Below are 127,067 nucleotides of genomic sequence, written 5' to 3' on the forward strand. Positions count from 1 at the left end.
CAACCAAGTAAACACAGAGACTTATATTGCTTACAAACTGTATGGCCGTGGCAGGCTTCTTGTCAACTGTTCTTATATCTCAAAATAACGCATTTCTACAAATCTATACCTTGCCACTTGGCTCGTGGCTTACCAGCATCTTCACATGCTGCTTGTCCTGGCAGTGGCTGGCAGCGTGTCCTTCTGCCTTCCTGTTCTTTTATTTCTCCTCTGTTAGTCCCGCCTATACTTCCTGCCTAGCCACGACCAATCAGGTTTTATTTATTGACCAATCAGAGCAACTTGACATACAGACCATCCCCCAGTACAGCCAAGTGCAGACCATCTCAGACACCTGCACTCAGGCCCATGGTCCTAATCATCCTCTATGCAAACCTGCTGGGTAACGCCACAAGGAACCCAAGAAGGGCTCCCACAGGACATACATTAACATCCCACAGCACACTGTAGTCTGTTGGGATGTAAGGAGCTATTTCAGGGTTTGTTATGTCTGTTGAGATTTGCTATGTGTCTGAGCAGAGGAGAAGGTGTATTCCTTTGTGTTTAAATTAAATGTTCTTAGGTATATGTCATATCCATTTGGTGTATAATTCTCTTAGCTCTAGAATTTGTTTAGTTTTTGTCTGGACGACCTGTCTGTTGGTGAGAGTTGGTATTGAAGTCACCCACCATCAATGTGTTAGGTTCAATGGTGATTTAAGCTATTGTAGTGTTTCCTTTTACAGAGGAGGTATCATTGTGTTTGGGGGCTTAGATGCTAACAATTGAGAAATCATTTTCAAGGATTCTTCCTCTGAGGAGTAGGAAGTATCATTCCCTACTTCTTTTGATTAGTTTTAAGTTGAACTCTATTTTGAGAGATATTACAATGATTATACCATCTTGCATCTTAGGTCCATTTGCTTGGAATATCTTTTTCAACCTTTTGCTCTGAGGTAATATCTATCCTTAATGTTGAGTTGTATTTCTTGGAGGCAGGAGAAGGATGGATTGTGTTTTCTCATCCATTCAGTTAGTATGTGTCATTTTATTGGGAACTGAGACCATTGATACTGAGAGATATCAAGGACCAATGATTGTTGATTCCTGTTATTTTGATGTTCATGGCTGGGGTCTTAGTGGTAGTGTGTGTGTAATTATTTGTTTGTGTGTGTGTGTGTGTGTGTGTGTGTGTGTGTGTGTGTGAGAGAGAGAGAGAGAGAGAGAGAGAGAGAGAGAGAGGAGATTCTGTTCTTTTAATTTTACTGATTTGAGCTTATTTATTTCCTGTGGTTTCATGAGTGTATTTAACCTTTTGGGTGGGGATTTTCATACTCTCACCTTTTATGAGGTTTGATTTGTACATAGATACTATATAAATTTAACTTTATCCTAGAATATCATCTCCACCTAGGGTGACTGAAAATTCTGTTGAAGACAGTATTCTGAGCTAGCATCTATGGATCTATGGTCTCTTAATGTATGTAGTAAATCTTTCCAGAACCTTCTGGATTTAAGTATCTCCATTACAAATTTAGATTTAATTCTACTATGTCTATCTTTATATGTTATTGGTATTTTTCCCTTGCAGCTTTTAATATTTATTTTTTGTATTTTATGTTTAAAGTTTTGAGTATTATGTGGCAAAGTAACTTCATTTTCAGGTCCAGTCTTTTTTGTGTTCTATATACTTCTTCCACCTACATAGGCATCACATTCTTTTGGTTAGTAACATTTTTTTCTTAAAAATATTTTGGAGCCGGGCTCCAACCCGGACCCCATCCCTGGGCACCAGGCACTCTGAGAAGACCTGCCCAACTTGGCCACAGGCTCTGGCCACCGGGCGGGTCCCCTTCTTGCCCCACTGGGAGGGATCCCCTTTTCCAAGCCCGCTGGCAGCCCCTGCAATCTCCGCGCCCTGCCCCCACGCCCATCTGCCCGAGACCCCAGCCACTTCCTGAGACTTAGAAACCGACCCCCAGCTCTCATCCTGCCCCCGACTTCCCTTCTGGACCAGAGCTCCCATCCTGCCCCCGACTTCCCTTCTGGACCAGAGAGTTGGACAAGAGAACTCCCTTTTGGACAAGAGAGAGAGACTTACTGAATCTGTCAGCTCTTTCTGAAACAAGTACACTGATAAGAGCAAGAAGGAACCACGAGGAGATGGGCAAACGTCAAGGCAGAAACAACAAAATGAAGAGCAATACAGCATCACCAGAACCTAGGCCCCCTCCAACATCTAGACCTGAACACCAAAAATTGGAAGAAGCAGAAGAAAGTAGTCTTATGAGTAACTTCATGAAGAAGGTAGAGGATTGTGTAGAGGAAAAGACAAGAAAATTGGAAGAACGCTATAAACAACTAGAGGAAAGGGCAAACAAATTAGAAGAAAACAATAAAGCCCTCCAAAAAAACAATAAACTCCTGGAAGAAAACAATAAAGTCCTGCAAGAAAACAATAAAGCACTGAAAGAAAATCATGAAAAAGTAATGAAACAAACAAAGGAAACAGTCCAAGAACTGAAAAGGGAAATTGAAAAAATAAAGAAGACACAAACAGAGGGAATGCTGGAAATAGAAAACCTGAGTAAAAGATCGGGAAATTCAGATGCAAGTATAACCAACAGAATGCAAGAGATGGAAGAGAGGATTTCTGGCATTGAAGACACAGTAGAAGAAATAGTTTCATCAGTCGAAGGAAACACTAAAGCCAACAAAGTCATGAACCAAAATGTCCAAGAAATTTGGGACACCATGAAAAGACCAAACCTACGAATTATAGGGATAGAAGAAGGTGAAGAATACCAACTCAAAGGCACAGAAAATATATTCAACAAAATTATAGAAGAAAACTTTCCCAACTTAAAGAAGGAAATGCCTATGAAGATACAAGAAGCCTATAGAACACCAAACAGAATAGACCCCCCAAAAAAGTCCCCTGGACACATAATAATTAAACAACTAAATGTACAGAATAAAGAAAGAATATTAAGAGCAGCCAAGGAAAAAGACCAAGTGACCTATAAAGGTAAACCCATCAGAATAACACCCGACTTCTCAATGGAGACTTTGAAAGCCAGAAGGACCTGGACAGATGTAATGCAGACACTAAGAGACCATGGATGTCAGCCCAGACTAATATACAAAGCAAAACTTTCAATCTTCATAGACGGAAGGAACAAGACATTCGAAGACAAAGCCAGATTTAAACAACACCTTTCCAAAACCCCAGCCCTACAGAAAGCACTAGAAGGAAAATTCCAACCTAAGGAAGTCAGATACACCCTCGAAAACACAGGCAATAGATAAAGCCACAACAGTAAACCCCAAAGAAGAGAAGTACACACACACTACCACCAAAAATAACAGGGATGAACAATCACTGGTCATTAATATCCCTTAATATCAACAGACTTAATTCACCTATAAAAAGACATAGACTTACAGAATGGATACGAAAGCAGGACCCATTTTTCTGCTGCATACAAGAAACACATCTCAAATTCAAAGACAGACACTACCTAAGAATAAAAGGCTGGGAAGAGACTTTTCAATCAAATGGTCTTAAGAAACAAGCAGGGGTAAACATCCTGATATCCAACAAAATAGACTTCAAACTAAAATCAATCAGAAGAGATCAAGAAGGACATTACATACTCATCACAGGAAAGATCGACCAAGATGAAGTTTCAATTCTGAACATATATGCCCCAAACACAAGGGCACCCACATATGTAAAAGAAACATTACTAAAGCTTAAACCATATATAAAACCCCACACATTAATAGTGGGAGATCTCAATACCCCACTTTCACCACTAGACAGATCCCCCAAATCGAAACTTAATGGAGAAATAAAGGACTTAACTGATGTCATGACCCAATTGGACCTAATAGATATCTACAGAACATTCCATCCTAACAAGAAAGAATATACCTTCTTCTCAACACCCCATGGAACTTTCTCTAAAATCGACCACATACTTGGCCACAAAGCAAATCTCAACAGATACAAAACAATCAGAAAAACCTCCTATGTTCTATCAGACCACCATGGTTTAAAGCTAGATTTCAACAACAACAAAAACTACAAAAACCTACAATCTCATGGAAACTGAATAATGCTCAACTGAATCACCAATGGGTTAGGGAAGAAATAAAGAAAGAAATTAAAGACTTCCTAAAGATCAATGAAAATGGAGACACCACATACCCAAACTTATGGGACACTATGAAAGCAGTGTTAAGAGGGAAATTCATAGCACTAAATGCCCACATAAAGAAGTTGGAGAAATCGCACACTAGTGAATTAACAGCACATCTGAAAGCTCTAGAACAAGAAGAAGCAAAGTCTCCCAGGAAGAACAGACGCCAGGAAATTATCAAAGTGAGAGGTGAAATTAATAAATGAGAAACTAAGAGAATAATACAAAAAATTAATGAAACAAAGAGTTGGTTCTTTGAGAAAATCAACAAGATAGACAAGCCCTTATCCAAACTAACCAAAAGACAGAGAGAGAGAATCCAAATCAACATAATCAGAAATGAAAAGGGGGGCATAACAACAGACATTGAGGAAATCCAGAGAATTATAAGGTCATATTTCAAAAACCTCTACTCCACAAAACTGGAAAACCTAAAAGAAATGGAAAAATTTCTGGATAAGTACCACATACCTAAGTTAAATCAAGACCAGATAAACTATTTAAACAGTCCAATAACCCCTAAGGAAATAGAAACAGTCATTAAAGGTCTCCCAACCAAAAAAAGCCCAGGACCAGATGGTTTCAGCACAGATTTTTACCAGATCTTCAAAGAAGAGTTAATACCAATACTCTCTAAATTGTTCCACATAACAGAAACAGAAGGAACATTACCAAACTCCTTCTATGAGGCTACAACTACCCTGACTCCTAAACCAAACAAGGATGCAACAAAGAAAGAGAACTACAGACCGATCTCCCTCATTAATATTGATGCAAAAATACTCAATAAAATACTGGCAAACAGACTCCAAGAACACATCAGAACAATTATCCACCATGATCAAGTAGGCTTCATCCCAGGGATGCAAGTGTGGTTCAACATATGAAAGTCCATCAATGTAATACACCATATAAACAAACTCAAAGAAAAAAAAACACATGATCATCTCACTAGATGCAGAAAAGTCATTTGACAAAATCCAACACCCCTTCATGATAAAAGTCTTGGAGTGATCAGGAATACAGGGAACATACCTAAACATAATAAAGGCAATTTACAGCAAGCCAACAGCCAACATCAAATTAAATGGAGAGAAACTCAAAGCAATTCCACTAAAATCACTCTCCCCATTCTTATTCAATATAGTACTTGAAGTTCTAGCCAGAGCAATAAGACAACATAAGGAGATTAAGGGGATTCAAATTGGAAAGGAAGAAGTCAAGCTTTCCCTATTTGCAGATGGCATGATAGTAAACTTGAGTGACCCCAAAGATTCCACCCAGGAATTGATAAAGCTTATAAACACCTTCAGCAACATAGCAGGATACAAGATCATCTCAAAAAAATCAGTAGCCCTCTATATACAATGGACAAAGAAGCTGAGAAGGCAATTAGAGATACATCACCCTTTACAATAGCCAAAAATGACATAAAATACCTTGAGGTAACACTAACCAAGCAAGTGAAGGACCTATATGACAAGAACTTTAAGTCCCTGAAAAAAAGAAATTGAAGATGTCAGAAAATGGAAAGATCTCCCACGCTCATGGATAGGCAGGGTTAACATAGTAAAAATGGCAATCTTACCAAAAGCAATTTGCAGATTCAATGCAATCCCCATCAAAATACCAACACAATTCTTCACAGAACTGGAAAGAATAATACTCAACTTCATATGGAAAAACAAAAAACCCAGGATAGCTAAAAGAAACCTCTACGATAAAACAACTTCTGGAGGCATCACAATCCCTGACTTCAAGCTCTACTATAGAGCTACAGTAATAAAAACAGCTTGGTATTGGCATAAAACCGACACGTGGACCAATGGAATCGAATTGAAGACCCTGACATTAACCCACACACCTATGGACATATAATTTTTGACAAAGAAGCCAAAAGTGTACAATGGAAAAAAGAAAGCATCTTCAACAAATGGTGCTGGCATAACTGGATATCAACGTGTAGAAGGCTGCAAATAGATCCATATCTGTCACCGTGCACAAAACTTAAGTCCAAGTGGATCAAGGACCTCAACATAAATCCAGCTACTCTGAATCTGCTAGAAGAAGTAGGAAGTAGTCTTGAACGTATTGGCATAGGAGATCACTTCCTAAATATAACACCAGTAGCACAGACACTGAGACAAACAATCAATCAATGGGACCTCTTGAAATGAGAAGCTTTTGTAGAGCAAAGGATACAGTCAACAAGGCAAAGCGACAGCCTACAGAATGGGAAAAGATCTTCACCAACCCCACATGTGACCGAGGACTGATATCCAGAATATATAAGGAACTCAAGAAATTAGACATCAAAACGACCAACAGTCCAATTGAGAAATGGGCTTTATAATTAAACAGAGAATTCTCAACAGAGGAAACCCAAATGGCTGAAAGACATTTAAGGAATTGCTCAACATCCCTAATCATCAGGGAAATGCAAATCAAAACAACTCTGAGATACCACCTTACGCCTGTCAGAGTGGCTAAGATCAAAAACACTGAAGACACTTTATGCTGGAGAGGATGTAGAACTAGGGGAACTCTCCTCCACTGCTGGTGGGAATGCAAGCTTGTACAACCACTTTGGAAATCAATATGGCGCTTTTTTAGAAAATTGGGAATCAATCTCCCCCAAGATCCAGCTATACCACTCCTGGGCATATACCCAAGAAATGCTCAATTATACCACAAGAGCACTTGCTCAGCTATGTTCATATCAGCATTGTTTGTAATAGCCAAAACCTGGAGACAACCTAGATGCCCTTCAACTGAAGAATGGATAAATAAATTGTGGCACATATACACAATGGAATACTACTCAGCAGAGAAAAACAACGTCATCATACGGTTTGCAGGCAAATGGATGGATCTAGAAAAAATCATCCGGAGTGAGGTAACCCAGACTCAGAAAGACAAATATGGTATGTACTCACTCATAGGAAGATGCTAGATGTGGAACAAGGATGACTGGACTGCTACTCACATCACCAGTGAGGCTACCTGGAAAACGGGACCCCAAAAAAGACACGGAGAAATGGATGAGATCTACATGAACAGCCTGGTCATGAGTGGGAGCAATGAAGGGCAACAGTCGAGGGAAAGAGAGTGGGAGATCCTAGCTGGATCAAGAAAAGAGAGGGAGAACAAGGAATAGGAGACCATGGTAAATGAAGACCACATGAGAAGGTGAGAAGGGGAGGAAGCAGAGAGCTAGGGAGGCCCACGGAGATCCACAAAGATACCCCCGCAAAAGACTGCTGGCAATGGTCGTTAGACGGCAGGAACTGACCTACTCTGGTGATGGGATGGACAAACACCCTGATAGTTGTGCCATAAACCCCATCAAAGAACTGAGGAATCTGAAGGCAGACATCCACGGCTGGGCCCCTGGTGGAGCACTGGGAGTCTAATTAGTGAGAAAGAGGAGAGTTTATATGAGCGAGAATTGTTGAAGCCAAGGTTGGATAAAGCACAGGGACAAATAACCAAATGAATGGAAGCACAGGATCTATGACCCAAAGGCTGAGGGGCCCCCAACTGGATCAGGCTCCCTGAATGCGTGAGACAGTCATTTGGCTTGATCTGTTTGGGAGGCACCTGTGCATTGGTGCCGGGTCCTGGGCTCCTTGCATGAGTTGGCTGTTTGAATCCTGGACTTATGCAGGGACACTTGGCTCGGTCTGGGAGGGAGGGAATGGACCTGCCTGAACTGAGTCTACCAGGTCGACCCTGGTCCTCGGGGGAGACCTTGATCTGGAGGAGGTGGGAATGGGGGGTGGGCTGGGGGGAGGGGGGGCGAGAGGGGGAGAACAGTGTAATCTGTGGCTATTATGTTGATCTGAATGGTGTTGTAAAATAATAATAAAAAAAATATTTTGGAGCCTTCAAGCTGGTATTCTCCTTCCTCTCTTCCTATTATTCTTAGGTTTGGTCTCTTCATGGTATCGCAGATATCCTAGACATTTTATGTCAGGAATTTTTCAGATTTAACGTTTTCCTTGGCTAATGTATCCAATTCATCTACTGGTACCTTTAAGTCCTTAAATTTTGTCTTCTATCTGTTCTGCTAGTGAAGCTTGCGTCTGTGGTTCTTGTTCAATTTTGTACCTAATTTTCATTTCCGAAATTCCTTCAGTTTGTGGGATTTTTTGTGTTTGTTTCTTTTCATTTATTGTATTTTTTGCTGTCACTTAACCCATTTTCTGAATACATTTTATGCTCTTGATAAAATCTTCTGTATAACTGTAGATAATTCTGAATGATATTATAAACTTTTCACTACTCATCTTTTAATTATAGATGAAATATACAAGAACAATTTATGTTTTTGAGTTTTGTTATAGTTTTTGAAATTATCTTTCTTTATACAAAGTCTAGAACATATCAGTATGTTTTCATTCTCTTAATTTATGCTTATCAGTATTGGCTCTCACATTTCATTGCTTCTCACAGACCAAATGTCCTTGCCTATAGTGCTGCCTATTCCATGATTATGAAGGCATATCCCCCACCTACATATTGTGCTGAGGACTATTGTGGAAAATTATAAAGGCCACTCCACGTAGTTAAAAGGAAGATTTATTTAGTGGATGACTTACAAATGAAGGAATATATAGGTTGCGGGGATCTGGGGAAGGTGTATCGCAATCCAGCAGTGTTCTCTGGAGCTCTCTCTGCACAGTCAACCTCCACCGTCCAGGGTCCAGGCACAGAGAGCACGCACAGAGAGAGTGCTGGCCCATCCAGCTCTCGGGTTTCCAGCGCCTCCCCTCACCCCGCCTCGTAGGCATGACAGTTGCCAGAGTCTCAATGGGGGTTGGAACTTCCAGATCCAAGCTGGAATGGCTACCCACTACAGAGGACTTTAGATATCTTACATTAGTATGCATGGTAAGAAATAATTGCTCCTGTCTTTAACCTTGAGAAATTTTTGTTATGTAGTCCAGGATATGATGGTACTCCTGAGCTCTGAGGAACATTTTGATTTAGCCATTTCTGTAATTCTTTAGATTACTAATACTTTTCATTCATTTTGTCCAGAGAAATGGCTTTGGCCATTATCTAAAGAAAATCATGCCCAGTTACAAAATGGAATTCTGGAAAATGACCATCAAAATCATTTTCTTGTCACAAACTACACCTGGAATCCTAGGAAATTTCTCTCTTCTTTACTATTATCTAGTTCACTATGGAGAGAGGAAATTAAAGCCCACAGATTTGTTTCACATGCACCTAATGTCAGTCAACACCTTCATAAATTCCCCCTTTACGAGTGCCACACACAATGGCAGCCTTTGAGTTGAAGCAGTTTTTAAATGATTTTGGGTGTCTCTTGTGTATCATCCAGGCTATTATTATCAGTCACACTGAATCCTCTTTTAAGGATCATAAAGTCAAGACTGAAAAGTAATTGGCTGATGCCCTCCTCTGGGTCTGTTACATGCTAATAACTTTCCTTTCCTCTGTGTAACTATTTATCAAAAGGAATAGTAAGAATGTGACAAGAAAACAAGATTTTGGATCCTGCTCAACCATCAGGCGGTATGAAATCAAGGACTCACTCTCTTCAGCATTGGTGGTATGCCCTGAAATCTTGACTTTGCTTATGGTCTGTTCCACTGGCTCTATAATTTCTATTTTATACAGACACAAGAAGGTTCAACAAATCCATCGCACTTGTGCTTTCAGCAGAGCCTCCCCTGACTCCAGAGCCACCCAGAACATCCTGGTCCTGGTGTCTACCTTTCTGGCTTTTTATAATCTTTCCTCCATCTTACAAGCTGCATTGCTGTTTTGTATAATCACAATTGGTGGCTGGTGAATATCACTTTCCTAACATCTTGGTGTTTTCCCTGATTTGGACCCTTTGTTCTAATTAATCATTACTCTGTGGTACATAGACTCAGTTTGTTCTAGATAAGGAATAAAAACTGCTTATTCTTATTTTAAGTATGTAAATGATATGCTTTGTGGGTTTCTGGTTGTTTACTCATCAATCATGCTCACAAAGTGAGTACAGAAAGTTAAGGAGGTAGTACCTCGTCTTTTAACTATTAACCAAAATGATGAATCTGGGAGTTTTGTCAACTGTTTTTATTAGCTGTCTAAATAAACTTATCCCATTGTTTGAAGTCGATTTCACTCTTTAACTTACACCAGCTAGGCATATCTTTGTGCAGCTAATGTACAAAGGAGCCAGCAAAAATGCTCTCAATTAAGCTGACCGTCTTCTGGCTCTCATCCTGCCAGGCCATCTTGGCTGCTTTGTTATTTAACAGCTTTGGGGTCCTATGGTCTAACTACAAGGAAAACTGAAACCATGGCTAGCCATAAACTTGTGCTTCAAGGGGCTCTGCTCCATTCAAGACAGTACTCAAGACAGTACCAGTACCAGAAAACATTTTCAAACATAATTTTGCAAATGACCTTTTGCAATTGTACTAGTGATAATCTGGTTGCTTTTCTCTGTAACTTGTAGCAAAAGTGATCAACAAATTATCAGAAAAATGCTTCTTCACTTGCCACTTAGTGAAAAAATGTAATCAATATTTTCCACCTCAGAAATCAATTAAAAAAGAATGATTGCTTTGATGTTATTTTGAATTTTGTTTGCTAGGCTTTTAGTGAAAGGTTTTGTATCTATGTTTACCAGGGAGATTGAACTGTAATTTTCCTTTGTTATTTTGTGGCTGTATCTAGTGTAAAATCAGTGCCTTGATCAAAAGAATTGGGAAACAATTAATATAGTCATTATGGACATGAATTTTGAGGTTTCTCAAAAAGTTAAAAATAGAATTATTACATGACCTAGTTATTCTACTCCTAGGCATATACCCAAAGAACCCTATATCTTAAAAAGAGATATATGGATGTCCATGTTCATTCCTGATCTCATTACTACAGCAAAAATAGAGCCTTCCTATATATTCATAAACAGATAAACCCATAATCAAATTAGTGTTCATATATAAAGTTGAACATTACTAAACTACAATGAAATATGAAATCAAAATAGTGTAGGAAAAAATGATAGACTTATAATGGATACTATTTAGCCAGTTCACATAAACTTGGAAAGAAAAAAAACCATAAACTCATTCTAATGTAGTTCCTATCCTATAATGTACACATGTGTGTATGTAAATGGATCAGTATTACTTGAGTATAACATTTAAAGGTGATCAATAAGGATAATATTAGGCACAGGCCATGCAAAAACATCCTTGAGTTATGAAAACGGATTAAAAGTTTCTATTTCAACTTTCTGTTTTCATTCTTTATTTTTGACACTCCAAGATTTTCCTTTCTTTGGTGGATAAAGGAATAAAAATTAAATTGTTAGTAACAGTGTAAAATGCTAAGCAAAGCTCTATTGTTTATATATATATATATATATATATATATATATATATATATATGTAGAAATTCAATGAAATTAACAGATTTTTGGCCCTGAGCAAGTTTCTTTAGAGCAGTTATTCCATTGTAGCTTATTAATGCTTTCATTTGTGAGTTCTTTTCAATAAAGTGATTTTAGTTTAAAAGAAAAATGTATCACAATTTATGCAAAGATGCAGGGATGTCTAACATATAGTCATCAGTAGATACAGTACATCACACAGATGGGCTGAAAGACAGACACCTCTTGGTTATCTTATTAGATGCCAGTAAATATTTTTCTTTTTTACCTTTTGTTGAAAATAGGTTCTTTTCTTATACAGTATATTCTGATTATAGCTTCTCCTCCCCTTCTCCTCCAATGTCCTCCTACCCCCCTCTCCCATGCAGATCTACTTCCTTTCTGTCATTAAGAAAGAATGGACTTTTAAGACATAAGACATAAGAAACATAACAGAGTAATGTATAATGAGATAAAAATCACATTGAAGTTGGACAAGCAAACCAAGATAGGAAATATCCAAAAAGAAGACACAAGAATCAGAGACCCACTCATTCATATACTCAGGACCCTACTGAAACACTAAACTAGATGTTATAATATGTATGGAGAGGACCTGGTGCAGATCTGTGTAGGGCCTGTGCTTGTGGCTTCAGTCTCTCTGAGTTCATATGAGCTTTGCTCACTTGAGCCAGAAGGATCTTTTCTCCTTGTGTCCACCATACCCTCTGGCTCATACACTCTTTCTAGCTCTTCTTCCATGGGATTCCTTGAGCTCTGAGGAGAGGGATTTGATGGAAATAATCCATTTGCCAGTACTGATGTCATAAATACCTTTAACAAACTCCAACATTTCTTTATCAAATAAGTCTTGGATTATCAAGGGATAGAAGGATCATACCTCAGCATAATAAAGGGGACATAGTACAGTTCCACAGCTAAGCTTTTGGACCCCAAAATCTTATATTCAAGAGTCACACACTCACTAACCATCTCTGGTCATTTTTAACCTTCAGAAGAATTCACTATTTTTCTAAACAGTAGAGTAATAAGAGTATAATGTGTAAAACACAAGTCTTTTGAGGCATTTTCCATTTGAGACATAAAAATTTAAGAAACAAGTAGGGAGAAAGATAAAGACATGGGAGGGAAGTAAAATTAGCACAAAATGGAAGAAAACTGGAAAAGGTAGGACAATGGTGTATATGAGTTGGATAAAAGAGCTTCCCCAACATGCTGCCTTGGGGTCCTTATTGCAGAGATTATAGGCAAGTACCATGATCTTTGGCTCAAAAATTAATCGCATCTGTAAAACAAGTAGTCAAGAGTTTAGAGAGCAAGTCTTTAGCTTCATTTGCACATTGAAACTTGCTTCTCTTGCTCAGCCATCCATGCTCCTTGCTCAGTAAATGTGTTTGTTTGTGCACATGTGCATGCATACTTTTGTAGATGCCAGAAATTCTCCAGTACATTTACTAAATCACTCTGTCCCTTATGTTCGTGACATCTTCTTTCACTGAATCCAGACCTCTCTTTTTAAAATAGACAGGCTGCCCATTGAGCACCAGGATCCTCTTCTCTGGGACCACACAGCATGGGGTAACAGATCTCCACTGTGTGCAAACATTTTGATGGGTGCTGGGGATCCCAACTCAAGACCTTCAGATTACACTACAATTCCATTATGACCTGATACTATTGTCCACCTTACAAGTGCATTTTTGAAGGCATCTATGGAACAATTGTCAGTTAACTTTTGGGGAAAGAGACTCTGCAGAAGATATAGAACATGTGAAACTTCATCCTTGACCTGTAGTACCTCTGCCCTAGAAAAAAAGTATGTCCATTCCCTTCCCAGCTTCTGAAACCACAGGAGCTAAGAATCACTTCTGCACTTCCATTCTTCCTCTTTGTGATGCTTCCTACCCACTTAATGTTCGTTTTTCTTTTTATTTGCTCATTTATGGAAGCAAATATTTTTCAAGGGGTGATGTTAACAGCAGACACTTTTGTCATTCCCTGACCATGTGTCATGATCCTGTCATCTTCTATTTGGATAAACTCTGAGAATATTCAACATTTATCCTAGGGGTTACTGTCAACTTCCTATTATATGAGGGTTCTAGGTTCCATTGGCCAAAGCATTCCCATCCTGCAGCCAGCATCACAGATGAATCCTACTTGCACAGGTGAGTTGCTTTCTTTCAGACATCCAGTTTGTAGAGGAGAGAACAATATCCAGGAATCTGAATGAGTGCATACTGCTGAACTAGTCTCTAACTCTCAGCATGTACCAATTTTCCATAGCATTTTACTTAGAGGTTACTAATTTCTTTGTATCCAGATAGTCTCATTACTGTTCAGTTTCTGTCTTTTACTGGTGATCAGATGTGGAGAATCTGTCATATGTCTGTACAGAGGATATTCATTTGAAAGTAGATGATCAAATCCACTCCACATGGCAGCTGTCGATTTTAAAATTAGCTATTAATTGTGAAAAATGCTGACAACTGTTAATGTCAACAGAAAGTTTTGGTTTTATTACAATATTATGAATTACTAATTGTCTCAATTCATATAATAGGAAATTCATTAAGACTTAGGAAACACCTCATTGAAAGGACAGATTTTATCATTATGTACATATAGAAACTAGTGACCACTGCAGGACAATAGTTGACATGCTATGAAGATAGTAGGCCTGCATATCTACCAAGAGTGCTCTGAATATTATTTGGAATGGCCAAGGACTAGGACAGAATGACATGTGGAGTGATGAAGGACCATAATGGCAATAACAGAATGGTGTCCAGAGACTTGGCCATTAAAATCCTTTTCCTAGACTGATCTTGTAGAACCATAGCTGCAGGATCTCCATGACTTGGGGCAACAGCATGATATCTGAGAGGAGTTTTAGTGATGGCCCAGTATGGATGGTGTAGCAGAGGCCAGAGTCCTTTAATGAATACTAACAACTCATTGCAATGAACATTTACAAGTAAAGCTGAGTGGACAAAAGCTATACTGTGTGACACCCCACAGCTTCTAATGCAAGTAAGACAAATGAATTTGTGTTGGCAAAGAGGGAAAGTTGGAGATGCAAATTGTTTTGTTTGTTTGTTTGGTTTTTTTTTGCTTGTTTGCTTGCTTTGTTTTTAAATGAATATTTTTTTCTTTTGGGGAGATACTATGAGGATGAGGGACACATATGGAGGGACTGGGCAAAGAACGTGATTGGGAGCATGATGTGAAATTCTCAAAGAATCAATAAAAGCATATCAAAAAATTTTAAATGTAAATTAAGGGGTGATGTCTGTCAATACAGTTTTACACCATCATTTTTCATGAATACATAATATTTTTCTTTTGGATACACTGCTTGAATCATTCTGGGCTGAGAGACATTTAGTGTTTAGGTTATTCCTAATGTTTTTACTGTTATTTTTGACACACTGATAAAAGCATATTACAATGATATGTGTACACAGAGGATTTCCCACTTATGTTAATATTTAGAAGTATGTTACTGAATCTAACAAAATCCACATTTGATATTCAACTTAAAAAAGAATCCTTTTTATCTTCCATATTGTACTAGGAATGCTGGGGAATCAAGCCTTTCTTTCTTTCTTTATTCTTGTTTAATACATCAAGATTAGATTGACATCTATAGATATCAGCATCAAACAAACAAACTGGCCTTACCTCATGGTTCTTCTTTGCAAAGGAATTTCATAGAAATGGCTGCTATGTAGCCCACTACATTCAAAGTTTTCTCTGGTCTTCACCTCTCATCCTGCCAATGGGGTACTGGTGTTCTACCCATGAGCTACCACATCTTGTTTTTCATGGGTCCTGCCAATTTGCATACATATCCCCTTGTTTGTTTCAGCAAGCAAGTGTACACTGGACAGTCTCTCCAGCCCCAGACTAGGATTAAATGTGGAAACAAATCTTTAATTTCAGTCTTAGGACCAGGAACTCATATCTATTTCATCTTTCATTTGCCAAGCTAGACAAACTCAGTATTCTCCTAAATTTCCAGAAATATCACTATAGGCACACACAAATAATCATGAGTGTATCCCTTAGGACATCACTGATTTGTGAGAGATCACAGATCTGTTTCACTGAACTTCACCAAAAAAAATCATTAAAAATGTTAGTTGTTTAACATTCATTGATGTTTTATTGACACTTTCCTTGGGAAGATGAATTCATCTGAATACCATTCCTGGGTTAGCCTCACCTTTAAGAGATTTTAGCCTCTGGTAGACAATCCTCTCATGGATTGGTCATCAAGTTAGATCAGTCACTGGTTGGCCACTTCCATAAGTTCTCAGCCACCACTGATTCAGTGTATCTGTAGGCAGGACATGGAATAGGTTTTGTGGCTAGGTTAGTGTCCCAGTTCCAGTACTGTGAACCCAGCTTGGTTACAGAAGATTGGTGGTTCAGGGTCCACATCCTCCACTACTAGAAATCATTGCTAGGTACACTCTCATTGGTCTCAGGAAATTTCCACTGCCTTGGGTTTCCACATCGCCCCCTAAATGCCCACCTATTTTAGTCTCTCCTAAATCTCTCTCCCTCTATCTTTCCCTCTCCAATTTGATCTCTCCTGGTCCCATCCCCTAACTGCCCACAGTCCACCAACAAAATCTATTCTACTTACCTTCCCATGAAGATCCATGCAACCCCCTTTCATTCTCCCCTCCTTTTCTAAATTCTCTGTCAATTGTCTTATTATTATTCATTACTTAATAACTAATATCTACTTATAAGTGAGTATATATCTTCATATCTTGTTTGTCCTTCTACATCTAGTTCACCTAACCAGGAGATTTTTTTCCTAGTTCCTTCCATCTGTCTACATATTTCATGATGTTGTTTTGTCTACCAAGAGTAATAGCCCAATGTGCAAATATATGACATTTTCTTTTCCCATTTGTCTGTTGAGGGATATCTAGGTTGTTTCCAGTTTCTGGATATTATGAATAATCTGAACATAGTAGAGCACATGAATCTGTGTTAAGATGGGGCATCTTTTGAATATATATACAAAAGTGGAATAGCTGGATTTTGAGGTGAACTGATTCCCAATATTCTGAGGAACTGCTGTATTTCCATAGTGGCTGTACAAACTTGCACTGTTACAAGCTATAGAGGAGTGTTTCCCTTGATCCACATGTGGCCAGCATAAGCTGTGACATTCATTATTGATCTTAGTCATTCTGACAGATGTAAGATTAAATCTCAAATCAGTTTTGATTTGCATTTACCTTATGGGTAAAGATGTTGAATATTTCTTTCATTGATTTTCAGTCTGTGAGATTCCTTTATTGTGAATTCTCTGTCTATATGGGTACTTTATTTTTTAACTGTGTTATTTGGTTTGTTGATATCTAGTTTTTTTTTGCATTCTTTATATATTTTGGATATTAAGCCTTTTATTGGAAAGAAAGTTGATGAAAATTGTTTTCCATTCTGTAGGCTGCACTGCAGTTTTGTCCTGCTGAAAGTGTTATTAGCTTACAGATACTTTTCAAATTCATGAGGTTCCATTTGTTATTTGTTGATCTTAGTATTTGTGGTATCAGTATTCTCTTTAGGAAATTGTCTCCTATGCTAATTCATTTAAACTATTCCCTACTTTCTCTTCTATTACATTCAGTTTTGGGATTTTTAACCCACTTGGGCTTGAGTTTTAATGCAGGTTGACGAATAGAGCTCTTTTTTACATTCCTTTAATGCAGGCATCCAGTTAGACCAGCACCATTCATTGAAGATGTGTTTCCCCACTGTGGTGGTATTATATTCCCCAGAATATTGTGCACCCTAATAAACTTATCTGGGGTCAGAGACAGAACAGCCACTAGATACAAAGTCTAGAAAATGGTGGCACTTGCACCTTTAATCCTAGCATTCCAGAGACAGAAATCCCTCTGGATCTCTGTGAGTTCAAGGCCACATTGGAAACAGCCAGGCATGGTGACTCACACCTTTAATCCCAGAAAGCGAGCCTTTAGTCCCAGGGAGTGGTGGTAGAAAGCAGAAAGGTTTATAAGGTATGAGGACCAGAAACTAGAAGCATTTGGCTGGTTAAGCTTTTAGGTTTTGAGCAGCACAGTTCAGCTGAAAACCATTTGGATATGAGGACACAGAGGCTTCCAGTCTGAGGAAACAAGATCAGCTGAGAAGTTGGCCAGGTGAGGTTAGCTGTGGCTTGTTCTATCTCTCTGATCTTCCAGTTCACCCCAATACCTGGCTCTGGGTTTGATTTTATTAATAAAAACTTTTTAAGATTCATGCTACACCCCCTATTATGTACTTTTGGTTCATTTATAAAAAATAATTTTAAGTTTTTCCTATGAGTGGCCTTTAGAAAGACCACACATTCTCTTTTTTAATTTATTTTTTATTTTATAATTTAATTTAATTTTACATATGAGCCACAGATCCCTTGTCCTCCCTGCCCCAGCACACCCCCCATTCCCATCTACTCTAGGGCAAGGACTCCTCCGGGGATTCAGCTCAGCCTGATAGATTCAGCTGAGGCAGGTCCAGTCCCCTACTCCCTTCACCCAGGCTGAGCAAAGTGTCCCTGCATAGGCCCCAGGCTCCAAATAGCCAGTTCATGCACTAAGGACAGGTCCCAGTCCCACTTCCTGGGGGCCTCCCAAACAGTTCAATCTAATCAACTGTCTCACTTATCCAGAGGGCCTGTCCAGTTGGGGGCTCCTCAGCTATTGGTTCATAGTTCATGTGTTTCTACTAGTTTGGCTATAAACTACTGGCAATGGTCAGGAGAAAGCCTGAACTGACCTACTCTGGTGATTGGATGGCCAAATACCCTAACTGTTGTGGTAGAACTCTCATCCAATGACTGATAGAAGTAGATGCAGAGATCCATGGCCAGGCCCCAGATGGAGCATGGGAGTCCAATAGGCAAGAAAGAGGAGGGATTGTATGAGAGAGAATTGTTGAACCATGATTGGAAAAAGCACATTCTCTTATATTTCCTCTCATGCTCAAGATATGGCTCACAGCACACAAAGTATCTAAATTTAAAAATAAAATAGAAAGAAAAGAGAAAGAAAATCCTTACAGCTGAAAATATAGAGTGTTATTTAGAAACTTCCAGATGGTTGATGAAACTTTACATTAAAAAAATGTGTCATTCAGCCGGGTGGTGATGGCACATGCCTTTAATCCTAGCACTCAGGAGGCAGAGCCAGGCAGATCTCTGTTAGTTTGAGGCCAACCTGGGTTATCAAGTGAGTTCCAGGAAAGGTGCAAAGCTACACAGAGAAACCCTGTCTCAAAGAACCAAAAAAATGTGTCATTCAGTTTTGTAGGTTGGTCTGTTTGAGGGGCCCCCGACAGTAGGATCAAGATCTATCCCTGGTTCATGAACTGGCCTTCTGGAGCCCATTACCTATGGTAGGACATTTTGATCAGCCTTGATGCAGGGAGAAGTGGGCTTGGTCCTGCTGATGTACCAGGCTTTGATGACTCCCCATTGGAGGTCTTACTCTTTTGAAGGAGAGGATGGAGGTGTGTCGGGGGAGGGGGACTGGGCAGGAGAGGGAGGAGAGATAAGTGGGGTTCTGTGGTTGATATGTAAAATGAAAAATAATTCTTAAAAAAAGAAAAAAATATTCTGTCATATATTACATCACAAGGGCAGTTTCAGTTCCCTCCCCTTCTTCATGGGCTACTCTCCAAGAAGCACTCTTCTCCTACTGAGTCTTACATTTCATGGTTTGGGTATGTAGGTCAGTGTATGCTGGATGCTGTGAGCATCTGTCTGGTCTGGAATTTTATTAGCTTCCAGCTTTTTGCTGTTTCGTTCTTTTAGTGCTGCTGATTGTGTACTTAAAAAACTCACGTTTCAAAACTGAAATCATGATTTTAGATCATTCCCCATAAAAAACTCAGACATACATGAAAGGAAATATTAATTTAAAAAGGGATTGTGGTTTGATGAGTTAAACCCTTATAGTGACAATTATTTACTACCTTAAAACAATGTGGGTGGGAGGAGAGGATGATAAAGAAACAGGACATTTTGACTGTGGGTGGAAGCACAATTTCTGTGGAATGCAATGATAGCCAAGAGACCCTTGAAACACCAATGCTACATTCTGCAACCTGATGCTATGTGCTCGCAGAATTCCCTTCTTTTCAGAGCATGTCAGTGCTTCAGTTCAGGCAGCTTTGGAAGTTAAGGGGCAATACTAAAATTTTTAAATAAAAAAAGTGAAGCTTCTCCCCCACCGAGACTTTGTAGCACTATAGTTGGCTTAAAAGTTCTCTTTTAATTATGAATCCTAATTTTCTGCATATCAGCCTCTAAAACATTCCAGCTTTCTTTTTTGGTGACAGAGTTTTACTCCATCACATAGATGAGACTCAAATACACAATCATCCCAATTCTTCCCCCCAAGAACAGGGACAACAAAGTCTCTGCTACCCACTTGTATTCTCCCATCTGTCATTCATCTTAATTTAAACTACAAATCTGACATTTACCTATGTAAATGTCTCCAATGTTCATTATTTTTAATGCAGTTTCTAAAGTTAAATTCTGAATATTTTTATTTAAATTTTATGTAAAGCTGATTATTAACAAGGTATTTCTACCCCACGTGTAATCTTTAAACGGGTGTGAATATACTTTACATTTAAGAATGAGTCTACATTCCCTTCACTGCCTATGACTTGCATGTCTTCATTACTACCCTAATGCTAATTGACCTTTTTTATCCTTTTAAATTTGTTCTCTTTTGATGACACCCACTACCTCTGTCTTTCTAATTTAGGATGCAGGTAGGTACAGTCCTGCAGTGGTTAATATTTGGGTGGAATCTGAGAATGGTTATTGACATCCAGTCCCCATAGAGGCTCACCTAAATCACGGAACCCCCATAGGCCCACGGCTTAATTATCTTTGCTACTGTGATATTCTCCATGGAAACAACAAGTGGTGATTTTTCCACCAATCACAAAATACAGGATGGATTGCCTATGTCCTAGGCTAAAGTACAAGCAATTTTTGGAAGAAAATTTGTAGATATTCTGGAGCTACTTTGAAAGTTCATAGTGTCAGTGTATACACAGAACAGAACTTAGTTAAAGAAATGTAAAGAGGGATATGGACAGGACTGCTTTTAGAGCTCTCTAACTACACAAGCGCAGTGACTTGTCTGATGAGAACAGGAACAGCAGACCCTGAAAACAGAGGTGTGCTGTCTGATGAGCAGAAAAGGGCACACAGTTGGGAAGCATGCAGTCATGGCTACACTGGTGTGGAACAGCCACCTACTGGTTCCTTCAAAAACAGACAGGTAAGATGTAAAGACAATAGAGGTTACATGGAAGAACACAAAGCTGCTCACTAGTGTGAGGATACTTTGGGTGGCTCTTGTCTCAGGAGATGCCCTTGGAGACAGGGATCTGTGGATGTGTTGGACTCTCTGCTTGTGTTTGAGCAGGATGAACACCATGTAGCCACTTGCCAAAATCATAAGTCCCAAAAAGATTACATCATAGAATGAAAATAAGATTACAAATATTGTATCTATTAGTCTCCCAGGATTCATAACTGCACAGTATCCATAATCTTTTATCCCACTAACATTTCTTGCACCCCATATGTCAATTGTGTACACAGGAATGGAACCATATCTCAAAAGTTGGGGGGCCCAACACAGGGCCATTGAAGGGCCAATGGTCCTGGGGGCTCTGACCTTGAGCTGTCCTCACTTGGAATTATTAGGGCTGATGGTGATGGCCTGAAAGACACTCAGCAGGGATGTGGTGGCTATGGACATCCCTCTGGCAACTCTATGAAAATATATAGCAAGTTTACATGAAACATTATCTAGTTAATAAGTTTGACTAAGAGTAGCAATGGTCTGGGGAATCCCTCTGCAGAGAACTATGAAGTTGGCCCAGGTCAGGTGTTGGATAATCACGTCTTTTGGCTTTGCCCTGATTCCAGAGATGTCAGCAATGACAAAACCACAAAGCAAGGCTGAGTTTCCCAGCATTCCCAGTGCAGTCTGAGACACAAAGGAGATCCCCACAGCCGTATCTCTGGAAATCATTTTGTCATGGTCATGTGTCACTGCAAAATGCTCCAGAGGAAACTCGTTAAACACATTGGACTATCTTCTTCATAGCATATCAAAAATATATAGACACTATCATCTTATATTTATAAGTAATGTTAAATTATGTCTTTCTACTATGAAGTTTCCTGGCCACCAATGAATTCCTGTTGTTTGAATTGTTGACAATTAACTGGAACAATGAGGAAAAATTCAACTTTATATTGCTATTAATAGGTATTAGCATTTTAAAATGCTTTACAATTAATAGTTGGCTTAAAATCCACAATGCACTGGTGAGAGGGTCCAATGATCAAACTGCGTTCTGATAAGAGTCCTGGATGCAGACAGACTACAGGTTTCTAACATGCCAGCAACTACTAACCAGTAGATACTTACCAGAAAGGAAACAGTCTTGCTTCAGAGAAAATTGTAATCCCTAACTAAGATGCTCTTGACAACTGATAGCTACCAGGGAAGGTGTAGTCAGCTTCCTTTGAAATGTAGCCCATAATAGGCTGACCATGAACCAGTGGATGGTTACACACCCAAGAGCATATGGGCATCCCAATCTGTAAATCAAAATGTAGAACTCTTAGATCCTTTTCCAGCAAGATGTCTACCTGCATGCCAGAATTCTTCATGCTATGAAAATAAGGAATAAAATTCTCTGCAATTATAGGCCAGTTCCAATTAAATTGTGACTCTTCACAGCAATAAAACCCCAACTAAGACAATGACTATCAGATACGAGGAAAGAAAACATTTGAATTCTCCTTTGTCAGCACATTCACATATAATTGCAATTGTATATGTCTGCGTGTACATATATGTGCTATGTTTACTTTCAAGTGTTTCCAAAATTACATTCTAAACTGGAAATTGGTAAATGTTACTTAAAATATCAGCCAATCATATATAATCATATTACAAAAATGTAAATAACAATTACTTGTGAATGTGCCTAAAATAGAGTTATACAAATACATTTATTCCATAAGAGGATCCCTGCTGAGATTTTTGACCTTTCTGTAATGAATCTAAAGCACAATAGATACTATATGAAAATAATGAACAACCTTGGCATCCATTTTGAACTGTGAGACATAAAACTTAACTAATAAAAATATAATTGTAATATAAATAGACAAGCATTTGAATAGTGTCAGAGATGCATGGATACCCAATACAAAGCCTAATAATAACTGACATACCTCTTTGATTCAAAAGCAATATCTGGGTTGGGAAGGGTTATACAAGGCTTTCATGCCACCACATTTTAGGCAGAGGCAGCAGGATACCCATGAGTTTGAGGCTAGCCTGGTCTACATAACAAGCTGCAGAAGAGCCAGGATTATGTAGGGACCCTGTCTCAAACACCAAATGAGCAAAAAGTAAACTCTGGGGGACAATGGATATGTATTTGGGGGAAGTTGATGTAGCAGAAATCTCATACCTGCGTGACATAAGGTTGCACTCCTTCAGTTACTAAAATGACCATGGACTTGAAATTTGGATATTGAAATGTAAGTTTAACACATGCTCCTTTTTCACAGCCAAAAAATTGGGGCCCTCTAAGAAGGATATTAATTTCTCATTATAGCATGCCACCCAGTCATTTCCAATAAAAAAAAATCTGAATCCACATTGAGCCCCATTGGAAAGCAGAATTTAGGTAAAAACATGCATAGGCCATCAAACACATCTCAAATTGCTCTTGTAACTAACTAAATTCTAGGAGATATTTTATCAGCCTAGTGAACAGTGCAGTGTTTTCAAAAATAAAAACAAGTGCAGGTGAATTCTGAGAAACATTCACAAACACTTTTAGTCACCAGGATCCCACCTTACTGGGAACAGACACATTGTCACTGTCTTTAAAAAGAATACCACATAGGAATATTCCATGATAGCATCTCTCATCTGTAGCCTCCTTGAAAACATGTTAGGTTTAGTTCTTGGACTGATCCTTTCCACTATGAGCATTCAACTTATGCAGCTGATCTTCCCTGAAAGAGAAGTACCAATTCAGACATCTGCATTCACCCAACTTCCAGAGACTGCCCTGTCCTTTTCAGACTGGGTGCCTAAAAGAAAGCACCTCACCTGTGCAGGTAGGGTGCACCTGTGGTGCTGGGTTCTTGATGGGAACTCACTGGCTAATTGGGCCTACAAGCCTACTATGGCTACACATTGAAGGCAACTCCCAAGATGGATGCTGAATGTTCTTCAAGCTCATCCCCAAGAGGTTGACAGGATCATGTCACAAGAAATAACAATGATAGTTAGGGTGAAGGAGTTGGCATCACCTCCTAAAAAACACTTGTTCCATCAATAAGCAAGAAAAACTTTTAACTGAGTAGTGAGCATCAGAGGGGCAGGCTAGAAGTGTAAAGTGATTCTTCTCTCCTGTGGTGGCAGAAGATGAAAGTGTGGTTAGGAGCACCAAAATGGCAATGCATTGTAGGGAGCATGTACTGATGGCAAAGGGTGAACTTGCATGTACACTCTACTGTGTGGATACATCATTATGAAAATATCCCTTACATTCTAAGAACACTGAAGTTTCCCTGGACCACACAGCCACAGCTACCACACCTTGAAGCCATTTAAAATTTAAAATTGCTATCCAACTGTGCTCTCGCTCTGTTTATTTAAGCTACTTTTAGAGAATAGTGCAACAATCAATCTTACCTTTTAAATCTAAGCTAATGCATAGCTTTAAACCTAAAATATGTAGTGTTCCCTGCCCCTGACTCAAGTAAGATGTAGGGGTGAATGTATGATATAGTATTAAATACTGAAAACAGCAAGTATTTTACAACATTATGTACAAATATTTACTATAAATGATGGAAATGAAATGGATATATGTTGATATCTGAGTGCATTGGAATTTGTTATCTGAGTAAGTTGAGTGCAGTTGGAGTCAGTGATTTACTCTCTTATAAAACTTATTTAATGATTTCTGTAAAGTATCCCTCATTACTTCTGGTGGGTGAGACTCCCAGACCATTCAGTAAATACAAAGCATAGTCTTTTGTGAAGCATACAGAGAGACAGAAAGAGCAGGGATGGAAAGACCCATTAGTCATCACTTAGCTAGATACAGATTCAGACTCAAAGAATAGATATACAGAGAAGGACAGAAGGTTTGGAAGAGAGAATTAGAGAATTCACGTCTAGGCTGTCTCTTTTTTTATTATCCAGGGGACATGCTTCTTATTTTATTTCCTTTAATGTGACCCTGACAAATTTTGGGTACTTTGGAAGTTATGATTAGGGCATTTACATTAATTAACTCTGTTTCAGTATAGTCTGTCTTTCCAAAATTTAACTTTCTCCTCTAGCCCCCATCTCAAGTGGACCACACAGTTCTTCCCCTTCCAGCTTTCCTCCCTCCTCTCAGTGTTTTTATCCAACTTCAGGACTAGATTGTTTTAGCACAGAATTATACCAGAGTTTCAAAGAATAGTTAATCCCAGTTGTCCTCAAATTATCCCACAAAATAGAAACAGAAGAGCATTGCAAAATTAGTTTTATAAAGCCATAGATACTGTGATACCAAATGCACACACACACACACACAAATACACACACACACACACACACACACAAACACACACAAGACGCAACAAAGGAAAAAGAATTATAAAGCAATTTCACTTGTGAGTATAGGTGCAAAAATTCTCAATGCATGCTTGCCAACAGAATCCAAGAATACATCAAAGTCTTTGGCTCAATCTGGGAGGAGGGGACTGGACCTGCCTGGACTGAGTCTATCAGGTCGATCTCAGTCCTCAGGGGAGACCTTGATCTGGAGGAGGTGGGAATTGGGGGTGGACTGGGGAGAAGGAGAGGGGCCAGGGAGGGAGAGAACAAGGGAACCTGAGGCTGTTATGTAGAACTGAATAGTATTGTAAAATAAAAAAAGGAAAAAAAAGACTTCATCCACCATTTTCAAGCATGCTTCACCAAAGAGGTGCAGGAATCACAACCAACCAAGATGCCTGACATGACAAAAGCCACAAGAAAAGCAGTTTTATTGGCAGCTGTTTTGCTAGGTCATTTATGCAATAGCTGGGGAAAAGGAGGACTCTAGTAGCTGTAAGTGGGGGGTGAAATGAGTCACATGTAGTATGATCAGCTCATGAAAGTGGCTAGTTCACCAGCTGACAAATCCTTCATACTAATATGGTTACTCTCTGAAAGAGAAGGTGGTACTCCCTTAACTTTCTGTATTAATGATCCAAGGGTGATGGGTTAGTACCCTACCAGATACAGTGTAAAAAACATGATTTACATACTAAATATGCACACATTTTTGTTCCTTGTCCAGACTAAACAATATCTGGACACAATGGAGTAATGATATATAAGAATAATGGGTAGCAATGAGGGGGAAAAAAAGAAGTGAAGTGATTGGTGTTCACCAGCCCAAAATGTTTATTATATGAAGAGCTATGCAGCCCTGTAAGACAGAGGAGAGCATATAAAAAGCCAGTGAGTGCTGTGGATGTGTTGAAACCTCTGCTTGTTCTATATAAAATGACAACCATTGCTTGACCAGGCAATCAGTGCAGAAAATTAAACTTCAGGACAAACCTTCAATGCTGCATGAAGTTACTCCCTGATTACATCACTCCCTGCATTGCTACAATATCCCAAATCTCATTTTCTTGTCTTGTATTTTGTATGCATAGAATAAAAAATGGATAAACAAAGAAAATGATTTTTTTTTCAAAATGTAAAGGACCCAGAGGGAGTAAATGGAACAGCCAGCATATATTGCAGGGTTGACTTTATGATTCCTTCAACAGGATTTCCTGGGACTGTTAATCATGGACTGAAAGATATTCAAGAGGAAGATGATACTAATGAACACACTCCTGCCAAACCTTTGAATGTACAAAAGGCAACTGCATACAAAATAATTCAAAAGTGCATCAACTCCAAAGATACCATTTATGGGACACTCCTGAAGAGAGAATAATCAAAAGGTTGACATTCATTAGGCACATGAGAATCAAAGCTGTGGACTTTAATGTGCATTCTCTATAGCAAAGTACTAGATAGTAGAAAATAGGGAAGAAATTCCCAAGTATTCGTGATATAGTTTGTGAAAAGAAAATTATTCTTATTGCCAGACTCTAGAAGACCATTCTTGATTTGGCACAACTTGCTTTAGATTATGGCCATGTTATTGTCTGATCATAATGAAGGATGACAAATGACAGTATCCTGAGCACAAGGAGTACACCTTTACTTTCCAAAGGTACTGAGAGATTGGAAGAGAGAGCTCTTCAAGTCTGGGAGTTCAAGGCTATCCTAGACCATATAAAAAGCCTCATCCCAAAAATTTAGGATTATGTGCTTTCCATTTGTGCTAATGTGAGTTTTCTCAATACGTCAAAATGCACATATTGTTGAAAGGAGATCCACCAACTTTCATAGAAAATGCAGCATTAAGTATGATGTAGGCCGGGCGGTGGTGGCGCACGCCTTTAACCCCAGCACTCGGGAGGCAGAGCCAGGTGGATCTCTGTGAGTTTGAGGTCAGCCTGGTCTACAGAGCGAGATCCAGGAAAGACACAAAGCTACACAGAGAAACCCTGTCTCGAAAAACAACAAAAAAGCATGATGTAATGATGGTATCTAAGAAGCAATGAAAAGTGACAAAGTGTGCAAACAAACATAACTCCAGTATATACTGATATTTGATAGTCCTGGTGTGTAAATAAGACAATTACCTTAAATATGTCAACTCTTAATGTACAACACATCTAAAATTAAAACAAAAATAGTAGGTTATTTATAATTCCAATCAGAATATGCCTATGATGTTATGGCAGAGCAAAGGTTCCTCCACCTAATCTTAGCAGGACACCTCTTTAGTTTATTCTGAAAATTATCTGTCCCATTTTCTAAACCTTTCATCCAAACTCCTTTGGAAGATTAGCCAACCTTGTTCTAGAAACTTAGGGATGCCCCCAGCTAACTGCACATTTTTTTGCTTCTATTTTTTTGCTTCTATTACAATGCTTACTTGCTTTACTTTAATCTACCAATTGCCACACAGGAGGTAGTTTTTCTGGGTTCTTTGCCATTAAAAACTCAATGCAAGATGCATTCAATGATGCTCCGTTAGAAGATTTTCTCTTTAGGTAGTCATCAAGCCTGGTAAATGCAGACTCTGAATTTAGACTTTGATCATGCTAAATTGTCTTTGGTTCACTACCCCACAATTTTCTTACATATGAAAAATTTATTAAGAACAAAAATTCATCTGAAAGATGGTTCAAATGACAGCTTACATCAAATTAAGAGCAAGCTCTTATGAAATCACACCACATTGACACACATGCATGCATGCAAACTCAGGTCAAGGATGTTAGAGGGGTGGGAACATTCAATGTGATGAAATCTGACAGAATGCACAACATCATAAAAAGACAAAATATGCCAGGATAGGTGTCCAGGATAAGGGTTCATCATCTGATAAAATATATCTACTGGGAAAATGTTCAATGTCTCTACTGATACAGTGTCTGGGATAATCATACACCATTAATATGTTGTTCCATCGCTTTATTTTTTAGAAATTAAAAATATAATGACACCATTGTCCCTTTTTTCCTTCAAATCATTTCCAAGTGTCTCCCCATACACTTCCTCTCAATGAATAGAGATTGGCCCATTTTCTTTAGTTATTGTTACATATATATATATGTGTATACATATATGTGTGTGAGTGTTTATATATTAGTATATATACATAATTATGCATATACATGTATATCCAGATATACAAACACACAATATGTATACTATATATATATATATATATATATATATATATATATATATATATATGCACATACTCAAGCTGCATGATGTTACTTGCATGTACATGATTTCAGTGTATGCAATTTTGTATTGGATTTGGGGCTCTTCCCTGGGGAGGACTTTTTTCTCCCATTTTTAGCAATCATTCATTACTTGTGGTTCTTATCCTTCACAAGAAGTCTCTTTTTACAAAAAGGCCAGACCATTACAAAAGACCACAAATGATCAATATCCAAAACCAATTGGCTGTGTGGTGCCAAGCCCCAGTTCATCCATGTAGAATACATGTCCTGAACTGAAAGACCCTAACCCTTCAGGCTTACAACCCCCAAACCCCAGGAGAATGAGGAACTAAAAAACTAGTTCCAAGGGCAAACTGACTCAGCCATTACTCAACCACCCCTGCCACAATGTAACAATGTAAAGAGATTTCTGTTAAGAGATGTGCTCAACTGTGACTGGGATAACTGCAAGTGTTCCAGGAAAGACCACTGTAACCTATGTGTAAACTTCACTCCTGCCCTGATACCCCCCTTGAGGTTTCAGAAAGAATGTACATGCAGACATGATTGTACCCACGCTGTGATCAGGTCATGATCTTGTGAAATTAGCCTCTAGACATAAATCAATCAGAACGAAATTGTATGGGAATTGTAATCTTATGGCTTTTGTGGGTTTTTTTTTTTCTTTTAAAAGTACCCATGTGGCTGCAGTAGGCGCGATGCTTGCTCCCAGGACAAGAGGAGCTCGACTGGACAGCTGCATTAATAAACCTCTTGCTGTTTGCATCAACTGGACTGAGTTCTTGGGGCACCCACCCAAGAAGATATTACCCTCGGTCTGGGGTCTATCAGAACTAATGGTGCAGGAAACATTGGAGTAGAAGAAGCAAGAAGATCATAAGAGACAGGGGATCAGATATCAGTTCTGAGATTCCATCTCTTATAAATGTCAGAGAAGCTACACCCTTTAATTCTCAACATAGCTGCCTAAACAAAACCTAAAATATGACACAAACAAAATGCTAACATGGATGGAGAACATCTCACTGGACCACATTAATCTCACTTCTAATAATAAATTAACTAATAAGTACACTTTTATATCACCCAATAAAAACCATGGCAGCTTTGAACCGCAAACCTGCAACACCTGACCTGTGACAGGCCATGATTTTTTAATTGATATGAGCAAAATAAAATTCTGCATTCCAATTCCAGGCTCAGCAGATTCCCTGTCATCACTACCTGGGGAACATGGATGGCTGTTGTTTTTTTTCCAGCAATATAGGTATGTAAATCGGTCACCATGCACCAGAGATGAAGCAGTCATCATAACCAAACTTTGTCCTGGTGAGTTCACAACGTGAGCCAAATGTCTTTGCTGTGCTGGAGGATCACACCATAGCTCACAGCTTACAAGAATAAGAGGTTGTACAGTATATAGCATCAACCATTCAGTAGCTTGTATTGGAAGGCTCTGTTGGCTTGTCAAGGCCGCTGCTTTTCTCAAAAGCTAGTCAACATGGGAACTCCCTCACGCCCCAGCAGAACATTTGGCCTTTACTTGCCCTTATCTAGAAAAGGTCCCTGGGCCTGGAGGACTGACCTTATTTGGAAGCACTCTTTAAATAAGAAAACTGACTTATATTTGTCTTGAACCTTGGCACAGATTCCTACCAGAATCCTTCTTGCTACACATAATAGCAGCTTGCCTCTCAATGCAAATTAGGTGATGCTCCAGCGACTGTCCCCAGACTTTATATTCTATTTTCTTCCTGGAATAAAGTGGAGATGTAATGCTTAACCATCTCCCCAGAGAGCTGTATCACAAGCTGCCAGACCCTGCTCACTCATTCTGTCTCCCTCCCCACTGGGGAAAAGGCCAGTGATCAAAAGGAAAAAAAAAACAGGGAGCCACAGGACTATTTAGATCAGCATCATCTGCAAGTGGTTCAGCAACTCCAAAAGGAAAATATAAAATCCCAGACTTTGTGAGAGAAGTTCTACAAAGACCTTAAATTAAAATATGGAGAGACATCCCAGGAAATCATAAAAAGCTGGCAATTGAGGTGGGGTGTGAGGCATTCAAGAGAAGACCAAGAAGGTCATAGTGCATCTTTTTCAAAAATGAGGGTTAAAAGAAGAGGAAAATGAAGAAACACATTCCAAAGTCCTCCCGAGGCAGCAGTTACTAGGAAGAGGATGGATGAGTTTAACCAAGAGTGATGAAGAAGCTGTCTCTGCTTCAGCATAAGTGACCCACAGTAATCATGAATGTGATATTGCTGAAACTGACTAGAAATTGCAAGAAAAAATTTGTGAAAATTGCTTTATTTCTGATGACTGAATAAAAGAATGCTTACAAGAAAACAACAGTGGGAAACCCTTGTACAAAGGAAAACTTGTCTCTGAGTGCAAGGAAAAGTAGCTAAATCAAAACAAACTCAAAAGACAGTCATTAACACAATATTCTATGATTGACAGGTGATCCCAAACACCACCACCTACAATGATGGACTCTGGGGATCTGGTTGACTGATATTTTGCCAATCAGCATAATGTCATTCCTCATTTCTTAAACTCAGAGTTCTCCTAAAGGAAGCCATAATAAATAATGATAAAAATGTAGCCCTATAAATTGTCTTGCTGAAGCAAATATTACTGAAAGATAGAAAATGCATTCCACATTGGTGAATTGTTTTCTATCAGGCATTCTGCAGGCTCACTCTCACTTATTTTCTTAACTGTAAACATTTTAGATCATTTTTGAAAAGAGAATTCCACATAATACTCCTAAGGAAGACAATAATCTATGTACAAATCATATGGACTAATAAAAAACATCAAAATGTGCAGTAGTTACTGATGTAGGACTCCACTTATAAAAGCTCCATGCAAATAAAAGGTGCTCTAATCTCTCAGATGTTTACCAAGAGGTCTAATCCCTTCAACAGTGCAGCAGAGCTCTGGTTTTGGTTAGTTAGTTAAAGGGAACTTTTGAGAGTCTTACAATGTTGTGTCTCCTCTATCTACTGTGTTGCGAGAAGTTCTTCACTTGTGAAATCCCCTTGAAATGCACAGTTAAGATTTCTTTCTCTAATTTAAAAACTACATCACAAAAAAAGAATGAAATAATGGTAGAGAGTGAGGGAAGGACAGAGAGGGAGGGAAGAAAGGAGGAAGGAAACAAGGAGGGAAAGAAGGAAAGGAAGAATGAGGGAAACAGAAAAAGAAAGAGAGGAAGGAAGGAGAGAAGAAAGAAAGGAAGGAAAGAAAGAAGTAAATTGAGTTTGGTGCTATGTCATCTAGTTTATATATATAAAACATTTATGAAGTCACAATTTGAGACCATGTACCCAACAGACAACATCCTATATTTGTGAACTGTGATGCTGACTCAGATATGAGTTCAATGAAATGTTGTCAGAACCATATCACAAATATGTTCACTATATATTATTTCAATGGTCCAGCTTAAAAAATATGATTTCATTTAAGATAATCACTGTCCAATGTGGGTCAAGTGAAAATTTAACATCCCTGGAAGCTCTATAAACTCTACCTACCTAGGATTGTACTTCTTGAGAGACTATTTTCTTTCCCGGGAGTATAATGGCAGTGGAACTAGCCCACCACCTCTGTGAGGATGGAAAAATTGCAATTATTGACCAGATGCTCCAACCTAAGTTATGCTGTGACCTCTGAGACTCCTTGAATAACAATGACTAAATAGTATCTGTACCATGTGCTTGAGATTTAAGTATTTAGGATTCCAGCTGCACTCAGTGTAGTGTGGTAAAAATCAATGTTAAGGAAAAGAAACTTTACATTTACCACAGTGCAAAATCACTCCTGCACCCAGATGTGTGAGGCCACAGTTAAATTTAGAGAATGGCTACTTGTCTTCACAGGCAAAGAGTTTTGCAAACCAAGGTTCCATACGTTCATAATGGTCATATCCACTGAAATACCATTATCAGTGTTAAATATCCATTGTTTTATTTTGTTCAGAGTTAAATGTATGCTTGAAAATGTAATTTTTAAAAATATTAATTTATTTTTATTGTGTGTATTCCAATCTGTACCATTCCAGACTTGCAGGCATTCTACTTGATCAAGTCTCATGGTGTGGACCAACACAGACCAAACATGAATACCAATGATGAGGCCATAATATTTATTCCTTTACTAACTCAACAGTGAACACAACCTTATTCTGTTCAGTAAACTGGACAGCAGAAGCTGGTTCTCATGTGTCCAGCTCCCTCAATCATACCTGACCATCTTCTATGATATCTCAGTCCCTTATATTCACTGAAATAACAGCCCATCTCTAATAACGTGTATGATCTAGTCAATCAGGGCTTTATTCATCTTATATTGACTCAAGTGGACCTTTTGCTAAAGTAGAGTTGGTAACATGTATTCCTCAATTTCTCTGCACCCAAAACTCTCACTGACCACTTAATACCAGTTTTCAGTGAATTTATATGCCAGTTTATCAAAGACACCTTCTTTATTGTTCATAAGACTCCCATATATAGGCAGTTCAGATACAGAGTATACCCTAATTTTACTATTCTCCTGTACTGGGCCATAATAGAGATGGTACCTCCATGTTCAAACTTAGATCTTTTGATTTTTATGCATTACAGATTAGACTTCATGGCTGTTTTCTACTGTTTTTTTCTCTGTTCACTCCTCTTGCATCCTTAAAGTTTTAAGAAATCTTAAATGTAACTTTGTATTAGTTAAGTATGGAAAAGTCCAGTGGCAGTAACAATTTAAGAGTCACTGCTCAGCTGTCAGTTTGACACCTTTTCTCTTTTTACTTTTGTAACTGTCTGATGTGAATGGTAGCATTGTTTTCACTGTCTACACCAGATCTTAGAAAGACAAAGGTTAATTGGTTCTTTAAATCTAAAAGCTGTTTGTGTCAGGGAGGATACTGGAATGGTCTAGAACATGGGTAGTGTGGTGAAACCACAATCATCTCAATCTTTGCTCACAAAGCCATGATAGATGTTCTAAAACATTGACCAGTCTTATATGCGGTTTTATTTCCCACTTTGACACTCCGTACCTATTGGTGATATTTATTGTATACTTTTGGTTGTAAAAAAGTTTTCATTTTGCAGGACCTAGAGGGAAGGCTCAATGGTAAGAAACACTTGCTGCTGGTGGAGAGGAGCTGAGTTGGTTCATGGTGATTGCCTATAACTCTAGTTCCAGGAGGTTCTGACAACACCCAGTTCTGTCCTCTGCACAAAAAGCATTATCATATTACACATTTACACATACAGACAAAACATTCAGGCCCACAAAACAAAGATAGCTATTATCTGTCTAAAACAAAGAAATATTTTTAAAGAAGTTTTTATTTTTTACAACTTAAAATAATGTAATTAACTATATTGACAAAACATCACAACATCTGCTTTTGCACATTATAGAGATAAATTATGTAATGCTTGAGGGAATGATCACAAACATGTTATAAAATCATCATCCATAACTTTGTAATATCTCTAAGGCAAAAAAATTTCTTTCTTCTTTTAAGTTAAATTACCACCAAACTCAGAAAAATAAAAACAAATCCTTTGTCAATGCTAAGTCAGAATACACATGCCTGCCAGCCTTTGACAAGATAAAAAAGAACAAAGTGCACATATCTTCACCTCACAGAATCGTGTCATTGCAGAACTTCACTTTTGTGAAGCAGCACTTGCTACTGTGGCTGATCAAGGTTAGACTCATTAGGAACTCTATTATGTCACAACACACATTATCATTTAACAAAAAGACTACCAAAATTCTCCCACTAACAGCTACTTCCTAACCAAAATCACCCCAACAGACTAGCAATGATAAAAGCCTCCAAAAAAATTTTAAAAGGAAAATTTGTAAAATGATGTCTTTCCAGGTTTTACATTTAATTAAGAACCGTCAGACAAAACATTATGTCAGTCTTATATACATTATGATCCAGGTCTCAGAAAAAAATATACTCCAATTGTAAATGCTACATTATGCAAAAATAAATTTATCATTTTTGTTTAACTTTAATCACTCTTACCAATTCCAATATAAAAAAAACTGAAAGAACTTAAAATTTAATATGAACAAGGCACTTTCCCAACTTATTAAAACATTTTGTTTAGTTTTAGTAACCTACAATATCCTGTTTAAGGCACAACATGTTTTGGTTAGGAAAAACCCGACCAATTATTAGTTTTTCCTACCTAACACAGTTATAGGACAAAGACATTTTGCAGGTATATCATTAAAAACATCTGCATCCATAATTAAACTAAAAACCAACCATTTCTAGGTAATAATAATCTATAGATCCAAGATAGGTAGTTGTACTTTGAATAATAATATCAACAATTCTTGCTTAAACCTCTCAGGTTGTCCCAGGAAAGCCACCATCAACTGTCACCAAAAAAATAAAAGTGGGTACCTCCTGCTTTGCATTAGACTTCTACTATGCTTCTGCCTGGGTGACTGGTTTGGGTGAAGTTATCATTTTTAATTAAAGTTATTTTTGATAGGCAAATACCAAATGCAAATAAAGCTTGTGAGAATTTACTAAAGTGTAGTGTTCTTTCAGCATGGTTTGTCACAACAGAAAACTCTCCCATCTCCTAGTTTCATTTTACAAACAGAAGATGGACCCGATATTTATGATGCCATCAGAAATATGCTTTGTTTTCACCACATCAGTAAAGGCTTATAGTGGTAGCTATATGTATGCTGAAATATTATAAGAAGAAAATTATGTTAGTAAAATATTCCATTTAAAATTCTGTATATATTTGCTAATTTTTATATTGGTGTATCTATATATTACAATTTATAATACACTCAAATAGAAGAGATATATTTGAGATATGTAAAAAGGAAATTTGAAGAATATGAAAACCTTAACATTGATCAAACTAAAATAAAGAACTTGGGTGGATAAAAATGTAGCTGAAGAATAGAGCCCTGCTATGACATACATAAAGCCCTGTGTTCCCTTAGCAACAATGATATACAGTAAGGAAAGACATGACATTTGTTTGTGTTTATCATGATATGATTGAAATGGGAGATACCTCAATCCCAAGTACAAGAGGGCGGCTTCAAGCCCCTCATTTTAACACTGGTCATTCAAGACAGACTCAGTTACTAACTCATAAATGTTTCTAACTCATAAATATAACATATATAAGAATACCTTTTACTCCAGGTAAAGATTTACATCTGTATCTTCCAGAGTTGTATGCTTCTTATGTTTCCATTCAGATGCTTACTGGGGGTGTGAAACTCTGGTAAGTTCACCTGTAATAATTATACTTTAAAATAGTCTGCACATTTTGTAAGGTAAAGTGAATTATCACTGCATTACTCTGGTTTAACCCACACTCACCCTCTCCCAGGGACCTATGATCAGTACCAACAGGGACTGACTGGAGGTTGTGAGCACTGCTTTCTTTCTCACTCAATCATAGCTGTGGAATTATTCTTGTGACTTCTCTGTCTGTTCTGTAGATCTGTTTCTAATCAAGATTCCTGTTACTAAACATGAGCAATTACTCAGGCCTCTGTTCTTTCCTGGCTCTACCACACAAACTGAAATACAAAGTACACACCTGACTTCTTGCTCTTCAGGATGGTGGATTCATTGGGCAGATCCTGACTCATTAATAACCAGTGCAGCAGGAGAGTCAGTTCATACCTGAGGTAGAGGTCTACATGACCTCACCTCCCTCCAGAACTGCAATTTTCATTTCACTTTCAGTGGCAAAGACATTGCCGGCTTTGGGAAACAAATAATTCATGAACCTTCTCCTCATTACAAATTAACCAAGACACTTAAGGGTTTTTGTGAATGTCTCCAAAGATATGTGATGTTTTAAAGAGTCATTAAGTTTTCACGATCTCTGAAGGCTAAACTGGGTCCTGTGGATGGGGTTAGAGATTTATGAAAAAGATAGAGATGTTTATATTTCCCATTGGTTCCAGGCTTCTCTAACTTCTCCCAACACAAAACAGCCTATTTTTTCTTTTTTTTTTCTTTAACAGTTATTATATTTACTACTTAAGTGATTCTTGGAGCATTTTATTCATGCATATGTGTTTAGGCCAGTTCTACCCTACAGTAAGTTCTTTCCATTTTCTTTCTTATCCCATGTTACTATTCCCTCCAAATTCCATGTGCTTCTCTAAGAACAAACAGAAGGAACAAAGGAAGAAAGGGAGGGAGGGAGGGAAGGCAGGACAGAGGGAAGGAAGGACAGAAGAAGAAAGGGAGGGAGGAAGGGAGGGAGGGGAGGAGGGAGGGAAGAACGGAAAGGGTGTCCACTTAATGATGTTCATATGTCACTAGTTTGGGGGCATCTATGAAAGCAAGTGTAGCCTCACTTTCTCTCTCAAAGATTGAATCCTTAAAGATATTTGACACATTCTCTCCCTGAAGCCAGAAATGCCCATCAGTCCTTGAGCTGGGAACTTAACCTACTGCCACATATAATTTGCTTGGAATTTGTCTAGCTTGATATTGTGAAAACTGTACTAACATTTGAATTCATTCATACATTCAGTGCCCTATTCTGTCTGGATAAAACCTGTTTCCTTGGAATCATCTATCACTTCTGCTTCTTATACACTTTTGGCCTCTTTTTTTTCCTGATGATCCCTGGGTCTTGGGAAGAAGAGGTGTGATATATATGTCTCATTTTAAGCTGGGGTCTTCAGAGTCTCCTATTCCCAGCAACTTTAATGATTATGGGATTCTGTGTTAATCACCATAAACTTCCAAAAGAAGCTTATCTGATTAGTGTTGATGGACAGACTAACCCCCCAGAATAAAATAAGAGCTTAGGGAGCCTTTTATTGCTCTGTTAACATAGCTGAATATTAGTATTATGTTCTTCCCCAGAATCTCTATACTCTCTAGACTCACATTGTGCATAATGATGGGTCCATGTAAGGGTACCCTCTTGTGAACTGGGCCTTCAACTCAGTCATGAATAAGTTTATTATACCCATGTTGTTAATGACACTACTCCACCAGACTTGTTGTGGATCTCAGGGGTTATATCTTTGTATTATAACTATGTCAAGCACCCCTTCCACATTAGCATATCCACCAATATTCTTGTTCAGGTTCTGTTTAGGAAGCCACATTGATGAGATTTCATGGGTATACCCTTATGATATTTGAAGAAGATGCAGTCTCACAGGAAACCTCTTGTTCCTTTTGCTTTTGTAATCTTTACAGTCTCTCTTACACTATGTTTCCTGAGCCATTTATGCAGTTCTATTTAGATGAATCAGATGAAAGAAAGTGAGGCGACCCTTGCTTTCATAGATGCCCCCGAACTAGTGACATGAACATTATTAAGTGGACACCCTTTCTGTCCCCTCCCTCCCTCCCTCCCTCCCTCCCTCCCTCCCTCCCTCCCTCCCTCCCTCCCTTTCTCAGTGAAGTTGTTGCATCTCTTCTCTGCTCTGGAGAAGGGTTACAGCTCTGCCCAGGTCCTGAGAAGTATTATATCTCTATTCTTCTAGGACACAGGTTCCCAAGAGAAAGTGTTACAGTTCTGCTCCACTTGACTCAAACTCTGCTCTAAGTTGTTAAACCTGGGCTTCACTCTGCCTAAAATGTCACACTGCAGAACAAACCTCATTCAAGAGATTTATTGGAAAGGAAAAATCCAGGAGGGGTGCTGTCTCTAGTGGGAGAAATAGCAGCAAATTAAACAGGGTACAGAGGTTATATAGAGTTTCATGGGGCGAGATGTGAGCAGATCACTCCAGAGTGGCTTGTGATTTTGGGTTTTTGAACCTGGTTCTTGGGCAAGCTTAGGTATTGATGGGATTTTATGTTCAGGGACTGGTGGGATACTGCAGCCTGACTCTGGGGCAAGCCCAGGTATTGGTGGAACTTCAAGCCCTGGTCCTGGGAATTAGTCAGGAACACAATCATTTTTTCTCCTTTTTTCCTTGGCCCTTTTCACCCTACATTAACAATCTTGTGAGGCATGAAGCACCAACTCAAGTGAAACTGGTGGAGGAGAAATGTTTCCCTTCCTCTTCCTACAACCCACAGCTTCAAAGCCTTCCATATTTAATTCAAAATTTTCCCTTTGCCTAGTAGGGGATCCAATGATATCATAATGGCTTTATTGTGAAACCATAACCTACCATCTCCATGGCACACAGATACCTTGGAAGATTCTATGACTATAAAAGGCTTTATTAGCCACTAAAACCCAGGAGGAATCTCAGATACAGTGTAACACTAGGAAGCAGAAAGAGGCAGAATGTTCTTGGAACACTCAAAATTAGCTGGAAGCTCAAATACCAAGGTAATTAAATCTCAACCCTGTAGTCCATGAGACACTCTCTGACTTCTTCACTAATTCTGTGAGATTATTTAAGATTTTATCCTAGAAAACCAGTTCAGCATCTCCTGACTGACATCATTGTTGACCATTTCTAGTAACACTTTGGGGCTTGTACAGTGCACAGACATCTCAACAGATAATCTTCAGTCCCATATAGATGCTTTGAGTGAAATGTTTAGGGGAGATCATGATCACTTCACTATAAAAAGTGGAGATCATTCAATCTCAAACCTATATGACAGTATCTATTTTGTAGCTGTAAGTTTTCCTGTGTCCTGCCTGGTACTGCAGCTGCTCAGAACCAAGTAAACACATAGAGGCTTATATTATTTACAAACTGTATAGTCTATGGCAGGCCTCTTGCTTGCTAGCTCTTACATCTTAAATTAACGCATAACTATTAATCTATGTTTTGCCACACGTTCTATGGCTTTACCTGCTTCCATTACATGCTGTTCCTTGGGATGCTGGTTGGCATCTCTCTGTCTTTCCTTTCTCTTCTTCCTGTCTCTCCTGGGTTTTCCCACCTGGCTCCATCCTTCCCTGCCATAGGCCAATGCAGTTTTATTTATCAACCAATCAAAGCAGCACATATTCAAAGCATACAGAAAGATAACCCATAGCACCATACCACATATGCATACAGCAATCCAGAATATATTGCTTGAATAGCAAAATCTCAAAGGTAGGTATTAGGTGGAAGTGGCAGGGTGATACAAATTCACTGTACTTCAAATATCTTAAATAACTTGTTCATGAAAATTAAAACTTACTTGCATTATACATTCAGATTTAGATAGTTCTGTAATTGCAAATTTGGAATCTTCAGAGTTCAAATGAGTGAGTGTGATCAAGCATCTCTCTCATTCCGTGTGTGTGTGTGTGTGTGTGTGTGTGTGTGTGTGTGTGTGTATGAAGTGTGCTTTACACACATCTGCTTAAGCTTTAAATCTCTTTCATCAGCTCCCACTGATGCTGTGCATCACTTTCTGCAGGTCCTCCATGGATTTTGTACATATTTGTGAAATCTGATATCATGCCATCTAACTGTGAACAGAACTACATCCCTGATTGCAAAAAAAATAAAATAAAATAAATAAAAATTACAGTCTGTGCATGTCACTAACAGCTTTTCAAATTGACTTATAAAGATATCCATAAGGACAGGCAGAAATAAATGCATGACACTAATATCAAAATTATGGAATAACCATGTATGAATATGACATAGATTCTTTGAATAATCCTGGCTACAGAAAATTACTTGCATTGAGCACTTAGTTTCCATGGCCTTCCTGTGTGCACCATTTAGTTGAAGAGAAGGATTAATTTGGTTCAAATGAGTACAAGAAACTCTAATGACAAAGAAAACCAAAAGTCTGCATCTTAGAATATACTAATATAAATGTTTGTTTGTGACTTAGAATCTAGTACTGTTTGAAAGGACACATGCACACAATGAGCAGGATGGGAGGCATGGACAGATGGACAGACAGGAGTGGGGAAAGAGACAGATGCATTATAGACATCGTTTAGAAATTCCCTGTCATATTTTCAGCTCACTCCCTGCACAGCATGAGAACACTATCTCTCATCTTCCTTGTTACAACCCTGCCTGAAATTGTCCTCATTAATCAACAATAAAGATTTCATCATCACTGCATTCTGACTAGTATAGCTAAGACTTTGCTGGAACCATGAGACTGAAGACAAGCTCTTACAAGCTACACCATCATCTGTGCCTGAAAGTGAATGTTTAGGATTTTTTCCCACCTTAAGTATTAGAGAGAGTATATCAGTCCAAGGGAGTCTGCAACTTTATTTCTAAAATGCATATTGCTTAACAAGAAAGGTAACATTTATCTATAGAGCAAGAAAGTCCATTCAGTTCTCCATGTTAAAGAAAAAAAAGGCTTGCCTAAAAACACAAGTGATGAATTGTTATTCATTGGGTGTGGAGACATGGGGGGAAAACAGAATCCAAGACATGTCAGTGCTAGAGCTAACCATTATATTGTCTTGTAGCCAGGTTTAGTCATTGAAGTCTTTCTACTATCATTGTCACTCTTAGCTCTTCTGTAAAATTTTCATGAAGTAAAAAGCATTATTTAAACCCAAAATCCCACTGGGTTAGTATGTTATGTTCCTTGTGTGAGGCCCATGACACTGATGTCAGCCATCTCTTCTGCTCTCCATACTTCTGTGAACTGCAGAAATACTGTATCTTCTACACTGTGAATTTCTGCACCCAATTAGGAGAAGAATGAGGCAAGTGTACAATTTAAGGACTCCCAGGTTTATATTCTGGAATAGGTTTTACAACAAACCTTACAATTCAAAATTCCTCTCCTCTGCCAGCTGTCCCCATCTTCATTTCAGCATTTGCCTCGCACCTCTCCCCCAGTCTTTCCCTTCCACTCAGTTTGTTTCTCTGGTTTATTTCTGTCACATGACTTCATTTCCTCTGTGATCCTTAATTTACCTTTCAATGCTGTATCACTCTTCTGATTGACAAAGGGCATAATGCACACCATGAACATTCCTGGTGATAATGGAGGAACATGACTCTATCTGAGAATTCTGAACTGCTATACCAGATCTTATGGGAGCACCCAACATCTCATGATTGCATGCTGCATTATCTAAAAACTGGAGATTCCCTAATATCTTAATTGAGGAAAAGATAACAGCACTTTGAACAAGTTTCACAATCTTTCATCTTCCTGGTCCGTACAATTTTAGTAAGAAATGATATTTTGATGTTATTCTTTCTGCATTTGACATAAACTATGAGAAATTCCTATTTCTACTCTGCTTCAGTGAATATAAATAGAAATAGAGAATTCTTTAAAAATTATAAGGAGCACATATGAATTAATCTTTGAGTTATTTAGGGTCATATTGTTACATACTACTTTGAATTATTCTCAGAAGTTTTGTTCACCAAATTTATAAATAGTATATTACAAATTATTAACTATTGTAATCTGAAAGTATAGCTGTGAGGAACAGTTTATTATTTCTTGTTAGTAATCATTGCTTTTACATATACATGTGTGTTTTAAAGTTATTTAAATTATTTTTGGTAAGTTCATGTACTTTAACATTGTAACAGTTGATTCATTTTTTTCAGTTACATTTTAATAGTGTTCATTAATTATCTCATTGGATCAATGATTCTAGAAGATTGTATGAATATTTTATGAAATCAAATCATACGTCAAAATCACCAGGTGAAGTGCTTATTTATGTGTATACTCTCATATCTCTACCCCTCCATCCAGGATGATCCTTGTCCCTATAGTTACACATTCAAATTTAGCACAAGAGTAAAATGTTTGTTATACAGTTTCTGCATTATTTCCTTGCCATGTACCTTATTTAGTAAGAGCAATCCATGTCAGTGGAAAGTATTCCCTATTCTCTGAAGTTTTTCCTTCACCCGTGCACTACCATGTTCTGCACTAATCAGCATTATCAGAAGATATTTGATGGATCCTAAAATAGCTGTCTTCACTGAGTTGAGTCTGTACATACAAAATACATGCTGTGACTATTTAAAATGAGAATACATAGAATAGACGGAATACTAAGACACTTATGAGGGTCATACAGCTAGTGTCATTTATTTATCTCCCAGTTCTTCTGACTCTAATGAAATCAGCATTAAATAGATGCATTCAGCCAACTAGACTACGGGGATTATTTTCCTCATACAGACTGTCATTGAAATCATAGGTAATTCCTCCCTCCTTTGTCTACATCTTCCTTCTACTCACTGGGTATCACTTGAGACCCTTAGATTTGATTCTAAGTCAAGCGGTTCTGCCCAACTTCACTGTTTTATGTATTCATACTGTATTTCTACACATTATATATTGCTACACTTCAACCTAGTATAACATTCTCAGTATATTTACAAATTAAAACTTAACACAAGAAGAAAAAGTTTGTTTTCAGTTCCTGGGTCTTGTTCTCTTCATGTAACATATCTGCGAATTAGGAACCCATGTTAATGCAAGAAGCTTCCCTCTCCCTTGAAGGCATTCCTTCAACAGTGGACCACAGTAATTTGTACTAATTTACCCTAACTATAGATACTAACGGATCCTAAAATACCAGTCTTCATTGAGTTGAGTCTGTATACAAAAAATTTTTTCCATGAGTATTAAAAGTGAGAACATAGGGAATAGATTAGATACTGAGAGAAATAGGATGATCATACAGTTACTGCAATTTTGATTTCTTCATTCTTTTGGCTCTATTAAAATGAGTATCCTCTTGATGATGATAAAATGTATTCTGTGAGTTTCAATATGGAGATTATTTGACTCATACAGACAGTCATCAGCATTATGGGAAATTCTTCCCTCCTCTTTCTGTACATCTTACCTTTGTTCACTGGACATTGCTGGAGACCTATAGATTTGGTTCTTGGTCAACAGTTTTTGCCAACTTAATAGTTTTCTTTTTGGCCAACGTAATGGTTTTATTTTCTAAAAGTATACCACAGACATTGATAACATTAGGATGGACATGTTTCATGAAGGTCCATGAAATGAATGTTTCTATTTGTGGTCCACAGCTGAAGGAATGCCTTCAAGGGAGAATGAAGCTTTTTGTACTGACATGGGTTCCTACTTAGCAGATATGCTACATGTAAAGGGCAAGATGCAGAACCTGTGCAACAAACATTTTCTTCTTGCATTAAAGTTTGCACCTATAAATATAAGGACAAGGTTATCCTTGGGGGAAGGGAAAATATAAGTTTCACAATGTGGTATTATGTATGATTCAATTTCATGAAATATTCACACGTTTCCATAGAATTTTCATCCCATCATATAAAATTGAACAATTTTAAAATGTAAAAGAAAAATTATTCAAATAAACTCTTTCATTATTAATGTATATGAACTCACCAGAAAAATTCAAATAACTTAAGACACTCAGTATACATAAGAGCAACAATTTGTAATGAGAACTAGTAAACCATTGCCCACGATCATATATGCAAATTATGGTTGTTAATAATTTGTAATATACTGTTCATGAATGTTGTTAACAAAACGTTTGTAAATAATCTAAAGTAAAATAAAAGAATATGAGCCTAAATAACTCAAAAATAATAAATGCATGTGAATTATAATTTAAAAGATATGTCTACTTCTATTTATCTTCAGAGAAAGAGAATAGAAATGAAAGCATTGACAGCCCTTTGTCACACACCAAGAAAACAACATCAAAACATCATCCCTTCCGAAAATGGTGTTGAATGTAAAGTTAAAAAAGAGGAAACTTGTTCAAGATCATGTTAAAACTGTTTTTCATAATTAAGAAACTTAAAAAGCTCCAGATCATGTAACAGAGAGATGAAGTCACCCCAGAAGTATTGTTTTATCATGTCAAAGCATTCATATGCATAATCACCTTCCTCTCTTGTCATCAGGACATTTCAGCCTGTGAGATGTGCCTTTTTTCACTCTGAAGAATGACTTGGTATTGAAAAGATAATTGAAGATGCAGAGAAAAATAAAGTCAAATGACATAAACAAAGCTGAAACGAAAACTGAGAGGAAGGAAAAGAGTGGGGGGAGGCATACTCTGAAATGATGAATAAAGACAGATGGCTCAAGAGAGGGATTTTATGTTTGTTCTAAAACCTGTTCGGAGAGTAACCTGGACTCATAAAATTGTGAACTGGACTTACTCTGCTGAGAATTCAGGACACAAATTCACAATGTGTAAGACTTGGGATTTCTACTGATCACAGTTATTTGTGGAGAACCAGAGGGATGAGCAACATCAATGTCATGGCCTCATACAGGATGGGAACCTGCTCACCCAGTGAGGTCCTGGGTTAAAATAATGGTTTTATTTTTATGAAAAATTCCAAGGAGAGCAAAGTGTAACATTGCTAGTAGAAAGAAAATAGAACCACATTGCCCAAATCGGGTTGCAAACCAACATAATGTTTAATTCTAACATTGACATGTTAAAATTCCTCCTTAGATTCTTTATTTCCATACCCCCACTTCCACCAAATAACCATTAACAACCTGTGTCTTTATGTAATCCTTTTTCTTCTTTCACATGGAAAATTGAATGAGCTTTCTTGACCTATGCATGAATGCTATTTTTACTTTAAAGAAAGATAAATTTTAGAAATAAAATTTTAGAATCCCTTGAGCTCACATATTCTCCTTAAAACTTAATATGAAGGAAAGGAAAATCAAAAGCAGGAATACATACCAGCAACCCCTGTTCAGACACAGGTGACTTCTGAGCAAATAAGAGCTTATCTTCTCTCTCATAGCTCCATCCAGGTCCTAGCTATGAAACCTTACTGTGGATGGAGTGATGGTGCCATAATTAATCTTAGATAAATAAGAACAATTTTAGCAGTATTCTAACAAGGAAGATAAGAAAAATGCTGTTTGACACTGTGCAGGGACAAAGATGGTAATATGACAGGAATTTTCTAAAAGATACCCATCAAGCAACACATCTCTATTCCCAAAACCATCTGTCCATCTATCTGTGCTTCCTCTCCCTCTATCTGTGTGTGTGTCCCTGTTCACACTACTATATGCTAAGTCACAGGCTATTATTATATTCTAAGGCACAAAGACTTGCAGTTTTGTTTATGCGATTGGAGTTTCTTGCACACACTTGAACCAAATCAAACCTTTTCTGCAAATGAAATGTGTGCCCTAAGTATCCATGGAGGCTGAGTACTCAGGGCAATATCATATTTCATACACAGGTATTCTATATTTTTTGGAATTGGTATCTTGCCTGTGATTTAGACTGTTATGATGGATGTCTTTATCAATCAGTTTAAACAACTGTGAGAAATAGTCAAAATCTATAAATTTTTTTGCCAATGGGGATATGTTTTGTTCACAGTCATCAGACAGATAATATCAGATTTCACGAATCTACACAAAGGATATGAAGGACCTGCAGATGATGGTTCAGACCATTGGTAGAAACTGATAAGGAAGATCTATAAAGCTTAAGCACAAGTGGCAATAGCACACTTCACACACACACACACACACACACACACACACACACACACACACACACACAAGACTTGAACATACTCACTAACTTCATGTCTGAAGATTACTGTTTAGTAGCAATAAAAACACTGAGACCAGAATGAATAATAAGACACAAAATTTGTAATTCCCATGAACCAGTTATATAAGATAATAGATTAAAATTTATCACATTCCACCAAATAACTACCTTTGAGTGCATGATATACAGGCAGTGCTTGCTGGGTTGCTGTATCCAGATATGGAATTGAGCCTCTGATAGAGGACTGGGATTGACTGATCTCACCTTCTCAGTGGAAAATGATCATCATTTCCCCTACAAGCTCATGGACAGCATCTGCATAGGGATGGGAGATGAGATTGTCTACAGTCAATGTTCTTTACAAGTCCCCAACTGCTACTTAAAATGATCAATCATGATGCCAGTCAGGAGACTAAAAAGACACAATAATCACACAGAGTTGAAAAAGAGCTCAGCAAGAATCTCATGATTGCTACACAAAGTTGATCATAGGAATCTGCCCGAGTTTTAATAATATTAATATTTGAGGCTTTAAGATAATGCTGATAATGCCATAAACATGCCATTTCTCTTCATTTTATTGGAGTCACAGGATCAATGATTCTTCCTGGCTAGTGAAGACTTGTGTAATCAAAGAGACTCCAAAGCTATTTGTTTGCAATGGACATAGTTGAATATGGTTTAAGAATGATGCCTTTATGACATGGGATTCATCACCGGGAGAAGGGAACATTGTTAAATGAATTATGGAAACCTTGCAACTGTGGATTTTAGACATACCTTGTGGGAAACAGAAACAATAAAACTCTTGTGGACATGAAATGTTAGTGTTGAAATGCATCTTGGCTAGAATCATGCTTGAAGAAGGATAAAAAGTTAAATGGAGCAGTTTAGAACTCAGTTTGATAATAGAAGGAAGAATCTGAGGAACATGATAGAAGGGAAAAAGGAGAAGTAGTAGTAGTAGAAGAAGAAAGAGGAGGGGAAGAAGGAGGAGGAGGAGGAAAAGAAGAAGAACAACAACAACAAAACAACAAAAAAAACAGCAACAAGAACAAGAAAAACGTGGGGGGGTTGTGGGGGTTGGGAGGGAGGAAGGAGAAGGAGCAACAGAGCTCTACTGGGAAGCCCCCTTAAGGGGGACAGAGTAAAGCTCAGCTCTATCAACTCTCTCTAGCATTTCCCACCTCAACCCAGCTTCAGGTATAGCCTGTTTTCCCAAAAAGTCATGATACCTTTCCCTTCAGAGCTGCCCTATTGCATCTCGGGTACAACCTGACTTCTGACAAGTCAGGATACCTTTCTCTCCAGAGATGCTATGTTGCAGCTACAGCCTCCAGAGCTGTCCTATTGCAGCTTTGAGGTATAGCCTGGCTTCCTGATGAGTCATGGTACCTTTCTCTCCAATGCCAGAGCACTCACACCAGAGAAAAGTCCCTTGATTGTCTAGTAGAAACTGGTCAACCATGGAGTCATATACACAGAAAAAACAAAAATAGTCTTAGGAATATAGAGTATTATATATACATGCATATATAATAATAATTTAGGAAGAAGAAACTATTAATATTTGAATGATAGGGAATACAAGGAGTTTGAGAAAGGAAACTTGAAAGAGTCTGGAGTAGGGAAGGGAAAAGAGGAAGTGACAAAATTATCTTGAAGTTCAAATGTATGAAAAAATTTTAAGACCAAAAGATGTTGATATATTTATCTATGATGAATGCACATTTGATCCACATCATCTTTATCTTCAGTTTGGTTCTATTGTTCAGAAATAAATGATAACTATAACTAATACAGATAGAGAGTAATTAAAGTAGATAAAGGAAATGATACCATTGACCTATTTGAAATATTTTAAAATAAGTGACATTTTTCAAAATTAAATATTGAGATGCAATTCTATCTATTAGTGTTGAAATCACATGTGATTTAGGAGAATCAGATGTTCACTACTGTATCTATAAGATCTTTCTTGCATAAGCCATGCTCTTGATACTCTTTAGGAACTCAATATATAGAGAAGGTTGTTCTGTAAATTAGTATATAAAAATTGCACATAATAGAGATTGTACCATAATTACTATATTTTGATCTGCTTTATATAAATATTTTATGTGCTTGGGGAGAAAATCATAGTGTGTGTGTGTGTGTGTGTGTGTGTGTGTGTGTGCCTGTTTGCTTGTGTGTATATGTGTGTTGTAACAACAATTAAGGAGAGATTGGTAATTTGAGGAAGATTGAGGCATGTCCATGGAAAGGAGTAGGGGGAGGAAACTGAAAATGGAAATAATACAATTATATTTATATTTCAAACATAAAAAGAAATTTTAAAACGTTTGTTTTCCAACTTGGTCATTTTTTTTACTTTCCCCATTATATTTTCATACCATCTTTATACAGTCCATTTGTATCACATTGTACTAAGTGTTCTAATGATCTGCACTGCTCCCTGTGCTATTTCATGCTTTTCCCTTTGTTCCTACTTCATTGGGTAGTCTCCCTAGAACTGACTATTTCCTCTGCTGAGTACTCTTAAGTGGATCAGGTTAGGGCTTGAAAGTTAAGAAATAAAGTGAGGATAACCAAGAACAATATAAATAGCCTGTAATGTTTAGGGGTATATGGTCCTTAGGTGGTAAAACCCTATTGTAGACCATACCATATACTTGAGTCCTTGAAAATGGAGAAATCAAGATGGAACCTTTAAGCCTATTTGATAGTTTTCACAAAGCTAGAGGTAATCAAAAATAGTACCCATATGTGAGCCCTGAGAGGTATAACAACAAGAAGCATGGTACAATTGTGTCATGAACATCAAGGCAGTAACCAACCACTTTGTGACTGAATTGAAGGCCCACATCACAACATGTAACCCATGCCAATCAATATTATCTTGAACAAGAATTTTTGATTAGATAGATTCTGGGGAATAATATAATATTATTCTACTAAATGAATATAGTAATAATTGCCCAATAAGCTCTTATTTTTTACTGACAGATTACTCTATCCCCTAATCCTCATTAGAAAGTTTATTTCTTGCAGTGTATTGTATTTAACACAATCATTTCAGGTACTGAGAATAAGAAATTATGGAGGACCCAGCTAAATTTGTCACATCCATATCACACCATTTCACCTCAATATTCAGGGATCATCATGGATGAAAAAGCTGAAAGATTGTAAGAATCCAAAGTTACTATGATTCCAAGTAAAAAGGTTTTGTCTAGAAAAAAAGAGCACTTGCACATGTGAATTCATGTTAGGGTCGTATGCACAAAAACTGCACAAGATCAAGCTAGAGAAGATCCCAGCAACAGCTGATGTGGTTAGCTAATCCCATTTCTAGCTGAAGAACTGTTGGCCAAAGAAGGCTTCTGGGAAACAAATTGTCACATTTTATTAAGGATTCAACCTTTGAAAGTCTACTCATAATTTCACAGATGCCGCTACAGTAGACACGTACTAGCATCATTATGTATACACAGTGTTCTTTTTTTCTTTTGTTGTTTTTTTTAAAGAACATGTGACACTTAGAGGGAATAGTGGTTAGGGACATGATTTTGAAAGGAGATAATGTGGGGTGGGCTTGACTAAAACACACACACACACACACGTATGTGTGTGTGTGTGTGTGTGTGTGTAATGCTCAAAGAAACATTTAAGTAGTAAATATTCTAAATTAAAAAAAGTTGATTTGTGTTGCAAAAGTCAGAGGATCCTGAATTCAATGGGACACAGAAACTTTTCTAATTTTCTCATGAATCTGACCTCAAAGTCTCCAGCACTTTCCACAGGATCCCAGTCAACCTTCATGGATGATGAAAAGTCAGTGCTTCTACAAAATACCTCTTTGGAGATGTTCACATAAAACCTAATTGTCTTTGTTAATTAACAACTGGAAAATTTTTGTCTCCCAAAATGATTTTGTCTCCCAAAGCCAACGCTGTCATTCCTTCTGGAAGTAAAATGTTAATTGCTGTTCTGAAGGGAGGTGAGGTCACAGAGTCAATGACTTCTACCTCAGACTTGAACTGACTCTCACATAGCCCTGATTATTAAGAGTCAGGATCTGCCCAAAGGACCAACCATCCTGTAGAGACAAGAAGCCAGGTGAGTACTTTGTATTTCAGTCTGAGCAGCAGATTTAGCTAAAACTAAGTATGCATGTCTGACAATGAGAATCTGGGAGATAAACAAATGTATGGAACAGACAGATAATGCACAAGAATAATTTCATATAGAAGAGGTTAGCCAAAATATAGGCATGCCTAGCCTTGAGCTAGTTCCCATTGGTTCTTACTGTAATACAATTCTCTGACTGAGAGTGACTGTAGGTGACACCATGGTATTGCATTACATCTGTGAGTGTGCTAAAAGATTATAGTAGGATGTCAACATGATAATTTATCTTCCTCTACATGATGTGTAGACTCTTTGAAGTAGGATTATTATAATTGAACTTAGGAAAGTTCTATGCCTATAGTAATCATTTAAATGGAAATGTAAAAAGCACACAACCCTGGAAGATATAGCATAGGAATCTGTTTCTGGTATAGAGTATTCTTATGTTACACTACATTTAGAGGTTAGAGATTCAGTGAGTCTGTATAGAATGACCAGTGGTATACTAACATGTTTGAAACATCCCTCATGAACTTGGGAAGGTAACACTGAAGGGAACTTAGGAGATATATGCTGATAGTCTGAGTATCAGCAATGACAACCAGGAATAAAATGTGTCTTAGTTAATATCCCCTGGTTGATTCAAACTGTAATGTTAATCACAAAGCACTAACATACCTTTCTTCAATGTTTTTTCCTTGTTGATAATGGAATATATAAAGGTCATGTCCCATGGCAGACTAGAACTCTGCCCATCAGCTGTGTTTGTGTTCACACTTAATTTTTTTTTATTTGAGATTGAAAATTGTTCAATGTCTCACATTATTCAGAATGCTTGTAATACATCTCACATGTATCTTCTCTATTTGAGTGTATTACCAATTTTATTATAATAGATTTATCAATATAAGCAGCAGTAAATATATACAGAATTTTAAAGGCAACATTTCAGTGATTTAATTTTCTTCTCGTGCTACTTCAGCGTACGTTAGTATCTCAAGTTGCATTTTACACAGAGTAATGTTGTTAGCAATTCATTTTAGTTACCACTATAGCATTTGCTTCTTATTGAAAACAATGCATATTTTCAGTAGCATCTTAGATATCAGGTATATCTTCTGTTTGTGAAATCAAATTGCAAGACAGAACATCTGTCACCACAGACCATGGTTAGAACACTGCATTTTATTGAAACACCCAAAGCCTTAGTTGCAGCTGGCATTTGCCTATGAAATAAATATATGTTTCAAAATGAAGACCTATTTAAAGGTATTTAATTATTTACTACTTTTTGTGTGTATGAATGTTTTCCAGCATGTGTGTGTGTGTGTGTGTGTGTGTGTGTGTGTGTGTGTGTGTGTGTGCACTATGAGACTACAGTCACTGTAGAGGCCGAAATAGCTTGTCAGAACCCCCTAGGACAAGATTTACACCTGCCATTTCTTATAATGTTCATGAGTGAGTACAGATGAAGCAGTAGAAAACAGCCATGAATTATAACATGTAATCTACAGAAATCAAAAAATCTAACATTGAGTATGAACATGGGGTCCTTATCATTGCCCAGTATATAAAATGGTAAAAATCAGGGAATACTTTGTATCTGAACTGCTTATGCTGTGGATTTTTCTGAACTAGGTAGGAAGGCATCTCTCATAACCTGGCTCATGGGTTCATGAAAATGGGCCTGATGTGATAAATGTGAAATCTTTGGAAGCCAGGAAATTGAGGAATGCTATTTACAACCCCTACTTGAGAGAAAACATGTATAATAAGTAAGTCTCTGACTAACTTACTTTTATGTATCACTAGGGATGTAGTGTCATTTATGGCTGATATCTCAGTGAGTATAAGGAAATGAAAGGTTGTAGAAGATAGTGGAGTATGATTGAGGGAACTGGATTACCTGAGATGTGCTTTTGTTGTCCAGTTCATTGAGTGGAATAGGACTGTGTTCACTGTTTAGGGAGGAGTGAAATCAGCACTGATATTGGACTTTAAGTCTGTGTTGATTCTCAACATGAGATATGATCAGGTAAGAAAGACTGTCGAATTTGAATGATACAAATTCTTATACATTCAATACAAGTAAATCTTTTCAAAAATTATATTTACCATTATATATTTAACACAAGAAAATAAATGATGTGGATATTTACCAGTGAGAATATTGGATTTCTGTGCATGTGACCAGTGTAACCACAACACATTTTTGTGTGTTGATGTTATTGCTGTGAAATCAAACATTCATTTCAGAATTAAGCTGAGGAACCTCACAGATCTGGACTCATGAATGTTCTCACACTGTGGTAGATGGTGGCCATTATTTCTTTTCTTTAAAATTTCATCTTAGTTCACTCTACTGAATGCAGGTGGATAGGCAAGTGCTGAAATCTCAACAGGAGATATATATATATATATATATATATATATATATATATATATATATATATATATAATTTCTTATCAATGTCATTCAAGGAGTTTCAAAAGCCACAGCAGCTCTTAACATAATGCATATTGCCAATATTTTTTTAAATTTTTTCCATCTTCACACATATGAAAGAATTGTTCCACCAGTATAATGTTCCCGGAAATATGTCCACTGTCTTCTCAGTAAGAACAACAGTTTCAAGTAGAAGGAACTTTAAAAAATTTCTAGGATTGTTGGGTTTTCACTTATGTCCCATTTTATAGGGCATATCCTAAACAGTGCCATATTTCCTATGTATATACTATTGCCAGATGAACCAGCAAAAACATAAACAGCATGATTTTCATAGTGTTCTAAGGAATATTTTCATAACTTATTTACTTTTGCTTGCATGCAGGATCATGCTTTGTTTATTCAAAGATGACTTTTCTCACTCTTTTGTTTTGCTCTTGTAAGCTTTGTTTTCTTCAGTCATAAGAAATCGAGCAATTTATGAAAATAAGTTTCTTTGTAATTTCTGTGCAGTTTCAGCCTCATAACATTGCTGATCCCTGTGGGTCACTTGAGCTGGAGTAGATAGAGAGCTTCTTTCATAACTCTTGTTTCCATCCTCCTTCTTCATAGTAACTGCTGTCACCTGAGAACTCAGTAATATTCTTCATTTTCCTTTTCATGTAACTACCCACCTGTATTGTGAAAGACACACCATGTCCTCATTTATCTTCTCCCAATTGCCCACCTCAGCCTCAACTTCTGATTTCCATAGCAGTTCTAGATCTTTCTATTCATGATCTTTGTAGCACTTCTGGCACTGAGTTTGGGTTCTTAGATCTTCCTCTTGGATTTACTTAGTCACCTGCAAATGGTGCTTGACTTAATGGTTCCACTGAATGTTTGATACCAGATGATGTACAACTTCTTTTTCCTGTGGGGTATCAGCAATATTGTGATCTTCCTGTACAGTAAAATATCCATATACTTCCTACAATCTATGGAACCATCAGTGTACACATTGGATTTTGTCTTTGGTCCATGGTCTCTTCCAGTGCACACTCATTTTGCTGGTCTGTAGCAGCCATGTAATCACCCCCAATAACAATGTCACATAATTCCCCCAGACAGGGACTTCCATGTAAAGGTCTATTTTGTGAATATCCCTTAATTGATCATGGGGTGCCACTGGGCACTTGTTGGTGTTCTACAGGTTGAAATTCCCATGATTGTTACTGAATGGAGTTAAAAGCAAATTTAATTGTGTGGTTATTCTTAAAAGTGGAAATACTGGTGCCCAGTGAGATTCCCTCTCCTAGGTTAGGATGGTCCTTAGTGTTTTTAGCATCCATGTTGAGACTTCAAGGGTGGTGCTTTCTTTCCATTTCTAGGAGGTAGAGTCTCACAGCAATTGTCTGTTCTTCTGGCTCTTACAATGTTTTTTCCTCCTCTACTTCAGTGTTTCCTGAGTCCTGAGTGAAGGCTGTGCATTGTAGGCACTCCAACTGTTACTTGGTACCACACCATCACTTGTTTTCTAGGTTTTGATCGGTTTTATTTTTTTGGGGGGAGGAGTTTTTGTTTTTTGCAGGGAAGTTTTTTTGAGGGGTTAGAGATACAGCAAGGAAGGATTTCTGAGAACAGAAGAAAATAGTCTTCACAAGGGAGGAACCCCTAACTGGTTATCCAACAACAGATGATGAACCCTGAAATCAAGTACATACAAGTGACATTAAACACACACACACACACACACACACACACACACACACACACACACACACACACATTTATGTAACAACAATTAAAGGAAAACTCCAGAGGTCATGAATTTGAGAGGAAGCTAGTGTGTGGGTACATGGAAGGTGTCAGAGGAAAGAAAGGGACAATGTTAAAACTACATTTTATTTAAAAAAAAAAACAAAGACAGGGAACTACAGACTATATATAAAAAGTATTTCCATTTTTAATACAAATTAAATTATAGTTATAAAATGTGCTTCTTCTTAGGATAATTAAATACTGAATGGAGTTTGGAAAGATAAAATGAAAGCTGATGTGTAGAGTTATGTTGGCTCAACTTAAGTAGATATAACTCATTTTTAAACATTTGAAGTGGGACATTCACAGATATTGCAACAATGTGAAATTCCTAGATCATCCACAAGCACACTCATTTCTGGTATTTTCAGTATTTTCTTCCTTAATTTTATATATTTTTTTTGCTTTTTTTACTCTCCGTGTGTTTTATTAGCTTACAAAGCAGCACATTTTTGTATGGTATTTTCTTACTGTTTTGATTGGCCCAAAACCTCCCTTTCCTCCATTTCTCTGCCCTCATCTCAGCTTATACTGTCGAGTTTCCATTATGCTTTCTTTTACTTCCAAAAATACATGTATTGAATTACCCTCCCCATCCCATCCCTAGACCCTCTAATGAACACTGTAATGTTGCCTGGACTGCACATACACTGACTTTAATATAAACACACATTTCCAAAATTCAGATGCTATGAAATCACACATGAGACAGACAGTGCTCTCTGTATTTATCAACTTGGAATACATACTTAATAGAGCAGTTTCCATTTTCTTATCCAGCAGTTTCCTAGGGTGTTCTATATTGTCAGTGAATGGGGAACAGGAACTAAGTATCTGGTAGTTCTTAAGATCTCAGCTCATATCCCCACTATGTTTAAACTTCTTCAGATCCCAAGCCTCACTGCCGGTTCTTCCCCAGTTCTTGATGGTCCAGCTGATGGTCCCTACATAGCTAATGACTGTGAAGGGCAACAGTGCTATCTTTGGAAATGCTTGGTACAGCCGCGTGCTCATTCACAGATGCTACTTTTTGCTTCTGCAAGGGAATCTCACCTGATTAGAGAAGGTTTTCCAGAAACCTTCCTTCATAGGAATAGTGTATGGTGTCCTGAGAGTTTCCTCCCACTGCACTGATGGGCTGTCTAACCTACTGCCTTCTTTCCTCTCAATTCTACTCTAGACTTAGGAGCAGTACATGATTATTCCAGACACAGTTTCAATAGAAACATGAAACATTATCTCAGTACCTATCATTTATCAGATATTATCTTCATCTGTGATGCTTTTCTAGGCATATTTTGCCTGTGTTGATTCTTTTGTGTGTTTGTGAGATTTCATCATAGTGCATGTCCCAACCTTTCTAACAGCCCTGACCTGAGTGTGCACACATGCATGTGTTGTCTACGTGCTGGGAATTTTCCTAAGGTATAGCTCTTGATGTAAATTGTCATTTGAGCCATCATCAAATAGGTTTTGTGTTCTTAATAACTTTTTTCTTATGTATGACAACTCTGGGGATGATATGCAAAGACCATTCAGGAACACCAAAGTCAAATTGAGAGCATGTCTTAAGTCACTGCCTGGAAAGAAACACTTCGCACAACATTGCCTCAAGTGAATTTTACAGGAAGTATTAAAAGGAAAACAAACAAACAAACAAACAAAACAAAAACAGAAAAACTATATCTTATTTGACAATTATCAGGTGGGAGTAAAGCAAGCATTCAGTTTACCCCAATACAAAACCATGCAGTTACCTGCACATTTGGAACCCCAATTTTTAGAGTATGGTTGAGTACTCTCCCAAGATATGATTCATGAAGACTGTGGGCAAAGGAGGGTCAGATTTGGGTTAAACCAAAAAAGACTCAACCTTTGACAAGACAGGGGAAACTTTGCATTGCCATAAGACCATCAATATATTCTGAGTGGTATTACAAATTTCTCATTACTTATATTTTAATGTTAGGTAAGCTATATAATAAAAATTGAGATATTTAAGTAATGTGGTCTTTATTGAAGTTGTTTTCTTTTACATAGTGTCTAAAATATCAGTATTATCTGGAATCATGTTTGTTTTTTATGGGCTGGAACTTTTCATTCTTTCTCACAGGTCAACTTCATATTGTTCCAGATGCTGCATTTTTTTCTATGAAAGTTAATGGTTCTTCAATCAATATGTGCATTCTGAGTTATTGAGTGATTTCTTAGTAACTTACACAGAAAGTGACTACTTCAATGAAAACTTTTGGGATAGATCTTTTCATGCAGTCTAGGCTGCCCATGAATCCCTGAATTTAAAGGACCCTCTGTTTAAGCTTATCAATAGCTCAGTGGTTTAATGGTGTCTTTTTTTTCTTTTACCATAAGTGATGATTATTTGTGGTTATTCATTATGACCAGAGATGTAGCAGGGAGACAAACTAAAGGAAGTTGTTCTGAATTACAGAATGGACTTCTGGATTCTTGCAATCAGAATTATTTTCTTGTCACAAACTACAATTGGAATTCTGGGGAATTTCATTTCTATGTTCTACTATCTAGTCCTTTACTACAGAGAATGCACATTAAAGCCTACAGATTTGATTCTCATGCACCTAATGGCAGCCAATGCCTTGATCATTCTCTCTTCAGGAGTACCTCACACAATGGCAGCTTTTGGGCTTAAGCAGTTCTTGAATGAACTTGGATGCAGGTTCCTACTATTTATTCAAGCATTTGGCCGTAGTGTGTCCATTGGCATCACCTGTCTCTTAAGTGTTTTCCAGGCCACAGTTATCAGACCCAGGGATTCCTGTTGGAAGGATCATAAAGTCAAAACTGTAAATGACATTGGATGCTCCATTTCCCTCCATTGGGTCTTCTTCATGTTCATAAATTTTATTTTCTTTGTGTACCCTTTTATCAAACTTAATAGTAAAAATGTGACAAGAAAACGAGATTTTGGATTTTGCTCTATTGTAGGGCGTGATGAAATCAGTGACTCTCTCTATGCAGTATTGCTGGTGTGTCCTGAAGTCTTCTTTGCTGTTCTCATTGCCTTGTCCAGTGGCTCCATGATTGTCTTTCTGTACAGGCACAAGAAGAGGGTTCAACACATCCGCAGTTCTCATGGTTCCAACAGAATTTCTCCTGAGTCTAGAGCCACCCAGAACATCCTGGTCCTGATGTCTACCTTTTTGGTTTTTTATACACTCTCCTCCATCTTACGAGGCTGCATTGCTCTTTTGCATAATCACAATTGGTGGCTGGTGAACATCACTCCACTCACTTCTCTGTGTTTTCCATCTTTTGGACCCTTTGTTCTTATGAATCATTATTCTATTCTGTCCAGACTTACTTTGACATGGATCAGGAATAAAAATAACTTAATCTTATTTAAAGTACATAAATGATGATATGTTCTGTGAGAGATCCATTTTTTTTTACTTAAATATCACCTTCAGAACTTCAAGACAGAAAGTTAAGTAGATAGCATCTTGTCTTTCTAAGATTAACCAAAATGAGCATGAGAGTTTTGTCAGCTTGTTGATTTAGCAGCATACATGAAACTCACAGCTACTAGATTATCACCTTGCCCACCTGACATACACATGAGCTAGACAACCAGCTAATAAATCCAATCAAATTGCACTTCTTGAGGCTTTTGTCCTGTCAGGTTATCTTCACTGCTTGATGATTTCACAGACACCTTGATTGACCTACACCCTAACTACAAGGAAGACTCAAACCATGGCTGTCCATAAGCTCTTGCTCCTTGAGACCCTGCACCATCCACGACTAGTTCCTCCTGTACCGGCAACAGAAATCATCTTCAGCCTTATCTTCACCTTATCTTCATTGCTTGCAGTTGTTATACAGAAAGACCCGTTGAGTTGTTCTGAATATCCACAGAGTTTGGAAGAGGCCTTTCCTTCTTTGTTTGTTTTCTCTTTCACCGATTTGAGTAGTATTGATGTTACTTCTTAAAATTCCTTTCAGAATTCTGAACTGGTTCCATGGGAATGTGAGTTCTTTTTAGTTGAATCACTTTTTTTTTTTAGATTACTACTTCAATCTATCATAAATTATCATATTTTTATCAACTTATGTCCAGGTTCACTCTTAAATTTCCTGGGTTTGGGTGTTTGTTTATATGCCAAAGCCTAAGCTGTCTTTATCACTTTGGCACTGTTGTGTAATTTGACATTGTTTTCTGATTTTCTAGCTTTATTTTTTTACCCTTTAAGATTGTCTTAGCTACTTGTGGTGTTTTGTGGCTTTATACTAATAGTGATAATTTATTCTCTACCAGAAACTTTGATAGGCATTGCATTATATAAATAGGTTAACTTTAATAAAAACATTTTCCTTGTATTGAAAATAAATTATTTTTTGTCACATAATATCTTTTGATTATGGTTCCCCTTCCTCTACTTCCCCCAGATCTTTCTCATTGTCCCTCCCATCTGGATCTACTTATGTTCTGTCTCTCATTTAAAACAACAACAACAACAACAACAACAACAAAAACAAGCTTCAGCTGGGCAGTGGTGGTTCACGCCTCTAATCCCAGCACTTAGGAGGCAGAAGTAGGCAGATCTCAGTGAGTTCTAGGCCAAAATGATCTGCAGAGTGAGTTCCATGACATCCAGAACTACATAGAGAAACCCTGTCTCAAAAAGAAAGAAAGAAAGAAAGAAAGAAAGAAAGAAAGAAAGAAAGAAAGAAAGAAAGAAAGAAAGAAAGAAAGAAAAAAACAAGCTTCTATAGCATGAAATAATACAAAATAAAACCAAGCTAATACACTGGTGGTAGAGAAGATGAACAACCAGAAGAAAAGTATCCAAAGAGAAGGCATAAGAGTCAGAGATCCATTTGTTTCTACACTCAAGAATCGCACAAAGCAAAAACCCAAAAGCTATAAAATATTCTCAGATACCCAGCTCAGACTCATTCAGGTCATGTGCATTCTTCCTAAGTCTCTGTGAGTTATTATGAGCTTTTATATTTTGCGGAGTCCTCCATTTCCTGTGGCTCTTATACTTTTTCCATCTCCTCTTTTGTAGGGTTGCATGAGCCCTGACAGTAAAAATTTGCTAGAAACATCCCATTTAGGAGTGAATGATCCAAAGTGTCTGTCTGTCTGTCTGTCTCTCTCTCTCTCTGTCTGTCTGTCTGTCTCTGTCTCTGTCTCTGTCTCTGTCTCTGTCTCTCTCTCTGCATTATGTCTGGTGGCTGATCTCTGTATTTCTTTCCCTTTGCTGCAGGAGAAAGCTACTCCTGATGGCTGAAAAAGTCACTGATCCATGATTATATCAGAAGGTCATTAGGAGACCCTCTTTTGCTAAGTTTTTTTGAACCAGTATTATTTTTCACCTTATGTCCCTGGGCTATCGAGTTTCTGGTTTTGGCATTCCAATCAAAGGTGTGTATGGGTCCCATCTCATAAAGTGGGCCTTAAGTGAAATCTGATATTGGTTGGTTACTCACCATGCTTTGTGCCATCATTGCCCTAGAATATTTGAAAGACAGGACACCAATATTGATTGAAGAGTTTATGGATGGCTTGATATTCCCCTTTCTCTTTTGGTAACCTTCAGAGGAACTTCCTATACCAAAGAAGCTAGAACATAAGGATGAAGTCTCTATGTAGGCAATAGTTTAACGTCTCCATGTCCAAAATGATGTGGCCTTGCCATAATTTTGTGGAGAAAAACCTATATTCTTAGAAACATCCTGGGTTGTTTGAAGATTCATGTGGGATCCATTTGGCAAAAAACTCAAATATATGTAAGTAAATCACGGTATTGGACATTTCAATTGGTGTAAAGAGATGTCCATTTGGTACACTTTCTCCCCCATTATTTGGAAATTTCAGTTATATCACCTTCATACACACATGTATATGTGTATGTGTATGTGTATGTGTATGTGTATGTGTATGTGTATGTGTATGTGTATGTGTATATGTATATATAGTCTTTCTATGCAGTCCTGGCTATACTGGAGCTCATTATGTAGATCATACTTGCTCTCAAACTCAGACATCCTCCTGTCTCTTCCTTCTGACTGCTGAGGCCAAAAATGTGTGTCACTAGACATATCGTTTAATTTTTTTAAAGTTCATTTAGTGCATGCCTGTGGTCACATGTGTAGGTCAACACTCACCTCATTTCAGTCACTTCTCACTTTCTACTATTTAGAGAATGTAAGTCATTCGTCTTGCCAGCAAGTGCCTTAACCCACTGAGTTCTCTTCTCAGCTCTCTGTCATACGTGAAAGCAAGTTTGAAAAGACATTTGCACTTTTGTTTGACATTTCAATTATATTCTTGAAACAGGGACTCACACTGTAGCTTATTTTTCCTTGGAACCCACTATGTAACTCAGACTGGCTTCAAATTCAAAGCCATTCTCTTCCTTCAACCTGTGAGTGCTAGGATTAAGGTATGTGTTATTATGCTTTTCTTGTTTTCCATGTCGTTCTTTAAACTAAAAATAAAGGTTTTTTTTAATTATGTGTATTCTTGTTTTCCTGCTTTGATTCAGTGCCTAAGCAGTCCCAAAGAGGGTGTCCGATCTGTGACAACTGATTTTGAAGAGGGTTGTTGATCTTAGTGTAGGTGCTAGGAATTGAATCTAGATGCTCAGGAAGAGTAGCCAGTGCTCTTAATTGCTTATCCAACTCTTTATGCCCTTGCTTGCATTGCTTGATGCATTTTGTGTAACTATGAAAGTATCTGAAACTAACTGGTGATGGAGAATTGGTTAAACCAGTGGGTGTCCAGCACACCATAGTTTCTTTGTGGGTTTTGACCATATTCTCACTCTTTGAAAAACCTCTGTCTTTATCTGGGTTATACCAAAAAAATAATCACTTGTTTGTTTCTTTGAGACAGTTCTGTGTTCTTTACTTCACACTGGTCTTGAACTTAACGATTTTGCTGCCTTTGGTTCCTGGTTGCTAGGATTACAGGCAATTACTACCTGCTTTGGTTCAATAAATAATAGTATTTAGAAGACAGAATATTTACCGAGAGAGAGAGAGAGAGAGAGTTCAAACACCAAGTCTTTAGCTGCATCCTCACATTCAAACTAGTTTCTCCTGCTCAGTCATCCAAGTTCTGTCCTCAAGTAACAGATCTCCATTGTATGAAAATATTTTGATGGGCTGTTGAGAATCCCTATTCAGGTTCTTCTGCTTTCTAGCAAGCTTTTTGTCACCCATGACTCCTCCCCAGAGTACACGTGAATTTTTCATGGCATCTATAGAATAATTGTCAGTTAATGTTTTTTGGGAGACAGACTCTGCAGGAAGGTTGAGTCTACCTGGAACCTCAACCTTGACTCTTATCCCCTGTTCTCTAGAATACAAGGCTTGAGTAGTCCCTTCCCAAGATTTTCTCAGCTCTTCACACCACAGGATAAAAGAGTCACTTCCATACTTCCATTCTTCCCCCTTTGTGATGCTTACTACTCAGTTAAAAAATTACTTCCTTATTGATGTCAACAAGACTTTCTTAGGGCTGATGTTGACACCCTCATCAGACATACCATGCCATGATCCTGTCATGTACCAGGAGAATGAGCTCTGAGAATATTCAGTCTTCATCATGGCAATCACTTTCAACTTCCTACTATATGAAGGTTATAGGACCCAAACTGGCCACAGAGCCCCCATCCAGCAGCCAGCATCACAGATGCATCGTACATACATAGCTGTGTTGTTTTGTTTCAGACACAACAGTTTTTAGAGGACAGGGCAGTCTCCAGTTGTCTGGGTGAGAACAGACTCTGAGCTGGCCTTCTATTCCCTGCAGCTAGCAATTGTCCATATTCATAACACTTAGTGTTTACTATTTTCTTTGGAGACAAGCAATCTCAGTATTGTTTAATCGAGGTGTTTTAACAGTGATGAGACCTGAGGAAGCTGTCATGTATCTGCATACAGGAAATACTCTGATTGTAGTTTGATCATTAGACTCACTCAACAGGAATATTACGGGTTTTTAAAATCAGATATTAACTATGGAATGTAGTGGGTAGCCATTTCAGCTTTGATCTGGAAGTTCCAACCTCCACTGAGGCTTCGGTAACTGTCACGTCTACAAGGCAGGGCCAAAAGAGGACCCTGAAGACCCAAGATCCAGATGGGCCAGCTCTCTTTGTTCCTGGACCCAGGACGCTGAAGGTAGACTAAGCAGAGTTCTCTAGAGAACACCGCTGAACTGCATTACAGCTTTCCCAAACCCTGCAACCTATCCCTTCACTTGGAATTTACCCCACAAAATAAACCTCCCTTTTAACTACGTGGAGTGGCCTTAATAATTTCACCAATAATGGAACATTGTGAAAAGTGCTAATACCTGTTAATGGAAATATAAAGTTTTAGTTTCAACACAATGTCATGGTTAATTATCTGCAACTCAAACAACATTCACTGAGACTTAGGTAACATCTCTAAACAAAGACACATTTTATCATTGCTTATGAATAGAAACTAGTAGCCACTGTGCAACACAGTAGTTGAAATGCTATGAAGAATATAGTCATGCGTATCCACTGAGAGTTCTCTGGGTCTTATTTGGAATGACCAAAGGCCATGACAAAATGATGTCATCAAGACGCTTGGTCATACAAATTCTCTTTCTGGACTGGTACTTCAGAACATTAGCTGCAGTATCTCTATGACTCAGGGCAACAGCAGTATATCCTAGAGGAGTTCCAGTAACTGTACAGTATTGATAGTATAGTAGAAGTCAGAGGCCTTAAACCAGACCAACAACTCATTGCAATAAACATTTACAATTAAGTAGAATGGACAAAAGTGTATGCTGTGTGACACAGCACAGCTCCTAAGCCAGTAAGATGAATGAAGAGGTGTTGGAAAGGTTGGAAAAATGAAGGTGCAATGTGGTTTTTTGTTGATTTTGTTTTTAATTAATTTTTTAACTTTCTTATGGGGAGACACTATGTGAGTAAGGGGTGGACATGGTGGTACTTAGAAATGAATGATATTGGAGTGTATGATGTCAAGTTCCCAAAGAATAAATAAAAATGTTTAAAAAATTTAACTATAAATTAAGGGGTGATGACCAGCCATACAATTTGACATGATCATTTTTCATGAATATATACTATTTATCATATAGATAAACTGCTTGACTCATTCTTGGCTGAAAGATATTTAGTATTTAGGTTATTTCAAATGTTTTTTCTGTTTATATAAGCATACTACAAAAATACTACAGTGATATATGTATACATTGGATTCCTCCTTATATTAATATTTAGAAGTAGATTATTGAATATAATAAAATCTACATTTTACATTCTGTTAAAAAATAATCTACTTAGGATCCCAGATTCTACTGGGAATGCTGAAGAATTAAGCCTTGCTTTGCTGCCACATACTTGGTGAATTCACCAGAATTAGAATTAAGTCCATAGATATCATTGTCAAATGCCCAACCTACCCTTACTTCATAGTTCTCTATAAATAATTCCTTAGAAAATGGCTGCTTGACAGATTTGAGTTTTTTTTTTCTGCTCTTCATTTATTTTCCTGTCAATGGAGCACTGGGGTTCTACACATGAGCTATTACATCTGGCTTTTCAGTGGTTTCTAGCAATCTGCATGCAGATCCTCTTGTTTGTGCAGCAAGCAGTTTATCCACTGATCAGTCTCCCCTGACCCAGAATAGGATAACTAAGTATAGTAACACAGCAGGAATTTCTGTCTAAGAACCAGTATGTCATACCTACTTCATCTTGAATTTGCCAGGCTAGAACAACACTTTATTCTCATAAATTTTCATGGATATTACTATAGCCACACACAAAAAATCTTGAGTGCAACTCTGAGGACAGCACAGATACTTGATGAGATCATGAATCTGTTTCACTCACATTCAGCAAAAATGTCATTAAATACCCAGGCAACACTTTTCTATTTTTAACACTTTTACTAGGGACTCAAGTGATTTCCATCAATACCTACATTATATTAGTTGTAGTGCAGTTAATGCTATTCATTCAAACATCTCCCTCTCTTCTTTTTACAAAAAGTCTAACTGTATTATTTGTTTGATGTTGAATTTTCCAAATTCATTTTGCTATCTCATGGAATCCTTTTAGCCTTCTCTGGGCTGTGGCAATTCACTAGCAAGTCTACATACTTAAACATCTCCTCCAAATGCATGTTCCAACTGCTAGCCATCCTCCTCTGCCAGCCCTCTCCACTGATCATTCTCTAGATCTATTAATGTTGTTACCACTTCTACAATTTTACTTGATAATCCTCATCAGGAAACTATTTTTCTTATTCTATATTTTATTATCTTGAAATACTGTCTATCCCATGAAGGCAGGAGGAAGGAGAAGTCAATGATATTTCTTCCTGTATTTTACAGTCTCCAAAATAGAGAGAGTGATTCTATAGTGAAGTCTTTCTTCTTTATTCATTTACTTTTCCATGATCCTTATTGACTCTGTCATTGGGAATCTGGACTGATTTCGATGTCATTCTGAAAACAGCCTCCCCCTGAAGAGGTCTCCACCTCAGTACACTTTTCTCTAATGGCTTGGTCCTCAAATTAGACCAGTCATTAGTGGGCTCCTTCCAAAACTTCTGAGCCACCACTATCCTAATGCATCTTGTGAGCAGGACAAGGGGCAGGTTTTCTGGCTGGGTTGGTGTCCCAGTCCCAACACTGTGATCCTAGCCTGGTTAGAGAAAACAGTTGGTTCAGGATCCATATCTTCCATTACAAGAAATCCTTGCTAATCACCCCCATAGGTTCCAGTAATATTATACTGCATTGGTCCAATATTGGCTCCTAATGGCCACTTATTTTAGTCATCTCTTTCTATACTCTTCCCTGGGGATGTGTTTGACTCTCTGCTTGTGGTTGAGCAGGATAAATACCATGTAGCCACTGGCTCACACCATCAGTCACAAAAATATGGCATCAGTGGATACCAGTAGGACTGTAATTATAAGATGAATTGCTAAATGGTCTTATCACTCAAAAACCTAGAGCCAGATATTGGTGTGAATACTGAAAGATCAGAGAAGGAGAAAAAGCCACAGTCAACCTCACCTGGACAACTCCTCACCCAATCCTATTTCCATGAATCCTCATACTGAAAGCCTCTGAGTACTCACCTGCCTGTAAGGCATCACAGCTGAACTGCTGCTTAAAAGCCTCTAGTTCCTGGTCCCCAGCCTCAAGAGCATGAGTTCCTGTTTCCTCACACCTTATGTACCTTTCTGTGTCCTGCCATATTACTTCCCGAGATTAAAGTTGTGTGTCCTTCCCAAGCAAAGGCATGACATCTCAAGTGTTGGAATTAAAGGTGTGTGCCACCAAGCCTGGCTCTGTTCTCAGTGTGGCCTTGAATTCACAGATATCCAGACATATCTCTGCCTAGTGAATGCTAGGATTAAAGGCATGTGCTACCACTGCCTAACCTCTGTTTAATGTTGTGGATGTTCTGTTCTCTGACCCCCAGATAAGTTATCGGCATGCACAATATACCAACCACATTGCAATAAGTATACTGATTAGTCTTCCAGGATTCATAATAACTCAGTATCCAAAATCTTTTACCTTGGTAACATTTCTTTGACCCTATATGTCAGTTGTGTACACAGGAATGAAGACATATACCAACAGCTGGAGGGCCCAGCACAGGCCCAAGGAAGGGCCAATGATCCTGGGAACTCTGATCTTCAGCTGTGCCCACTTGGAATTAGTTGTGAAGGCTGATGGCGATGCCCTGAAAAACCCTTAGCAGGCATGTGGAACTCTGGGACATGCCCCTGGAAACTCTATGAAAATATAAGCCAAGGTAATATGAAACATAATCTAGATAATAACTCTGACTAACACCAGCAATTGTCTGTGAGATTCCTCTTCAGAGAACTATAACATTGACCCAGGTTAGGTGTTTGATAATCAGGTCTGTGGGCTTCACCCTGATTCCAGAGAAGTCAGCAATAATATAACAAGAAATTAAGGCTGGGTTACCCAACATTCTCAGCACAGTCTGGGACAGGAAGAAGATTCCAAAAACCATCGCTTTGGTGGGCATTCTGTGAAGGCCCTGGGTCACTGCACAACAAATCCAGAGGATATGTGTTGTAGAAGTTGGACTATGTTTTTCCTAGCTTGACTCTTATTATACTACATAGACACTGTTACCTGACACTCATAAGACATATTAAAATGTGTCTTCAAGTAAGAAATTTACTAGGTCTCAATGAATCCTTATTGTTTGAATTACAAATAAATAAATGGCACATTGTGATAAAAATTAAACTTTATACTGTCATTAATAAGCGTTAGCATTTTTCAGTGTTTTACCATTAATAGCTGTTTTAAAATCCATAAGTGCATTGGTGAGATGGTTTAATGATCAAGCCAGATTCAGATGAGCATACTGGATGCTGACACAGTACAGGTTTCCAGGGTCCCATCAACTAATAAAAGGCACAGACATATCAGAAAGGAGACTGTCTGGCTCCACAGACAATAGTAACCACTAAGGTGCTACTGACAACTGATAGCTAATAGGAAGAGTGAGTCAGAATCCTTTAAAAATGTGGCCACCGATAAGTCAACCATGCTCCAGAGGATGGTTGCACATCAAGAGCATATGGGCAACACAAACTGTGATGTATATGTTAAAAATTAAAGAGACACAAGGATGGGTTGGAAGAGAAAGATGGTGCATTGGTGAGGTGTGGGGGAAATATGAAAATGATCAAAATGCATGACACAAATTTCTCAAACATAAAAAGTGAGAATAAACAATAGAGAATAATAAAAACAATAAAATTGAGAATTAAAAATAGTAATAAAAGATGAGAAAAGAAACAATAAGCTATCATGGGAGAAAACATTTGAATTCTCCTTTGTCAGCACATTCAATTGAACTTGCGTTTACATATGTCATATTTTGTTTTATCTGTTTTCAACATAGCTTTAATTTTTTTAATTCGGTGTATATTCTTTAAAATATAACTCTATCACATGTACTCATGTCTAAATAAATGGGAGTAGCGAAAAATTATCAGTGTCTTTGCAACAGGATGCAATGAATGGAATTATTCAATAGGAAGATCATTGGTAAGATTCAACTTTTTTTTCTTCAACTTTTTGTAATGAAATTACACACAACATACACTACATAGGAATACTAAGTAACAGAATTATGTCTTCTGAATTTTGAGATGCAAAATGTACCTAGTATATCTATAAATGTTACTGATATTGACAGTTATTAGTAGATTGTTAGCCAGTGATGCAATTTGTAGCTAAAATGGCACAATTATAATAATTGATGTCTACTTAATTCAAAAGTAATTTCTGGACTCAGAATAGAGACACATCCATTTAATTCCAGTACTTAATAGGCAGAGGCCTGAGGATCCCTGTAAAATTGAGGCTTGCCTCATCTATATAACAAGCTCCAGGACAGAAAAAGTCCTAGGCCTGAGTGACATGAGGTTACATTCATTCAGTTAGTCAAATGCTCAAGGACTTGGAGTTTGGACATTGAAACACCAGGTTAGCACTTGTTCCTCTTTTCATAAATATGAATCCCTCTAAGAAGGATATTAACTTATTACTCTGCCACTCTACACAGGCATTTTCAATAAAGTAAATAATAATCCAGATCCACATAAAGCCCCAGTGGGAAAAAGCAGAATTTGAGGTGGAGATATGCGGAGAATAGCAAACACTTCTCAAATTGCTGTTATAACCCACTAAAGACTGAGAGAGTTTCACCAACCCACTTAATAGAGTCTGTTAACAGAGTCTCAAAAAATGGGGCAGTCTCTGTTCTTCCCTAACAGAAAACCAACTGTAATAATCTTATAAGGCACTTTGTTTCTTCCTTTTCTCATGTGGCCAACAGAAATCCACAAAGATACCCCCACAAAAGACTGCTGGCTATGGTCGAGAGACAGCTGGGACTGATCTACTCTGGTGATGGGATGGCCAAACACCCTAATAGTTGGGCCAGAAACCCCATCCAAGGACTGATGAATCTGGATGCAGACATTCACGGCTAGGCCCCGGGTGGAGTGCTGGGAGTCTAATTAGTGAGAAAGAGGAGGGTTTATATGAGCGAGAATTGTTGAAACCAAGGTTGGATAAAGCACAGGGACAAATAGCCAAACGAATGGAAACACATAAACTATGAACCAAAGGCTGAGGGGCCCCCAACTGGATCAGGCCCTCTGAATAGGTGAGACAGTTGATTGACTTGATCTGTTTGGGAGGCATCTAGGCAGTGGTACCAGGTCCTGGGCTCATTGCATGAGTTAGCTGTTTGAAACCTGGGGCTTATGCAGGGACGCTTGGCTCAATCTGAAAGGAAGGGACTGGACCTGGCTGGAATGAGTCTATCAGGTCGATCTCAGTCCTCGGGGAGGGCCTTGATCTGGAGGAGGTGAGAATGGGGGGTGGGCTGGGGGGAAGGGGAGGGGGGCATGAAGGGAGAGAACAAGGGAATCGGTGGCTGTTATGTAGAACTGAATAGTATTGTAAAATAAAATAAAATAATTAAAAAAAACATCAACAATGAAAAAAAATCTTATAAGGCATGAGGAAACAAGTCTAGTGAACTGGTATTGAAGGACCTGTATTTTTGAGAATTGAGTGTTAATTCACTCATTCAGTCAGTCAGTCAATAAGTCAGTGAGTCAGTCAATCACAGTCATTCTTCTCTTACTTTTCTTTTTTTCATTTTTCTTTATTAAGAAATTTTCTAATCACTCTACATACCACCCACAGATCCCACCTCCTTGCCCTCCCACCCCCAGCCCTCTCTCCCTAGCACGGCACATTCCCATGGGGAGTCAGCAGAACCTGGCACACTGAGCCTAGGCAGGGTCAAGTCCCTTCCCACTGCACCAAGGCTGAGCAAGGCATCACACCACAGACACTGGATTCCCAAAAGCCTGGCCAGGCACCAGGGATGGATACCGATCCCCCTGCCTTTGTGCCCCCCAAACAGTTTGAGCCAAGCAACCATCTCCTGTATCCAGAGGACCTAGTCCAGTCCCATGGGGGCTCCACAGCCACCAGTCCACAATTCATGGGCTTCCTCTGGTGTGGCTGGTCAGCTCTGCACATCTTCCCATCATGATCTCCATGTCCCACACCTGCAGAATACCTCCTCTCTCTCATCAGTTGGATTCTCAGAGCTCAGCCTAGTGCCTGGCCATGGATCTCTACATTTTACTCTATCAGTCACTGGACAAAGGCACTTTAATGACAGCTAGGTTATTCTCTAGACCAGTCACCAAAGTAGACCAGTCCAGGCACCCTCTAGACCACTGCCAGCAGTCCAAGGTGGGATCATCCTTGTGTATTCCTGAAAGCCTCCCCAGCACCCTGACTCTTCCTATTCCCATGATGTCCTCATCTATCATGTTATCTTCCTCCCTGCCCTCCCACTCTGTCCCTGTTCCAGCTCAGTCCTCCCATTTCCCTATGTTCTCATCCCCCGCTCCTCACCTCTGCCACCCCTCTCCACACACCCAGTTCGTTCATGTAGATCTCATTTACTTCTCCTTTGCTGGGTCATCCATGTGTCCCTCTTAGGGTCTTTCCCTGTTAGCTAGCCTCTTTGGAGCTGTGGGTTGCAGTCTGGCCATCCCTTCCCTCACATCTAGTATCCACTTATAAGTGAGTATATACTATGTTTGTCCTGAGTCTGGGTTACCTCACTCAGGATGATATTTTCTAGTTCTGTCCATTTGCCTGCAAATTTCATGATATCATTGTTTTTTACTGCTAAGTAATACTTCATTGTGTATATGTGTCACATTTTCTTTATCCTCTCTTCAGTTGAGGGGCATCTAGGTTGTTTCTAGGTTCTTGCTATTACAAATAATGCTGTTATGAATATAGTTGAGTATGTGTCCTTGTGGTAAGATTGTTGCTTTTCTTCTTATTCCTGGTATCAAACTGTCTCCTTAACTTAACCACTTAACTTAATAACTCTCTTAAATCATGATTCAAACAAAAACTGTTCTTCAGGACTTACATCTCAGCTAAACACATCTTTATCAGTCTCTGTACAACACAGGTATCTCTACAAACTCCATCTGTAAAGGCATCCATCTTCTTTATAACAATAATTCCTTCTCAGTATGTGATCCCATGATGTCACAAGGGCATTACTCTGAATCCATATGCAACCATCTCTATGGCAAACAGACACCTTAGAAGTCTTTCTGAAACCCAAGACCAGTAGCCAGTAAAATCCAGGAGGAATCACTGATATGGTACAACACCAAGAAATGGGTGGGACTTTGTGTTTTTGGAATTCTCAAAATTATCCAGAAGCCCTAAATACCAAGATCATTAAAAGTTAGGTGTATGCCTATGCTCAATTTGTTGTAGTACTCATGAAAGCCTCCCTGAGCTCCACAGAAATTATATGGGATTATTGTTTATTTTGTTATTATACCTCAGGAAATAAGTTCTGCATCTCCTGACTGGCATCATTATCATTTTTAGTAGCAGTTGGGGACTTGCACAGATCAGAGATTCCTCTGTAGATAATCTCCAGTCCTCATACAGACACTGCCAGTGACCTTGCAAGATAAATGATGAACAATTCCCATTGAGAGGGTGAACTCATTCAATAAAAAATCTATATCAGAGACTTCATTCAACATCTGCCTAAGGCAAACCAGTATGCACCTCCTGGCTAGCAAGCTCTGGAAGAGATGAACTATTTCATATAATTTTGTAGCTATGTTGGATTACATTGTCAAGAAACCCCTCATGTTATTGCTTAAATATATTCCACTGTCAGATCATATTGCCTTTCTACTTCACCAACAAGCAATTAGTTTAAAACTAATTCAAAAAGAAAAAGAAAATAAGGGAAGGAGAGACTCCTCAGTGATTAGGAGCATTTGCTGTTTTTGCAGAGAATGTGGATTTGGTTCTGAGAACCCACCTAGAAGTTCATAACTATCCAGGGGATCTGATGCCTCCTCACCTCTTCAGGCAATGATTGCACACAGTGAACAGACATACATGCAGGCAAACAACCTTGCACATAAAAATAAATATTAAAAAATAAGAATAGAAAGTATATCTTACAGAAAGAGGAGAAATATGTCTAAGACTGAGCAGTATAAATTATGGAGATAAAGAAAGTAACTCTTACAAAACTTATTGCCTTCTGTCTCAAATTAAAATCTGTATCTCTCAGATGTGTAAGTGAGTGACATCAGCTTGGACATGAGGATTATCTTCTTTACAAAGACTGAAGACAGCGTCTTGGGAAATTCTTTGCTTCCATGTGTTTATAGCTTCACCTTGCTCACTGGACCAGAGAGTAGACCCACAGAACTGATTCTCAGCCAGTCTTTTCCAACAGCTTAATTCTGTTCATCAAATGGATCCCTCAGATAGTGACAGCTTTTGGGTAGAAGAATTATCCAGGTGAGGTTGAATGTTAAGTTGCAAACCTGGGCTACAGCAGGACTATGGATTCAGACAGGGTTCTGACAGCAGCCCAGGACTGGATGTCACCTTGGCCCCAGGTGGTAGTACTGTCCAGTCATATCAGCATGGCCTGGCTGTAGGGTGGCCCTCAGATACCAATATGGCCTCAGGTGGGAGCTCAGCCTCAGCATATGTCTTGCCCTCAATAGCAACTGTTGGCATGGGTACTGGTATGGACCCTAGCTGCATAAGGTCACAGAACTAGACATGTCCTGATACTGCAGCTTAAGCTGGGATGGCATTCATGACCCTGAGTGCTAGTGCAGGCCACTCAGATTTGGATGGCCCCTGGAGTAGCATGACCCTCAAGCACCAGTGTGGCACATGAAAAACTATTTCTAATTTAGAGAGGGGAAAACCATGCCTTGTACTAGGAGCCTAGCCATTTACCAAGGACAATTGAGGTTGTGGGTATTAGAGGAGAGTCTGCAACTGCCATTATACTAAAGTATCATGTTTCCTAAACACTTTCTCAATATTTATTCTTCTACTGACAAATAAGTAGAGGTTTCACTTCTAGTGAGAGAAATGTGCTTGCAACCGATATAAACACTTATAGAGAACTATAACAAACAAATATGCTAAGAGCAAGAGAGTGCAGCTAGGGATGATAGTTGGAAAGATATCAAGAGCCAGCGAAACAGGAATTTTGCAGTGAGAATGCATCTCCTACAAATGTCAGAGAGGCTACACCCATGGGGTCTCATCAATGTGGCTTCCTAAACAATACCTGAACAAGAATGATATTGATATACTTGATAACATGGAAGGGGTGAATTTCATGAAGCCTTAACCACACATGAAGAAATATAGACAAGCAAAAAGTACTGAGATTGGGAGAAGTAGTCTTACCCTGGGAAGAGCCTCCCTATTGCTCATCCAATAAATGTTCAGCACAGAAATCTTATACAGAGAAGTAACTGTATGGACTAAGTGGGCTGTATTTATACGTTTAGGACTATACATGTATACATATGTATATTAGTGTGTGTGTGTGTGTGTGTGTGTGTGTGTGTGTGTGTGTGTGTGTGTTGTAACCACAATTAAAGAGAGACCGTGAATTTGAGAAAGACTGAAGGGTGTCCATATTAAGGGTTAGAAGGAGGAAAGAGAAAGAGGAAATGAGGCTATTGGTTTTATTTCAAAAATAAAAATATTTTTAAAAAATTTGAAAGTTTATTTTATGACATGGTTCATATTTTTTAATTTTCCCCAGAATATTTTCAAGTCATCATTATAAATTTAATTTGTATTATATTATATAAAGTGTTCTAATGATTTCCTACTTCATTAGACATTATCAGATCTGACTAAGTTCCTCTGCTGAGTACTCTAAAGTGGAGCAGGTTAGGGTTTGAGAAGTTAAGAAATAAATTGAGGATAACCAAGAATAATGTCAACAGCCTGTAATGTTTAGTAGTCTAATGTCCGTATGTGGTTTGGCCCTATTGCAGAAGATACCATATACTGGAGTCACAGAAAATGGAGAAATTAGGCTGAAAGCTTCAAATTTACTGGAGAGTTTTAATAGTGCTAGAAATAATCATAACTGCTACCCAGGTATGAATCATGAGAGCTATAACAATCACAGTCCCGATGCAATAATATCATGAATATGATGAGAGTAACTAACTGGTGCATGATTGAATTGAAAGCCCACTTCACAAGATGGAACCTATACCAGCACAATTATTAGAAACAAGGCTACAAAGTTACATAGACACTAGGTAATAAACCAAATTTCATTATTCTACTAAAATATCATAATAATAAACTGCCCAATAAACCCTTACTTTTTAAATTTTTTATTTATTCTTTGTGGGTTTTGCATCATGCATCTCAATCCCATTCATCTCTTCATCCCTTTGTATCATCAGCTTTCTGTCCTTATAAATTCCCCCACAAAATAAAACTTAAATGAAAAATCTCATAGTAGAAGCTGTAGTGTGACACGGTGAGTCACACAATATACCCTTTAGTCCACCCATCTTTATTTTTAAGTGTTCATTGCAAAGAATCATTGGTCTGGTTCAAGGCCTCTGATTTCTGCTATGCTATTGATATGATACTATGCCTTCACTGGGACTTCTCTTGCATATGTTGTTGCCCTGTGTTCTGGGGATCCTCTAGGTCTGAATAAGCAGGATCAGCCCCTTCACATGCTCCAGAAGGTCGTAGATGGGTGGATGTTGGAGTGGAGCGAGGCAACTCATAGCCCTGGTTCTGTGCCCAGCTGGCTGCAGGGTTTGTCAGACTAGCAGCTGCTGCCATCTTCACCACCAAGTGTACCTCTTTAGAATTTCCCTGCCTATTTCACCCTACTCAGCAAGGAACAAGGGGAGGGACAGTTCTCCTGCTGTCACACCCTCAGAGCCAGCTCACTCACACCTAGGCCACCATGGTAATACAATACAGCTTACTCTATTACCCAGGTAAACTTCAGGGTCCACTCTTCTGAAGGTTGCAGCTGGTGAGGGGTTTGAAAAGCTCTCCTGCTCTTATGATCTCAGGGTCAGCTCTCTCACCTGCTACAAGCAGTGAGGGCCTGAGTATGGGAGAGGGCATCTCTCACACACTTATACCACCTTACTGCAGAAGAGGTTCACGGCCAGATCTCCCACTCCCAAGCCCTCATGTGAGGGCCAGCTCACACATGCTCCACCAACAGTAAATTATTTTTGTACTGTTGGATTAGTCTATCCCTTAACTTTCTTCAAAGAAGCTTTTTTTTCTCACACTGCTGATTAATATTCATGCCCATATTCATTTCATGTGCTGAGAATACGAGAATCTGGAGGGCCCAGCTGACAATGGGACATCTATATCACACTTTTTCTTCCCAAGAGTCAGTGATCATCATGGAAGAAAAGGAAGAAAGTTTGTAAGAACCAGTGGTGAAATAAGATTCCAGGAATCCAGATTTTGTCTGGAGAGAACAGGGCACTTGCACGTGTGAATTCACGTTAGGACAGTTTTCTCAAAAACTGCACAAGATCAAGCTGGACGAGATGCCAGCATAGTGGAGGTGGTCCATAAATCCCACTCCCAGCTGAAGAGCTATTGGCCACAGATGGCTTCTGGGAAACAAAGTTTCAGATTTTATACAAGAGTTGACATTTTAGAATCTACCCATGCTTTCATAGATGTCACTACACTAGGCATATACTAACATCATTACGTATACTCAGGTTTTTTTTGTTTCCTTTTATAGGGAATAAATGAGATTTAGAGGGAATACTGGTGCAGGGATAAGAGATAAGAAGGAGATAATGTATGGGTGCATATATACATATGGCATGTATATAATATTCAAAAAAACATTTAAGTAGTAAATATTCTAAATCCTAAAAAAAAAAAGCCTAAGTTGATTTGTGTTGGAAGAAGTCAGAGAAGTCTGGATCCAATGGGACCCAGAGACTTCTCTAACTTTCTCATGAATCAAATCTCAAACTTTCTAACACCCCGGTCTGACTTCAGGGATGACGAAAACTCAGTGCTTCTTCAAAACAACTCATGTCTTTGGAGAGAGTCAGGAAAACACTCTTAAGTGTCTTTGTTAATCAGCAAATGGAAAAAAAGTTTTATTAATGATCTGGTCTCTTAAACACAGCACTGTCATTACCATTGTAGGTGATATAAAAATTGTAGTTCTAGAGGGAGCTGAGGTCACAGAATCCTAGACCGCTACTTCAGGCTTGAAGTGACTCTCCTTTACGTTAATGAGTGTGAATAAATCCAACATCCTGCAGAGTCCAAAATCCAGCAGAGTACTTTGTATTTCAGCCTGAGCATCAGATCCAGCAAAGAAGAGAAGCGTGAGTAAGTGCTCATGTTCAGCAGTGGAAATGTGGGGGAGAAATAGATCTGTGGCACCAACAGAAAGGGCAGAAGAATAATTCCATAGCTAAGAGGTGAGACAAAAATAGGCAAAAACATTGTGCCTGTCCCTGTTGGTTCTTACTATGATACAAATCTCTGACTGAGGGTGACTGTGGATGCCACCAGAGTCATGCAATACATCCATGAAAGTGCTAAAGGACTGTGGTGATATGTCAATGTGATAATTTACTTTATGTTAAATGATACTTAGACTGTTTTGCAGTATGGTTATTATAGTTGAACTTAGCATGGTTTTTATGCCCATGGTAAGCATTCAAATTGGAATGTAAAATTATACAATCTTGGAAGCTCTAACAAATGAATCTGTTTCTGGGCTAATGGATATTCTTATGTAACATTATATTTAGAGTCATTAACTGACTTTGTGTTGAATGACCAGTCTATATTGAAGGACTGGCTTGAAACCTCCCTTTTGAGCTTGGGAAGGTAACACTAAAGGGAGGATATAGAATGAATATCAGCAATGACAGCCAGAAACAAATGTGTTGTAGGTTATCTATCCTGGCTGAATCATATTCCAGTGTTATTGAGCACAAAGTGCTGACATGTAGTCTATCACTGCTTTATCCTTGTTGATAATGGAAAACATAAGGGCCATGGTCCCATGGCAGGACAGTACTCTAACAATCAGCTACATTTATATACATATTAGCTTCTTTTTAATAAGTTCTAACATTCTTCAGATTCTTTATGTATCTTTCATGAAGCTTTTCTAGTTGAGTGTATTGTAACTTTTATTATAGTAGGTAAATCAACATATGATCTAGTAAGTATACTCACAATTTTAAGGAAATATTTTAGTAATGTAATTTTCTTCTTAGTATCTCATGTTGAATTTTACAAGAGTAGTGGTGTGAGTAATTCATTTGTAGTTACCACTTCAGCCTTTATCATTCATTGAAAACAATGGCTATTTCTAGTGGCATCTGAAATATCAGGTACATATTGTGCTTGTGAAATCAAACTTGGGGATAAGACAGCTGTCACCACAAGCCAATTTTAGAATACTGCACTTTTATTAAAATATGAAAAGTCTTATTTGCACTTGGCATTTGTCTAAGAAATAAACATTTATTTCAGAATGAAAACTTTTAAAAAAGATTTATCTGCTTTTATTTTATGTATATGAATGCTTTGCCTGCACACATACGTGTGCATTATGAAACTACAGTACTTGGAGAGACCAGAAGAGTTTGTCAGAATGCCCTGGAGCTGATCTTAGCATCAGTTGTGAGTTAGCATGTCAGTGCTAGAATCCAAACCTATCAAGCATTTTGTATGACTATTCCATATTTCCACTATCCCAAAATAAAACATTTTGCCATAAAAAGCATACAATGGAATATAAACAAAATGAAAAACATGTCAAGTAGGAAACACAAACTACTTAAAAAACTGCAATGTTTTTCAAAATGTGTCTCATGGCTTTGTGATTGGGGTTTTGGGTGACTATGATGGCATCACACTAGATATGTCCAGTATACACCCTAACACAAAGAGCTTTTAGATTTAAGAGTCATGCACCCTTTCTCTTTCTAAGTTCAGATCTTAACAGTGAAAATAGAACTACTGTCCACATCAGACAATTAGAAAATTCAAAGAAATTATTAAACTAAGAGGAAAGGATTGATACATAAATTTTCATTATTGTTGACCACTTATACACTTAATTAATAAAAATTTATGCCTGCCACTTCTTATAATATTTAGGATGCAAGAGGAGATAGTACAGATGAAGCAGTAGAAAACAACCATGAACTCTAACATTTGATCCATAGAAACTGAAAGATCTAAGATTGAGTATGGACATGGGGTCTTTATCATTGCCCAGTGTATGAAATCCTAGAAAAACTATAGAATATTTTGTATCTGATATGCCTATACTGTGGAGTCTTCTGAACTAGGAAGGAAAGCTTCTTTAAGAACCTGGCTCATGAGATGACTGAAAATGGTCTAATATGAACAGTGTGAGAACTTTGGAAGCATAGAAATTGAGGAATACAAATTATCACCTCTCCTTTGGAAGAAATGTACACATATGAGTCAATATAAGATAAATAAGTCCCTGACTGACATGTTTTTATGCAATACTAGGGACACGCTGTCATTTCAGACTGATATGTCAGTGAATATAAGAGACTGAAAGATAATAGAGAACAGTTAGGCATGACTTAGGGAACTGAACACCTGAGATGTGCTTTTGTTGTCCAGTTCATTGAGTGGAATAGGACAGTGTTCACTGTTAAGGGAAAATTAAAATCAGTGGGATGTCAGCACTGGTATTGGTCTATAGGTCTGTGTAGATCCTCAACATGAGACATGATCAGGTAAAAAAAGGCTGTAGGATTTGAATGATATTGATATATGTGCAATAAAAATAAATCTTTTAAAATTGTATTTGCCATTATACATTTAACTCTTAACAAAATAAAACAAAGTTAATATTCACTAGTGAGAGTATTAAATTTCTGTGCATGTGATCAGTATAACCACAACAGTGTTGTGTGCTGGTGCTATTATTGTGATGATGAATACCTATACCAGGAATTGAGCAGACTGACCTTACATATCTGAACACAGGAGTGTTCCCATGCTGTTGTGAATGGTGGTCATAATTTCTTTTCCTTAACATTTCTTCTTTCTTCATTACAATGAATGCAACTGTATACCCACTCAAATGCTATGTAAGAGTTATAGATACTTCTTAGTTCTTGTAATTCAAGGAGTGTCAAAGACCACAGCAGCTCTTGGGTTGAAACAACTTGCCAATAATTTATTTTTTTTTCCATCCTCATTGATGTGGCTGGATTGATCAACTGGAATCATCTTCCTAGGATTATGCCTGGCCTCTCACTAAGAACAAAAATTCCAAGTAGGTGGAACTTTAAACATCTTCCAGGGATGCTGGGTTTTCCCTTGTACCCTATTGGACAGGGTTTATCTTAAATGATGTCATATTTCCTATGTATGCATTATTGTCAGATGAACCAGCAAATCATAAAGAACATGATTTTGATAGTGTTCTAAGGAACATTCCCATAGACTCACTTCTCTATGTGTCATCATTCACAAACATTGGATGGTGTTTGCTGGGATCACGGTTGACAACCATGGTTCTCTGAGTTTCATGTATAGACACCAGCTTTAAACAACCTAAAACCTTAACCAAAACTTACATACATCCATCCTTCCTTCCTTCCTCCCTTCATCCTTCCTTCCTTTTTTCTTTCCATCCCTCCTCCTTTCTTCCCTCCCTCCCCCTCTCTCTTTTTCTTTCTTTCTTTCTTTCTTTCTTTCTTTCTTTCTTTCTTTCTTTCTTTCTTTCTTTCTTTCTTTCTCTCTCTTTCTTTTCTTCTATTTCCATTCATTCTTCCTTCCACAATTATTTCCTTCCTTCCTTGATCCTTTCTTCTTCTTTCATTACTTTCTGTTCTACCTTCCTTCCATCTTTCTTTCTTTCACTGCTTCCTTTCTTTCTTTATGTAATTTTTGTCATGTAATTTTTCAACTCATGAAACAAACATCACAACCATACAGATAAGTGGCATTTTACAAGTGAAGCACAACTTGGAACACAGTAGAGAGAGCAAAATCAATTCTGTAATATGATCAAAAATTCCTCTTAACTAATTAACCAAAACAGACCTGTGCTGTATTGTTGAAAGAAATAGATTTATTGGTAATCATTTCAGAGAGTAGACAACATTTTAATTGTGCAGAGGTTTTATCAATGAAATCCTCTATTAACAACTATCATACATTTTGATGTTTCTATTAGTTCGTATGATTTGGGGAATTTATTATTGTCTCCTTCAGTATAGATATGTGAAATTCTTTTTAAAATGATCGGAAATTACTTATAATTAGAAAAATACTTAAGCATAACTCCCTAGAATGCAGGGTAGAAGGAAAACTACCAATTTGGAATGCATTTTGTATCATTCAGTCATGTTTGTTAGAGCAAGATCATTTTAAAGGCAGATAATTTTAATTACTGTTATATATGAAATCCATTATGAGAAAACTCTGATTTTGAGAAACAAAGAGTGTCAGTATGTGTAGATGTAACCAACCGTCTTATTAAATAAGAAACACAGAAACAATGTAAAAGAGAAAGCCAAGAGGTCAGAGCTCAGAGCTAAAATCTCACCCTTCCTCCTGCTGTCCCAGCTTCCCAAAAGAGAGCTATTTCCTTGTGTGTCCCTTGTTTCAAAGTCATTCTGCCTTCTCATTGGCTGTAAACCCAAACACGTGACTGCCTCATCACTGTCTGTATGTACAGCCCTCTAGGTCTTAAAGGCGTATGTCTCCAATGCTTGCTGTATCCCTGAACACACAGAGATCTATGGGATTAAAGGCGTGTGCCACCACCGCCATGCTCTTTTTATGGCTCTAATAGCTCTGACCCCTGGGCAACTTTATTTATTAACATACAATCAAAATCACATTTCAGTACAATTAGAATACTACCACATTTCCCCTTTTCTATTTTAATAAAAAGAAACAAAAGCAAAAGATTATAACTAACAAAAGTAAAACTATATACAAAAGTATAATAATTATATACAATATATACAAGTAATGAATACCTTAACGGGTATTTGACAAATCAGAGAAAATAATTCCATTATCTATCCTATTTTGGTAAATCCAAGATGTATCTAATGCACTTTCTATCCTAATTAATTTTCAGCTATAACTAACTAATATTTAACCATAACTAACTAATCTTCAACTCCCTCAGAGACCCAAGAAGGAAATAATATTAGCTAACATAAACAAAACCAGGAAGTGCATGCAAGAAATTTCCAAAAAAATTGTGATTTGACAGAAACAGCCAGCTGCCTGGGAAGTCACCTGAGGTTTCTCTGCAGGGTTGGGGCATCATCTTCAGCCTATAGGCTTAGTGTATCTGACAGACTCATTTGTGAAGGAGGATGTACACAGGTCAACAGTTCAACCTCACATTGGGTGAGAGCAGTCCATGTACCAGAAACGCCTGAATTCCACTAGTGTCCTGTCATGATTCAGGATTTTAAATTCTGGAAATTGTTGACAGTTTTTTAATTCACCTGTTCATTCTTCTTGGCTGTGTATATATGGCTTCATCTCAGCATCCCCTTCTTTTCCACATCCCTCTATTAAATGCCAGTCTACTTTCGAGAGGCATGAGCTTTCAGCTGCTGTTCCATTGCACAACAGAAGCCATCAGCCCTCTGCCTGTTAAGCTGCCTTCGAGGAAAAGGGCACTGAACCTTTTCCGGATTGCAAAGGCCACTTCAGGGATGGTGCCATATTGTCCTGGACTCAGAAGATGCCTTTTGATAAAGCCATAACCACACTTGTTTTGGCAAGAATCAGTAGTCCTTTGTTTCGTGTTCTGTCTGTCCATTTTGTCCTGTTGATTCGAGGATACTTTGTTGTCCAGTGGCTAACTTTTGCCACAATGAAAGTTGACTCCATATGCAGTTTCTTCAATGCCCATATTTTCTCTGAAGTAGATTGGTTACTGCCAGGAGCCAACATGTCTCAAAAAAAGAAAAATTTTCTAAGTTATTAAAACATTTTAAATGCCATATTCTGTAGATCTCTGGAGTGTTTGAAGATGACCTGTCTAAACCATCTCTGCTCATTTTTTTTTAAAACATAGCTAATATGACTACAAGTTCTATTGTAATTTCTAACTACTAACTTTCATTTCTTTATATCCTAATAGTTGGTAATAATAACATTCAAGGATCAGAAATTTGCATTACATTGTTAAATGAATGGTATAAATACAATTAGAAATATACATATAGCATTTTCTAACAATATCAATTTCAAAATTGTTTACAATATAAAACAATCCAATCCAATGTAAAGTATTTAAAACTAGTAATTGTCTTTTTCTTTTCTTTCTTTTTTTCTTTCTTTTTTTTTAAATAAGAACCTTAAACCTAATCTCCTTTGCTTAGCCTCTTTCCTAACCTTTGACAATAACTTGTAACCAACCCCCTAAACAATGAAAATTATCCCAGACCCAAAACCCATTAAAAAGACCAAAAAACCACCCACCCCACACCACCTCTTTGGGAATGTGGGCATCATATTCTTAAAATTGCTTCCTGCTGGGTATGGGTGAAGTTTTCTTTATCCTGAAAGAAAAATTTTAGGTTAATTGTCAAATTCTAGGAAAGGTAACTATATCCTTCATTATCCAGTCTGTGTATAATGCCAAAGTTCAGGGTTTATCTCAAATCCTTATTCAGGTAGTCTTTGAGACTCGATCATCTCAGCTAGTAATCTCAAAATTGCTCTGAGCACCTTGTAGTTCAAAGCTGATCTGTGGATGATGTTTGTCAGCTTAATGATATTATTATTGTCCACATGGAATTGTTGTTGTTGTGGGGCCCCATCTTCTTTCTGGAGACTTCAGTTGATATTAGTCCTGGCCATGATTTCCTGCAGAAAACTGATAAGAGACTTGAACACAAAGACATATATATGCAGGTAATTGAAGCCTTTTTTTTTGAATTAGTTAGTACTCTATATGACCATTAATATCTTAACAAAGTTTAAAATGTATATATATCTATATATCATCTATATATATTAATCTTGTAAATTTTGATATAAAATTCATACTTTAAGAAAAGTTTAAAAAATCAGAATAGGATCAAAGAGTTGAGATTAGTAATAGAATAGTCCCTTAATTAATTTGGCTTTTGTCCTGTCCCATAGCAGAAGATGGCTCTTTTTTTCTGGCATGATACAGGGAGTTTGCATTTTCCTTTTAACAACATGCTTGAGTTTAAAGAAGGAGAGAGCCATTCTCCAACTCCAAAGTCAGCTTTAAATTTTAATTGAACTGGGACTATTAGAAGACCAATAGTGTTAAATCTTTAGAGAAAAGCAGAAACAAACATTGAGGAAGACATAAATTTTTTTAGATAATATATACCCATACAACATTTCATTCTGTTTCTTGGGATAGATGATTTGTCCCTTTTCTTCGGTTGTCTCATTTGTCCAGTGTTCTTCAGATTCCTTAACCTTCATTCTCCTAAAAGACAAAAACTAATTTTGGGGATGTTTCCTTTTGGTAAGTTATTATCTGATTAAATGAAAAGGCATGCGTTATTGATACAAGTTAGTTTAAATTGGATGTTCATGCTGGTTGATGAACTATCACCTCCTCTAATTAAGAGGTCTCTCTTGTTCAAATCGAACCTTTATCAATTTTGATGTTACCCACAGCTTATCTTCTCCTGTAGAAACAAAAGCAAAACCTTGTCCCCAATGGAATACATACCCTGGTTTCCATTCTGAGGTCAGCACATCCTTAAAGTATATAGGCTGATTTAATTCTGTAGTTTTTTCTATTATCCAGTGTCTCTCTGCAGCTGTTGTTCCTTTCTCATTGGCATTCAGAAAATTCAAAGTTAATAGAGCATTATGCAGTCTATTTCTGGGGGTTTTGTTACCCCTTTCTGTTTATTTAGCATATCCTTTAGAGTTCTGTTTGATCTTTCTATAACTGCTTGACCTGTAGAATTATGTGGTATGCCTGTAATATGCTTTATATTGTAATAAGCAAAAAACTGTTTCATTTTAACAGAGACATATGATGGAGCATTGTCAGTTTTAATTTGTGCAGGTATACCCATGATGGCCATAACTTCTAGCAAATGAGTGAGTACAGAATCAGATTTTTCAGAACTCAAAGCAGTTGCCCATTGAAATCCTAAATAAGTATCGATGGTGTGGTGTACATATTTCAATTTTCCAAATTCTGCAAAGTGAAACATGTCCATCTGCCAGATTTCATTTCTCTGAGTTCCCTTTGGGTTACATCCTGCTGCTAATGGCATTTGATTGTAGAAGGAACAAGTAGGACATTTCTTTACTATTTCTTTGGCTTGTTGCCAGGTTATGGAAAAATCCTTTTTTAAGCCTTTACTATTGACATGATGTTTTTTTTGTAAAATTCTGAGGCCTCCAGCACATTTCCTATCAATAATTTATCAATCTCATCATTGCCTTTTGCTAGAGGCCCTGGCAGACCAGTATGGGATCAAAGGTGAGTTATATATACAGGATGATTCCTTTTCCTGATTGTATCTGGTAATTGAATAAATAATGAAGTTAATTCTGAAGGATCAGGGATAAATTCTGCAGTCTCAATATGTAACACCACTCTTTTAGCATACTGAGAGTCAGTTACTATATTGAGAGGTTCTGAAAAATCCATTAATACCAACAGAATAACATACAATTCTGATTTTTGAACTGAATTATACGGACTTTGAACCAATTGACCTAATTTTTCTGATGTGTAACCTGCCTTTCCTTGTTTGTTGGCATCTGTATAAAATGTATGAACTCCAGATATGGATTTTTGCCGTACAATTCAAGGCAAGATCCAATCAGCTCTCTTGATAAAATCAATTCTATCACTTTTGGGATATTTGCTGTTAATTTCTCCCAAAAAATTACTGCAAGCTCTTTGCCAAGGTTCACTTTCTGGCCATAATTTTTCAATGTCCTCCTTAGTTAATGGTACAACAATTTCTGCTGGGTCTATTCCTGCTAATTGGCGAAGTCTCAATTTTCCTTTGCAAATCAAGTCAGAGATTTTTTCCACATAAGTTTTCAATTATTTATTTGGTTTATTTGGTAAAAATATCCGTTCCAATATAATATCTTCCCTCTGCATTAATATTCCAGTAGGAGAACGCCTAGAAGTTAAAATAACCAAAATGCAATTCAGCTTTGGATGAATACGATCCACATGCCCTTCATATACTTTCTTTTCTCCCAAGGCCAATTCTTTTTCAGGTTCAGGTGATAATTCTCTTGGACTATTTAAGTTCTTGTCACCTTCTAAGGTTTTGAACAAATTAGTCAGTTCATCATTTTTTACCCCAACAATAGTTCGTAGATGAGAAATATCTCCAAATAATCTTTGAAAGTCATTAAGAGTCTGTATTCTATCTCTCCTAATTTGCACCTTTTGGGGTCTAATTTTTGTAGCTCTATTTTATATCCTAAATAATTAATAGAATCTCCTCTTTGTATTTTTTCAGGAGCAATTTATAATCCCCAGCAAGGCAAAATTTTCTTTATTTCTTCAAACATTCTTTCTAAAGTATCTGCATTTGAGTCAGCTAGTAAAATATCATCCATATAATGATAAATTATAGATTTAGGAAATTTTTTATGTATCACTTCCAATGGCTGTTGTACAAAGTATTGGTACAGAGTTGGGCTATTCAACAATGCCTGTGGGAGGACCCTCCATTGAAATCTTCTAATTGGTTGAGAATTATTATAAGTAGGTACTGTAAAAGCAAATCTTTCTCTGTCTTTTTCTTGTAAGGGTATTGAAAAGAAACAGCCTTTTAAATCAATAACTATGAGAGGCCATCCTTTTGGTAATAGAGTAGGCAAAGGCATTCCAGATTGTAGAGAGCCCATTGGCTGAATTACTTTGTTAATTGCTCTAAGGTCTGTTACCATTCTCCATTTACCAGATTTCTTTTTAATAACAAATACAGGAGAATTCCAAGGGCTGGTTGATTCTTCAATATGCTGATCATTTAATGTTCTTCTACCAGCTCTTCTAAAGCCTGGAGTTTCTATGTTGTTAAAGGCCATTGCTGAACCCATACAGGCTTGTCTGTTAACCATTTTAAAGGTAGAGCTGTTGGCGTCTTTGGAAGATCATCAGTTATTGTGCCCTGTTCTTGTATAATATGGATGGCTGGTGACCACTCATTAGAACAATATCTTCTAATATTTCTCTCAGTAACATGTGCTAGTTTATGATTTGTTTCTGAGATTGGAGGGATGTTAATCTGGGTATTCCATTGTTGCAACAAGTCTCGACCCCACAGGTTCATAGTTATGTTAGCCACATATTGTTTTAATTTTCCTTTAATTTTCTCTGTCCTTCTGGACCTATACATTCGAGCCATCTTGCACTCTGTTTCACCTGAGATAATGTCCCAATTCCTAACAGTTGAACGTTTACCTCCTGAAGAGGCCAAGTTGGATGCCAAAATTCTGGTGCAATTATGGTAACGTCCCCACCTGTGTCTACCAGACCAGACAATAAAACACCATTTATTTTTATCGTTAATTTTGGTCTTGGTTCATTAATAAAAGTTTGCCAAAAATTTTTCTTTATGTTTTCTCCTGAATTTTCTATTCTCTCTGTTTCATCATCCTGACCAGCATGATTTATTCCAATAGGCATTTGGTTATTTAATTGCTCAGAGCAGTGATTTCCTCTATGGCTGCAGGAAAGGTTTCAACTGGATTTGCAACGGGGGCCTGCATGAGGCCCCTCTGGGAGTTTCCCGAAGACTGAGGCAAAGGATTACCCTGTCTGTCCTTTGTTGATCTACATTCGTTGGTCCAGTGTTTTCCCTTTCCACACCTTCTGCATACTCCAGAAGGAAGGGGCATTCTGTTGCCATTGTTCCTTGAAAAAACATTGTTTCTAGGAATGACCTGTCTACAGTCCCTTTTCAAAAGTCCTTGCTTTCCACATCCAAAACTTCTAACATTTCTCTAACCTTTTGAAATTGCTTCTCCTACCCACACATCATCATGCTCATCAGCTTCAACATTAACTGTGTCTCTAATCTAATCTTCCAAAGGTGCAGATCTTGCCCTTAATGGCCTGATTATTCTTTTGCATACTGCATTCGCATTCTCAAAGTCCAAAGATTCAATTATTGCCTTACCAGCTTCTGAATCTGAGACCATTCTCTTTACTGCTGAAGCCAGTCTTTGTAAAAAATCTGTAAAAGACTCTTTTGGGCCTTGCATCACCTTTGTAAATGATTCAGATTTTTTTCCTGGTTTTTCAACTCTGTCCCATGCATTCAAGTCTGCTGTTCGACATAAAATTAGGGTTTGGACATCATATAAACATTGTGTTTGTACTGAAGCATATTGGCCTTCTCCAATAAGCTGATCCTGGCAAACTTGTATTCCTTTATCCCTCCATTGTTTTTCTATGTTTTTAGCCTCATCCTTAAACCAGTTCAGAAATTGAAGTCTCTGGCTGTGTTCCAGAACAGCTTGTGCAAGGTCCCGCCAGTCCTGTGGTACTATCCTATTATATGTTGACCAAGAGTTTATCATTTGCTTTACATATGGGGAATCCATGCCATAAGATACTATTGCCTCCTTAAACCTTTTTAAATCCAACATTTCAATTGGAGCCCAAATATTTTGTGTAGCCATTTGATCAGGCATCTGCTGTATGGTTACAGGATAAATTAAGGGTGACTGTGTGAAAACAGGCTTTCTTTCTATACCCTTATGATCCAAACTTGAAACAACTTCGCTGTTAATTTCTTCTGTCTGAATTTTTACAGGTTTAACAGTTGTCCTAAAGCTGTCATCCTGGCACTTAAATTGACTATCTTTTTAAATAGTAAAATGAGGATAAGCATGGTAATAAACTGCATAATTCAATCAACATTAATCTTCTCATATAGGTGTTCCATTGTCAGACTGTCTAAAATTTCAAACAAAACCCAATTTTCTTCCAATGTACACATAAAACCCATTTTCTTTTTAATGTGTAAAAAAATTCTCTTTTAGATAGTTTCCTTTAAAATATCTGATATGTTATAACTTACCAAATCTGCGTAGAACAGTAGAAATCCGAGGGGATTTTCAAAGCAGCCACCTAGTGTCCCAGGTGTAAATCCAGAGAGAGAGAGAGAGAGAGAGAGAGAGAGAGAGAGAGAGAGAGAGAGAATGCACAAGAAAGCATAGCCAGCTAAAGCTTAAATCCGGCCACGTGTTCCCTCTTGTGCTGAGTCAAGGCTTGGGTCTGGCTTCCTTAAGCTCCGACCATGTGCGTTGGCTTTACAGGCAGGGCCCTGTTCGGCAGGGCAGGTCTGAGTTGTTTGTAGCACTGGCTTTAAGCAAGCAGGCTTTAAGCAAGCAGCTCAGTTAGTCCGGCCTAAGGCCAAGCAGACCTAGACCCGGGCTAGGAAGCCAACCGCTTGGACTAGGGGCCCGCCGCTTGGACTAGGAAGCCAACCGCCCGGCCTGCCGCCCTTGCGGGAAAGCGGACCTGCCTCAAAGCCAAGTGGATTTTAATGGATTCTTGTCACGTTGGGCGCCAGATGTTGATGTAACCAACTGTCTTATTAAATAAGAAACACAGAAACAATGTAAAAGAGAAAGCCAAGAGGTCAGAGCTCAGAGCTAAAATCTCACCCTTCCTCCTGCTGTGTCCCAGCTTCCCAAAAGAGAGCTATTTCCTTGTGTGTCCCTTGTTTCAAAGTCATTCTGCCTTCTCATTGGCTGTAAACCCAAACATGTGACTGCCTCATCACTGTATGTACAGCCCTCTAGGTCTTAAAGGTGTATGTCTCCAATGCGGGCTGTATCCCTGAACACACAGAGATCTATGGGATTAAATGCGTGTGCCACCATCGCCATGCTCTTTCTATGGCTCTAATAGCTCTGACCCCCGAGCAACTTTATTTATTAACATACAATCACAATCACATTTCAATACAATTAGAATAGTACCACAAGTATGCTTGTTTGTAAAATGGCAGTGATCCACAACCTCAGAGTACAATGTTGAATGTGGTAGATTTGGCAATGGCCTGTCAACATTTTTTATTACTGTCTTTTGACTTTGTAAGTGTCCACATAGCTGTTTTTTTACTTTACTCAAGATAATGTTTACTTTGTACAAAGATTAATTTTTCACTCTTAACTTTTTTGTAAGTTTTTGTGTGACTTTTCTTCAGTCATAAGAAATCAATCAATTGCTGAAGGTATTTTTTTTTTTTTGCTTTTTCTGTGCAATTTCAGAATCTTACCATTCCTGATCCCTGTGGGTCACCTGTACTGGAGTAGAGACAGCTTCTTTCATCACTCTTGGTTCTATTCCTCCAGCCTCTCCATAGTAACTGATGCCTCCAGAGAACTCTGTGACATTCTTCATCTTTTTTTTCTTTTCATGTATCCTTGCCCCCTCTTTTTTTAAAAGATACACTATGTACTCATTTATCTTCTTCCAAATTAGCCTCAATTGCTAGCTTCTCATTTCCAGAAAAGTTTCTAGATCTTTTTGTTCAAGATCATTATAGCATTTCTGGCACTGAGTTTGGGATTTTATGTCATCCTCCTGGAGTTTCTTAGCTGCCTGCAGATGATGCTTGGCCAAATGATTCCACTGAATATTTGATGACAAATTGTTCCCAACTTTTTTTTCCTGTAAGCTATCAGCCATCCTGAGGTCCTCATCCACAGCAAAATCTCCATATACTTACTTCATGCTGTGGAATCATCAATGCACACATTGGTAACGGTCTTTGGTATGTGGTCTTAGCTGACCTGAGTGCATATTCCTTCCACTGATCAGTAGTAGCCTCCCAATCGTCCCCAATAATAATGTCACAGAATTCACACAGGCTAGAATTGTCATGCAAATGCCTATTTTGTGAGTATCCATTAATTGATTATGGGGTGCCACTGGGCAGTTGTGAATGTGTTGCAAGTTGAAATTCCCATTATTGTTTCCAAATGATGTAAAAAGTAAATTTAGGTGTGTGGATATTCTTGAAAGTGGGACTTCTGGCACCCAGTGAGATTTCCCAGGTTAGCATGTCTCTTGGTGTACTTTTTTAGAAAGCCTGTTTGAGACTGCATGGGTGTGGATTTCCCAACATTTGTAAGAGATGGAGTCTCACAGCAGATATTGGTTTCTATGGTTTTTACAATCTTTTACCTCCTCTATCTCAAAGTTTCCTGACCCTTGAGTGAAAGATTTGTGTTGTAGCTAGATCAATTGTGCTTGGCACCACACCATCACTTGTTTTCTGAGTTTTGATCAGCTGTATTTTTTGCAAGGTCCCCTTTGTTATGAATAGTAGTTTTTTTGTTGAGGTGTGAAAGCCACAGCAAGGGATTGCTGAGAAGAGGAGAAAACAGACTTCTCCAGGGATGAAGCCCCTAAGTGGTTTTCCAGTATCAAATGGTGAACTCTGAAATCATGTACATACAAGTAAAATTAAATAACCCATACACACATTTATGTAACAACAATTAAAGAGAAGGGCCAAAAGCCATGAATTTGAGAGGAAGTTTGTGTTTGAGCACTTGGGAGTGTTTGGAGGAAAAAGATGAAAATGTCAAAACTATATTTTAATTAAAATATAAGAACATAGAACTGCAACCCATAAAAATATTAAGAATTGCAACACAAATGAAATTGTAATTATATAATGTGTTTCTTCTCAGAATAATAAAATTATGAGCACAGCATTAGCAAGACAAAAAAGATTATGAATACTAGTGTGTATAGTAATATCTACTCAAGTTAAGCAGTTGCTACTCATTTTCAAATATTTATAGTGGGACATTCACAGAATGTGCCATGGTATCTGATCCCAGGTTCATCCACAAGCGTATTCCAAATTTGTTTTTTTGCAGCATTTCTTCTTTCATTTTATATTGATGTTAATTTTGTTTGGCTTTATTTTGTGTTCTCTAAGTTTAATAACTTCAAAGTAGCAAGTTTCCATGAAGCATTTTCTTACTAAGTGTTTTTAATTGAACCAAAATCTTCTGTTCCACCATTTTTTTGGTCCTTATCCCAACTTCTACTGTCCCATTTCCATTATTCCTTTTTCACTTCAAAAATATTTGTTTACCATCCCCATCCTATACCAGACCCTTTAATGGACACCTTTCAAATTGCCTGGCCTCTACACACACTCACGTTTACATAAATATGGATTTGTAATCATTAGACACCATGAAATAACAGTTGGCCCAGTGCTATCTGTCTTTATGAACCTGAAATACATCTCTTAATAAAGTGGTTTCTGTTTCTGAAATAACAATTCTCTAGGGTGTTCTCCAGTGCCAGTGCATGGGGAAGGGGAGACAGTAAATATCTGGTAGTGCCTAAGGTCTTAGCTCATCTCCCTACTCTTTTTAAACTACTTTAGATCCCAAGATTCACTGCCGGTTGTTCCCTACTTCTTGGTTGTTCAACTGACTCTCCCTGCATGGTTGTTGAGAGTGGAAAAGCATCAGTGCCCATCCTGAGGATGCTTGGTTCAGTCTGGTGCTAATTCATAGACTCTACTGCCGGCTTCTACAGAGGAACTTCACCAGGTTAGAGAGGGGTTTGCAGACATCTTCTTCCACACGAATCATGTAGGATGACCTAAGATTTTCCTCAAACTGTACTGCACTGATGGGCTGTCTAACCCACTGCCTTCTTTCCTCTCGTTTGCATTCTAGATTTAGTAGTTTTACAAGATCATCCCAGACATAGGGTCAATAGAAAGATGAAACATTATCACAGTACCTATCATTTATCAGATATGCTCTTTATCTGTGACACATCTCCTGGCATATTTTGCTTGTTTTTATTCTGTTGTACATTCTATGAGATTCAATAATACTAAATGTCCCCACCTCTCAAACAGTCTTGACCAGGTGTGTGCATATGTATGTGCTGTCTATATGTTGTGAATTTTCCAAAAGCTAGCTCTTAAATGATTTTGATGAAAGTTGTCACTTGATACATCATTCCTATATGTTTTGGTTCTTAATTATTCTTCTTATGTAAGACAATTGCAGGTTTGAGACCCAAAGACCATTCAGGAAGATGAAAGTCCAAGTTTAGAGTCAGTCTCAAGCAACTCCCTGAAGAGAAACACTTCCCACAGACTAGCCTCAAATGCATTTTTCAGAGAACTTCAAAAGGCAAAGAACGAGAGTAATTACTCATAGTTGTGAGTAGCAGAGGGATGTAAAGCAAGTAAGCAGTTTCACAGAATACAAAAACAAGCAGTTATCTGCAAATTTCAAATCCCAATTTCTAGAACAGGGTTGAGTACTTTCCCATAAGACTTGCATGGAGGTAGGTGTTAAGAAAATGATGGTGAGTTTAGGTTAAAACAAAGATGGGTCCAACTGAGACACGATGGAAAACTTTTGTCTTGTGACAAGACCATATATAGATATACTCTGAATGATATTATACATTTCTCATTACTTATGTTTTAATTTACATACTATATATTAAGAATACATATATTTATTTTTGTGGTTTATTGAAGTTGTCTTCTTATATACAAAGAGTAGCAAATATCAGGATTTACTGGAACTATATTTGTTTATATGGGCTGTCACTTTTATTGTTTCTTACAGGTCAACATCATATTGTCCCCAATGCTGCATATTTTATGAAAATTGATGAACATTCTTCTATAAAAACATACATTCTGAGGTATTGAGAAATCCTAGAGTAACATATATGCAAAGTAACTACTATCAACATTTTGGGATGAGGCCTTTTTATGTGATCTAGGTTGAACATCAACTCCTGAGTTTAAAGGATCATCTATTTAAGCCTCTTAGTAGAAGTTCTTCTTCCACAAGTATTTCTTTAATTCATTTTGCTAAGAGAAATAACTTGTCCATAATCTAAAGGAAATTGTGCCAAATCACATAATGAACTTCTGGAGCTACATATTCAGAATCATTTCCTTTTTACAAACTATACTTGGAATTCTGGGAAATTTCTCTCTTATATTCTACTATCTAGTCCTTTACTACAAAGAATGTACATTAAAGCCTACAGATTTGATTCTCATGAATCTAATGACAGCCAATGTCATGATCATTCTCTCAGCAGGAGTACCCCACACAATAACTCGTTTTCTGTTGAGGCAATTATTGAATGATTTTGGATGTAGATTAATTTTATACATTCAAAGAATTGGCCGGAGTATGTCCATTGGAACCTCCTGCCTCTTGAGTGTCTTCCAGGCAATGACCATCAGTCCCAGGGAATCCTGTTGGAAGTATCTTAAAGTCAAAGCTGCCAAGTACATTGGCTGCTTCATTACCCTTCTATGGGTCTTCTATGTATGTATGCATTTCATTTTCTTTATATACCCATTTATCAAAAGGAATAACAAAAGCAGGACAAGAACACTAGATGTTGGACAGTGCTCTATTGAAGTTCACAATGAAATCGGTGACTCACTCTTCACAGCAATGGTGGTGTTCCCTGAAGTCCTTTTTTCTTTGCTCATCACCTGGACCAGCAGCTCCATGATTGTCTTTCTGTACAGACACAAGCAGAGGGTTCAACATATCCGAAGCACTCATGATTCAAGCAGAACTTCCCCTGAGTCCAGAGCCAACCAGAACATCTTTGTCCTGTTGTGTACCTTTCTAGCTTTTAATACTCTCTCTTCCATCTTACAAGGCTATACTGCTTTTCTGTATAATCACAACTGGTGGCTGGCAAACATCACTTGCCTTACTTCTCTGTGTTTTCCCTCTTTGGGGCCCTTTGTTCTTATGAACTATTATTCCCTTGTATCCAGATTCAGTTTTGCCAGGATGAGGAATAAACATTGTTCAATCTTATTTTAAGTATGTAAATGATGTTTTGTGTGGATACAGATTTTTGCTCATCCATCACCTTCAAAAAGTCAATACAGAAATTTAAGTAAGTAAATTGGTTTGGTTGTCTCTGCAGGGTTCCCCATCATGATCTTGATGCCCCATGCTCTAAATCCTTCTTCTCTCACTTTGACTGGACTCCTGGAGTCCAGCCTGGTGTTTGGATGTGCATTTCCGCATCTGCTTCCATAAGTTCTGTAACTTATGGCTCGATGATGACAGTCAGGGTATTCATGGATCTGATTACCAAGGTAAGCCAGTTCAAGCTCCCTCTCCACTATTGCTAGTAGTCTAAGATGGGGTCATTCTTGTGGATTCCTAAATGAGTATGAGAGTTTTGTCAGCTGGCTAAATTAGCAGTCTACATGAGCTGATGATTTTGTGTGTGACTCATTATACTCTTCAACTTACAGTGTCTTCCTCTTTACCATGTGATATACAAATGAGCTAGCTAACTCACTGTCAATATAGTTACCTTTCTTGTGGATTTCATTCTATCCGGCACCTAGGATGTCTGGTGCTTTCACAGCAAGCTTGAAGGTCCTACTCTCAAGCTTCAAGGAAGACTGAAACATGGATGGCTATGAACTTGTGTTTCAGAAATCTCTGCTCCAGTCACAGCTGTTTCAATCCACAACAGTACCAGAAACTTTTATCATAAATTCCTGTCTAAATACTGTGCTCACAGCCAATCCTGAGGCATTCTTGTTGAGCTGATCTAATCCTATAGTAACACTGAATAACAAACTCTCAGAAAAAAAGCACCCCCAGCCAGTTAGATAATAAAAAAAAATATGCCATTTATATCCTTTGTACCTTGTAAAAACTTTATTTGTAATGGAGATATTGAATTTTGTTTGCTTCTTTTCTATTGAGAATTTTTGCATTCATGTTCTGCAGTGAGATTGCTCTGTAATTTTTTCTTTTTGTTGTATAATTAACTGGTTTTAGTAACTGAGAAATCATGGATACATCAAAAGAATTCATAAGATGCCTATCATTTTTGTCTTTTATTGATCTGAGTAGTATTGGTGTTAGTTCTTAGAGTACCAGGCAGAATTCTGCTGTGAATCCATTAGGATACAAGTTCTTTTTAACTGAAACATTTTTAAAATCACTGCTTCCATCTTTGTCATTAATTAAGTTATCATAATTTTGTCATTTTTTATCCAGTTTACATGTACTGTTCCATGGGTTTGATTGGTTTTATGCCAAATGCAAACTATCTTTATCACTATAGCTCTTTAGTATTATTTGAGGTCATGTATTGTGATTTTGCAGCTGTGTTCTTACCCCTTAGGATTGTCTTAGTTATTTGTGCTGTTTTGTGGCTTCATACTATTTCTGACTGTTTATTCCGTACCTGTGAAGTATGACACCACAATTTTGATAGAAAGTTCATTAAATCCATAGCTAAAAATTTTCTCTCAAAAAGCTTCCTTGTATTGAAAATGGATTATTTTTTTGTCACATAATTTCTAGTGATTATGATTTTCCCTCCCTGATTCCCCCAGTTCTCCCTCACTTCCCATCCCATCTGGATCCACTTCATTTCTGTCACTCATTTGAAAAAAGCAGGCTTCTAGGGGATAATAATAAAATATAATAATTAAAACAAAAAATACATATTGGAGTTCAGTAAGATGCCAAATAGAAGAAAAATAGTCAAAGTGAAGGTACAAGAATATTAGACCCACTTGTACCTACACTCAGGAATCCCACAAAATTAACAAACTAAAAGCTATAAAATATACTCAGATGCCTGCTGCAGACCCATGCCATTCAAGTACATTCTCCATATATCTTTGTGACTTCATATGAGCTATTTTCTTTTTTATTATCGAGAATTTTTTTATTCATTTTACATACCAACCACGGATTCCCCTGTCCTACCTCATACCACCCCCTCAGCCTCCCCCCAACACCCCCCCAATTCTCACCTCCTCCATGGGGAATCAGCAGAGCCTGATACACTCTACTGACACAGGTCCAAGGCCCCCATACCTGCACCAAGGCTGTGGAAAGTATCTCACCATAGACACTATGTTCCAAAAAGCCGGCTCATGTACTAGGGACAGGTCCAGATCCCATTGCCTAGGGGCCCCCTATACAGTTCAAGCTAAACAACTGTATCCCTTATCTAGAGGACCTAGTCCAGTACCATGGAGGCTCCTCAGCTATTGGTCCACAGTTCATACATTTCCATAGCTTGGCTAGTTGTCTCTGTATTTTTTCCAATCATAATCTCAATATCCATTGCTCATAGAATCCCTCCTCTCTCTCATTGATTGGACTCCTGGAGCTCAGCCTGGGACCCAGCAATGGATCTCTGCATCTGCTTCCATCAGTCACTGGATGAGAGTTCTATGGTGACAATTGGGGTATTCAGCCATCCAGTCACCAGAGTATGCCAGCTCAGGAATATTCTTGATTGTTGAGAGTAGTCTATGTTGGAGTCATCCTTGTGGATTCCTGGGTACCTCCCTAGCACTCTGCTTCTCCCTACTCTCATGGTGTCTTCATTTATCATGGTATCTCTTTCCCTGTTCTCCCACTCTCTTCTCATTCCAGCTAGAACCTCCTGCTCCACTAAGCTCTCATCCCTCATCCCTTGACTTCCATTATGCAACTCATGCCCAGTTTGTTCATGTAGATCTCATCCATTTCTCCATCCCTGGGCAATCTATGCATCCTTCCTAGGGTCTTCCTTACTAGCTAGCCTCCCTGAAGCTATGGGTTGCAGTCTGGTTATCCTTTGCTTTATATCTAGTATCCACTTATGAGTTAGTACATACCATGTTGGTCTTTCTAAGTCTGGGTTATGTCACTCAGGATGATATTTTCTAGATCCATCCATTTGCCTGGAAACCTCATGATGTCATAGTTTTTCTCTGCTGAGTAGTACTCCATTGTGTATATGTGCCACATTTTCTTCACCCATTCTTCAATTGAGAGGATCTAAGTTGTTTCCAGGTTCTGGCTACTATAAATAATGCGGCTATGAACATAGTAGAGCATGTGTCCTTGTGGTATGATTGAGCATTCCTTGGGTATATGTCCAAGAGTGGTATAGATACGTCTTGACGAAGATGGATTCCCAATTTTCTGAGAAACTGCCATACTGATTTCCAACATGGCTGTACATGTTTTCATTCCCATCAACAGTTTAGGAGTGTTCTCCTTGCTCTACGTCCTCTCCAAAATAAGCTGTCTTCAGTGTTTTTTATCGTAGCCATTCTGATGGGTGTAGGTGGTATCTCAGAGTTCTTTTGATTTGCATTTCCCTGATGACCAAAAATGTTGAGTAATTCCTTAAATGTCTTTCAGCCATTTGAGATCCATCTGTTGAGAATTCTCTGGTTAGCTCTATAGCCCATTTTTTAATTGGACTGTTAGGTATTTTGATGTCTTGTTTCCTGAGTTCTTTGTATATTCTGGAGATCATTCCTCTGTCAGAGGTGGGGTTGGTGAAGATCTTTTCCCATTCTGTAGGCTGTTGTTTTGTCTTATTGACCCTGTCCTTTGCCCTACAAAATCTTCTCAGTTTCAAGATGTCCCATTTATTAATTGTTTCTCTCAGGGTCTGTGCTACTAGTGTTATATTTAAGAAGTGAACTCCGGTGCCAGTGCATTCAAGACTACTTCCTACTTTCTCTTCTATCAGGTTCAGAGTAACTGGATTTATGTTGAGGTCTTTGATCCACTTGGACTTAAGTTTTGTGCATGGTGACACATGGATCTATTTGCAGTCTTCTACATGTTGACATCCAGTTGTTCCAGCACCATTTGTTGAAGATGCTTTCTTTTTCTACTGTCCAGTTTTGGCTTCTTTGTCAAAAATTAGATGTTTGTATGTGTGCAGACTAATGTCAGGGTCTTCAATTTAATTCTATTGGTCCACATGTCAGTTCTTATGCCCGTACCAAGCTGTTTTTATTATTGTAGCTCTATAGTAGAGCTTGAAGTCAGTGATCCTGATGCCTCCAGAGGTTGTTTTATTGTACAGGATTCTTTTAGCTAACCGGGGTTTTTTGTTTGTCCATATGAAGTTGAGTTTTGTTCACTCTAGGTCTATGCAGAATTGTATTAGGATTTTGATGGGGATTGCATTGAATCTGTAGATTGCTTTTGGTAAGATTGCCATTTTTACTATGTTAATCCTGCCTATCCATGAGCATGGGAGATCTTTCCGATTTCTGATATCTTCTTCAATTTCTTTCTTCAGAGACTTAAAGTTTTTGTCATACAGGTCATTCACTTGCTTAGTTAGAGTTACCTCAAAGTACTTTATATTATTTGTGGCTGTTGTAAAAGGTGATGTTTCTCTGATTTCTTTCTCAGCCCTTTTATCATTTGGATATAGGAGGGCTACTATTTTTTTTTTAGTTAATCTCATATCCTGACACATTACTGAAGGAGTTTATCAGCTGTAGGAGTTCCCTGATAGAATTTTGGGGTCACTTATGTATACTATCATATTGACTGCAAATCATGAAAGTTTGACTTCTTTCTTTCCAATGTCTATCCCTATAATCTCCTTTTGTTGTCTTATTACTCTACCTAGAATTTCAAGTACTATATTGAATCAGTGTGTGGAGAGTGGACAGCCTTGTCTTGTTCCTGATTTTAGTGGAATTGCTTTGAGTTTCTATCCATTTAATTTGATTTTGGCTGTTGGCTTGCTGTAAATTGTCTTTATTATGTTTATATATGTGCTTGTATTCCTGATCGCTCTAGAACCTTTATCATGAAGGGGTGTTGGATTTTGTCAAAGGCCTTTTCAACATCCAATGAGATGGTCATGTTTTTCTTTTTTAGTTTGTTTATATGATGTATTACATTGACATATTTTCATATGTTGAACCATCCCTGCATCCCTAGGCTGAAACATACTTGGTCATGGTGGATAATTTTGTGTTGTTTTCTGGGATTTGGTTAGCCAGCATTTTATTGAGTATTTTTACATCAATGTTCATGATGGAGATTGGTCTCTGATTCTCTTTCTTTGTTGCATCTTTTTATGGTTTGGGTATTAGGATAACTGTAGCCTCATAAAAAGAGTTTGGTAATGTTCCTGCTGTTTCTATTGCATGGAACAATTTGAAGAGTATTGGAATTAGCTCTTTGAAATTCTGGTAGAATTCTGCATTGAAACCATCTTGTCTTGGCCTTGATTTGGTTGGGAGAATTTAATGACTGTATCTATTTCATTAGAGGTTATTGGCCTATGTAAATAGTTTATCTGGTATTGATTTAACTTTGGTATGGGGTACCTATCCAGAAAATTGTCCATTTCTTTCCAATTTTCCAATTATGTGGAGTACAGGTTTTTGAAGTAGGACCTGATAATTCTGTGGATTTCCTCATTGTCTGTTGTTATGTCCCCTGTTTCATTTCTGATTTGATAATTTGGGCGCTCTCTCTCTCTCTGCTTTTAGGTTAATTTGGACAAGAACTTGTCTATCATGTTGATTTCTTCAAAGAACCAACTCTTTGTTTTATTGATTTTTTGTATTGTTCTCTTTGTTTCTACTTCATTGATTTCAGCACTCAATTGTTGATTCCTCCTGGATGAGTTTGCTTTTTTTCTAGAGCTTTCAAGTGGGCTGTTATGTCACTAGTGTGAGATTTATCCATCTTCTTTATGTGGGTATTTAGTGCTATGAATTTTCCTCTTAGCACTGCTTTCATAGTGTCCCATAAGTTTGGGTATATTGTACTTTCATTTTCATTGAATTCTAGGAATTCTTTAATTTCATTTTTTATTTCTTTCTTGACCCACTGGTGACTCTATTGAGCACTATTCAGTTTCCATGTGATTGTAGGCTGTCTGTAAATTTTGTTGTTGTTGAAATCTAACTTAAGGCATGGAAGTCTGATAAATTACAGAAAGTTATTCCAACACTTTTGTATCTGTTGAGATTTGCTTTGTGACCGGGCATGTGGTCAAGTTTCCCAATCAATGCAGGATGGTTTTGTCCATGTGTACTATTTTCTTGGTGTCCTCCATTCCTGGTGGCTCTTATACTTTTCCTATCTTTTCTTTTGTAGGGATCCATGAGTGCAGAGAGAAGGCATTTGCTAGAGATATCCCATTTAGAATTATATGTTTTGTTGCCTTCTGCTGTTGAAGGTAACACTTCTGATGGCTGAGCAAGACATGGATTTATGATTCTAGCATAATATCATTAAGAGCCACTTTATTGTCACTTTTTCTTAAAGCAGTATTATTTGCTTTTACTAGATACCCGAATGTCCCTGAGATATCCAGTTTCTGGTTCTTGGCATTCCAATAAATGTTGTTAATGGCTTTCATTTTGTGGAGTGGGCCTTAAAATACCTCTGATATTGATTCCACCATTGCCCTATAGTATATTTTGCACTCAGGACCCCCTTAATGATCAAGCAGTTTGTGACTGGCTTGGTGTTTACCTTTCTCTTCCATTAGCCTTCAGATTACATTCATGTACCAAAAATGCTAGAAAGTAAGGGAGAAGGCTCTATGTAGGCATTAGCTCAATTTGCCCATGTCCAAAGAGATATGACCTTGCCATTATTTTTTTTTGGTGTATATTTTGCTTGCATGTTACATACGTGTATCACATGTTTGCAATAAACTAGAAGGGGCAGAAGAAGGAGGTGGATCCTCTGGAACTGGGATTCCAAACTGCTCTTAGCTGCCATGCAGGGAACCTGAATCGAAGTCCTCTGGAAGAGCAAACACTGAGACATTCCTGTAGCCACAGAGAAAATTGTTTTACTGCTGCCTAACTTTGTACAGCTAATTGAATGATACAATATTTTTTCCTCATTTAACTCTTGTGAAGAAATAAGGTAATAAATGCACAGACTTGAATACTCAATTTCTGCATGATTCTTCAACCAACATCCCTTTCTTTCTACTTATCTCATCATTGTCCTCTGTGCTAAATATGTTCTAATAATTTTCATTACTTAACATTTCCTGTCTCATATATTATTTTTTATAGATGGTCTTTCTATGCAGTACTGGCTATACTGGAGCTCAATATGTAGATCAAACTTGGCCTCAAACCAAAATATCACCCTGCCTCTTCCTTCTGATTGCTGAGGTCAATGGTGTGTGCCACTAGACATGATGCTTAATTTTTTATTTTTTATTTTTTGGTTTTTCGAGACATAGTTTCTCTGTGTAGCTTTGCGCCTTTCCTGGAACTCACTCTATATCCCAGGCTGGCCTCAAACTTGCAGAGATCCACCTGCCTCTGCCTCCCAAGTGCTGGGATTTTAAAGGCATGTGCCACCACCACCCGGCAGCATTTAATTTTTTAAAGTTCATTTAATGTATGTGTGTGGTCACATGTGTAGGTCAACAATCAACTCATTTCAGTCACTTCTCACCTTTGACTATTCAATACCTCAGTAAAGAATTTAGGTCATCTGTTTTGCCAACAAATGCCTTAACCCACTGAGATCTCTACTCAGCTCCCTGTCAGAATTGAAAGCAAGTTTGGAAAGACATTTGCATTTTTCATTGGCATTTCAACTACTTTTATGAGATGGAGTCTCACACTGTAGCTTAGCTTTTCTTGGAACTCATTATATAGCTCAGACTGACCTTGAACTCAAGGTCATCCTCTTCCTTCAACCCATAGATGCTAGGATCAAGGCATGTGTTATTATGCTCTGCTGGTTTTCCATCTATTTCTTTAAATTAAAATAGATTATTTATTTTTACATTATGTATATTCATGTTTTGCCTGCATGTATGTCTGTGCACTGCATTGATTCAGTGCATAGTCTAAAAGATCCCTGCAACTGGAGTTAAAGATGGTTGTTGAACTCAGTGTAGGTGCTGGGAATGGAACTTAAGTTCTCAGGAGGAGCATACACTACTCTTAAATTGCTGACCCATCTCTCTATCCCTCTCTCCCACTTCTTGAGTTTTGTGCAACTATGAAAGTGTGTGAAACTCTCTGCTGATGGAGCATTGGCTAAAGAGGTGAGTTTCCTGTGCACCAAAGCTTCCTTTTGGATTCTGACCAAATTCTAACTCTTTGCACATACTTTGTCTTTATCTGTGTAGTATATAGTCAGATGCTTCTCTCCTGAGGACCTGTTCTCAAATACCTGACAGCAACTTCCAAAGTAATTTACTCAAATGCTTAGTATAAATTATAAATGCTCAGCCAATAGTTCAGGCTTATTATTAGCTGGCTATTGCATTTTAAGTTAAACCATATTTCTTACTAATCCCATGCCACATGGTGGTATTTTATTAGCATGGCAAATTCATCTTCTGCTCCCTCTGCATCTGGCTGGCTTCAGGACTCCACGCTTCTCCTTCCCAACATTCTCAATTTGGCTTTCCTGCCTAATTGTTCAGCTATTGTCCAGTCAGTTTCTTTATTGAAAAAATCACAGCAATAAATCTTCACAGTGTAGAAAAAGATTATTCCACAGAATTAGTACTCAAAAATAATCACCTGTTCATTTGTTTGAGACAATTTTGTACTCTGTACCTCACACTAGTCTTGAACATATAATTCTACTGTATTTGATTCCTGATTGCAGAGACTGCAGGCATGTTGCACCAGCTTTGGCTCAATAAATAATCATATTTAGAAGACAGTCAATTAGCTGAGAATACAAACAGCAAGACTTTAGCTGCATTATCATATTCAAACTAGCTTTTTCTGCTCAGTCACCCAACTTCCATTCTCAAGTGTGTGTGTGTGTGTGTGTGTGTGTGTGTGTGTGTGTGTGTATGCACATATACAAATTTCAGAGGATGTTGTCCAGTATCCTCCTTAAGCACTATCCCCCTATATTTGGTACTGTGTCTTTCAGTGAACTCAGAGCAATATTTTTAGAATAGACAGTATGCCCCTAAGCCCCTAAGATCCTCTTTTCACTGACCACACAGCATGAGGTAACATACCTCAATTGTATAAAAACTTTTTGATGGGTTACTGGGGATCCCTACTCAGGTTCTTCTGCTTTCTAGCAAGCCCTTTATTCCCCCATGACTTCTCCTCAGCATACAAATGAATTTTTATGGTGTCTATGGAACAAAGGTTAGTTAATGATTGGGAAGACAGACTCTACAGGAAGGTTGAGTCTACCTGGAACCTCATCTTAGGCCTTTAGTTCTTGCACTCTAGAACAAGTCTTGTCTGGTCCTTTCCAAAGATTTCCTCAGCTCCTGACATCACAGGAGAAAAGAGTCACTGCCCACTGCCATTCTTCCCATTTGTGATGCTTACAACTCAGTTAAATTTTTTCTTGCTTATTGATGGCAACAAGTCTTTTTCAGGGCTGATGTTGACAGCATCACCAGACACACCATCACATGATCCTTTCATCCTCCAAGGGGGATGAGCTCTGAGAATATTCAGTCTTCATCATGGTAGTGACTTTCAACTTCCTGCTGTATGAAGGCTGTTGGTTCCACAGAGTCCCCATCCAGCAGCCAACATCACAGATGCATCCTACTTGCATAACTGTGCTGTTTTCTTTCAGGCACAACAGTTTGCAAAGGACAGGACATTCTCCAGTTGTCTGGGAGAGAGCAGACTCCAATCTGTCCTCTTACTCCCTTGTATCAATTGTCAATAACAATTTACCTAGTGTTTACTATTTTCTTTGAAGATAAGTAACCTCAGTACTCTATGGTGATATTTTATTTTGCTGAAATGTGATTTTATTTGTATGTTATAAATAAAGTTGCCTGGGGGTCAGAGCTAAAAGCAAACCATTTAGCAGAAGTCCAGCAGTGGTTACACATGCCCTTAATCTGATCACATGACAAGCAGAGTCTCGGTGTGTACAAGACCACAGCCAAGCAGTGACCTGAACCTTTAATCTCAGTACAAACCATGGAGATCTGGAGGTCTCTATAGATAGGCAGTGACAAGGAAATAATGTGGCTGTGTTTAAAGCCAATGAAAAGGAAGAAGAGAAATGCCATAAAAAGACAGGTCACTCAGGAGAAGGTCTCTCTTTCTCTTAGGGGAAGGGCAGCAGTGACTGGTAAGCTAAAGGCTTCGCTAGTGCTCTGATCTTTTGGCCTTTTAACTCTGCATTTGGCTCTGTGATTCTTATTTTATAAGACTGTTTAGAATTTTATCTACAGTACTGTTTATTCTTTTACTAGTGGTGAGACCTGAGGAAACTGTAGTGTGTCTGCATACAGGAAATCCTGATTGTAATTTGATCATTAGACCCACTCAACAAGGGTATTGTGGGTTTTAAACTCAGATATTAATTATGAAACATTGTGAAAAGTGATGACACCTGTTAATGACAATGTAAAGTTTTGGTTTCATCACAATGTCATGGTTAATTATCTATAACTCAAACAACTGGGCATTCATTGAGACTTAGGTAACATCTCACAAAAAAAGACACATTTTATCATTACTTATGAATAGAAACTAGTAGCCACTGTGCATCACAGTAGTTGACATGCTATGAAGAATGTAGTCATACATTTCTAACAACAATTCTCTAGGTCTATCTTGGAATGATCTAGGACCATGACAGAATGTCATCAAGAGAATTGGCCATACAAATTATATTTCTGGAATGGTCCTTCAGAACCATAGCTGTAAGATCTCTATGACTCATGACAACAGTAGTAGATCAGAGAGGAGTTTCAGTAAGTGTCTGGTTTTAATGGTGTAGCAGAAGTCAGAGGCCTTGAACCAGACCAACAACTCATTGCAATGTACATTTATAAGTAAAGCAGAGTAGACAAAAAGGTATATTGGATGACACAGCACAGCTTTTAATGCCACTAAGATGAATAAAGAGGTGTTGGAAAAGTTGGAAAAATGAAAGTGAAAAGTGTATTTTTGTTTGTTTTTGTTTTTGTATTTTTCCTTTTGTTTTATTTTAATACCATTCAATTCTACATATCAGCCATGGATTCCCTTGTTCTCCACTTTCCTGCTCCCCCCTCCCCTTCCCCCCAGCATACCCCCCATTCTCACGTCCTCCAGAGCAAAGCCTCCTCCAAGACTGAGACCAACCTGGTAGACTCAGTCCAGGCAGGTCCAGTCCCCTCCTCTCAGATTGAGCCAAGCGTCCCTGCATAAGTCCCAGGTTTCAAACAGCCAACTCATGCAATGAGCACAGGACCTGGTACCACTGCCTAGATGCCCACAAACAGATCAAGCCAATCAACTGTCTCACCTATTCAGAGGGCCTCATCCAGTTGGGGGCCCCTCAGCCTTTGGTTCATAGTTCATGTGTTTCCATTCATTTGGCTATTTGTCCCTGTGCTTTATCCAACCTTGGTTTCAACAATTCTCACTCATATAAACCCTCCTTTTTCTTGCTAATTAGTCTCCTGGAGCTCCTAGCTGTGGAGCTCTGCATCCAGATCCCTCAGTCGTTGGATGGGGTTTCTGGCATGACTATTAGAGTGTTTGGCCATACCACCACCAGAGTAGGTCAGTTCTGGCTGTCTTTCGACCAGTGCCAGCAGTCTATTGTGGGGGTATCTTTGTGGATTTCTGTGGGCCTCTCTAGCACTTTGTTTCTTCCTTTTCTCATGTGGTCTTCATTTACCATGGTCTCCTATTCCTTGTTCTCCCTCTCTGTTCTTGATCCAGCTGGGATCTCCTTCAAACTCTCTTTCCCTCGACGATCGCCCTTCATTACCCCTACTCAAGTCCAGGCTGTTCATGTAGATCTCATCCATTTCTCTGTCTTTAGGCAATCCCTGTGTCTTTCTAGGGGTCCTGTTTTCCAGGTAGCCTCACTGGTGATGTAGCAGGCTACTCATCCTTGTTCCACATCTAGTATCCTCCAATGAGTAAGTACATACCATGTTTGTCTTTCTGAGTCTGGGTTACCTCACTCAGGATGTTTTTTTCTAGATCCATCCATTTGCCTGCAAACCTCATGATGTCATTGTTTTTCTCTGCTGAGTAGTATTCCATTGTGTTTATGTACCAGAATTTATTTATCCATTCTTCAGTTGAAGGGCATCTAGGTTGTTTCCAGGTTTTGGCTATTACAAACAATGCTGATATGAACATAGCTGAGCAAGTGCTCTTGTGGTATGATTGAGCATTCCTTGGGTATATGCCCAAGAGTGGTATAGCTGGATCTTGGGGGAGATTGATTCCCACTTTTCTAAGAAAGCACCATATTGATTTCCAAAGTGGTTGTACAAGCTTGCATTCCCACCAGCAGTGGAGAATTTTTATTTACCTGATGGCTAAGGGTGTTGAACATTTATTTGTTTCTCAGTCTGTGAGATGCTTGTATTTAGAATTCTGCTGTGGGAGTTCTGTATGTCAAATGTGTTGCTCTGATTGGTTAGTAAATAATACACTGGCTAATGGCCAGGCAGGAAGAATAGGCAGGACAAGCAGAGAGGAAAATTCTGGGAAGTAGAAGGCTGAGGAGAGAGACCTGCCAGCTGCCGCCATGACAAGCGAGATGTAAGGTACCGGTAAGCCATGAGCCATGTGGCTACTTATAGATTAATAGAAATGGGTTAATTTAAGATATAAGAACAGTTAGCAAGAAGCCTGAGCCAATAGGCCAAACAATTTAAATAATATAAGCGTCTGTGTGTTTATTTTATAAGTGGACTGTCAGACTGCCAGGGCTTGGCAGGAGCTGGAGAGCTTCTCCAGCTACAGGATTCTCTGTTTATACATGTGTACCATTTTTAATTTCATTTTTGTTTTGATGATGTCTAGTTTCTTGAGTTCTTTGTGTATTTTGGGCATTAACCCTCTGTCAGATGTGGAGCTGATAAAAAATATTCTCCCATTCTGTGGGCTGTAATTTTGTCCTATTAACAGTGTCCTTTGCCTTACAGATGCTTTTTGAATTCATGGCATTGCACTTGTTAATTGTCCATCATAGTGCCCATGATATCTGTGTTCTTTTTAGGAAATTGTCTTCAACTGTGATACATTTAAAGCTGTTCCTTACTTTCTCTCCTATTAGGTTCGGTGTCTGATTTTATGTTGATGACTTTGATCCATTTTTCTTGAATTTTGTGCGTGGTGATGAATATGGATCTGTTTATGTTTCTGACATGCAAACATCCAGTTAGATCAACACCATTAGTTGAAGATGTTTCCCCCCAGCATATATCTTAGGCTTTTTATCAAAAACAAATTTTTAAAGTCTTTTCTCTCATACATTACATCCTAAGAGGAGTTTCTCCTTCCTCCTCTCCTTGATGTTCTCTTCCCTCACCACCACGTTCCTCCTACTGATTGTTATATTTCATGGACTGTTTGTGGGACCCTGTGAGCTCCTGTCTGATACGGAACTTCACTGCCTTCCAATTATTTGCTGTTTTGTTTATTCACTGCTCCTGTCTGTGTACTTAATGAACCCACTTTTCAAAACCAAAAGCTGACAATCATGTATCACTTCCCATACAAACCTGGGACATATATGAAGTCAACTATAAATTTAGATTTAAAAGTGAACTTTAGATTGATGAGTTAAATGTTTGCAGTGACAATTATGTGCTGCTTGAAATCAACGAGGGTGAAAGAAGAGATCAATTAAGGAGCTGGGGCACTATATTGAGACTGAAAATACAATTTCTGTAGAATGTGCTAGTAACCAGAAGAACCTGAAAACACCAATGTTGCATTCCGTGCCCTCTTGCTATGGGTTGGTTCATTTTCCTTCTCTTCGGGGTGGGTTACAATTTTAATTCAGTTTGTTTTGAAAAAAATGTAGACAACACTAATAAAAATTTAAAAGTAAAACATGTGAAGTTACTCCACCAGAAAGACTTTATAGCAAAGTAGATGTCTTATTTGTTCTCTTTAAATTATGTGTACTGATTTTCCTCAGATCAGACTCTATAACATACCAGTTTGGTTTTGGGGGGTGACAGAGTTTCATTATGTCATTTGCAGCTGGACTCACATCCCCATTTTTCCCACTTCTCAGTCCTAACAAAATGGACAACAACATCTGTGCTACCCATTTAACCATTTGTAATCAACCATCTGTTATTCATCTTAACTTAAACTAAAAATCTGATGTTTTTTATGTAAATGCCTCCAAGACTTATTATTTGTGTGCACTTTCTAAATTTCAACTCTGAACATTTTCAGTTGAAATTCTATGTGAATCTTATCTTTAAAAGTGTATTTAGGGGGCTGGAGAGATGGCTCAGCGGTTAAGAGCACTGGCTGTTCTTCCAGAGGTCCTGAGTTCAATTCCCAGCAACCACAAGGAGGCTCACAACCATCTATAATGAGATCTGGCATGCAGACAGAACACTGAATACATAATAAATAAATAAATCTTTAAAAAAAAGTGTATTTAGATTCCATTTTAAGCTTTCCAGGAGTTTGAATTATACTTCAGATTTAAGGAACACATTGTCTACTGTCTACATTCACTCCAGTGCATTTCTTCCTTACCATCTCCAGGACATTCTGACTTTTTTCATCCCTTTCATTTGTTTTCTAATGCTGACTCTCAACCATACTTGATTCTGCAATTTAGGATGCTGAATTAGGTAGAGACCTATACTGGTTGACTTTTGAACCAAAAGTGACAATGTTGACTAAAAATCCAGTCTCATAGAATCTCACCTAAATCACTATAATCCACAGAGCCCCTTAATTCGCCCTGTTACTGTCATGTTCTTCACGGAAACAATGAGTTGTGATTCCTAATACAAAAGACAAACTGTATTAGGAAGAAACTTAGGAGATTATCTGCATCAACTCTGAAGTTTCATATTGACAATGAGCTCACAGGACAGAACTTGGTAGAAGACATGGAAAGAGGGTTGCAGCCAACTCAGCTTTTAGAGCTCTCTGAGTACACAAGCACAATGTGTTGTCTGACATGAACAACATGTATAGCAGAGCCTGAAAATGGAGCTGTAGTGTCTGATGAGCTGAAAGAGGCAGAGTGCTGGGAAGCATGCAGCCATGGCTACACAGGCATTGGGTAGCCAGCTAGTGGTTCCTTCAAAGAAAGACAGAAAAGATATAAGGACAACAGAGGTTACATAGAAGAGCAGGAAGCTGCTCACTAGGATGAGGATGCTTTGGGTGGCTCTGGTCTCAGGGGATGACCAAGGAGACAGGGATCTGTGGATGTGTTGGACCATCTGCTTGTGTTTGAGCAAGATAAACACCATGTAGCCACTGGCCCACACCATTAATCCCAAAAATATGGTATCATTGGATGCCAATAGGATTGCAATAAGTGTATGGATTAATTTTTCAGAATTCATAATAACACAGTAGCCAAAATCTTTTATGCCAGTAACATTTCTCCCATGCTTTATGTCAGTTGTATACACAGGAATGCAGACATATACCAACAGCTAGAGGGCCCCCGCACAGGCCCAGGGAAGAACCTGGGAACTCTGACCTTGAGCTGTGCCCACTTGGAATTACTGGGGCTATTGGTGATGGCTTGAAAGACACTCAGCAGAGATGTGGAGCCCAGGGACATTCCTCTGGCAACTCTATGAAAATATAATGCAAGTTTACATGAAACATAGTCTAGATAGTAAGTCTGACTAAAAGCAGCAATGGTCTGTGGGATTCCTCTGCAGACAAGTATGAAGTTGGCCCAGGCTAGGTGTTTGACAATCAGGTGTGTGGGATTTAGCTTGATTCCAGAGAAGTCAGCAACGATAAAACAAGAAATTAAGGCTGAGTTACCCAACAATCCCAGCACAGTCTGGGACAGGAAGAAGATCCCCAAAGCCAAGTCTCTGGAGTCCATTCTGGAAATGCCTTGGATCACTGCACAACAAATCCAGAGGACATGTGTTATACAAGTTGGACCATGTTCTTCTTAGCTTGTCTCATGATATACTGCATATACACTATCACCTTACATTTATAAATAATATTAAAATGTGTCTTTCAAGTAAGAAGTTTGCTAGGTCTCGATGAATTCCTATTGTTTGAATTGCAGATAATTAACTGGCACATTGTGGTATAAGTCAAATATTATATTGTCATTAATAGGTGTTAGCTTTTTTCAATGTTTTTCAATTAATGGCTCTTTTCAAATACACAAGTTCACTGGTGAGAGGGTCTAGTAGAGCTTCTTGACAAGGCAGTAAATACAGTAGAGGCTGCCTGTAAGTTCACCCATTGCTCTCAGTCCCTGCTCTGGGGAATGGAGTGTCTGCATAGAATGAGACCTTAATATCATCACTCCTTATGTTGCAACAGCATCCCTAATCTGACTTTTCTTGTCACTTTCCTTCTATTGTTTGTGATAAAAGGTTGCAAAAGTAATATGAAATTTATCAACACCTATAAGACCTAGAGGAGATAAAAGGAGCAGCCAACATATGTTGCAGGGTTGAGTTTATGATTCTTCCTACAGTCCCTGGGACTGCTGATCATGGGCTGGAAGACATTCAAGAGGCAGATGGTGCCAAAGAACACACTCCTTGCAAATCTTTGAGTGTATAAAAGGAGACTTCCTATAGACTCATTCAAGAACTGTTTCAACCTCAACCCTACCTTTTCATGGGTCACTCATGAATACAGAATGATCAAGATGTTGGCATCCATTAGATGTATTAGAATCAAACCTGTGGACTTTATTAGCATTCTTTCTATTAAGTGATTAGATAATAGAAAATAAGAGAAATTTCCCAGAATTCTTGTTATAGTTTGTGAAAAGATAATTATTATTATTGCCAGACTCCAGAAGTCCATTCTGTGATTTGGCACAATTTTCTTTAGAATATGATGAGCCCATTGATCTGGTTATAATGAATAATGACAAAATATTGTATCCTGAGGGAAAGGATGATAGTGTTAGCTACAATGAGGCCAGAGGAATGAGGGAAGCAGAGGGTTTGTGACAATCAAAACACTAAGTATTAAATTCCATAAGAAAACCTGTTACTGTGTAAGCTACTAAAAAGAGGAAATAAAACACAAACCAAACAAATACAAATTTATAGAAAGTGAATGTAGCAAATGCTGAAAACAGAAACTCTACATGACAATAACCAACAATTTTTTATTATTTTTCAACATTCTATTCAGTATTCATTTATTCTGAGAATAAGCACATCATATAATTACAATTTTATATGTTCTACAGAAGGTAAGTTTTTTATAAGCTTCTGTTGCATTATTATTTTTAAAATTAAAATATAATTACATCATTGTCTCTTTCTTCCCCAAAAACATTTCCAAATCCCTACACACAGCATGCAAAGCTTTCAGGCACACAAAACAAATAAAAAATAAGGAGATCTTTTAAAAAATAAGTTTTGTTTTTTGAATAAATATTTTTTCATAGGTAAATGCCAAGTGCAAATAAGGCTTTTGAGGTTTTACCAAAATGCAGTGCTGATTGTGGTCTGTCATGACAGAAAACTGTCCCATCTCCCAATTTGTATTTGTAAGCACAAGATGAACTTGAAGTTTATTGCATCACTGAAAATATTCTTTGTTTTCATTGCAGGGATAAAGGCTATAGTGGTAACTATGAGGAATTACTAACTCCATTACTCTGTAAATATGCAACATGAAACACTAATGAGTGCTGAAATAACCTGAGAAGAGAATTAACTAAGTAAAATATTTCATTGAAAATTCTGAATATACTTACTGCTTTTTATTTTTATGAATCTCTTATAATATTTCTAATATTCTCAAGTAGCAGAAAGGAATTTGAGATATGTAAAAAGGAACCTGAAGAATTGTAGCTGGAATATTTCCTGCATCCTAGACAACTGGCAGTCTGGACAAATCTCTTCCATTCATGTCCCCCAAGTAACCACACAGAGGCTTATTTTAATTATAACTGCATGGCCATGACTCAAGCTTTTATCTAGCTAGCTCTATTTCTTAAATTAGCCCATAACTTTTCATCTATATATCTCCACATGTTCTGTCACTTTACCTACGTCCCATTACATGTTGCTCCTTAGGCAGGTGGCTAGCATCTTTCCTAGCCTTCTTGTTCTCTCTCTCTCTTTGAATTTCCCACCTGTCTCTAAGCAGCCTTGCCATAGGACAAACTGCTTTATTTATTAACCAACCACAGCAACATATATTCACAGCATACAGAAAGATATTGCCCCATCAAGGAATGTGAAAATTTTCACCATTTTCAAAAATAAAACAAAGAACTAAGTGTGAAAACAAATTTTGCCAAAGGGTAGAGCCTTGCTCTGCCAGGTGTAAAACCCTTTAGCAACAGTAAGAAATGGTTAAGGGAAGACATGGCATCAGTTTGTGCTTGTCATCAATGTATGATTCAAACAGCAGAGATAACTCAAATCCAAGTAAAGGAAAGAGGTTTCAAGCCAACCATTTTACCACTGGTCATTCAATACAGACTCATAAATGCAGTGTTCCATGAGAATACTGTATACTCCAGAAAAAGATTTACATATATATTTCCCATGGTCATGGGCTTCTTATATTTCCTTTCAAATGTTTACTATGCACATGAAACTATGGTAAGTTCAACTCTAACAGTCATACTGCAAAATACTCTACATGTCATATAAGGTAAAGTGAATTATCACTTTGACTTTTTAACACAATACTTCAGCACTTTCACAGACAGACTGCATTACTCTAGTGTTACTCATAGTCACTCTAACATGGGCATTTATAGACAGAACCAACAGGGATGGCACAACTTTATGAACACTTCTGCCTTTCTCACTCAGTTCTTAGCTATGGAATTATGCTTGTGCCTTCTGTCTCAGTTCCAGGGATCTGTTTCTACTCCAGATTCCCACTACTAGACCTGAGCAATTACACAGACTTCTCTTCTTTGCTGGTTCTGTTGCTCAGACTGAAACATGAAGTACTCACCTGGCTTCTTGCCTCAGAAGGATTATGAGTTCATTGGGCATACCCTGACTATTAATAACCAGGACTGAGTGAGAGTCAGCTCAGGCCTGAAGTAGAGCTCTTGTGGCTCTGTGACCTCACCTCCATCCAAAACTGCAATTTTCATTTCATCTGCAGTAGCAATGACAGTGTTGTCTTTAGGGGTCAAAAGCATTCACAAAAATTTTTCCAGTTACTAATTAACAAAGAAGAGTCAAAGTTTTTTGTGAATATCACCAAAGAGACAAGGTGTTCTGAAGAATCATTGACTTTTTGTGATTCCTGCAGGCTGACCAGAGTCCTGTGGAAGGCTGGAGACTTTGAAGTGAGATTTGGGAGAATGTTAAAAAAAATCTCTCTGTCTCATTGGATCCAGGCTTCCCTGACTTCTTCCAACACAAATCAACTTATCTTTATTTTTTTTAGATTTATAACATTTAATAATTAAATCTTATTGAGAATTTTATTCATGCAAATGTGTTTACTTCAATTCTATCCACGATTAACTCCTTTCCAACTCCTTGTTTTTTTCATCTCACATCAGTATTCCATCCAAATTTCATGTTCTTCTATAAGAAAAGAAGAAAGAAAGGAAGGAGGGGAGGACGGAAGGAAGAAAGGAAGAAAGGAAGGAAGAAAGGAAGGAAGGAAGGAAGGAAGGAAGGAAGGAAGGAAGGAAGGAAGGAAGGAAGGGGAGGATGGAGGGAGGAAGGAGGGAAGAAGGAAAGAAAGCAGAGTCTATTTAATTATGTTTATATGTACCTAGGGCAGGGGCTTATATGAAAGCAACATTAGCCTCTCCCTCTCTCTGGAAGACAGAATCCTTAAAGTTATCTGGCACTTCCTTTCTCTGAAGCAAGAAATTCTGATCAGTTCTTCAACCAGGAGTTGGACTTCCTGCCACATCCACTCTTGTTGGATTTTGTCTTCTAAATCTTGTACAGGTTATGTGTGTACTATTAAAGAGAGTCAATTCACATGTGCAAGTGCCCTGTTTAGTCTAGACAAGACCTATTTCCTGTGAATCATCTACCACCTCTTTTTCTTAAAGTCTTTCTGCCTCTTCTTCCATTGACCCCCTAATATTGGGAGGAAGAGCTGTAATACAGATGTTCCATTGCTATATGGGACCTCTAGAGTCTCTTATTCTCAGTACCTTGAATGATGGTGGGATTCTCTGTTAATCACCATAGAGTGCAAAAAGAAACTTCTCTAATGAGATTCGAGGGACAGACTAATTCCCCAGTATAAAAATAAGAGTTTTGGTAGAATTTTATTCCTATGTCAACTTAGCTGAATATTAGTATTATGTTCTTCCCCAGGATCTCTATACTCTCTAGACTCATATTTTTGTGCATAATGATGGGTTCAGGCAGGGGTACCATCTTGTGAACTGGGCCTTCAATTCAGTCATGAATCAGTTTATTACACCCACGATGTTAACGACAGTATTGCACCAGACTTGTTGTTGGTATTGCTCTCATGGTTCATATTTCCATAATTATTTCATTACCTCTAGCAGTGTGAAAACCATCCAGTGTAGATAAAGTTTCCACTTGATTTCTCCATGTATTTTGACTCAAGTATATTGTACCTTTATTTTCAGGATGATAGACCCCTACATATCACAGGCTAATGACATTGTTCTTGGATGTCCTCAAAGTACTTCTAATATTCAATACCATACCTGCACCATTTTAGAGTACTTGAAAAAGTTACATAGAGACTCAAATCTGAGAAAAATACCTAAATATGTGGGAGTAAAAGGGAAAACACGATGTCACAATTAGCATTGGAGATCATTAGAACACCTAGTAAAATACAATAAAAATTAATTTTAACATTTTTAGCAAGGAATGTTGACCTTTCAAAACAAACATTTTTTTAATTCAGTGAAATTGTCTTTACTTTTGAAATTTAAATATAATTACATCATTTCCCCTTCTTATTCCTACCTCCAACACTTCCATATAAACCCCAGAATGTCTTTCAAATTTATGGCTTTTATTTCTTTAAATATAATCACATACCCCAATGCATACTCACACACACCCATACATAAACATTCTCCTTATCTAAATACAACCTGCTTAGTCCATAGTGTTACTTGTGTATATAAACTTTCAGTGCTGATGATTTGGTATTTGATGACCAAGTGGGAGGCTCTTCCCTGGGTGAGACTATTTCTCCCAATCTCAGCATTTCTTAGTTGTCTATAGTTCTCTGTCTATGGGTAAGGCCTCATGAGATTCAGTCCCTCCATGTTAGCATGTATATCAATACCATCATTGTTCAGGTCTTGTTTAGGAAGCCACATTGATGAGTTTAGCCTCTCTAACATTTGTAGGAGATGCATTCTCACAGCAAACTTCCTGTTCCTGGCAATCAGTTGAACCTCTCTTTCACTATGATACCTGAGCCTTTAGTGTAGTTGTGTTTAGATGTATCAGAAGGGGCTGTGTACCACAAGGTCACTTGTTCTCAGCAATTTGGTCTGCTATACTTCTCTGTAATGGTTGCCATCTGTTGCAAGTCACATTTCTTTAGCAGATGATGAAACAAGTACTTATCTTTGGTTTAAGAATATTTACAATATGATCCAGGCGGGGGTGGCACACGCCTTTAATCCCAGCACTACGGAGGCAGAGCCAGGCAGATCTCTGTGAGTTAGAGGCCAGCCTGGGCTACCAAGTGAGTTCCAGGAAAAGGCGCAAAGCTACACAGAGAAACCCTGTCTCGAAAAAACAACAACAACAAAAAAGAATATTTACAATATGATTAGGTATCCTGCTGGTTTTAGCTAAGTGACATTAGTAGATTCCTCTCTAAGATCCATGACTTTACTAGTTCTGAGTAGTTGGCTCAGTTTTCTAGCCCTAGGCATTTTTCTTCACCTAAGTAGAAACATTTCCAAATTCTTTTTATGTAGCCATTATATAAGTATATAAATATAAATATATGTATATAGAGACAGATATATACATATGTAATAAAATTTCCTTTCTATCAATGGCTTAGAGAGAGTTATGATGCTTTTAAGAAAATGCATACAAAGAAATAATTATATTAAGGGAATGAAGCTAGTCATTGAAACAAAGAATTATATTAAGTGAATAGAATCATACAAAAAAAGTTTAAGGTCTGTTATGGTGTCTTACACTTTGTTCCAAGCACTAAGGAGGCAAAGCAGGCAGATTTGTGAGTTCTGGATCAATTTGGTCTATGTAGTGAATCCCAGGACAGCCAGCACTATGAAGAGAGACCCTGTTACCACCCCAAAAATAATAAATAAATAAATAAATAAATAAATAAATAAATAAATAAATAAGAAGAAAAGAAATAATAAATAAAAGAAAAAATGAATAAGAACAAAACACAGTTACACAAATTTCTTGTTTATGGTTCATAAATCTTATGTAAGTACACAAAATTATGGATGCATATACATTGAATAAAGACATAAGAAAATCTGTCAAAAAGAAGAAAGGGGATAAACCAAATGGACAAGAAATGGAAGCTGAAGAGCATGAGGGAAATATGCTCACTGTAATATATTGTTGCATGAAAATCCCCACTGTGTCACTGTTTCATGGTCAATGAACTTTCACAGTGAAAATCAATACAAGATAAAATCATGGTTGATCCCTCATACCAGCACTTGTCCTGTCCTGAGGGCTGTTCTTGCCTTGACTAATTTTCTTGCTGTAACAACGACTTTTGTCTTTTATCCTCCATCACTTTTCTTTATATTTAAAATGTCTGCTACTAAGTCTGGAGATGAGGATCAGTTGGAAGACTGCTATCCTAGCATATATAAAGCTCTGCATTTGAATTCTCACATGTCATAAAAAGGTTTGGTGGCACATTCTTGTGGTCTTATAGAGTCAGAAGTAGAGGCAAGATATCTAGGGTCATCCTCTGCTATATATCAAGCTTCAGGTCAACCTGGACTACAGGAGACTCTGTCAAAAAAAAGGATAAGAAAAAAATAAAGGAAGGAAGAAAAAGAAAATAAAAAGAAAAGTCTATATTTTGAGAGTGTATTACCTGTTTTTAAAGATCTTTTTTTTAAGTATGGGTCCTATTATTGTCTCTCACTGAAATGTTGGTTACAAATTTTATATTGTAATCTGAATTTTTCCCTGGTTTTTAGATGTAATATTTCCCATTTTTCATTGCCATTAAAGTACATATTTGGCTATTACTCTGCAGTTCTTGTCCAAGTCCCTTCATCTTTTTGCCCATACATAGTAGCCCATATCCACATGGGGGCTCCAAAGACACTAGTATACAGCTCATGGGCTTCCACTAGTGTTGCCAGTCATCACTTCTTTCCATCATGGTCTCACTGTCCCCCACCTTCAGAATCCTTCCTCTCTCTATCAATTGGATTCCCGGAGCTAAGCATGGAGCCTTTCCATGGTTCTATGTATTTGCCTCCTTGAATCATTAGACAAAGGCTCTATGATGATGAATAGGTTATTCTCTAGGCTGGTCAGCAGAATAGACCAGTATAGGTACCATCTAAACCACTACCAGCACTCAAAAGTGGACCATCCTTGTGGATTCCTGAGAGCCTCCCCAGCACCTTGCCTATTCCTATTACAATGATGTCCTCATCTATCATGATATCTCCTTTCCTGACTTCCCACTCTGTCCCAGTTCCAGCTCAAACTTCCCATTTATGTATGTTCACCAGAGAGACTTTAGAGCACCATAGTATGCTTAAATGTTCTCTTAAAATTTTATAGCCTAGATTTACCTCTGATGATACTCCAGAACTTTACAATGTTGCAACTTGGTCTTTTCTTGTAATTTTGGATTTTGTGACAGAGTTTCACTATGCCAACTAGGCTGAACTCAAATACACAATCTTCCCACTTCTTCCTCCTCAAAACAGGGACAGCAAAGTCTGTGCTACCTGCTAATCCACTTGTAGTCTCCCATTTGCCATTTTCTTAATTTAAACTCTCATCCTAATTCTTACATATGTAAATGTCTCCAGTACTTGTTATTGTGTATGCAATTACTACAGTTCAACTCTAAACAATTTTATTTGAAAGTTTATCTAAACCTGACTTTTAAAAATGTATTTCTAGCCCCCGACAACTTCCCTTCTGGACCAGAGGTGAGTGCCTGGGTCCAGCCCGGACCCCATCCCTGGCCACCAGCCACCCCGGGAGGACCTGCCCAGCTTGGCGCCGGGTTCTGGCCACCGGGCAGCTCCCCTTCTAGCCCCACCGGGAGGGATACCCATTTCCAAGCCCCCGGCAGCCCCTGCAGTCTCCGCGCCCTGCCCCCACGCCCATCTGCCCAAGACCCCACCCACTTCCTGAGACTTAGAGACCGGCCCCCAGCTCCCAGCCTGTCCCCGACTGCCATTCTGGACCAGAGCTTGCCCCTGACTTCCCTTCTGGACCAAAGAGTTGGACAAGAGAACTCCCTTTTGGACAAGAGAGAGAGTCTTCCTGAGTCTGTCAGATCTTTGTGAAACAAGTCCACTGATAAGACCAAGAAGGAATCACAAGGAGATGGGCAGACGTCAAAGCAGAAGTACATACAGCAAAATGAAGAGCAATACAGCATCACCAGAACCTAGCTCACCTCCAACATCTAGACCTGAACACCAAAAATTGGAAGAAGCAGAAGAAAGTAGCCTTATGAGTAACTTCATGAAGAAGGTAGAGGCGTGTGTAGAGGAAAAGACAAGAAAATTGGAAGAACGCTGTAAACAACTAGAGGAAAGGGCAAACAAATTAGAAGAAAACAATAAAGCCCTCCAAGAAAACAATAAAGTCCTGGAAGAAAACATTAAAATCCTGGAAGAAAACAATAAAGCACTGAAAGAAAATCATGAAAAAGCAATGAAACAAACAAAGGAAACAGTCCAAGATCTGAAAAGGGAAATTGAAAAAATGAAAAAGACACAAACAGAGGGAATGCTGGAAATAGAAAACCTGAGTAAAAGATCAGGAACTTCGGATGCAAGTATAACCAACAGAATGCAAGAGATGGAAGAGAGGATTTCTGGCATTGAAGATACAGTAGAAGAAATAGTTCCATCAGTCGAAGGAAACACTAAAGCCAACAAAGTCATGAACCAAAATGTCCAAGAAATCTGGGACACCATAAAAAGACCAAACTTACGAATTATAGGGATAGAAGAAGGTGAAGAATACCAACTCAAAGGCACAGAAAATATATTCAACAAAATTATAGAAGAAAACTTTCCCAACTTAAAGAAGGAAATGCCTATGAAGATACAAGAAGCCTATAGAACACCAAACAGACTAGACCCCCAAAAAAAGTCCCCTCGACACATAATAATTAAACAACTAAATGTACAGAATAAAGAAAGAATATTAAGAGCAGCCAAGGAAAAAGGCCAAGTGACCTATAAAGGTAAACCCATCAGAATAACACCCGATTTCTCAATGGAGACTTTGAAAGCCAGAAGGACCTGGACAGATGTAATCCAGACACTAAGAGACCATGGATGTCAGCCCAGACTAATATACCCAGCAAAACTTTCAATCATCATAGACGGAAGGAACAAGACATTCGAAGACAAAACCAGATTTAAACAATACCTATCCACAAACCCAGCCCTACAGAAAGCACTAGAAGGAAAATTCCAACCGAGGGAAGTCAGATACACACTTGAAAACACAGGCAATAGATAAAGCCACAACAGTAAACCCCAAAGAAGAGAAGTACACACACACTACCACCAAAAATAACAGAGATGAAGAATCACTGGTCATTAATATCCCTTAATATCAACGGACTTAATTCACCTATAAAAAGACATAGACTTACAGAATGGATACGAAAGCAGGACCCATCCTTCTGCTGCATACAAGAAACACATCTCAAATTCAAAGATAGACACTACCTAAGAATAAAAGGCTGGGAAAAGACTTTTCAATCAAATGGTCTTAAGAAACAAGCAGGGGTAGCCATCCTGATATCCAACAAAATAGACTTCAAACTAAAATCAATCAAAAGAGATCAAGAAGGACATTACATCCTCGTCACAGGAAAGATCGACCAAGATGAAGTTTCAATTCTGAACATATATGCCCCAAACATAAGAGCACCCACATATGTAAAAGAAACATTACTAAAGCTTAAACCACATATAAAACCCCACACATTAATAGTGGGAGATCTCAACACCCCACTTTCACCACTGGACAGATCTCCCAAATCGAAACTTAACAGAGAAATAAAGGACTTAACTGATGTCATGACCCAATTGGACCTAATAGATATCTACAGAACATTCCATCCTAACAAGAAAGAATATACTTTCTTCTCAGCACCCCATGGAACTTTCTCTAAAATCGACCACATACTTGGCCACAAAGCAAATCTCAACAGATACAAAACAATCAGAATAACCTCCTGTGTTCTATCAGATCACCATGGTTTAAAGCTAGATTTCAACAACAACAAAAACTACAGAAAACCTACAACCTCATGGAAACTGAATAATGCTCAACTGAATCACCAATGGGTTAAGGAAGAAATAAAGAAAGAAATTAAAGACTTCCTAGAGATCAATGAAAATGAAGACACCACATACCCAAACTTATGGGACACTATGAAAGCAGTGCTAAGAGGGAAATTCATAGCACTAAATGCCCACATAAAGAAGTTGGAGAAATCGCACACTAGTGAATTAACAGCACATCTGAAAGCTCTAGAACAAGAAGAAGCAAAGTCTCCCAGGAAGAACAGACGCCAGGAAATTATCAAAGTGAGAGGTGAAATTAATAAATTAGAAACTAAGAGAATAATACAAAAAATTAATGAAACAAAGAGTTGGTTCTTTGAGAAAATCAACAAGATAGACAAGCCCTTATCCAAACTAACCAAAAGACAGAGAGAGAGAATCCAAATCAACAAAATCAGAAATGAAAAGGGGGACATAACAACAGACATTGAGGAAATCCAGAGAATTATAAGGTCATATTTCAAAAACCTCTACTCCACAAAACTGGAAAACCTAAAAGAAATGGACATTTTTCTGGATAGATACCACATACCTAAGTTTAATCAAGACCAGATAAACTATTTAAATAGTCCAATAACCCCTAAGGAAATAGAAACAGTCATTAAAGGTCTCCCAACCAAAAAAAGCCCAGGACCAGATGGTTTCAGCGCAGAATTCTACCAGATCTTCAAAGAAGAGTTAATACCAATACTCTCTAAATTGTTCCACATAATAGAAACAGAAGGAACATTACCAAACTCCTTCTATGAGGCTACAATTACCCTGATTCCTAAACCAAACAAGGATGCAACAAAGAAAGAGAACTACAGACCGATCTCCCTCATGAACATTGATGCAAAAATACTCAATAAAATACTGGCAAACAGACTCCAAGAACACATCAGAACAATTATCCACCATGATCAAGTAGGCTTCATCCCAGGGATGCAAGGGTGGTTCAACATACGAAAGTCCATTAATGTAATACACCATATAAACAAACTCAAAGAAAAAAACCACATGATCATCTCACTAGATGCAGAAAAGGCATTTGACAAAATCCAACACCCCTTCATGATAAAAGTCTTGGAGCGATCAGGAATACAGGGAACATACCTAAACATAATAAAGGCAATATATAGCAAACCAACAGCCAACATCAAATTAAATGGAGAGAAACTCAAAGCAATTCCACTAAAATCAGGAACGAGACAAGGCTGTCCACTCTCCCCATACTTATTCAATATAGTACTTGAAGTTCTAGCCAGAGCAATAAGACAACATAAGGAGATTAAGGGGATTCAAATTGGAAAGGAAGAAGTCAAGCTTTCCCTATTTGCAGACGACATGATAGTATACTTGAGTGACCCCAAAGATTCCACCCAGGAATTGATAAAGCTTATAAACACCTTCAGCAACATAGCAGGATACAAAATCAACTCAAAAAAATCAGTAGCCCTCCTATATACAATGGACAAAGAAGCTGAGAAGGCAATTAGAGATACATCACCCTTTACAATAGCCAAAAATGACATAAAATACCTTGGGGTAACACTAACCAAGCAAGTGAAGGACCTATATGACAAGAACTTTAAGTCCCTGAAAAAAGAAATTGAAGAAGATCTCAGAAAATGGAAAGATCTTCCATGCTCATGGATAGGCAGGGTTAACATAGTAAAAATGGCAATCTTACCAAAAGCAATTTACAGATTCAATGCAATCCCCATCAAAATACCAACACAATTCTTCACAGATCTGGAAAGAACAATACTCAACTTCATATGGAAAAACAAAAAACCCAGGATAGCTAAAAGAAACCTGTACAATAAAACAACTTCTGGAGGCATCACAATCCCCGACTTCAAGCTCTACTATAGAGCTACAGTAATAAAAACAGCCTGGTATTGGCATAAAAACCGACATGTGGACCAATGGAATCGAATTGAAGACCCTGACATTAACCCACACACCTATGGACATATAATTTTTGACAAAGAAGCCAAAAGTGTACAATGGAAAAAAGAAAGCATCTTCAACAAATGGTGCTGGCATAACTGGATATCAGCGTGTAGAAGGCTGCAAATAGATCCATATCTGTCACCGTGCACAAAACTTAAGTCCAAGTGGATCAAAGACCTCAACATAAATCCAGCTACTCTGAACCTGCTAGAAGAAAAAGTAGGAAATAGTCTTGAACGCCTTGGCATAGGAGATCACTTCCTAAATATAACACCAGTAGCGCAGACACTGAGACAAACAATCAATCAATGGGACCTCTTGAAACTGAGAAGCTTTTGTAGAGCAAAGGATACGGTCAACAAGGCAAAGCGACAGCTTACAGAATGGGAAAAGATCTTCACCAACCCCACATCTGACAGAGGACTGATATCCAGAATATATAAGGAACTCAAGAAATTAGACATCAAAAGGACCAACAGTCCAATTGAGAAATGGGCTTTAGAACTAAACAGAGAATTCTCAACAGAGGAATCCCAAATGGCTGAAAGACATTTAAGGAATTGCTCAACTTCCCTAATCATCAGGGAAATGCAAATCAAGACAACTCTGAGATACCACCTTACGCCTGTCAGAGTGGCTAAGATCAAAAACACTGAAGACACTTTATGCTGGAGAGGATGTGGAACTAGGGGAACTCTCCTCCACTGCTGGTGGGAATGCAAGCTTGTACAACCACTTTGGAAATCAATATGGCGCTTTCTTAGAAAATTGGGAATCAATCTCCCCCAAGATCCAGCTATACCACTCCTGGGCATATACCCAAGAAATGCTCAATCATACCACAAGAGCACTTGCTCAGCTATGTTCATATCAGCATTGTTTGTAATAGCCAAAACCTGGAAACAACCTAGATGCCCTTCAACTGAAGAATGGATAAATAAATTGTGGCACATATACACAATGGAATACTACTCAGCAGAGAAAAACAACGACATCACACGGTTTGCAGGCAAATGGATGGATCTAGAAAAAATCATCCTGAGTGAGGTAACCCAGACTCAGAAAGACAAATATGGTATGTACTCACTCATAGGAAGATGCTAGATGTGGAACAAGGATGACTAGACTGCTACTCACATCACCAGTGAGGCTACCTGGAAAACGGGACCCCAAAAAAAGACACGGAGAAATGGACAAGATCTACATGAATAGCCTGGTCATGAGTGGGAACAATGAAGGGCGACAGTAGAGGGAAAGAGTGGGAGATCCTAGCTGGATCAAGAAAAGAGAGGGAGAACAAGGAATAGGAGACCATGGTAAATGAAGACCACATGAGAAGGTGAGAAGGGGAGGAAGCAGAGAGCTAGGGAGGCCCACGGAGATCCACAAAGATACCCCCTCAAAAGACTGCTGGCAATGGTCGCGAGACGGCAGGAACTGACCTACTCTGGTGATGGGATGGCCAGACACCCAAATAGTGGTGCCATAAACCCCATCCAAGGACTGAGGAATCTGAAGGCAGACATCCACGGCTGGGCCCCTGGTGGAGCACTGGGAGTCTAATTAGTGAGTAAGAAGAGGATTTATATGAGCGAGATTTGTTGAAGCCAAGGTTGGATAAAGCACCGGGACAAATAACCAAATGAATGGAAGCACAGGATCTATGAACCAAAGGCTGAGGGGCCCCCAACTGGATCAGGCCACCTGAACGGGTGAGACAGTCATTTGGCTTGATCTGTTTGGGAGGCAGCTGTGCATTGGTGCCAGGTCCTGGGCTCGTTGCATGAGTTGGCTGTTTGAATCCTGGGACTTATGCAGGGACACTTGGCTCGGTCTGGGAGGGGGGAATGGACCTGCCTGGACTGAGTCTACCAGGTCAACCCCGGTCCTCGGGGGAGACCTTGATCTGGAGGAGGTGGGAATGGGGGGTGGGCTGGGGGGAGGGGTGGGCGAGAGGGGGAGAACAGGGGATTCTGTGGCTATTATGTTGAACTGAATGGTGTTATAAAATAATAATAATAATAATAATAATAATAATAATAATAATAATAATAATAAAATATAGTGATCTCATTTTTCAAAAAAAAAAAAAAAAACAGCTGATCATTTACACAAAACATAGAAGAAAGTATCCTAGCCATGGAGCCTCTGTAGGCAAGCTAACGGGTGTGGTGAAAAAAACAGGGCTTCAATTACCTGTGGGCTATGTGTGCTGTACAGCCCATGTACTAATATTGCTTATTTCTGTAATGATGCTGTAATGAGTTGTTTTAGTGAATGTGCTAATACAAGAGAAGATGTATTGTTTCCTCTAACACGCCAGGCAGCGGTAGCACTGGGCCCATTTCCACTGCTTCATTTCAAACCAGATCATACATAATAAGGCACAGTCTGAAGGAATATAAAGCCTGCCTCTGCTTTGTTCAGACCTTTCAAAACAGCAAAATGAAATGCTAAAGGAGAAAAGACACCAGCTCTCCAGAATTATATCAGATATATTAATCATAGAAGGGCCAAGCAGAGTTCCTGGAACACAAATGGCATATGATGGCCATTTCCCAGAGTCCATCGTGTTTTTCGGAATTGAGTTCCATCGGCTAGATAATACTGTCTAATCCCTTATGCCGATTTAAAATTCCATCTGAAGGGAGTAATGTGCTTCTATTCTGCAGGTTTCTTATGGCAAATGCTTCGCTGGATTAACTTTATCTTTGCTGTTACAGGGGTCTTCTAGGTTATAACACTATCGTAAAATAAAACAAAACTCTTCTATTTGGAAAGGCTTTTCCCCATCAGAACTCATTTGTGATATTTGCTGAGTGACATTTGACATCTGAAAAACTGAAATCTTGTCTTTTATAGGCAGAAGGGCCTAAGTAACAAAAGAGCCAGACAATCCAAACCCTTAAATGATCTGGAATTAGTCTAGCAGAATGCCTAAGTAGGAGTCTCATCCTTATTCTTTTGTGTATTTTAATTTTCTAAATATGAGCAAGGTTGGTTGTTCTTAAATTCTTGTTGTCACAGGCATGAGTGAAGAAATGAAGAACCCAGCTAGCTGAGGAAGTAGGCACCTCTCCTCTTACAGTAGCCTTTGAAGCCCCATGAGCAGACTTCCAGAGAGTAGTTTTGTCATTCCCTTAGTGGGAGACCAATAAAAAGACTTCTAATGCACAAATACATGACCATACAGAGCTCAGGAAGCACAAAGATTATATCCAAAAAAAATCACTGTCCAGAACTTTGATCTCACCCACCTTTCTAGAGTTCTTCATCAAGAACAAATCAATGGGCATTAATCTCAAAACTCCCTCTGTATTTCAAAATAAATATATGCATATTGTTAACATGTGATTTAAGATTTTAAAATATACATTCTATAACATAAATTCTGTAAAGACAAAAAAAAAATGTATTTCTAAACATTTTACCAGGGCTGGGAGTTATACTTAGGTTTAAGAAACATGTTGTCTATTAAATATGCATTCGCTTCAGTAGCCAACATTAGCATGCTTCATTACCATCACTGAATCATTCTGACATTTTTCATCCTCTTCACTTGTTATTACTTTCTGACAGCCACCAACACTTGATTTGATGGTCCAGGTGCAATCTGCAATGGTTAACTTTTGTACTGAAGGTGACAATGTCGATTTAAAAAGTCTCATTCTCAGAGAAGCTCACCTGAAGGACAACACTCCACCTAAACCTCACAGGTTAATTCTCCCTGTTACTGTGATATTCTCCATTAAAACAGTGAGTGCTGATTACTTCAGCACTAATATCATACAGCTTGGTTTACCTCTGTCCCAGACTACAAGACAAACTGCATTGGGAAGAAACTTTGTAGACAATCAGTGTCTTCTGCAAAGTTTGGTATTGACAGTGTGTTCACAGAATAAAAACTGAGTAGAAGACATGGATAGAGGGATGCAGACAGCACAGCTTTTAGAATTCTCTGATTACACAAGCATGGTGTGTTGTCTGGTAAAAACTAGTGCAGCACAGCCTGAAAAGAAAAGCATAGTGTCTGCTGAGCAGAAAGGGGCAGAATGCTGGAAAGCATGCAGACATGGCTACACCAGTGTTAAACAGCCACCTAGTTGCTTCACAGACAGACATATAAGATGTAAAGACAACAGAGGTTGCATAAAAGATCACAAAACTGCTCACGAGGGTGAGGATGCTTTGGGTGGCTCTGGTCTCAGGGGATGACTTAGGAAACAGGGATCTGTGAATGTGTTGCACCCTCTGCTTATGTTTGAGCAGGATGAATACCATGTAGCCACTGGCCAACGTCATGAGTCCCAAAAAAATGATATCGTTGGATGATATTAGGATTACAATAAGAATGCTGATTAGTCTCTCAGAATTGATAACAGTACAATATCCAAAATCTTGTATCCCAGTAACATTTCTTCCACCCCTTATGTCAGTTGTATATACTAAAATGAAAATATATAACAACAGCTGGAGTACCCAGCATAGGCCCAAGCATGGACCAATGATCCTGGGGACTCTGGACTTGTACTGTGCCCACCTGGAATTACTGGGACTGATGGTGATGGCCTGAAAGACACTCAGCAGGGATGTGGAGCTAAGAGATACTCCTCTGGCAACTCTATGAAAATATAATGCAAGTTTACAGGAAACATAATCTAGATAGTAAGTCTGACTAAAAGCAACAATGGTCTGTGGGATTCCCCTGCAGAGAACTATGAAGTTGGCCCAGGCCAGGTGTTTGACAATCAGATCTGTGGACTTCGCCCTGATTCCAGAGAGGTCAGCAATGATAAAACAACAAAGCAAGGCTGAGTTCCCTAGCATTCCCAGTACAGTCTGGGACAGGAAGAAGATCCCTACAACCATGTCTCTGGAGGCCATTCTGTCATGGCCCTGGGTCAATGCAAAACATGTCCAGAGCACTCTTGCTAAACAAGTAGGACTTCCTTTTTCTTAGCATTCCAAACTATGTAGTGCATACACAATAATATCTTACATTCATAAGTAATGCTAATATGTGTCTTCCTAGTAAATAGTTTGCTAGGTTTCAGTGAATTGGTATTTTTTGAACTGCAGATAATTAACTGGGACATTGTAGTAAAAGTTAATTTTTATTATGCCATAAATAGGTCTTAGCATTTTCCAAGCACATTGCAGTTAATTGCATGTTTAATATCCACAGTGCACTGGTGAGATGATCTAATGATCAAACTACATTCAGATGAATGTCCTGGTTGCATAAAATCTCCAGGTTACCATGCTCCCGACATCTAGTAAAAGGCTGAAGAAAGGAGACTGTATGACTCCACAGAAAATAGTAACCCCTAACTATGATGCTTTTGACAACTGATACCTACTAGGTGGCTTCAGCTTCCTGTAAAAATGTGGCCCGTAATAGCATGACAATGACATCGTAGATCATCACAAACCCAATACCATGTGGTCACCACATGCTATGGATTTTTATGCATTAAGCAATTTAAAAGG

The 127,067-nt window shown here is 38.1% G+C and overlaps 1 protein-coding gene and 2 long non-coding RNA genes across 6 annotated transcripts; 2 read left to right on the forward strand and 1 right to left on the reverse strand.

The window, feature by feature from the left end:
* Positions 1 to 38,782: 38,782 nt before the first annotated feature.
* LOC121824766 (uncharacterized) lies at positions 38,783 to 75,846 on the forward strand. Its single transcript, XR_013050864.1, has 3 exons — positions 38,783 to 38,907; positions 71,741 to 71,873; positions 75,720 to 75,846. It is a non-coding gene; the product is annotated as an uncharacterized LOC121824766 (long non-coding RNA).
* LOC107400365 (vomeronasal type-1 receptor 4-like) lies at positions 55,531 to 57,807 on the forward strand. Its single transcript, XM_015991187.2, has one exon. It carries the CDS (start codon positions 56,863 to 56,865, stop codon positions 57,805 to 57,807), a length of 945 nt encoding a protein of 314 aa, XP_015846673.1. The 5' UTR covers positions 55,531 to 56,862.
* A 6,917-nt stretch (positions 75,847 to 82,763) lies between the features above and the next one.
* On the reverse strand, positions 82,764 to 112,281 carry LOC143273027 (uncharacterized). Of its 4 annotated transcripts, XR_013050870.1 has the most exons (4): positions 112,103 to 112,281; positions 108,959 to 109,042; positions 92,872 to 92,951; positions 82,764 to 82,881 (listed from the first exon to the last, which is right to left on the reverse strand). It is a non-coding gene; the product is annotated as an uncharacterized LOC143273027 (long non-coding RNA). The 4 variants fall into 4 exon arrangements; XR_013050871.1 differs by lacking the exon at positions 108,959 to 109,042; XR_013050865.1 differs by lacking the exon at positions 82,764 to 82,881 and having other exon boundaries at positions 92,795 to 92,951.
* Positions 112,282 to 127,067: the final 14,786 nt, after the last annotated feature.

This window comes from Peromyscus maniculatus, chromosome 1, assembly GCF_049852395.1.
Source record: "Peromyscus maniculatus bairdii isolate BWxNUB_F1_BW_parent chromosome 1, HU_Pman_BW_mat_3.1, whole genome shotgun sequence".
In the NCBI taxonomy this organism is placed as follows: domain Eukaryota; kingdom Metazoa; phylum Chordata; class Mammalia; order Rodentia; family Cricetidae; genus Peromyscus; species Peromyscus maniculatus.

What these genes read in the sequence shown, in the direction of transcription:
- LOC107400365 (XM_015991187.2), top strand. Translation starts at nt 56,863, where the DNA reads ATGGACTTCTGGATTCTTGCAATCAGAATTATTTTCTTGTCACAAACT.